The 114,241-nt window shown below is 39.9% G+C and overlaps 6 protein-coding genes across 6 annotated transcripts; 2 read left to right on the forward strand and 4 right to left on the reverse strand.

Moving 5' to 3' along the window:
* Positions 1-1,302: 1,302 nt before the first annotated feature.
* LOC139442025 (selenoprotein N-like) lies at positions 1,303-37,941 on the reverse strand. Its single transcript, XM_071222778.1, has 9 exons — positions 37,733-37,941; positions 37,148-37,485; positions 13,575-13,688; positions 11,555-11,910; positions 6,181-6,332; positions 3,739-3,989; positions 3,080-3,289; positions 2,266-2,435; positions 1,303-1,516 (listed from the first exon to the last, which is right to left on the reverse strand). The coding sequence occupies exons 2-9, from the start codon at positions 37,478-37,480 to the stop codon at positions 1,438-1,440; spliced, it is 1,665 nt and encodes a 554-aa protein (XP_071078879.1). The 5' UTR covers positions 37,481-37,485; positions 37,733-37,941; the 3' UTR covers positions 1,303-1,437.
* A 255-nt stretch (positions 37,942-38,196) lies between these two features.
* On the forward strand, positions 38,197-53,724 carry LOC139442769 (AP-5 complex subunit mu-1-like). Its single transcript, XM_071223663.1, has 14 exons — positions 38,197-38,338; positions 38,616-38,742; positions 39,302-39,403; positions 40,026-40,096; positions 41,394-41,466; positions 42,242-42,376; positions 43,034-43,114; positions 44,892-45,081; positions 46,121-46,251; positions 46,711-46,811; positions 47,589-47,674; positions 48,675-48,799; positions 50,339-50,435; positions 52,047-53,724. Exons 1-14 carry the CDS (start codon positions 38,265-38,267, stop codon positions 52,115-52,117), a joined length of 1,464 nt encoding a protein of 487 aa, XP_071079764.1. The 5' UTR covers positions 38,197-38,264; the 3' UTR covers positions 52,118-53,724.
* Positions 53,725-55,821: 2,097 nt separating this feature from the next.
* On the forward strand, positions 55,822-73,158 carry LOC139442738 (cryptochrome DASH-like). Its single transcript, XM_071223620.1, has 13 exons — positions 55,822-56,004; positions 56,685-56,857; positions 57,804-57,903; positions 59,069-59,187; positions 60,272-60,420; positions 62,261-62,423; positions 64,327-64,496; positions 65,645-65,704; positions 66,699-66,781; positions 68,045-68,119; positions 69,242-69,361; positions 71,019-71,192; positions 72,856-73,158. The coding sequence occupies exons 1-13, from the start codon at positions 55,927-55,929 to the stop codon at positions 72,928-72,930; spliced, it is 1,539 nt and encodes a 512-aa protein (XP_071079721.1). The 5' UTR covers positions 55,822-55,926; the 3' UTR covers positions 72,931-73,158.
* A 2,413-nt stretch (positions 73,159-75,571) lies between these two features.
* On the reverse strand, positions 75,572-82,394 carry LOC139444081 (uncharacterized). Its single transcript, XM_071224990.1, has 2 exons — positions 82,322-82,394; positions 75,572-76,296 (listed from the first exon to the last, which is right to left on the reverse strand). Exon 2 carries the CDS (start codon positions 76,294-76,296, stop codon positions 75,634-75,636), a length of 663 nt encoding a protein of 220 aa, XP_071081091.1. The 5' UTR covers positions 82,322-82,394; the 3' UTR covers positions 75,572-75,633.
* An 8,204-nt stretch (positions 82,395-90,598) lies between these two features.
* LOC139442575 (uncharacterized) lies at positions 90,599-91,261 on the reverse strand. Its single transcript, XM_071223414.1, has one exon. It carries the CDS (start codon positions 91,259-91,261, stop codon positions 90,599-90,601), a length of 663 nt encoding a protein of 220 aa, XP_071079515.1.
* Positions 91,262-104,745: 13,484 nt separating this feature from the next.
* On the reverse strand, positions 104,746-105,408 carry LOC139442001 (uncharacterized). The gene has a single exon (XM_071222754.1). It carries the CDS (start codon positions 105,406-105,408, stop codon positions 104,746-104,748), a length of 663 nt encoding a protein of 220 aa, XP_071078855.1.
* Positions 105,409-114,241: the final 8,833 nt, after the last annotated feature.

A 114,241-nucleotide genomic window follows, 5' to 3' on the forward strand; every position in this document is an offset into this window, starting at 1 on the left:
CAGGGATATTATGCAATCATTCCAGATTTAAACACACTCCCGACATTCACCGTAGGTTTGATTTGTTTTTTCTTTTTCTCATAATTTTGTGGGTACTTTATTAAAAGATATCTGCCCCTAAAAAAGGTAAGAAATTTTTAATGATATGTGCAAATAAACAGAGGTCTTGAAAGTCAATCTGTTTGATATGAATCTTATGTACGATAAGTATTGTCATGCCGGTACTCCTTTTGATTATCTTCTGCAGGAACAAACACTGATAAATCATGGCTGTCCCTAAATATTGTTATGTGTGAGTTGTTTTTGTCTAAATATATTTGTAGTAATTGTAAATGGCAGCAAAATGTTGACATACAAGTAAATAACTATGAAATGCTGCTGTAGCCGGATTGAACTGCAATCAACAGCAGCGAGAGGCGCTTTTCAGAATGATTTTGTATTGTTTTTTGAATCATTGCTCCTTGTATACAATACCATAACAGGCTTGATCATTTCGAGAGGTTTCAGGATGGGGCAGTTTCTACACAGTTGCTAAGTGCAGTTTGGATACTTATCTGGAAATACTAAATATCTGCCAGCTTCCAACATGGAGACAAAACTCTTTCAAGACAATCAACAGTGAAAATATTCTGGGCATTCACGAGTGCCCTCAGGCGACATTTTTTTTATTTCTTGGTTTACAGATGCATACAAATTACTCCTTTTCTTATTACCGCCGATCTTTACTTTACAAAAATACATTAAAAGTTCAAACAACAAACGAAATGCATGTAAAGCAAAGGGAAGTCACTCAGATATTTCTCGCTGGGATTCTTCTCTAATACCATCAAAGCGTGTCAACGCAAAACACAGTGTTGACCAGTTTAATCGTGGCCCATGCCACCAATATGTCGAGGTCTTTCATGCATTTCACCATGACATAAATATTGTTATATTGCCATTTGTGCACATGCTGTGTGCCAGGGATATAATTAAATGTTCTTGAAAAATTGAGTTGTTTTGCTTTTGTTACTCAAATATATTTTTTTTGTACCTACCTAACTTTTTAGAACAAAAGTCAAGCAAAAACAAATCCGAGGTTTTTTGTTGGTTTTTGTTTTTAATTTGCCTACCTCACTTTTGAAATGAGTTTGAAATCCATAAACCAATAAATATAAGAAATGTTGCCTTACATTAATTCAAGGGCCTGTTCCTTATTGATGCTGCCTCTTATCTGACCCACTGTATTGCCATTTTATTGTAAACCTGAAACTGTGTTTAAATATTTATTGATTTTTCATTGATCTTGACTGATTTTACAGTACTACCAATTTGGGATCTTATTGAAAGTTAACATCCCATTCCATAAAAAACCTATACCATTAATCTGTCAATACTGTCATCTGAGATTCACATTATTGCTGTGATATGTTGTTAGGAGAGCAGGATGTGGAAGCTTTATGCTGCAGACACTGCTGCTTTCTGTATGCCTTCTTTTAGAAACTTGACATAGTTGTAGCTTGAAGGTTCAGAAAATCTGCAAGAACAATTACAAGTACTGAGATACAAAATAGAATGAATGGCAGACATTAGAGCATCATTATAATATACTTCAGATTGAGTTTTCTGAAGTTGAGAAGAGTGATATTTTCATTGCAGTGAGCATAACACTTTGACGGAACTATTGTCTTCCAAGAGTTACCTCCCTGTAAAATATCTCCCCTCTATCGTAAGTGTCCAATCTCATTAAAATCAGATCTTAGTTCTCGCTACCGCTAAGCATGTAAGACTGTTTGTTTTGCCTGTCTCAAGACTCTGGAAGTGTCCACATGGGTCAGTACACTACAACCTACTTACCCTGACTCAAGAATGGAAGTGTCCACATGGTTCAGTACACTACAACCTACTTACCCTGACTCAAGAATGGAAGTGTCCACATGGGACAGTACACTACAGTCAACATACCCTGTCTCAAGAATGGAAGTGTCCACATGGGGCAGTAAACTACACCCTACTTACCCTGACTCAAGAATGGTGAGGTGAGGTGAAATTGGGTTTAACGTCCAAGATTATTGCACTTATATAGCGACGTGCAAGCACATGTGTGTGTATGTGTGTGGCTGCTTGTACTAGTCCGGACTGATGCCGATTTATAGTGCTAGCTCTTTGAGATACCATGCTGCAGTTTAACATGAAGTGTCCACATGAGGCAGTACACTACAGCCTTCTTACCCTGTCTCAAGAATGGAAGTGTCCACATGGGGCAGTACACTACACCCTACTTACCCTGACTCAAGAATGGAGGTGTCCATGTCAAGGAAATCATTGGCATTCATTTTGTTGATGATGGTGCCATTCGGCAGTACCACCATCATCATGACAGGGAAGTTGTAGTTGGTGAGAAACTCCTCTGCCTTCTTTGCAACCTCAGGCTCACTGGAGTCCTTCTTCAGCTCCTGCAAGGGAGGTAACTCAAGCTTCAATCTCTCAAAGATCCTGTTTGAAAGTCATTATATTGCTTCCATTAAATACACAGTTTTGATATTCCGTTTTGGGCTAGTTCATTCCAACAACAATTTGTGTGCTCGTAACTTCAAAATGAACAAAGCTGTGTAGCCCTGTGTAAATTTGCGATGAAAGTTCAACATTGTAAGTGTGACTTACCGTATTCGACGTAATAAGCGCCCACGGCGATATTTGCTAATATATTGGCTAGTGAACAATCCCAATTAGCACCCCTTCCAATTGATCAATGTACACAAGACTTATTTGTTCGCGTATAATACGCACGCATGTGTTATATGCACCCTTAATTGTGGGCAATTAAATTCAGGAAAAATATAACTGTCGTATATAAACATTTCAGGCTGTCAGCATAAACCATGAAATTTACCTTTCAACTATGTGGGTTTATTTCACAAAAATATTATTCTAATAAGAGCCCCCTATTTCTAATTTTGAAAGCGCCCTGGTCGCTTATTACGTCGAATACGGTATGTCAAATTGTATACTGAGCAACCCTCACCCGCTACTAGGGACTACAACCCTCAACGCACCCTCACCCTAACACTCACTCCTGAATCCCACCCCATCAGCTCACCTCTAGTTCCGCTATCAGGGACCAGGAACTGATGAAATTCTCAGACAGGAGCTGAGTGACGGGCGGGCTCTCCAGGGTTGTTTCCCTGAGAGTCCGCCCCGAACCTCAGCAGCTCTGGTCGTCCAGCGCACCCCACAACAGTATAGAGTGCACTAGCTTTTTTTCTGTCTTTGCTCTTTTGAAAGCTTCTGTAAAGTTGTAATATGGAACCTGAAATCACAGAAATCAGAAATTAATCACATTGAAAAAATATAATGTGCACGTAAACAACTGAATGAAGTAATTAATAATACAACTTGAGAGGAGAAATCACTAAGTTTAGGCTGACTTCCAAAACAAGAAAACAGCACAATCACAACGACGAATACAGACTTGACAAGTACCTCTAAGATAAGCATGCAAAGTTTCATTCATGTACGTCCATAGTTTCTGAGAAAACCCTGTCCCCATTGCACACACTAACCACAGCGTTATGGAGCATGGAGCAAGGCCTATAACTCTGTAAAAGAATAATTTACAAAACCAAAATGAAAGGATGGACAGCGGACAGACGAATTCAATTCCTATTTATCCCCCTACCCACTTTGGGACGGGAGATTAAATGGGTTACAAACATGACGCATCAAAAGAAAAATATTAATTTAGATAATGTTACAAACCTTTTTAAAAGGGTACAATGTGACTTCAAGCACTCTTTGAGCGTCTTCAAGTGAGATTTCTGACATCCACTCCACAGTGGACACAAGTTGGGGCAGGTTGGGGTTCTCCTCTCTCATAGTGTCATTCAGAAGCATGTTGGAGTGGCGCACCTTCTCAGACGGCGAAGTGTTGTTCAACTTCATCAGCGGCATGAAGCCGATGTCCACCTCCATGTTCTCGTTCTCCTTGGGACCATTTAGCCACTCCATGTCTGCAAGTATACAGATATAACGTACGTAGATGTAAAATTGAACTCCATGGTAGGATTTGGATCCATGGTAGGACTCGGATCCATGGTAGGACTCAGATCTATGGTAGGACCCAGATCAATGGTAGCAGATCCATGGTAGAACACAGATCCATGGTAGGACTCAGATCCATGTAGGACTCAGATCTATGGTAGGACACAGATCAATGGTATCAGATCCATGGTAGGACTCAGATCCATGGTAGGACAGATCTTTGGTAGGACACAGATCCATGGTAGGACATAAATCCATGGTAGGACTCGGATCCATGGTAGGACTCAGATCCAAGGTAGGACTCAGATCCAAGGTAGGACTCAGATCCAAGGTAGGACTCGGATCCAATGTAAGACTCCAACCATGTAGGATTTGGATCCCTGGTAGGACTCGGATCCCTGGTAGGACTCGGATCCATGGTAGGACTCGTAGGACTCGGATCTATGGTAGGACTCAGATCCAAGGTAGGACTTGGATTATGGTAGGATTTGGACCCATGGCAGAATTCAGATCAACGGTAGGGCTCGGATCCATGGTAGGAGTCGGATCCCTGGTAGGACTCAATTCAATGGTAAGACTTGGATCTATGGTAGGATTGGATCCATGTTAGGACTCGAATCCATGGTAGGACTAGATCCATGGTAGGACTCGGATCTATGGTAGGACTAGATCCATGGTAGGACTCGGATCTATGGTATGCCTCGGACCTATGGTAGGACTCGGATCTATGGTAGGCCTCGGATCCAAGGTAGGACTCGGATCCAAGGTAGGACTCGGATCCATGGTAGGACTCAGATCCAAGGTAAGACTTGGATCCATGGTAGGATTCGATCCATTGCAGGATTCAGATCCACGTTAGGACTCGAATCTATGGTAGGACTCCAATATATGGTAAGACTTGGATCTATGGTAGGACTCGGATCCATGGTAGGACTTGGATCCATGGTAGGACTCGGATCTATGGTAAGACTCGGATCTATGGTAGGACTCGGATCTATGGTAGGACTCGGATCCATATGAGGACTCGGATCCATGGCAGGACTTGGGTCTATAGTAGGACTCGGATCCAAGGTAAGACTCAGATCAATGGTAGGATTCGGATCTATGGTAGGACTCGGATCAATGGTAGGACTCGGATCCAAGGTAAGACTTGGATCAATGGTAGGATTCGGATCCATGGTAGGACTCGGATCCATGGCAGGATTTAGATCCACGGTAGGACTCGGATCTACGGTGGTACTCTGATCCATGGTACGATTCGGATCCATGGTAGGACTCAGATCAATGGTAGGACTCGCATCTATGGTAGGACTCGGATCAATGGTAGGACTCAGATCCAAGGTTAGACTTGGATCCATGGTAGGATTCGATCCATTGCAGGATTCAGATCCACGTTAGGACTCGAATCTATGGTAGGACTCCAATATATGGTAAGACTTGGATCTATGGTAGGACTCGATCCATGGTAGGACTCGGATCCATGGTAGGACTCGGATCCATGGTAGGACTCGGATCTATGGTAGGACTTGGATCCATGGCAGGATTCGGATCCATGGTAGGACTCGGATCCATGGTAGGACTCGGATCTATGGTAACACTCGGATCTATGGTAGGACTCGGATCCATATGAGGACTCAGATCCATGGTAGGACTCGGATCCATGGTAGGACTCGGATCTATGGTAGGACTCAGATCCAAGGTAGGACTCAGATCCAAGGTAAGACTTGGATCCATGGTGGGATTCGGATCCATGGTAGGATTCGGATCCATGGCAGGATTTAGATCCACGGTAGGACTCGGATCTACGGTGGTACTCTGATCCATGGTACAATTCGGATCCATGGTAGGACTCGGATCTATGGTAGGACTCGGATCAATGGTAGGACTCGGATCCAAGGTAAGACGAGAAATGGTAGGATTCGGTTCCATGGTAGGACTCGGATCTATGGTAGGACTCGGATCTATGGTAGGACTCGGATCCATGGTAGGACACGGATCTATGGTAGGACTCGGATCTATGGTAGGACTCAGATCTATGCGAGAACCCATGGTAAGACTCAGCTTTATGGTACAAGGGTCAAATGTTGTGCTGTTGCTTTAATTTTATTGACTTCAGTAAAAGACATGCACTCTCCATCACACTGGAGTAGACTGACTTACCAACATTAAGTTTCTTGTCGGTGGGCACATCCAGGTTGAAGGAGAGGATATGTGAGCTGTCACGCGCCATGATGATATTCCCCATGAACTGAGCTGGCGTGTACCAGTAGGGATGATATGGAGGCTCGTTCAGCTGGAACTCCGCGTGAATCCTGAAATGTTTGGACATCTATTGGTGCATAGTTTCACAGAAGAAATTAATTCTGAAGCATTTTCAGCCAGAATGGCGATAACCAAAAGTAGTGTAAACACCATAAAGAGCCCGAGCTTCTACAAGTCCTCGGGATACCTTTAAGGCTTTAAACTACTCAGAGCAGTGGGCTCATGGCTTCTATCCCTGTGTGCATAAGGGTGTGTCAGTGGTGCGATGCTTGATAAGTTATACAAATTGCATCAACAGACAAGTATAGCACACAAGTATAGTGCACAGAGCTTACACTGGTGTGAAGTGTTGTGATGCTTGATAAGTTACACAAATTGCGTCAACAGACAAGTATAGCACACAAGTATAGTGCACAGAGCTTACACTGGTGTGAAATGTTGTGATGCTTGATAAGTTATACAAATTGCATCAACAGACAAGTATAGCACACAAGTATAGTGCACAGAGCTTACACTGGTGTGAAATGTTGTGATGCTTGATAAGTTATACAAATTGCATCAACAGACAAGTATAGCACACAAGTATAGTGCACGGAGCTTACACTCGTGTGAAATGTTGTGATGCTTGATAAGTTATACAAATTGCATCAACAGACAAGTATTAAACTTTTTCACACTTCGCTACTTCCGGTTTGAAAGCGAGGCTTGGAGAGCAGAAGGTGAAGGCTGGATAGCACATGAAACACACGGAGATGTCAACAAGGCACGCAATCGGGACAAACTGTGACAATTTAACCATCCCGTTACATTTATCGTAAGTATTGAACATTATTCTTATTGACAAACTATTCTACTGTTATCTGGTCTCCTTACCGATATAAATTTGAGTCTGGCCGTTCTGTTGTGATTTCAATTTAAAATATCCATGACCACCTGGTAACTCCCAGTGCAGTTTATGGTAGCTGAACAGACTTAATACAAATGCTACTGAAATCTTGTAAAGAATAATTCATAGTTTACACACCATTAAGCCAAACTATTTATTGTGAGTTTAAATAACTTTGCGGGTTGTATTTGAAGTCGAAATATTCACCTTTTGACCATATCTATAGATATATGTCAGAAACTAACTTAATTGATATAGGCCTATGTTGTGACCTATCAAATTGTAACCTACTGAGAATTTACAATCGTAACAAATCAGAATTTTGCATCAGTTGCGTATTTGATGTAAATTGTAATGGACTCAAATGCATTCCAATAAAATATTAGACCTCTAGATCTACTTGTGCTGTTGTGATTGTGAACAGTTGTTATTTTGATTGTCAATGTTGTCAGATTAGATAGCATGAGGTGTAATATTTCAACTGAATTATTACATAAAGTGTGTGTAAATATTTGAAGTAAAGTACAGTTTGATCTGCAATTTTTGTTAACAATTAATATTTCTACCAAAATGATATTTACTTTACTGTACCAATTTAATCATGTCATGAAATGAACAAAAATCCAACTAATTAATGTCCAGTAAATGTTCAATCTACATGTGATCTTTATATAATTTACAGAAACAGATAACTCTTTAACAGTTTGTATTCAAATATTTCAAATGCATAAATTGATATTGACATTACTAAAAACTTAAAGTATAAACAGAATTATTTTTAATTCCCATGCGTATTGCAATCATAACTCATTAATTCCCTTTGTTTAATTGTGAAACCCATCTGGTTTTATGTCCACAAACATGTTTTGAAACTTTTAAAACAAAAAGATTTCTTTTGTGCAAGCAATTGCCATGTATTATTGATTATTTATCATATCAATTTATATGTAAGAATATAGTTTACTGTGTCATTTTGCAATAATTATATTGTTATGATGTAATATTTTACTATTGTTAACAATCTTTAGAACTTTAGTTTATTTCAATCAAGTCAAGTGGTGTGATTATTTTGATATTTTTTTATAATTCAATCAAAACGAGAAAAATATACAAATATAAATACATAGAAGAAATTTGTTTTCCTTGTCAAATAACGATGATAGCATGAATTTATCTCATGCTCCTTGTATAGCATGCTCCTTGTGAAAATTAATTCCATTTCTTCTTCGAATGTACCTTATATGATGATTTTAGGGAGACATTACTGACAGCTATCGATAATCTTGGAGGACAAAAAACTCTACATAGTATTCTTTTGGGGGATCCAAACTTAGATGTTTTCCTGAATACAAAAATATTCTTGTCTGTACACAAATTTATAGAAACGACTAACAGATTCAGTAGCTAGCATAGTATTGTTTCCAAACTGTTTATCATTAATATTGTTAAATCTATATTCAACACTAAAATGTATAATATTAGGATATGTATGAGATGCACACTGTCTTCACTTTCCAGCACATTGTACATATCCTTCATATGAACACTGTATATATATTGCGCACTATGTTTCCACAATGTGAAGTTTCAACTGTAAATTGTTCATTTTCATTATGCAATATTAAGTATAACTGTATATAGGGAGAAGGCAGTAATAAGTGCTGCCCTTGCGCCCAATCCCTTTGTCTTTTTGGACAATAAAATATGTTTAATAATATCTCATCTTGTGATCTGACAAAGTTAATATTTTCAAGTCAAGATATCAACTTTAGTAAACCACATGAAGAGATAAACATTTCATTTGACAAAATAAATTCAAGTCTTATATTGTCTTTGTGATCTTCATGACCTTACTCAGAAAACCATAGTGTCAATGAGGCAGACTGACTGTAGGAGTGACAAAACGTGATATTTCACCTGATTTTAATAAAAATCTTATTTATTTCACTCTAGCGAAAGTATGTTTTCAGCATGGTCAGACTAAACAAAGTATTTCATGATTAAATACATACAGGTAATACAAATATCAAAACGTGTTTCATTAAAACAAGAGTGAATTTCTGTGTGACATCGATATAAGGAGCTGTAGTACTGTCATTAAATTGATGCATCTGTTGAGTTTACTGTTTACAAAGAACATACTCTTTGAGTTTTAGACATATCAGATGAATTGATGCCTTCAAGATTGTTCTAAAGTAGCAAATGTTACACACTGTGATTAATTTTCCTTAAACTTCTCTATTTCAGAAGAATGTTGTTTTCTAAATAAGCAATATTTTGAGAGAAGGTGAATAAGCATTGGTTATAAAAAAATGTTATTGAAGTAGGAATATTATTACAATATTATTGAATTATTCATTTCAGGCCAGCGAGTCACCACAATGAAGTAATAGTATCCGGTGACGGATGTCTGGAGGAGCTTTCCGCTGACAGTAACACAATGGTTACAATGTGCATCCCCATGATCCTGTCAAAGGACGAGGAAGTGAAAAGCCTTATTCACTCACAAAACAACATGGCCAATATTTATCATACACTTAAAAAGCACATTGTACCATTTGTTTACAAGCAAGAAAATTATTTTCTCCTGGAATTTAATTAGGTGCTTTTGACTGCCAAAGACACCCAGTCCATGTTAAGTTTTGAAAACTTATATTGTGAGAAATAAAGATATGAAAATTTTAGTTTGTTTTTCTTTGTTAAATACGAGAAATCCAGATTGTTCCATCAACATAATTTGTACCAATACATATATTTTATCTTGGCTTGATTACCAATTGAAGTTGATTCCTTTTTATCTTTTGTTATTTTATTTGTACTCATATCTGATCAAGACATTTTCAAACTATTCAGGATAAATGTATTAGTAGCTTCCTTTTGACATACAATTACCCCTATCATCATACAGGATTAGGTGAGGGTGTTCAAGAAGTTGATAGTTGTATCAATTCTTATATTTCTTCAATTTCATGCATTATTTATATTTATCAATTTTTAGTTTCCTTTAACTTATTTTAAACAGTTCACACATTATTACTTTTGTCGTGCATGGTGCAATCTCAATCGGCAGTAATCAGTTAAGTAAGTGATGTTTGAAGAACAAGTAAAGTATCATCTGTTTATTGTACACACTGAATAGAGTTATCGCCCCTTCTGAATATTTATTTTGACACACGAATTATTTTCATAATTAACATTGTAATATGTTAAAATGAAAATCATAGCAGAAAAAGTGTCTTTTGTCAACTGGACTCATGGCAAAACGATAGCGCGTTGTGCAGCAAACACCACTATGAAACGTGAAATAAACATGATCTGGATCTTGATCTCGAGTTCGCCAAGCCACGCATTGACTGAGCAATTTTGCAAAAGTACACTGACGTGTTTCATGTTATGCGGTTTATTTACGATACAAAACTTCTGTCATTGAATGTACTGTCACATTGTACCTATATGCCGACGAGGTTATGATAAAACAATCTATTTCTGAAATACGTATCTCGAAATGCACTTTTCGATTCACTTCTGGGATCCTGACAGCAAAATGCAAATTCCAGTGTATTACAGGCATATTTTAGTTGGACCTCACGATTAAATGTGAAATATCTTATGTATTAGATACAGAGGATACCGTTTTTTGTTTGTTTGAAATGTCCACCAGTGAAATGCACAACATGCTGTCTGTTCCCTATCAGCTGATGCGACTCTCACTGCATGGAGCTATGCTCTCCAAGCCTCGTTTACGATCCAAGATGGCGAAAGTGTGAAAAATGTCAATAGTGCACAAGTATAGCTCACAGAGCTTACACCGGCGTGAAGCGTTGTGATACTTGACAAATTATACATACTGCATCAACAGACAAGTATAGCGCACAAGTATAGCGCACAAGTATAGCGCACAGAGCTTACATCAGTGTGAAGTGTTGTGATACTTGATAAGTTATACATAATACATCAACAGACAAGTATAGCGCACAGAGCATACATCAGTGCGAAGTGTTGCTATCTAAGTGCAATTTTATTATTGTTTTTATTGAGTCATTAATGCAATACATCCACAATGCATGACAAAACATGGGATAATTCAAAATAATACAATTCAAATGCTTATCTGTCTTTCTACCTGTTTCGTCTTATTCACTAACATGTGTTTGTCTTCAACTAATAGTACTGCCATACCTTTAGCGGGACAAATCCATGTATTTTTGTATTTGTATTTTTTCATCTAAAACTAGTCCATATGTTATATCCCCGTTTCAAGATTTTGCAAAGAATATTAACCAATATTTTCTTCAAAAACAACATCAAACCAAAAGAAAACAATCTCCCCAAAATGATTATACGCAATCTTTATCATGTTTATAGTTTCTCAGTGTATATATTTACCTGAACTGTATGTCAAAATACTTGTCGTTCATGGCCTTGACACACGCCACGCTGCCCGTCGGAGCGAAGCGAGAGATGATAAATGGTCGGGAATGGAACATGGTGAGGAGTCTGTGAATCATAACATTAGAGTCCGCCACCTTGGGTGGATAGTAGCGGTTGCTGGACAGACTCGACCCTATGATGGAGCCAAACAGTGATGACTGGGTGTTCACGATGTAGTACACGTCTCCGAGGGCCACTGTCTCTGTATTTGGGGGCAGGAACACAGAGAAATGTCGGGCACCAAAGTTCATCCATTCAATGGCGGGCTTATGCCAATTCTTCAAGCCAGCGAATGCATCTAGTCCACCAAACTGGAACATGGAAATATATTTCTAATGCTGTTACTTTACAAAAACATTTCACTGATTAATATATAACTGTATCTTGTCAAATGAGTGAGTGAGTGAGTGAGTTTGGTTTTACGCCGCTTTGAGCAATATTCCAGCATTATCACAGCGGGGGACACCAGAAATGGGCTTCACACATTGTACCCATGTTGGGATTCGAACCCGGGTCTTCAGCGTGACGAGCGAACGCTTTAACCACTAGGCTACCCGACTGCCCCGTATCTTGTCAAAGAATATAACAGAATGATTACCCTGATCACATATTCTGTTTGTATTTTACACATTTTGTTTCACAATTGCGTGGATTGATGCTCGGGATATCAATCACTGGATTGTCTGGTCCAGACTCGATTATTTACAGACTGCTGTCATATAGCTGAGTGCAGCGTTACACAACAAACAAACAAACACTTGGGCTAGCTCTTCTGTTCTTGAAGAAGGTCATTTGATTGTTGTATGTCCCAATTGTTTTGCATGTTATTACACATTGTTTTACATGGGATGTTAAAATACTTGCCTTTTCTCCACGTAGGAATTTGAATATAATCATTCCCCTCATCCTCGATTATCCAGGGTATAGTATGACAATATTATTGTGGGATCTATATAATCGCGGTATCAGTAAATATTGTACTCAACACCCCCTGTTGACTGTTTACATAGGCAAATCTAAGCACGATATTTAATCGCTTGATCGAATACAGGACTCGTTACGGTATGTCACGGCAACTGGAAAGTATACACGTTAACATTTTTATGATGGTTTCTGGAATGTTTTTGGCGTGGAATTACCCCTACCTCCTTTCAAAATTGGTTAGAAAAGAATCCACTTGTTTGGACGATGTCCCTTTACCTAACCTAGGTCGTATGAATACTGATAATGCATAATCCAAAACAGGAAGTGATGTAAACCACATAATCCACACGCTTCACACCACTAAATAGAGGATATGCCACAAGAATATAGAGTTGCCCGCCCTTGAGTCGCTAATGACAGGTTTGTTAACCGAACTCAGTAAAGAAAATCAGTATCGATCAATTCTAGCTGATGCGTCATAAAGATTGAATAAAGAACAAGAAACATTTTGCATATGACATATTTAATATGTTAGTAAGCATTCGCAATTATGATTCATTATAACTTAACTATCACGATAATATAGCATACCATGCTACTTTATCTCCAATCTACTAAGATTGTGACATCACTTTCTCCATCTTGCTTATCACTAATTTAGCAAAGAATTTCTCTTACTTATGGGTTCGAACTCCAATGTCATTTAATTATATATTAATAATATCAAATCCTATGTGATTTGCCTCTGGAATGCATAAAATGGTGTTTTACATCCTGTGGAATAATATATCCCTAAGAACTAGTAATGTGATATGCTTTAGGATCCTCAATGAAAAATAAAAAACTATAATTATCTATAAATAAATCCACTAATAATACCACAGAGTCTTTCTTAAATATTATTGCAACACTTTCTATCATTATATCTTTGTTGACAAAATACGGAATATTTCTATGTATCAATTACGTATAGGAAGATGCATATTATCAATACATCATTATTTCCTCCAATCACTGACACCATACACAATTTTGCCATCACCATGGTTACCTGCTCATTGAAGTCTTTGGTCATTGACTCCTGTCTGAGAGGGTCAAAGTAGGCCTTGATGGTGACAACTTCATCATCCTCCTCGATAGGAACATCATACACCATGCCTGTCACCTGCACAAAAACATACATACATCAAGTTTCAGATTTACAATGATGAACTGTACAACGCTTTAGTCTGGACCCTAAGTAAAACAAGTGTGAAATGTTCATATCTGCTACCAGGGGTATATTCCATTGGGTGCAAGCCCCTGACCACAAAGCCGCCTGGGACTCTAAAGAGTCACTAAATAAAAAACTGATTAATATGGTGCAAGTCTCAAAGAGTACCTGTTCCTGTAGTGAAATTCTTCCTTTAAACTTTGTACTATTTTCTCAAGGGGAATTATTATCATGGAACAGTTTGTACAAAGAAATCTCTTCAACAACTGGGGTTTTGTTGCGCCACATTTCTTTTAGTGTTTTAGGTCCGGTATACATTTCCTGGTCAAAATATTCCCTAATCCTATCAGGCGACATTTTTTTTAATTCATTTCAAAAGTGAGGTAGAAAAAACAAAAAACAAAAAACTCTCGGATTTAGTTTACTTGACTTTTGTTCTAAAAAGGTAGAGAGGTATAAAAAAATATTCTGGAGTAACAAAAGTAAAACAACTAAATTTTTCAAGATATATTATATCCCTGGCACACAGCTTGTGCACAAATGGCAACATACCAATATTCATGTCATGGTGAAATGCATGAAAGACATCGCCATTTTGGCAGCATGCCGATTAAACTGGTCACCACTGCACTTCGTGTTGACACGCTTTGATGGTATTAGATAAAGATCCCGGCAAGATATATCAGAGTGACTTCCCTTTGTTTACACTCGACAAGGAAACAAAATTTTTTTTTGTTGGAACCTTTTATGGATTTTTTAATGTAAAGATCCCCGTAAAAAGTAATTTTTATTTTTATTTTTTTCAATATTTGGACTCTGAAAGAGCGGTGCATCCGGAAACTAAGAAATAAAAAAATAGCCGCCTACCCCTAAACCTAACCCTAACCCTAATCCTTACTCTAACTCTTACCCTGGCCCTGACCCTGTAATCATCTGGGCCTTAAAGTATGCCTGTTGATTTCGACTCACTGAAAATTTGTGCCACGGGCATGTTCTCAATTTCACTGGGTGAGATATATTGTCACTGGCAATGGTTCATCATGCAGTGTTGATGGGTAGGAAGGTCACCAAGACCTGGGGTATACACCATTGGTCGTGTCTAGCTTGTATGCACTTCATCTGGGACCAGTGTTTGCATATCATTATTGTGATAAAAAAACAAGGTGCTCCTTGTCACTGTGTCTAATCCTGCCTTAAACATGTCAACAAGCTTATTATTCCATTTGCTTCAAACAGCTATCTGCCTGGCTGTCACAATACCATCTTGAATCAAGCCTATCTGAATATCTGCAATCTTCATATGGTTACGCATACCCCATTAATGTAACTGACCTGCTACTTCAAGTCTGCACTAAAGTCTGCAACCATGAAATTTGGAAATTAAGGTAAGATCATATTACCAGCAAACTGTTCACAAATTTATGTGTAAAATACACATTCTGTGTTTGAATAATATGCAATTGAGTAAACATACTTATTTCAAAACCGGTTTGCGAGAAAATAAAACAAGAATGACATTGCTTGCTGTTCTAAAAACGTGAACACCGATATCCTGAATTCTTGTGTAATATTTTAATGTGTTTATTTTCTTCGTTTGAACAACATTTATAACCACTCTGTATCCTGCATCACTTTGGGGAAAATCTATATAATGTTAATCAAAACTGAAATAAAAAAAAATTATTCACCTGTTTCCTGTCCATTAAAAGAATAAAATCATAGTAAAACAGAGCAAGTCTCTTTCAGGCATACACTAACTCAGTGCTCAACATTGTGACTGTGTGTGTGAGAACAGATGATGTCTACTGGAGCAGGACCACACCGTCTTGTCAAGACTCGCCTCGTCTCTGTACAGCTGTATCTCCTTATCAACAGGGCATCAGACCCTGGGGCCCCTCCAGATGTCACTGAATGGCTCCAACTAATAACATTGGCCCCAAAGGACAGAGACAAACTAAATCTGTCTTAAGCTTCAGTTTATATTTGGTTCTCTCCTATAAACTAAGCATTGAACATACCTTATTCGACGTATTAAGCGCCGACGGCGATATTTGCTAATATATTGGCAAGTGAACAATCCCAATTAGCGACCCTTCCGATTGCTCAATGTACGCAAGACTTATTTATTTGTGTATAATATGCACTTGTGTGTTATATGCACCCTTAATTATTGGCAATTAAATTCTGGGAAAATATATCTGTCGTATATAAACAGTCATGCCGTCAGCATAAACCACAAAATTTATCTTTCAACTCAAATCTGTTTTTTCCACCAAAATAATATTCTAATAAGAGCCCCCTATTTCTAATTTTGAGAGCGCCCTGGGCTCTTATTACGTCGAATACGGTAATTGATTAAAATGTCATGTTGCTAAATGGATTGAAACCTAGTTCTAAACCCTGTAATGTGCACTACAACTCACTTCAATACAACTGGTTTGACAAAAGGAAGTGTCGGCTCATGTTAAATAGTTAGAAATACATACAGATCCATGTGTGAGGGGTGCAGAGGTGCACATGTGTGAGGGTCCGCAGAGGTGCACATGTGTGAGGGTCCGCAGAGGTGCACATGTGTGAGGGTCCGCAGAGGAGCACATGTGTGAGGGTCCGCAGAGGTGCACATGTGTGAGGGTCCACAGAGGTGCACATGTGTGAGGGGTACAGAGGTGCACATGTTCGAGGGCTGCAGAGGTGCACATGTGTGAGGGTCCGCAGAGGAGCACATGTGTGAGGGTCCGCAGAGGTGCACATGTGTGAGAGTCCGCAGAGGTGCACATATGTGAGGGTCCGCAGAGGTGCACATGTGTGAGGGGTGCAGAGGTGCACATGTGTGAGGGTCCGCAGAGGTGCACATGTGTGAGAGTCCGCAGAGGTGCACATGTGTGAGGGTCCACAGAGGAGCACATGTGTGAGGGGTGCAGAGGTGCACATGTGTGAGGGGTGCAGAGGAGCACATGTGTGAGGGGCGTAGAGGAGCACATGTGTGAGGGGCGTAGAGGTGAACATGTGTGAGGGTCTGCAGAGGAGCACATGTGTGAGGGGTGCAGAGGTGCACATGTGTGAGGGGCGTAGAGGAGCACATGTGTGAGGGTCCGCAGAGGTGCACATGTGTGAGAGTCCGCAGAGGTGCACATGTGTGAGGGTCCGCAGAGGTGCACATGTGTGAGGGTCCGCAGAGGTGCACATGTGTGAGGGGTGCAGAGGTGCACATGTGTGAGGGTCCGCAGAGGTTCACATGTGTGAGGGCTGCACAGGTGCACATGTGTGAGGGTCCGCAGAGGTGCACATGTGTGAGGGTCCGCAGAGGTGCACATGTGTGAGGGTCCGCAGAGGTGCACATGTGTGAGAGTCCGCAGGGGTGCACATGTGTGAGGGTCCGCAGAGGTGCACATGTGAGAGTCTGCAGAGGTGCACATGTGTGAGGGTCCGCAGAGGTGCACATGTGTGAGAGTCCGCAGAGGTGCACATGTGTGAGGGTCCACAGAGGAGCACATGTGTGAGGGGTGCAGAGGTGCACATGTGTGAGGGTCCGCAGAGGTGCACATGTGTGAGAGTCCGCAGAGGTGCACATGTGTGAGGGTCCACAGAGGAGCACATGTGTGAGAGTCCGCAGAGGTGCACATGTGTGAGGGTCCACAGAGGAGCACATGTGTGAGGGGTGCAGAGGTGCACATGTGTGAGGGGTGCAGAGGTGCACATGTGTGAGGGTCCGCAGAGGTTCACATGTGTGAGGGCTGCAGAGGTGCACATGTGTGAGGGTCCGCAGAGGTGCACATGTGTGAGGGTCCGCAGAGGTGCACATGTGTGAGGGTCCGCAGAGGTGCACATGTGTGAGAGTCCGCAGGGGTGCACATGTGTGAGGGTCCGCAGAGGTGCACATGTGAGAGTCTGCAGAGGTGCACATGTGTGAGGGTCCGCAGAGGTGCACATGTGTGAGAGTCCGCAGAGGTGCACATGTGTGAGGGTCCACAGAGGAGCACATGTGTGAGGGGTGCAGAGGTGCACATGTGTGAGGGTCCGCAGAGGTGCACATGTGTGAGAGTCCGCAGAGGTGCACATGTGTGAGGGTCCACAGAGGAGCACATGTGTGAGAGTCCGCAGAGGTGCACATGTGTGAGGGTCCACAGAGGAGCACATGTGTGAGGGGTGCAGAGGTGCACATGTGTGAGGGGTGCAGAGGTGCACATGTGTGAGGGTCCGCAGAGGTTCACATGTGTGAGGGCTGCAGAGGTGCACATGTGTGAGGGTCCGCAGAGGTGCACATGTGTGAGGGTCCGCAGAGGTGCACATGTGTGAGGGTCCGCAGAGGTGCACATGTGTGAGAGTCCGCAGAGGTGCACATGTGTGAGGGTCCGCAGAGGTGCACATGTGTGAGAGTCTGCAGAGGTGCACATGTGTGAGGGTCCGCAGAGGTGCACATGTGTGAGAGTCCGCAGAGGTGCACATGTGTGAGGGTCCACAGAGGAGCACATGTGTGAGGGGTGCAGAGGTGCACATGTGTGAGGGTCCGCAGAGGAGCACATGTGTGAGGGGTGCAGAGGTGCACATGTGTGAGGGTCCGCAGAGGTGCACATGTGTGAGGGTCCGCAGAGGAGCACATGTGTGAGGGGTGCAGAGGTGCACATGTGTGAGGGTCCGCAGAGGAGCACATGTGTGAGGGGGTGCAGAGGTGCACATGTGTGAGGGGTGCAGAGGTGCACATGTGTGAGGGTCCGCAGAGGTGCACATGTGTGAGAGTCCGCAGAGGTGCACATGTGTGAGGGTCCACAGAGGAGCACATGTGTGAGGGGTGCAGAGGTGCACATGTGTGAGGGGCGTAGAGGAGCACATGTGTGAGGGGCGTAGAGGTGAACATGTGTGAGGGTCCGCAGAGGTGCACATGTGTGAGGGTCCGCAGAGGTGCACATGTGTGAGGGTCCGCAGAGGTGCACATGTGTGAGGGTCCGCAGAGGTGCACATGTGTGAGAGTCCGCAGAGGAGCACATGTGTGAGGGGCGTAGAGGAGCACATGTGTGAGGGTCCGCAGAGGTGCACATGTGTGAGGGTCCGCAGAGGTGCACATGTGTGAGGGTCCGCAGAGGTGCACATGTGTGAGAGTCCGCAGAGGTGCACATGTGTGAGGGTCCGCAGAGGTGCACATGTGTGAGAGTCTGCAGAGGTGCACATGTGTGAGGGTCCGCAGAGGTGCACATGTGTGAGAGTCCGCAGAGGTGCACATGTGTGAGGGTCCACAGAGGAGCACATGTGTGAGGGGTGCAGAGGTGCACATGTATGAGGGTCCGCAGAGGTGCACATGTGTGAGAGTCCGCAGAGGTGCACATGTGTGAGGGTCCACAGAGGAGCACATGTGTGAGGGGTGCAGAGGTGCACATGTGTGAGGGGCGTAGAGGAGCACATGTGTGAGAGTCCGCAGAGGTTCACATGTGTGAGGGCTGCAGAGGTGCACATGTGTGAGGGTCAGCAGAGGTGCACATGTGTGAGGGTCCGCAGAGGTGCACATGTGTGAGGGTCCGCAGAGGTGCACATGTGTGAGAGTCCGCAGAGGTGCACATGTGTGAGAGTCCGCAGAGGTGCACATGTGTGAGGGTCCACAGAGGAGCACATGTGTGAGGGGTGCAGAGGTGCACATGTGTGAGGGTCCGCAGAGGTGCACATGTGTGAGGGTCCGCAGAGGTGCCCATGTGTGAGAGTCCACAGAGGAGCACATGTGTGAGGGGTGCAGAGGAGCACATGTGTGAGGGGCGTAGAGGAGCACATGTGTGAGGGGCGTAGAGGTGAACATGTGTGAGGGTCTGCAGAGGAGCACATGTGTGAGGGGTGCAGAGGTGCACATGTGTGAGGGGCGTAGAGGAGCACATGTGTGAGGGTCCGGAGAGGTGCACATGTGTGAGGGTCCGCAGAGGTGCACATGTGTGAGGGTCCGCAGAGGAGCATATGTGTGATGGGTGTAGAGGTGCACATGTGTTAGGGGTGCAGAGGTGCACATGTGAGGGTCCGCAGAGGTGCACATGTGTGAGGGGCGTAGAGGTGAACATCCTCCATTTTTGAACATGCAAAAAATCCATAAATTTAGCAAGTTTAGAAGCTTATATATAAAGGTACCCCTCATCCTCGATTATCCAGGGTATGACAATATTATCGCGGGATCTATATTATCGCGTTATCAGTAAATCTTGTAAATCACATCCCCCGTCGACTGTTTACTTATGCAAATCGACCCGTGAAGATCCGGGATACAATAGGTCTTCAGCATCCCATGCTTGCTGTAAAAGGCGACTATGCTTGTCGTAAGAGGCGACTATGCTTGTCGTAAGAGGCGACTAACGGGATCGGGTGGTCAGCCTTGCTGACTTGGTTGATGCATATGTCATCGTATCCCAATTGTATGCTCATGATGTCAATCACTGGATTGTCTGGTCCAGACTCGAATCCTATATTCGATTCGACTGTTGTCATATAGCTGTAATATTGCTCAGTGCAGTGTTAAACAACAAACAAACAAACAAACATCATTCACATATACAAGGAGTGTTGAAACCATTTTATTGACATACATACTGGTGTATTGACATGTACAAAAGCTGTACCTGAAAAAACCGCTCACTGAAAAAACGACAAATGCACAAAGACAGTATGATAAATGGAAAGAGGAGGGGCGACAAACTTGGTGGGGGATGTAAGGTGGGAAAGCAACCAGATACAGAGAAACACGTGTACTTGTAGAGAATAGGTATACAAATGGCTGGCTTAAGAGACGATTGAACAAAAGGAAGGATGACACACGTAGCTTCATCTTGTGGTTATTATTATCATAAATATATATATAGTAAAGCTGCACCTAAAATAACATGATATTGGAATTTATTGTTTCTGATAAAATAATAGTTTCAGGTACAATTCTCCTGATCATACATCAAAATTCTTCAACATTATTGGGTAATCTTGTAACTGAATCATCGGTAGATTGGGAGAAAACGTGTGTACAGCTGATTGCTACTTCTGTGCAAATAAAACAATGCCTAGCAGAACAGGAAATAAAATTTACATCGTAAATCACGTCTAGTGATGTTTTATCTCGAACTCCAAATTTGTATTTACAGATTGTTATCATCTGTTCATTTACCGAAGGGACTTTGCTGAAGGGATACAATGTAAAACAATTCTGCTCATGATATTCAAATCCCACCCTCACCCCCCCCCCCCCACCACCAAAAAATAAAATAAATAAACAAAATATTGAATAACTTAAAACAATGAAAAAAGTATTATTTATTGTTTATTGACCTGTTTACACGAAAGTAGCAATGCTGTGGTGCCTGTCTAAAATAAAATACAAGATTCTATCAACAACTTCCATTCAGTACTCTAAGTGGACTCTTTAGTTTTGCAAGTACTCCTGTATTAAAATAATAATGAGCATGATGAGAATGTACTCCTGATGCTGAAAAGTTATCTGGAGCCCTGACAGATACACTGTTCGTGAAAGACAACTTTGACCTACATGTTTGTTTCAATCATATGTATGAAGATGATGAAGAAAATTTCAAATTCTCTGAGGAATGGCAGGGAACATTCTCTCTTTCTGATCTGTTGCCAAAAAGGAAAAAAAGTTCACCTCAGTAATAAGCACAAAAATATAAACTTACAGAATCCAAACACTTGTTGCATTACATAATTAGCTGAATTATGTTATTTTGAAAAAAAAATGGTCATAAAAAGAAGAAGAAGAAAGTTAATTATGTGAAACAGTGCTGACAGAGTTGTTAGAAGTGCAGCCTGCAGTCTCCACATGCCTACTTGAGCCCCTATCCTCGGTACTGCACTTACGATTCTTTGTTTATTGTTTAATGCCACACAAAGCAATATGCCAGCTATATAACAGTGGCTTGTAATAATCTAGTCTGCACCAGACAATCCAGTGATTGATATTATGAGCAACGATGTACACCTTCAGGGCAAGATGACATGCATCAACCAAGTCAGCGAGTCTGACCATCTGCCTCTAATGACCAAGAGGTTGCTTGGGATCTGTTCTAACCTGGAAACTCCACAATGGGACTGCACTGATGACCTGCACAGGTAGTGGTACAGTGTCATCAGGGCTTCAATTGCCTTGGCAGCCATCGTAGAACTCATATGTCACTTAGCTGATACACAATATTAACTGATATAGCAAGTATTTGATGTGTAATAAATGCTGTAAATAATCAGAAAATTATGAAGTAACAAGGCTCTACATCTACTAAATTTTATCATTTTTTAAATAGCATCTAATTTTCCTCACAATGCAGACTTCACCCATTGAAGTTTTAGCAAAAACATGGGATTTTATGTGAAAAAATAAATTGTCCTCGAAAACTCTTAACACAAATAATCATGCCTCATACAGCATAGGATGTCTTGTCACGATGGTAGCAATATGTCATTTTGTCTTTTACAAAAAAAATATTTTGACTCATAGTCTCCATTAAACAATATACATCTGTAGCTGAAAACATATTGGTCTCATTATAAAAAAAATCCCAGTCACACCCCTCCCCCCGCCTGTCCAGAATATCAAATGGTCGGTCGCTCAGTACAAGTGTCAATAAGAAGGAAATCATATATTGGTACTTGCAGAGAAAACTGAGTAATAAGTCAAATGCCACTTTCAATATGGCTGTCACTGGTCATTATGTAGCCATATGTCATTTTGGATCTGAATTCTGTAAAACATTATTAATTACACTTAATTAAACACGTGTTTAGTCTAAGCTGTAAAAACCTATTCATCTTAACGAGATACATGAAGATCAATGGCTAAAGGCAGCGATAGAAATTGGCACTGGTCCTGTAGTCTTTGCCAAACTGCCCAATAGTAAAGGTATCACAAGGACGAGTAGAAATTTGCCATTTTTGAGGGTTTTGCTGTATGTTATCATTATAAGGACTAGTGGAATAAAAATGTTAGTTTCTACTGCTGGGCCAAAGGAGAACCAACAGTCAGAGTATGAACCCACAAGTTTCTGAAAGACAACTACCGTATTTGACGTAATAAGCGCCCCGCTCTAATAAGCGCCCACGGCAATATTTGCTGATATATTGGCTAGTGAACATTCCCAATTAGCACCCCTTCCAATTGATCAATGTACACAAGACTTATTTATTCGTGCATAATACCCACTTGTGTGTTATATACACCATTAATTAAGGGCAATTAAATTCAGGAAAATATATTTGTCGTGCATAATTCGCACAGACTTTTCTTTTGTATCATTTCAGGCTGTCAGCATAAACCACAAAATTTACGATCTTTCAACTCTGTTTTATTTTTCACCAAAATTTTATTCTAAGAAGAGCCCCCTATTTCTAATTTTGAGAGCGCCCTGGGTGCTTATTACATCAAATACGGTAGTCCTTATTGATTTTCACTAGTATCAGGACCAATGGACTAGTCACAATATCTAACCCTTAACATACGTTTTACAAACCACATACATGACAAACTAGCTGGATATCATATTACACATAAATGATGAGCATTTGGCCCAAATTACATTTTCAATATGGCTGCCAAACGGCAGTTATGGTTATTATCGGCTCTCATGAATAACACTGATATCCAGTTCTTACATTAAGTCAGTAATGGAAAATAATGATACCTTCATGAAATGCGCATTACGACCTATTGCACTTTATGTCAAAATAAGCCATCTTTTTTCAAGAACAATCAATCCTCGGCACGCCAGTCTGTAAAATTACCAAGCACATGCATATCAGCTATGAAAAACCAATAAAGGAAAATGGAAATCACAACAGGTCTCCAAGTGTAAATATTGTCTTAGTTTCCATCATCTGTCCTGCAAATAGAATGTACCTGTAATCACAACAACACACACGATGATGGTCAGGTTAATCTGTCTTGGCAGGTGAAGATTGGTACCTGTATGCACCTGGCAGCACCACAGATATTGAAATTTAAGCCCTTCAATAAACTAGCCACGATCATGAAACAAAAATAGACATAGTTCTCACTGAATCACTATACATCTGCCATAACCATTTTCGGCTCTCAATGAATGGAAAATGCCATGCAGTGTCTTGAAAAACAATCTCGGTTTTTAATATTCTTCACGAATTACTTGGCTTAATCCTTGATTAGAAGTGCAACCTCCCTTACGCGTTAAATGTGTTCCCAATTCCTCATTAAGTTGGCTGCTTTCATCAATTTCATTCCACAACACACTTAGCAGGCTGATATTCATGTGGTATTAGACACCTGCATATTCTTGTCTTCATTTTTCATTTAACACTTGCTTCTAATGTGGCTTCAGAAACACTAATGTAAACAAATATTCATAACATATTGAACACACATCTCATTAAAAGGGACATTAATTTGAAAAGGTATTTACATGTTTAAAACTATTTAAATGGACTTCATGTATCAAATTAGAATTGTCTCAGCCAATTAATGTTTTGGAGATAGAATCTACCGGTAAAGAATAGTGTTTTCATATGGCAAATGCTACTATCCCATTAAGCGACAAGAAGTCCGCCAGCAATTTTGGTGACTGTATCATGTCTGTCCTGAGACGAGTTTCCGCTTATTACCACTGCCACAACTACCCAAACTTAGGGGGGGACCTCTTTCTGTATACTTAATTACATACACAAGAGTAACAGTGATCATAGTTTATGAATCAATAATGACTCAAAGTAAAAGAGATAGTGTAATATTTTGTATTTACAAGGTTCTGCTATTTGGCAATTACATTAGAATCAAAGGCCATTAACACAAACAAAACTCGGATCTTGGACCTTGAGAGAAAACGTAAACTGAAAATAGCTAGCTACCATGTGTATGTACATGCTGAGCATTTACCAAGCAACCAGCAAATGTGATCGGTTTATCTGCCCCCCTATCCCCTGGGTAAACAGGGCTTATATTGAGTACTGTACTGACCCAGTCAGACCAATCTCAACAGCGCCAAATGGTCAGCAGCAGTGGCATGAGACTCCTCCAAGACCTTGAAGACAAACACTTATGTTCTATCAGCAAAAATGGTTAATGGTTGGTAAAATCAAGGACTTTTATGTTTGAATACTTTTAAGAAATAGCCCAATTTACTTTTTCATTGCAATATCTCTATGCTTTTGTTACGAACAGACATCCCATTGTGGTTCTTGTAGAACAGTGTGAGTGAGTGAGTTGGGGTTTAACGCCGCTTTTAACATCATTCCAGTTATATCGCGGCGTGTCAGCTTAATGTGGGAGGAAAGCCCAAAGTGATGCAGGTCTCAGATGTTTACCACTTCAGTGAAACCCATGAGCACAGGTATGGGGCTGACAAACCTAGAAACATAATCTGGGTGAACCAGGATTCGAACCCACAATCATAGGTTTGCCCAAGGGATGCAACTCTGCATAGCGAATCGCAGCGCCTTAGACGACTGGGCCACCCGTGCCCCCTTGTAGTACAGATGAGTCAAGGCAAAATATATTAAAACATTTCAAATATATGTGTTTGATGGAAAATATGTTATTCTGTGTATTCTTTATTAACCTCATATCAATCCTGATGACATGTTTTTTTAATTTGCCTCTTGACTGAATTCATTTTTCTTTGATGAGAAGTATTATCATACCCCCATGTCCAAATGATGAGACCTGATTGGTCCACGTGATCTTGATAAAATACTGTGTATCCCGCCTTGGAAGGGAATAAATTTCCCAGCGGAGGAATAAATTTCTTATACCCCGCCATGAGCAAGTCGGGCTGTACATGGATTTCTGAGAGGCAGAATAAATCCCTTATACCCCTCTTCAAAGCCAAAAGGTGGCACACTTTTCCCCGAGTCAATGGAAGTTACATGACATAGCACAAGCTTACCTCAGCTCAATCGAACAGCTGTTTTCTATCAATTTTGAATTTTTTAAAATTATTTAACAATGTCATATTATGACATGTCGTCAAGATAAATTTTGCCCATGCACTCAAATTTGTTGTAGCAGGATTACGAGGGGTACATGGGATTTTATGCGTCCCTCATTAGGAATCATACCACTCACCTCCGGCTCACGGTATAAAACCTCACGCAGGATACATAAAACCCCATGTACCCCATGTGATTTTGCTACAACTTATATGAGTGCATGGGCAAAAGGATCGCCTTTGGTGACATCTTCTAAAGTATAACATTAGAGCCATTTTTATCAAATATATTATGAAAAGAAACTAGACATATGCTTACTTTATCAAGGATTGGTAATTTGGAAATCATGCATTATATAGGGAGAAGAACCAGCATTGATAACACACTTTGGTTTTGTCCATTATGTTACATGTGATTGAAAATGAAATTAATGTTGTATCGATATGCCCTGCATATGTTCAATGTCTATACTTGTGTTAACTGTAACATTAACATTTTCACTCTTTACATTAAAATTGGGATATTTAGTCATTTCCAATTGTACACAGCTTGTTACTTAGGATTGCAGAAAACATTTTGACATCGTCAATCTTTAATTTGAACTTATTTTAGCTTTCCTTTGTCATGAGGACTGTACATTTCAAAAAGTTTAGAAAATTACATAACTAACCCAAAATATCAGGATTTCTGTATTTGTATTTCAAAATTTGAATTTTAGAATACATACTTAGGAATCTTTACAAATTGAAACTATGTACATCCATTTGCTTCCAGGGTACCACAGTGAGACGGTATGTTGCTACAAGCAGAATACAATGTATGGTAGCTTTAGATATTATAATTTATATCCAATGCCAAGATGCAGTGAAGCGGAACGGTTACAAAGGAGGCGAAAACCTCAGACGATGTCCAGCTGACTTCAGTAAAAGTTGACCGATCATGTTCATCACGAGAAAAAATGCATCCAAAATTTGCTCCTGTAATAAACTTTGAAAACATTTTATTCTTCATTCGATAGGGCTTTAATATGTTCATCTCTCCGACAGATTATTCTGTAAAGTGTTCCTAATCTGAAGAGCTGGCATGTAAACAACTATTTAGGAACATTGTATAGAATGTTCATTGACAGAGGAACATACTACAGATCCTGGGACAGAGGGACATTATTACGATAATTTCCCCAGGCAAAGGAACATTATTACGTTATTTTCCCGGTCAAGAGGGACATTATTAAGAATATCCCGGTTAAGTGGAGCGTAAGGTAGTATGGGTCAGTAATGTGATATATAGAGTGGTTAAAACCAAAGAAAACAGTTTAGAGGTTTAAGTGTACTTGATATGCTAAGCTATTATTAAGAAATGCTTAAAGTTCCGCAGAAATAATTAACAGGTTCACCATCAAATACACATATAGTCAGGGGTTCGTTTGCATGAAATTGAATTGCCTGTCCTCAAAAAGTTTGAGAAAATATTTGACACCCACTTGGCAACTACAGGCAATGGACTTCTGCCAATTATGATGACTCAGTCACAACACAATTCTATTTTAAATTTTAAAAAGTAGAAAAACACATAAACCATGACAGAGAATCTCCTTAAAGAGGCAGTACAAAATTGAGTCATGACATGTAGAACTTTTTAATGTTGGTAGTAGCATCAACAAATTATTAACAAACCAATACACCACCACAGCGCCTCCCTAATTCCTCCAACCACGTTGTCTATCACCTAATAAAGGGATGCCAGGTGAAGAAGTGAAACTCACTGCGCCATGACGAAAGAAGCAACCATCTCACTTGGTATATTTTCCAAGAACGCCATCTCATGCTCTGGTGCCAAAGACTTGTAAACAACTCAGGAACACCCACAGCGTTCTGTTATTAACATTCTTTCATTAACGTGTAGCAAAGCTTATATTTACAATCTTAATACAGGGATTTAGCTATATATAACAGGCATCAGTGCAACTATTACTGATAAACACAACCTAATATTTATGTCAACATGCAGCAAGTGCATGTCAAATGATCTAAAGTTTGTGTCTTTACTAACCCCTAATTGGCAGCACAGCATTGATTCTTGAACACTCTCCATACCTCTAAGCTCTATTTACCACACTGCATCACAAATCCCTGTATTGTGTGTAATTTGTCATGCTTTCTTGGGCTTGATGTCATCAAACTGTGGGTACTTCAAGATTATGGACTGTACTGTAGCTTCACCTATCACTGAAGTTGACCACTGAATCATGTTAAGATTATCCAAGTATGCATTATATCAAGGTTGCCACTGATGACATTGTCATTAAGTACTGTACTGGTTGGTTGGTTGGTTGGTTGTTTAAAGCCGCACTCAGCAATATTCCAGCTATATGACGGCGGTCTGTAAATAATCGAGTCTGGACAAGACAATCCAGTGATTGATATCATGAGCATCGATCCACGCAATTTTGGATCGATGACATGTATCAACCAAGTCAGCAAGCCTGACCAGCCGATCCCGTTAGTCGCCTTTTACGACAAGCATAGTCGCCTTTTACAGCAAGCATAGGTTGCTGAAGACCTATTCTATCCCGGATCTTCACGGGTCAAGTACTGTACTGCAAAAATCAAAGATCTCAGATATTATTTATTTCCATAAATATATGGGACAAGGTGCAATCTGGTTTTGCCTGGTGCAGCTAGGTTTGCATGTCTACATGCACCTGGTGCAAGTTAAATCAAGTTCAATAAATCGTACCCTGTTATACTTCTTAAAGGGGCATTTAGAAACTGTAGTATCTGTGAAGACAGGGTTGACACCGTTTCCATTTTCAATATTCTTTCAATGCATTGATATATATGAGGAGGCTGATAGTCCTTTTGTTAATCTTTGTACAGTAGTAAGCTTGATAGGAATTGACCAGGAGTAGGCTACAAAATCTACTCCATCTCGTTTCTTCGCAAATTAATTGAAAAAAGGAACCGATAAACATGTTGAACCTGAGCATTATATTCCAGGAATCCACATCAAAGAAATATCTGATCGTCAACAAGTCCATAATTATAAACAACTGTCTCTATCCAGAGAACAAGCAAGGTAAAGGTCAAGTGAGGTCAACAACTTGTGCCAGCTGTTAGAAGTAATTGTTCCATGACACTGTTGCCAACGCTTTTCCCAGAAGACCACAAAAACCACTTCCTTGTGTGCAGCTAGTCATGACAGAAATAGCTACACTGGCAAGTGGTTGTTTCCCAAGTCAAGCTAATCCAGGCTCATGGTTTCAAAATACCAAGTTGCTTCAAGAACGTAAAAAAGCACTTGTTTGTTATGTTAGAAATAAGCTTCAATATTTTATGTCAGAAAAACTCATAGTGAGAGAGATCTTGTCAGTTCTGTTTCTAGGGAGTCCAGAATACACAAAGAACAGAAAATTGTTAGAAAGTTTTTTGCCTTTTTTGGCTAAATGCCTAAAGCAATTAAAACAGTAATGCTTAAATTACCAGCTGAACAAAGTTTTGCTCGGCAAAAAGACAAGCTCTAAAATGTTATTTGGCCTTCTTCCCACTTGAGAATTCAAAGTGACATATTTCAAAAAGAATTTTTTTGAAAAATTATCCCCCACGGTAATATTTAATGCTATTTAATCCCAATCATTTAATGTGTTTAATCCAAAGTAGGACAATGTTGAAATCGGGAAACAGATGTATATCTCTATGTTATCTAACACAAAGGTTATTCCTGTGTTAACGTAACGCATTGACATGACATGCATCCATCCGTCAAGATACAATTACCGACAACCATGACCCTATTTCAGTAAAGTGTTACATTTTGGAATTGAAAATCAGTCATATGAGCGAGCCAATGACAGCTGTATGAATGTTACAGATATCAGAGTGATTAATGTTATGCTCATTGTAAACGGTAACTTCTGTTTATCATGGTTTACTATCGTAAGCATCGCTACTCGATATTCTCTATACTCAATTGTAATTAGCACTTATTCATTTTCAATTCATTTTGGTTTGATGAATATAATATATCAAATCACAAATTTTAACTTAGGCTAAAAAATTAATAGTCTTGGTTCTCAGGCACCGCCCGCATCATCCTATAGTTTACTGCGCATTTTGTTTTTATTTCCATTTTCAAAAAAAAATATTAAAATTTACATGTATTAGTGAGTCTGAATACCATTAAACAAAAATATGCAAAAATGTGTTCAAAAATGTTTTTTTCAATCAGCATGTTTTATTAATATAATTAGAAGTTTTGCCAAACATGCCCAAATCTAAATACAGTAAGCTATGTTTAAGACGAACTCGCTTATAACCAACTGGCAGAAACAACAAACTTGTTTTTTTTGTCCCAGACATTTGCAGTGTATATGCTGTACATATGCTTATAACAAACAACAGTTATAAGGAACTAAAATTTGTGGTTCCTTTGAGTTTGTTATAACCATAGTTTACCGTATTACATTTCTTCAAATAAAAGCATATTTTCTGAACATTTGTGCAATATCAATGGAAATAAGCTGTGTGTAAAAAACAACAGTGTCAGCGGGGGTCCATTATACCAAGGAACACCCTCAGACATCATGACTTGGTGGGAAAATGATTAAATTGTGTCCAGTAACAGCTAGTCCTTCATCAAAATCAGGTTCCCAATGATTCACAATGTATTTCTGTGAAGTATTTTCGAGACAGACCATCTGTTTTCTGTATATTATTTCTAATCCTGAGACGCCTGCTGATATGGCAGAAAACATTCCAGTTCTCATACAGGAAATCCATTACATTCTGAGGGTGTTGATGAATTTAAACCTCCATGTCAGAATGATGAGTGAGTGAGTTGGGTTTAACGCCGCTTTTAACACTATTCCAGTTATATCACGGCGTGTCAGTTTAATGTGGGAGGAAAACCTGAAGTGATACAGGTCTCAGACGTTTACCACTTCAGTGAAACCCACAAGCATGGGTATGGTGCTGACAAACCTAGAAACATAATCGGGGTGAACTGGGATTCGAACCCACAATCATAGGTTTCTGGCATACCCAAGGGACGCAACTCTGCACAGCGAATCGCGGCGCCTTAGACGACTGGGGTCAGAATGATGAGATCTGATTGGTTGACATAATCTTGATAAAATATGTAATCAGCCTTGGAGGAAAATAAATCCTTTATACCCTGCCACAAGTAAGACTGGTTGCACATAGATAGAGAGGCAGAATAAATCCCTTATATCCCGCTTTGAAGCTTCGAGTCAATGAAAGCACAACCTAACCCCTGCGTCAATCGAACAGATATTTTCATTTTTGAATTTGTTTAAATTCTGTTACAATGTCAAATGAAACATGTCGGTAAGACAAATTTGTTGTAGCAGGATCACTCAGGGTACATGGGGTTTTATGCGTCCCTAGTTAGGTTTAATACCACTCACCACCAGTCATGTCATAAAACCTAACGCAGGATGCATACAACCCCATGTAATCCTCATGATACTATACCGGCTATAGCAGTGTCTCATGACTAACAGTTTGTTGAATCTGAGCCTACAGTAAACAAAAATAGGAGATAACTTGTGGCATGAAAAGCAACCACTAAAAAACTAGGCTGGACTTAACAGGCTCGATTGAAGTGTATATTTTTAATATTGAAAATAGTTCTTTGTTTGTTTGTTTGTTGTTTAACGCTGCACTCAGCAGCATTACAACTGTATGACAGCCTGTATATAATCAAGGATGGACCAGACAATTCAGTGATTGACATCATGAGCATCCATCTGATGACATGCATCAACCAAGTCAGCGATCAAGCCTGACCACCCGTCAAGCATAGTTGCCTCTTACGGCCAACATGGGATGCCGAAGACCTATTCTCTACCCGGATGAATATATCGGAAATACAATGAAGTTTTTGAATAGTAGATCTACCCTAAAAGATTATTCATTAGACATCGGTTCGATTCAAGTCAAAGGCAAACATTTGTACAATGTGCAACGCCATCTTGGATTACCCGGCAAACTTCCTCCCGTTCTTGATCCCGAGTAAATGCGTGCGATAGTCCGTGTTCAAAAGGAAGCATGTGAAATATAGCGCTCGCCCGCCCCCACTGAACATGTCTCACCTTTTGCCACAGGTCAGGGTTGGAAGTTAAGTTTTATTTTCACAAGTGTGCAATAATGATCAATTACAGAGTTGCCATCTACCTGATGGTAAAGGTTGGCGACCACAAGGAAATGTTAATAGTCCTTTCTGAATGTTACCAGTCTCGGACTGGCGGACTTAGTTAATTTCGAACCCTGCAGGTTGCTGTAAAAGAGCTGACTGTTTCTTTTAACAGCAACCACTCATGCACTCACTCAATGGCACTACTAAATGGCTGTAAATACAAATAATCTATTCCAAACAGTAGCTTAGGTGTAGTCAACTGACACAAGCGTCTCAATCTTGAGATATATAATGGGCTGTCTGAAAACAAAAATATCCTTAGATAATTTAGATCAGCAAAACCTGTCATGACTTGGATTACTTCAGCCATTGGCAAGATAAAAGGATCCGCCTTGGGTTATCAATACTTTGTCAAGTCTACAAAAGCTTAAACATGTTAAACAATAATGTTCAATGTTTCTGGTCTGGTGACTCCAGAATTTGCATGTTACTTTCTCAGTGACGTCTCAACATTGAACAAGTGGAACAATACTTTTAATTGGAAAAAACAAGGTATTCAAAGCATTAACGATTGCAACTTCTCCTTTTCAAAAAAGCCTGTGTGTGCTCTACAGGAAAGTGTGCCTGTAGTGTGTGTTGTATGTCTTTGATTAATGAACAAAATAAGCTACAAGCAGTCAGATGAGATTGTAGACAGCAGATAAAACTTCTCAACCTCTAAGAAAGGTATCAACCCGCTTCGTCTTATTTTTTAAAACAGGTCAACAGGAACTATTAGACAATCCACTTATAGTCAGGGATGAGTGACTTTGCTAGTTAGACAACCCAGGCACAGTGAAGCTCTAAAAATTAGACGACCCAGGATGTTATCCTAAGAAATGCAACCCTCCCTCAAGTATTTGGTGCCAAGTGAAATGACTCACTGTACGTACAAAGCATACCCAAACGGAAAGGTTTATCAAAACAATACAATACTTCGCCAAGAGGTATGAAAACAAACAAGATTCACATTGATGACATGTTTATCAACAGCTAATTCAGTTTGTTTGTTTTCTTGACAAGTAGACACAAAAAATTGCAAACAGCACAATAAACAGTATTAACCATCCCCAAAGGAGTACAATGCCTGTGGTTGAACATTTCCAGTCCAGGTTAACACACAGTTCAGATTGGAAGGTAATCCAATCAGAGACTGGTCATTTATTATATTGGGACAAAGTGGGATTAAGTAGGGTCATGAAAAAATGACACAGCAAAAGAGGGGGTCAACAAAACATATCAAAACCATATGGAGTTGGGGAACATGAAAAAATGATTCATGCAGTTCTATTTTTCAAATATTTGTTTTAATAAATTTTAACATTATTTAATTATTTAGGGACTGGTCACTTAAATAAATTGGGAGGCAGGGTGTGTGTGTGTGTGGGGGGGGGGGGGGGGGGGGTGTCCCAAAGACACGAACAGCCCACCAACCCCTATAATAACTTACCGGTTCCTAACTGTTACACTCACACACACATAGAATGTGAGCCACCAAATGTAACACAAAGCGGAGTTTGAGAATCTTGAAAACCATGTCCGGCTATTTCTTCTACATTTTTTTCAAATATCCGCACACAACCCACCCACCCCCACCTACCCGTTGTGGTTATTTCACGCCCAATTGGGTAGGTAGAATTTGTGCTAGTTTGGTAACTTCTCTTGAAACCGAAACCTGTGTAAGAATTGGACCATCTGTATCAAGTGTACTGACCAAAGTGCCAATCTGTGTTTGTTGTTCATCGCCGCACTCAGCAATATTCCAGCTTCATGACGACAATCTGTAAAAATAAACTGGACCAGACAAGCCTGACCACCCGATCCCGTTAGTCACATTTTACAGAAAGCATGGGTGGCTAAAGACCTATTCTAACCCGGAATTTCAGTTGCAATGCCTCTTGAAGACCTGTTCTACCCCAGATTTTCAGTTGCAACTTCTCTTGAAACCGAAACCTGTGTAAGAATTTGACGATCTGTATCAAGTGTACTGACCAAAGTGCCACTCTCTGCCGACTACTGGTCAATAACAATGGTGGGCAACCTCCAAACTTTAGAGAAATGAATCAGGTCGGTCTTTTGAACTTTCCATGTTCACATTAGAGTTCTACTGTACGAAGAAACTAAACTCTAACACTAGTATGACTATAATGAACCGAGTGTCTCGCTATCTTTGTAATCCATCTGTATCTGCTTGGCCTCATCATCCCGAGGCAATCCTTTTTATCACAGTCTTGTTCTACCTTTGCCACATCAAGCCCATTTTCCAGTGCTAAATATGATTGAGCTATCGCACATATACTGTAAATCGTGAAATTAATGCGTCTCCAAAAGAATGCGACCGCTGGACCCTAGCCCAAAATGCCACTCAATATGAATGCGACTACCCCTCCTCTCAAGCATCAGTGGATATCTATCTAAAGATGTCCCCAGTCAGGTGTAGAATCATCACCTTAATCCAACCTTAGATTAATCCAATCACACATCAAAGAGCACCGCTTATTAGCTCTGAGTAAAGTACTTCCACAAAAACAATACATGCGCGCTGGCTCGTGTCGGCCTCTGACGAGGTCGCAAAGAACAAAGGGTGGCGTCTGTCTGGACTTGCAGGTGTGATCTGTGATGATGTAAGTGAGTAGAACTCTTTTCTTGACCCCAACAGTGACAATTCACATGATGTAATTAGTGTTTGAATAACATTGTTTATATACTTTATATACAAGTGCTGCTCAATAAACAGTGGTGTGGAATACATCAGCGTATGTCTAAATTGTATTTTTGCTATCCAAAATGTCTTATTGTTGATATAAATGTGATGTTTAAAAATGCGAGCAAAGACCACTCACATTTTTTGCATTTAATTCACGCTCACGTTAATTTCAAGATTTACAGTATTAGAAACTGAATATGGCATTGTATATGCTCAAGCAGTTTGATTACACCTTATACTTCACTCGAACATAAGACATATAAGCACGTCAACTTGGTTAGCTAACATGAGGTGGGCATCCCTAACGAATACCACACGTCACCATCATGACATCATATCGCTCACTGTGACGCAAAGATATAACGTCACAGTTGTATGTAAAAAAGTGCCAAATTCCAAGCTCTCTGATGTCCCGAAAACTTTTAAAGAAAATTATCTTTGAAGATTTCTGTCATGTTTTCTGCATGAAATGTATTACCACACATCCTCTGAATATTGTAGTAACTGCAACCGCATTTTGCAATGATTTATTGAAGACATAATTATTTAAATATACCTACCGACAATGACGGAAAACAGTCTATTCTATCAATATTAGCTTCTGCAGTGATGCAGCCGTCAAATCGTCTGTTTCAATCAGAGGGGTTTTATAGTGATTTGACAACCTCTGATTGACCAATCAGAATCAAGTAATTTCTAAATTCATGGTAGAATGTTAAATAATATCTGAAACATATCCCATTAATCAAATCCTGAAATTCAAACTTAATTATACCTTCCACACATACCTGTCCAGAATCACATATCTATACCTGATATTACATGACATTTGATAACAAGTTAATCTGCAAAATCTTCTTTCGATATTTGGAGAAAAAACGTAAATAATCCAAAACTACTGGTACCCTAGAATTATGTTCATTAAGCTTGTTCATGTGTTCTGTATTTTCTATCTGTCTAGTTTAGTTGCGAGAAAGTAGATATATGTCACAGAATAATATAATGAGCATCATCATAAGTTATTTGGATCAGAGAAATGTGATTTCTGAGAGTGCCTTTAAGGCTAGATGCATTGTGATCTTCAGGGTTCTATCGACACTCTAACAAAATCAATTTTATACCCAGGAGGGGTTACTGGTTGTTCAAGACAGCCATTTAGCAAGTGTAGCCTGGACTGTGGTTAGCATGATTAGATACGTGTGACGCTTTATTGTCTAATAAACATAATCATAGAGGTGGACCATACACATGAAAGTAATAAACCTACACAAAGTAGTCTTGATTACAGATAGTGAGCCATCAACAGTGGAAAAGTGTAGTGTGATGACATCTACAGTGATTTATCTAGGATTCCAAACTTGTCTTTGACAAACAAAATGGGAAAGAAATGTAATTTCTGTTCAAAATAGGGACTTTCTGAAGTCAATATTTTCTTAAATTCAAGGGTATTGAAACATCAACATGATTAAAGTCTTTTCTTGTCTATCAAAAGCAAGTCACCAATGCAAAGTCATAACATTATAACATTATAATCATGACATTGACAATAGCATAACTTGAAAATGTTGTTTATTCCAATGAGGACTAGTTACTGACAATTGCTATAAATTGTTCTACATGGAGTGTCCATGGACTAAGGAGTAAAAGAAATATACACACAATTGTTGTAGTAATATTCTTTGTTTTTGTGAAATATGAAATTCTCAATAATTCAGATCAATAAAAGGCCTCAACCTGTCCTCTCTATGTTGTAAGCCAATATTTTCCTGATAGTGAATTTATAAAATGAACAAATTAACAAACTGTAAATATCGCATAACCTCCATTAAAGGGCCTTTTGATATTTGAACAGAGAGGCTGATTTAACAAACATATATTTTTAGTAGGAATATTTGTTGTACATACAGGTGAATGTTTTGGGAGCTAGACATGCTAGAAGTTTAAAAATGCCAACAATATTCTGTAAAGTGCATTTTGATGGAGTTTATAAAGGCTGTTGAAAAACTCAACATCAGTATTGCTGATTACTTGTCACGTATCAGCGATCAGTAGATGCAGTCTGATAAAGAAAGCAGTGCAGCATATTGCAGCTATGTGAAAAGTTGGTTGGTTTGTTGTTTAACGCCGCACTCAGCAATATTTCAGATCTATGACGGCAGTCTATAAATAATCGAGTCTGGACCAGAAAATCCAGTGATTAATATCATGAGCATTGATCCACGCAATTGGGATTGATGACATGCATCAACCAAGTCAGCGAGCCTGACCACCCGATCCCGTTAGTCGCCTTTTACGACAAGCATGGGTTGCTGAAGATCTATTCTACCCGGAATCTTCACGGGTCTTATGTGAAAAGTAAATCATTAGGATGGTTCTCTTATATTTCTATCAAATTCATATTGCACATACCATATAGCGTTGTTTTCACCTGAAGTCAATGATACTGATTCAACAATATGATGCCATGTTTGCATGGAATGTTGGTGCCATTGTTACATAAGATACCATTTGGCCGGTCCCCAAATGAGTGGCATTCGGTTAACTTCTTAATTTTGAAGAACTATGACAAAAATAACTGTGTAACTATACTTACATTTGACTCCAGAAGCCTGTATATGAATGGCTCAAATTCTTCAATTGACAAATAGCCATCACCATCTCTGTCATGAAGTTCAAACAGCTGCACACCTTCTATGCCAACATTATGGAGAATGTCCATATTTGGTGTTCTTGGACTCATTTTGACATAGGCCACGTAGCTCCCTATCATGATAGAAATAAAGCCAACAAGAACTGATGTGCTGAAAAACAACCATCTTGGAATCTCTATTTTCACTGTTGCTTTGCGAGGCTCCACTTTTTGACTTGCTGTATGGTTTGATTTTGTTGTCTCTGTCCCACCTTTGTCAGGTGGTTTTGAAGGCATCTTGTCTGAAATCAAAACGTGACAAATAAATCTCAAGTCACGGATTTATGCAACTCTTAAGGTGCTTTAAAGAAACATTTTTTTTTGTAAATTATGGAAATGTGTTACATGTCACATTTTACAGTTTAAAAAACAAAGATGATATTAACTTCCACAGACTGGTCCTCATAATCAAATGTCACCATGACTCCTTTGATCGGACAAATGCATTGTATGGTGGCTAACAATCACATCTTGGATATATCGTCTTACACTATATGGGTCTCTGTCTTGCCACAACGAGCTTGTTAACTGTGAAGACACGAGGCGTGCGTGTTCCAGATGTGACGTGCCGGTCTGCATTCACCCCTTCAATGAGGAACACTACATCCGCATTCCCTATAGCCAATCCACCCAGCCAATCGCAGGTGCCGGGTTTGCTTGGCCTAGCGATGACGGTGGGTGATTAAGCTTGACAGACAGCTGGGTCCCGCTAAACAACACAGGTCAAGTGTCAAAGGTGAAGGTCGTATGGGAAACTACATTTTTGTTTTTTGTTTGTGCTAACAAAAAACCTACTGACAGGTCTAACTTATTCAAATATATACGTAATATATTCAAATAATAAATACATATTTGGTAGCTTTTAGGTATTGATACCATTACAACCTACACTGATTACGAAACAAATACTGCTAGCTCAGCAAATATTGTAAACACTTCCGGGTCATGTTCATTTCCGGATTCTAAATCATGTGTTAGAGCCAGATAATTTGTTGACAGTCTCATAAATATCCGAGTCCCCATGAGTATACGAGCAATATGGGTAGTTAAACTACCCTCCACCAATAATAAATCTCCAAAGAATTTATTTTACAGGTAACTGACAATTTAGTGAACTGTAACTTCGCAACAGATTTTTTGACGCTTCAATTAACAACTCCAAACCCAAAGAATATGGTGTTGTGTCAGTGTGATCTGTGATGATAGTGTCATGGAACACACTGACTATTTTTTACCCTTAATGATATAAATAAACAATAGACTTTGGTACACCTTTACACATACAGATCTTTTGCAAATTTACATGCTAAGTGATATTCGTATGTATTTTAGCAAGTTTGTATTTTGATTTGTGAAATAATTAATATTTCAGAAAATTTCCAACAGTTGAGAAAAAGACGAAACAAATTGAAGGTTCAAACTATATTGCCATTCCCAACTCGCCCCAGTTCCTGCAGCAGCTGCTTGTTGAGACAGGACTGTCACAGGCGACAGGCGAGGTATGGGACTATATTGTTATGGTTGTCGCATAAGAACATGAATGTGTAGTATTGGACATTTATTAGTGTCTCTCAATGGCTAATGCTAAATGTCATTATTCTTAATGATATTCTGATAAAACAAATCCTTGAATCAGTGAAATAAAAATTATGAATTTTACAGTATTTATGACATGAAGGGTATTGATGATCAGGAAATTAATGTCAATTGCAATCTTGCTTATTATTGGCATAATAACCATAATGATATGTGATGTGTTTCACAAAACATCACTTCATTGAAAGTAATATGCATGCACATTCAGCATGTTAAACAGCTGATGCTTATCGCATGTATCATGGTATTGTGGAAGCAACTTTTAGTTTTACCTTATTGTTATTACTAATATCTCTGTCTATAGAATATTCATGGTTTAATGCCACAAATAGATCAACAGATTCAGTGCCGCTGTACTGATTCATCCAATGTTATCGGATAATATACAAGATTGTGGTTTGTTTGCTGCAAGTTTGGAAGACTGAATAAGTGGTGAGAAAACAATGTACTTCTTTTCTCTAGTTTGTTGGCAGCAGAGACCAATGCTCAAAGCAGGATGAAAAACCAGTGTTTGAAGTGGACACCAGTAGTGGTAGAATCTGGCCCTTTATTGTCATTGAACAGGTTTGTGGTAGCAGAAACATTACAATGTCTGATGATACATATTCAAAACAAAAACTTTGATATTTTTGATTTGTAGAATTAAATAGAATTAAATATATAGATAAAACAAATAGATATCACAAAAAGTTGTTGACAAGACAACCACTGATTACAGTTTGTAATACTTTCTATATGGCCAAATTAGAAAAAAATTAATTTTAAATACATGTAGTGTGACTTTATTGGTTAAGTGTTTGTTATTTTAACATCATTTTATCTCGATTTCTGTAACTGGTCAATCAAAGTGTAGTAGTGTGTGTTTGTGCTAGATATAAGTCATATGCAAACAAGGTGTAAAGTGTGAAGAGACAATTCCAAAAGCTACCAATGGTGAACTAATTTCCAAATATTTGATGCAATTATTTTATTGCTTTTGTATTCAAATTTACTTTTGTATGGGACTTCTTTCATTGATACCCTTGACCAAGTTGACATAAGAAATGAGTGATACACAAACAACGGAAACATTTCTTGTCTCTCAAATCTTAAAAACAGTCAAAGAATAAATATTTTTCAGGTTAAAAAATTGAATAATAAGAGTATTCGAGGATTGTGTATTTGACAGTTAGTTTGTACTTTGCAGCAAGGTGTGTTGTACTGCTGCCTGGTGCATGTGCCCCAAGGAGCCCATCTCAGACCAAACATCATAGAAATGTAAGTGTATGTGGCAGGGCACAGGATGCCCCGTGGGCTAAGTCCTTTACAGTGAGTTCCGTACCTTACACATACCAGGATCTCCTGATTGTGAGTTTGATTGGTTGGTTGGTTTGTTGTTTAACGCCGCACTCAGCAATATTCCAGCTATATGACGGCAGTCTGTAAATAGTCGCTTCTGGACCAGGCAATCCAGTGATTAATATCATGAGCATCCATCCACGCAATTGGGATCGATGACATGCATCAACCAAGTCAGTGAGCCTGACCACCCGATCCCGTTAGTCGCCTTTTACGACAAGCATAGTCACCTTTTACGGCAAGCATGGGTTGCTGAAGACCTATTCTATCCCGGAATCTTCACAGGTCTTGTGAGTTTGAATCCCGGATTTGCCCCTAACATGGTCCTTGGTCTGTCAGCACCATACTCGACCTCATGAGTTGGACCCAATGAGGTAAATGTCTTTGACCTGCAATCTGGGTGCGGTTGTCCCCAGTACTTCCTGTTTGCCATAAGGACAGACTATAATGGGGATAGGTTGGACAATCTCTGTAACACTGCGGTGTATAGGGCTGGGATGGGTAACTGGGGTACTCGGGTCAGGTGTGTAGTGAGTAGGACCAGGGTACCCACAGTGCTACACGGACTGGTTTGTCACGTGATATATTGTTTAATGACAATAACTCTAGTCTCTATAGCTCAGAGTTTACACTACAAGTCGCTAATGTTCGCATTTATTTCTGATGATGCACACATTAATTTTTACTTGTAGATGTTTGAGTAAAGATGAAGCTTAAGTCAACTTAAACTGTGGCATGGTATGTCACTGACCCAAGATTATTACTGGCATAAGTCCTAATAGTTACAAGCAGCCACACACACACTTGCATGCATGTCACTATATGAGTGCCATTATCTTGAACACCATGTTGGAGAAATCCTGTGCTAATTTATTGACGAGAGCTGTAGAAATCCTGTGCTAATTTATTGACAAGAGCGCTGGAGAAATCCTGTGCTAATTTATTGCCAAGAGAGCTGGAGAAATCCTGTGCTAATGTATTGATAAAAGAGCTGGAGAAATCCTGTGCTCACATATTGACAAGAGAGCTGTAGAAATCCTGTGCAAAGTTATTGACAAGAGACCTGGATATATTGATGTTACTCTTGAGTATAAGATTATGTTACTTTTGAAATGAATGGATCCAGGGTATTTATCAAAATGGATTGGAGATATGAATACTGGATAATGAAGGATATGCTGAGTCTGATATTAATACTCCCTCCCCACTATTTCAGTCCATCGGTGTCACTCGGCTTCTCCCTGTTGTGTGGTGTGGCAGAGTACATTCGGGCAGCCACCAGTCAGGAGGTAGGTCACACTTAGAGGACACAACACTTCAGTGCTTACTGAATGTTTTCTCTACAGAGTTGTGTCCCTTACCTTTTGCAGGATCTACGGGCCATGAAATTGAATCTCAGATTTGCTAAATTCTTTGCTTTCATACAAGTGATAAACGTCTTCAACAGGTGTCATTCCGGGGTGTCCGCTCACATTTATTGACACAGAGTCCAATAACTGAAATCATGTTCAAGGCACTGTTGAACCCATCTTCCCGAGGCAATGACGTAAACTGACTATAAAAGTCCAGTTTCGACCCTTGCGAACTAGGCTGGAATTCCGGAGTTACATTTTGTCTGCATCATCCAATTAAAATCATGTAATAAACTAGACCTGCTGATTTCAGTCGACTGCAGAATTTGCAAAACATTTGTACTGTCAACTGTGAGTTGACAGACATTTTCCAAATGATTTCATGTTTTTGATCATCATGCTCAAGTGATTAGATACACTGTGCGAGGTAAGACCGTTTTATTAAAACATAGATCTTGATTATCGATCAGATCCCCTTGACTGTGCACTGCCATTTTTTTTGAAGCAAATGCAAGTGATGTGAGAGGTGTAATCTGATTGGTCAAAAGGAGGGAGATGGAAGGGACATAACTTGTAATAGCCACCGATGGCACCATAATCGAGCCATAAAATTCCAGCCTAGTTCAGCAAGGGTGGATACTGGACTTTTTTTGTCATTGCCTCTGGAGGATGGGTTGAACCTAACTCACTTACTCACTCATCTCTACTCCAGCTACCTGCCCGGCTGACAGAACTCCATAACTTCTTGAATGAAGCAGCGCCGTTCGGAGCTCCGAGAGACACATGCTGTGAATCCATAGTGGCCAAGTTAGCAGGGAGACCCATCACACTTCCCAAGTCACAGAAGGTACATTCTCATTAAAATAAGATCTTTTATTCCAATCTGATACCTCTCTACAATGAGGATCTAAGGATCCTTCAGGTGAACTCAGGTATCAGGTGGACTTTCTTATCAACCAATCAGTGTCGAGGCGTCTAAATTCTCGGTATTAGTGCGTAAAGCAATCAAACCAACATATCTAGTTTTGTATCTCGAAAACAAGTCCCCAAAATAGAAATTATAGCTGTGCTATTGTTGTGTGCTCTGTGTGGGGTGTCATTGGTTCAAATTGAAATTTCCAAAATGAGGTATAAAAATGAAACGAAACCTGCTTTAGAAAGCTGACAGCTGATTGGCTTATTTACCAACGGAGCCCCACCTGAAGCAACCATCAGTGGAGGTGTCGCAGAGAGTAAAAGATCTGATTTCATGAGATTGCAGAGATGCTGGACATAATGCATTGAAGGAGAAAGATATATTTTTCAGTCAGATCGAAAATGAATAAACCAAAATATGGAAATGATTTTCAAAATTTATTAAATTTACAACTTATTTATTTTTGCATGGCCTTGTGGTTAAAGTGTTATTTCTTAATTTTAAAAATGTGGGTTCCATTCTGTGATGAAGTGCTATTCTTGTATCATGTAACCTGACTCACTCACTCACACTCACTTATTTGTGCAGCAACCAGCTTGGAAACCTCTGCTCCACAAGGGAAAAGGAGTTATCTACCTTTCTGTGTCAGAATGTATAAAGGCAGCCCAGGTAAGTCAACACCACAAGATTTCACTAGACAAGTAGGGATATCTCTCTTCCACAAAGGAATGAAAAGGAGTGTTTTAGTCGAAGTCTCATGGTTACAGTTTTCACAAATCATGCCGAAGGCACTGGTTCCACTCCCCTCATGGGTATATTGTGTGATGCCCATTTCTCACTCCCTTTCTCACTATTTAGAGATATAATTTCCAAGTTTTTTGTTTAATTTGTCTATCTAATATCACGAACATGGGTGACAGTTCGGCAGATACAAGGGGTGGTTAAAATGTTCTAAGTGTGACTAACTTTCAGCTATGGGCCATAACAAAGTGAACTAGTCAATGTAGTACTATTTGAGTAGTTCATTGCAAGTGTATTTAGTCTGTTTAGGCAGTTTGTATATTAGTGACAGCCAGTTGAACATGGTGGTATTCAAATGGACACAGAAATGGAAAAGAACGAGTACCAAGCAGTCATCAAGTTTATGACTTTAGAGAAAAGTACTCCCCAATAAATTCATGGGGATAAGTGCCCTAGCTATTCCACTGTTACACATTGGGAAGCTATGTTTTAGGCTGGGAGAATAAGCCTTGATGATGAAACATGGGTCTACCACTATGATCCCTGGTCAAAACGTCAACCCATCGAATGGCACCATTTCACTTCTCCGGCACCAAAGAAATTCAAGTCTTCAAGTTCACTGAAGAAAGTTATGGCCACTGTATTCTGGGATGCAAAGGGTGTGATCCTTGTTGATTACCTAGAAAGTCAGAAGACAATTACCGGTACATACTATGCTGATTTGCTTCTTCGCCTGAGTGATTCTATCAAAGAAAAGCGGCTAGGAATGCTGACTGCAGGAGTTCTACTATTTCATTGACAGTACCTTTTCTCACACCTCTCGACTTGCAAACGCTTCTGTCCGACAATGTGGGTTTGAAGAACTTCCTCACCCTCCATACTCGCCAGACCTGGTACCAAGTGAAGGTTTCCACCTGTTTGAAAAAACACCTTCGTGGAAAGAGCTTAAACGACAAGGATGACCTCAAAGTTGCAGTGAATGGGTTTTTCAGGGTGGCTAAACCCACTTAGTCACAAAGCATAAATCATTGAAAAGGGAAATCACAAACACGGCTGTTGGTTAAAAGAAGATTACCGTATTCGATGTAATTAGCGCCCAAGGTGCTCGCAAAATTAGAAATAGGGGGCTCTTATTAGAATCATCATAAATTTCCTGGTTTATGCTGACAGCCTGAAATGATTCAAAAGAAACATCTTTGCGTATTATACACGACAAATATATTTTCCAGAATTTGATTGCCCATATTTAAGGGTACGTGTTATACATGAATAAATAAATGTACATTGATCAATCGGAAGGGGTGCTAATTGGGATTGTTCACTAGCTAATATATTAGCAAATATGTCTGAGGGCATTTATTACGTCGAATACAGGAGTCTAAATAGATCTGAATCAGCATCATAAAGTTGATGCAATGCAAATACAGACAGGAGCATGTTTATGTGAGAAGAGCCCACAGAACAGTGAAGAAGGATGTGTGTTTTCAGTGTTACATCTTTTTCTCGCAAGAAATATAAGAAGACAAATTAGTTGATCAGAGTATGCAAATAACTTAAAAAACAAAGAATACAAATGAAAATTTGACCTTTTGACCATGCACTTTGACATGTTATGGATGGCTAATGAATTCAATACGGGCTTTCTCTATCAACATGATCAAAGATATCTGTTAAATTACAGCCCATATTGTTATTTGTGTTTCAGTGTGAGCAAGGAGAAACACACGACTCATGGGATGTGTACGGCTCCGTGTCATGTCGCGCTGACCTAGAGGGCGCTCTGTCGGACATCACACTGAATGTGTCACACCAGAGTGATGGGGACTGTGTTGCCCTCGATCACTTGCTTATACATCCCTGTGTCCAAAGTGCAGACTCAGGAATTGTTGATGCAGGTGAGTGTAGAGACGGAACGTCTACTTCTGCATTCTGGGGGCACGGGTGGCCTAGTCGTCTAAGGCGCCACGATTCGCTCTGCATAGTTGGGTCCCTTGGGCACGCCAGAAACTTATGATTGTGGGTTCAATTCCCAATTCGCCCCGATTATGTTTCTAGGTTTGTCAGCACCATACCTCTGCTCGTTGGTTTCACCGAAGTGGTAAACGTCGGACACCTGCATCACTTCGGGCTCTCCTCCCACATTAAGCTAACATGCTGCGATATAACTGGAATACTGTTAAAAGTGGCCTTAAACCCAACTCACACACTCACTCTCTTCTGGACAGGATTAATTAAGAATGTCTGATCAAACTATCTGCTCCTATAAAAATCTTGAACTTTGAGATCTAATTCCTCAAATAGATATCAAAATATGAATCAGTTAAAGTAACATGACCCCATTGGGATTCAATTTAGAATAACCCCCATGCAGCAATTTATGCTGGTCATAAGACTGACTGGATCGGGTGATCATGCTCGGTGACGTGGTTGATTGCGTGTCATCGTGCCCCGTCGACATGGGCTGTTGCTTGCAATATCAATCACCAGACTTTCTGGCCCAAAGTCAATTATTTTATAGGCCGCCGTCATATAGCTTGAATATTGTTGAGTGCGCCATTAAACAACAAGCAAACAAAAGAAACTTAAGAAGAATACTGGGCATTTTGTCATTATGCGTCATTATAATTGCCTAGTAACTATTATCAAAAACCCGATTATGTTTCTAGGTTTGTCAGCACCATGCCCGTGCTCGTGGGTTTCACCGAAGTGGTTCACGTCTGAGACCTGCATCACTTCGGGCTTTCCTCCCACATTAAGCTGACACGCTGTCATATAACTGGAATACTACTGTTAAAATCGGCGTTAAACCCAACTCACTAATTAAATATGATCATTCTTTGTTATATAAATAAATGTACTTCGGAAACTCATATTTTTTTCTGTAATTAGGCTCAGGAAGGACACTACAGTCATCCGATGTTTCTCTCATTCCAGCGAGCATGACCCAGTCCCACCCTCCCCCTCGCCGCCTCCGCTTCATCCCCCCCACGGAGATGTTCACCCTGTGTCAGTACTCTGTGACCGGACTACAGGAGCTGCCCATATTTGGAGTCTACCAGATGAAAGTGAGGCTGGTCATGTTATAACTAACAAAACTGCAACATGTTGAATTTGTTTCATGGTTCATAGGATTATGTTTGTTGTATCAAGTTGTGACAAAAATGCATCTTCCCGAGACATAGTGTCAACTGACTATGAATGTCCAGGTTTTACCTTACCTGCCGCTACACCTATAGCACTGTGAAGCATCAGGTAAGTATAAAAACATTGCATTTAATCAGAAATGCTCATTTTCCACCCTAGGCTTGAATTTCATGGCTCGATCGTAGCACCACCAGTGGATATTATTAGTTATGTCCCTTCTCTGTTCCTTCCTAATGACCAGTAAGATTCAATCTCTCGTATCACTTGCATTTGCTGTGTTAAACAACTAACAAACAAACATACTTATTCACTGCCCAATGAATTTATTATTATTTTGAGAACTGCCATCATGTACTTTTCAATCTGCTTACTTTTGACAGTGTGATGCTAAGATTGCCAATCTGACTGTCAAGTTAAAACTCAACAACCAAGTGAAGAACATGTTTGATTACTGTGAGGTGCAGATACCTTTCTTCAACAGGTGAGAGCACAGTTTGTAAACTAGTGCCATTGCTACAAGTTCAACATTCACCATAATAATCACACAACCCATACTTAAATACTGCTTGTATCAATGCTTCTCTGTTCAGCGACATGTGTATGGAACATAGGATTATCTGATTAATCTGAGATCAACATTGTAGGTTAGGCTGAAGAAAATAGGGCAGTCAGGTAGCCTAGTGGTTAAAGCGTGCGCTTGTCACGCCGAAGACCCGGGTTTGATTCCCGACATGGGTACATTGTGTGAAGCCCATTTCTGGTGTCCCCCGCCGTGATATTGCTGGAATATTGCTAAAAGCGGCATAAAACAATACTCACTAACTCACTTAAGAAAATAAAAGAATTGGTTCCCAGGCAATGTTTTTGAAAATGTAGTGCGGGTGGGTGGCGATGTGTTGTTTTTTTTCTTACTTGGTTCTTCAAACTATTTCTTAAGCAAATAAGCGGTTGTGTAACCAAATATACAATTGTGTACAATCAACCTGGGAAAGGGCCTCCCTATATAATTGTATTCCTTGACAAGTAAAGTACTGGAATGCTGTATTTGACTACTGTTGAACTTGGAATATTTAAGGATTTTGTTTTTGTTTTTATTAAAGGACATAAAAACAAAACGGGCGGCAGTGAACTTTATGATGATGCAGGTGGTGCCTGAGAACCAAGATTATTATGTTTTTTAGCCTTATGTTATCATGATCCTGTATGTAGCATTTGTCATTCTGTGCGCCGTGTTCATTAATACACTCTTTTGTTACAGAGGAAGCATATCGATGCATGATTCCTCCTCTTCTCAGGGAAGTGTGACACTGGCACCTGATAAAACTATCCTGGTGTGGAATGTTGGTGAGTGTTAAACTGTCACAGTCCCTCATGTAACAGCAGCCTCAGAGGGGATGCAGGACCAACAGGTTCACAGTCCACATGCTTGTTGTAACATCCGAGTGTCACAGCTTGTTGTAACATCCGAGTCTCACAGCTTGTTGTAACATCCGAGTGTCACAGCTTGTTGTAACATCCGAGTGTCACAGCTTGTTGTAACATCCGAGTCTCACAGCATGTTGTAACATCCGAGTCTCACAGCTTGTTGTAACATCCGAGTGTCACAGCTTGTTGTAACATCCGAGTGTCACAGCTTGTTGTAACATCCGAGTCTCACAGCTTGTTGTAACATCCGAGTGTCACAGCTTGTTGTAACATCCGAGTGTCACACCTTGTTGTAACATCCGAGTCTCACAGCTTGTTGTAACATCCGAGTCTCACAGCTTGTTGTAACATCCGAGTCTCACAGCTTGTTGTAACATCCGAGTGTCACAGCTTGTTGTGACATCCGAGTCTCACAGTCCCTCATGTTACAGCAGCCTCAGAGGGGATGCAGGGCAAATAGGTTCACAGTCCACCATGCATGATTCGGTTGGTTATCATGAATGGCCTAGCTCTGAAATTAATTTGTATTAATGTTCATGCTATCAACCACTGGTTTGTTTTGACCAACCTAAATTATTTTCACTCATTCTAGTAACTGCTATTTCAGTGGCAGGAAGTAGAAATGTCACCTTGTTCGCTGTACTAAGCACCCCTAACAAAAAGTGACTATTATAAAAAAAAGGTAGTTTACTAAACTATTGAAGTCTGTTCTCTACCACTCCATCCCTGACACATGAAGCTAACTAATGAATGGATGCAACAAGCACCCTCTTCGTCATTTGTCCAAGTTCACGGGGCACTTACAGCGAATAGTGAATTAAAACTTTTGTTAACTGGTTTTTTTTAACTGAAACCATAGTAATTAACATGTATTACGTCTGTTGGGCACCAGTTTAATCCAACACATGTTGTGCCCCAGGTCAGAAGTTCCCCAGCAAGACCCTGGAGGTGACAATGTCCGCCAACCTTCAGTTCTCTGGACCAGCCCTCTCTCCATCATCACCGGAGGACAGGTTCTGTTCAGGACAAAGCTCTTATGCACAGGTAGTCCCATCTGTCGACCTTGCCACAAAGATAAGACTTGGTTGATGCACATCATTCTATCCAAAGTGCGTGGATCGATGGTCATGATATCATTCACTGGATTGTCTGGTCCAGACTTGATTATTTACAGACCCCCGTCATATAGCTGTTATATTGCTAATGCGGCGTCAAACAAAACAAAACAAACAAACAAACACTTGTTTTATGCCCAGATGTCATATTGACTAATCATATGAACTATCATTAGTCTTTTTACTGTCAATACATATGCAGGTTTTTTTAATATTTGCAGGTGTTATTAAATATTTGGTGTCTAGGGAACTTGAGCTCACTCTCAGTACCTGTGCATCAAATACTTGCAACACTCGCAATTCTGACGACATATGATGTTTTTCTCCAATGTAAGGTCCTGCAGGATCATGTTTCCAAGATCCAAGAAATTGATTCTTTTTGGCTGTAGACAATGTTCCATAGAATATCAGATATGATATGAAGCCATCAGTGAAGATGGGAAGTGTTTTCTGAAAATGTTATAAATCTGTTCCTGTATTCGCCATAATAAGCACCCTGGACAATTAGATAATGGACAAAAAGAGTCTTTTATTTAAGAAACAAACGACGAGTGGGAGGGAGCCATGAGGGGCGCAGTCGGGAGTGGTTTATTTTCCCTGCAGTGTTTTATTGTACGATAAACAACTATCACAAATCGTTTATTTTTTATATGATATATCAACGTTATGTACAGCCTCTTTAAGGGCATGTTACTAAAATGTACAAGCTGTTAAAATATTTACCCATATTTAAATAAGGATGACTCCCTGAATAGAATTGACCTCGGCAATGTCGGACAAGTCCAATTTACGAACATGGCAGTTAAGTTTGGTATTTCCTGCATATTCTCATAGTCCTCACGTTGATTATCTGTACCTTTTCTCCTAATACCGATTGTCATATCTCTCCCACTTTTGGTTGCAATACATGAAATCATCAAGTTGCGAGTGCATATTCGAACCTCCAGAAATGACTTCATGATAGAACAATGTTTTACTGTGAAACAAACCACGCTACGTTCTTCATTGTTTTTTGCGATTTATGGCGTAGCTATCTTAAACAATGGGTACACATACACAAGTTACCTCTGTTTTCAGAGATCGAGTAGAAGTGAACAAATGTTGATGAAACTAAAAACAAATTTGATAATAGTTACAAAGCAGTAATGGACATGATCTTTATTGCTCGTTTCTGTAAAAGAAATATGTGATATACACAAGAAAATATAGACTTCATGTAAATTTTGGGTCTTTAATATAGGGGGTGCTTGTAAAGATTACTTAAAACTTGGTCTTGAAATGGGTGAGGGGACACTTGATGGAACAAGGCGCTTAATATGGTGAATACAGTATTCTATTTGTAGTAACATTAACCATAGTATACAAGACATATAGAGAATCACTGCCTGAAGAAGACAGTGTCTTCCGTTACTGTTACCAAGGCAATCAGGTCAGAAGGAATGTGATGCATTTCTCTGTTTGTTGACAGCTTTACTTCAAGATCCCTGAGTTCACTCAGTCCGGGTGCTGCATTGACCCCCGATCCATACAGGTGTCACCGAGTGCCAAGTTCAAACTGACCACAGGTGAGCAGTCCCATGTATCATCTATCTTAACACCTCTTTTTTCATATTTTTAAATCTATATGTTTTGAGTGAAAGAAAAAATATGTGTCATGTGTTAAAATGTGTGAGATCTTATTTCTGTTTTTTATCCTGTTAACGTTATGAGATTGAACCATGAGATTTAAATGGGCAGCACTCCCATATAATGTAGAATACAAACAAGTTCCAAGTGGAGAACAGTAGTCACTGTGTATCAGTCTATCGCAATAGTCACTGTGTATCACTGTATTGCAATAGTCACTGTGTATCACTGTATTGCAATAGTCACTGTGTATCACTGTATTGCAATAGTCACTGTGTATCAGTCTATCGCAATAGTCACTGTGTATCACTGTATTGCAATAGTCACTGTGTATCACTGTATTGCAATAGTCACTGTGTATCACTGTATTGGAATAGTCATTGTGTATCAGTCTATCGCAATAGTCACTGTGTATCACTGTATTGCAATAGTCACTGTGTATCACTGTATTGCAATAGTCACTGTGTATCAGTCTATCGCAATAGTCACTGTGTATCACTGTATTGCAATAGTCACTGTGTATCAGTCTATCGCAGTAGTCACTGTGTATCACTGTATTGCAATAGTCACTGTGTATCACTGCATTGCAATAGTCACTGTGTATCACTGTATTGCAATAGTCACTGTGTATCACTGTATTGCAATAGTCACTGTGTATCAGTCTATCGCAATAGTCACTGTGTATCACTGTATTGCAATAGTCACTGTGTATCACTGTATTGCAATAGTCACTGTGTATCACTGTATTGCAATAGTCACTGTGTATCAGTCTATCGCAATGGTCACTGTGTATCACTGTATTGCAATAGTCACTGTGTATCACTGTATTGCAATAGTCACTGTGTATCACTGTATTGCAATAGTCACTGTGTATCACTGTATTGCAATAGTCACTGTGTATCACTGTATTGCAATAGTCACTGTGTATCAGTCTATCGCAATAGTCACTGTGTATCACTGTATTGCAATAGTCACTGTGTATCACTGTATTGCAATAGTCACTGTGTATCACTGTATTGCAATAGTCACTGTGTATCAATCTATTGCAATAGTCACTGTGTATCAATCTATTGCAATAGTCACTGTGTATCACTGTATTGCAATAGTCACTGTGTATCAGTCTATCGCAATAGTCACTGTGTATCACTGTATTGCAATAGTCACTGTGTATCACTGTATTGCAATAGTCATTGTGTATCACTGTATTGTAATAGTCACTGTGTATCAATCTATTGCAATAGTCACTGTGTATCAGTCTATTGCAATAGTCACTGTGTATCACTGTATTGCAACAGTCACTGTGTATCAGTCTATTGCAATAGTCACAGTGTATCACTGTATTGCAACAGTCACTGTGTATCACTGTATTGCAATAGTCACTGTGTATCAGTCTATTGCAATAGTCACTGTGTATCACTGTATTGCAACAGTCACTGTGTATCACTGTATTGCAATAGTCACTGTGTATCACTGTATTGCAATAGTCACTGTGTATCAGTCTATTGCAATAGTCACTGTGTATCAGTATATCTATATCTTTTTGTTTCTAGTGAGAGAATATTTGTCCACGGATTACAAGATATGGAACTCTTACGGTGAAGTCCTCTCAACATCCGAGTAGCGATGGACCAGAAAACCCAAACCTTGACTGTGATATCCATGTGTGGGGCCAAGCAACGGAGTGATGATGACACTGCAACTGTATTGTTATATCACTTGTAGACCATTAATGAATATCAGTTACATTGTTTGTATCTAACTGAACTAACAAGGACATTGTGGTAAGATCCATGAAACTCAACGATCACATTTGGAAGAAGTAAACCTCTTTGTTTATTGTTATTGAGGTGTCTGTGACAGACAAGCTAATTTGATAACTACCCAATCTCAATCAAATTAAATCTTTTACTTCGATATGATACTTCTCTTCATGAAGACCTGAGGACAGCTCTATAGAAGTTCACATCAGGCGAACCCTGAGCGAACTTTGACCTCCTTCCAATGAAGAATGCTGGGGCCCTTTAGCCAATTTGTTATCAGCTTTCTAAAAACATTTGACTTAATTTCTTTTCCATATTTACCACCTCAATCACTGGATTGTCTGGTCCAGACTCGATTATTTACAGACCACTGTCATATAGCAGGAATATTGCTGAGTGGGGCGTTAAACAACAAACAAACCTCAGTTCAGAAAATATGATTTGTACAAATGAAAACCCACAACACAAGTATTCCTTTCATAGTCCTCCCTTTCTGTGAATTGCCATGGTGCTCCGAAATGACAAGGTGCATAAATATCTGCAACAACGTAGTGACCGTATTCATCTACATCTGGAACTTGACGTTTTAGTTGGTTTTAAGATACAGAAATCAGATATAACTCACTCATACCAAAAATGTAGAATGATTTGACCTCAAAGATGGTTGGTTGATTACAATGCTCACCTGATGCAACAACCTCCTATGAAGGTGTCCTCTGATCTTGAAGCAGGGAGGTATTCTATTGGTGTGACGGATCTGATGGTGATGAGATAGAGAACAACCTTGTGTTAAAGTACTGTTGCCCATCACTTGTGATTAAAAGAAACAAAATGATACATATTACATATCAAAATGACAATTTCCTTATTTATTAAACATATTTTTATTGCAATATCAAATGGATTAGGCACAAGTGACAGACTTATGGGCCTTCTATAAACTGTTCATTACATTATGATGTAATCAATTAATTATGTATGAATGAATGGATGGATCTATGTATCTATATGTGTATGTGTAATAAATAGTATTCATTTGTGAATATTGATTGTGCAGGATATATGTACAGTGATTTCTTACTAATTTGGCCAGTGACCTTAGCCATCCAAGGACCTATGTAAAATGTGAACTTACCTGAAACAGGATTCATAAGAATTTCAAATAAATGTCAAAGTTTGTTTATTCTTTCCATAATCTAATTACATATAGTTATATCTTGTTTCACTATTCCTTTTCGTTGATATTTTACACTCTATGTTTGGCCTTCTGTTCTCCCTTGTATTTTTTTCTCCTCATTGCTGTCTGTCTTTTATAACCACTGGTAGTAATAACTTTGTTAACTAGTTATTTCTATGATTTCTATACAAACCTTTCAATGCTCAGAATTAATGGCCAAAAAAGAATTGATTACTATTTCAAACAGTACATTTGTACAGAATTGCAGTGTTGGCATTAATTCATGAATTATTACAGAGACTATATACATGTAATATGGTCTATAATTGTAAACATTGTGTGATTATAGTTAGGATCATCAAGTCGTTGATATTTTCTTTGTATAAGAGAATGTGCAATATTGTATATTGAATAAATGAATGAAGTTTTGTTAACTTTGTTTTTGATCATCACCTCTAGAACTAAAGATAACACGTAGCCACTTGTCACCTATGTCCTGAGACTAGTACAATGTTGGAAGAAATATTTGGGTTATTTTGCCAAATCTGTGTATGTTACATTCTGCCATACCTTGGGGAAGTAACTGATTCTGATTGGTCAATCAGGTGTTTCAAATAAAATCACTGATTATTTACAGACCGCTATCATATACCTGGTAGCTGGAATATTGCCGAGTGTGGCATTAAACAACAAACAAGCATAGCATAGTTTGAATTTTGATCAAACAACAACCTTTAACCTTCACATGTACGATTTTGCCAGTGTAACTGAAAAGGTTTTGACATATCCTCTTAAACTAACTACCTTAAAGACCTATTGACCTGTCTGAAATACTTGCTGACAAGAATTTGCTCCAATTGTATATGTTATTTCGTTATTTCATCATATTTCAGCTGAGCGTCAGAGCCTTTATGCTCTCTTTATGTAGGACGTGTGTAGCTGATGGTGGATATCCCAGTATGAAAATAGGATGGCAAGTTACTTTTTAAAGATGTTTATCTCCATTTACATGCCTCAGTTAGTTATCAGGTGTCTTGCTATACCGAATATGACTTCAGCAACCCTTTTTCGTAAAAGGCGACTATGCTTGTCGTAAGAGGCGACTATGCTTGTTGTAAGAGGCGACTAACGGGATCGGTGGTCAGACTCACTGGCTTGGTTGATTCATGTCATCATATCCCAATTTCGTGGAATCGAAGTCCATGACGTTGATCACTGGATTGTCTGGTCCAGACTCAATTTACAATATTCATATTGCTGACAAACTAAGCCAACAAAAACAACTCAAAGCAAAGTTATCTGAAAACATTTTACCAGTGGCATTATCCACCCATCAATACAAAATACCAGATACTATAACAGTAAAGTGGTCTCTGAATCAAAAGAGAAAGTTAAAGTTAAGATTGTCAATACTATGCTGAGAATATATATAAGGTAATCAACATAATGCAGATATCTTGAGAAATCTGAGGTTCACTGAAATACATGGCTGTGGGAGAGTATTAAAAATCAGAGACCATACACCGGTATAATAAATGTTATATTTGGGATAACACTTTCTTAGTAAAGTACAGATTCTCATACTTTTTTGCGGTTTCAGTCCCATCCGGGACGATTCGAACCCACACTTGCCAGCGTGAGGCACCTAATCGCCAGCACACAGTCAGCGATCTAGCCAGCTCAGCCACTGAGGCCTCCACATACTGAAAGTCCAACAACTGGTAGTCTAGATCACATACTTTGAGTACCCCTCTGACAAGTGTAAATTGGAACGGCTCATATGGCCAAAAGCTATGAATATAACATTTGTTACAATTTAACACTTTCTAAAATGGGATTGTGTATTCATAGCTTTCGGGCAGGGGAGCCGTGCCAATTTACACTTGTCAGAGTGGTACTCAGAGTAAGTGATCTAGAAAATCAGTTGTCGGAGTTTCATTTTGTGGAAGCCTCGTTGGCTGAGTGGGTTAATTCGCTGACTTTCTGCGCTGGCATTGTGTATTCATATGTAGATCTACCGGTATATGGTTTCTGTAAAAATGTACACAAGTTTGGCAAGGCACATGAAGAAATTGACAACAATTTCCTGAAATACAGAAGAAAAATGCGTTTTTAATAACATACGGCATATATATTATCAATGAATTTGAAACTACATTTTTGACACGTCCATCTGAGCTGCGACCTGTCGGGCAATTGGAGTTACCTCCCTTCGGGTATCTGTCAAGGAAGACTTGGTTTGCTCTCACACATATTCACATTCGGAGTACCCAATTGCGCAAGCGCGACACGACAGAAGGAACCTGTTTAGAAAGGGAGATATTAGGAAAGCTCCTTGCATTGTCTCCAGCGCTTCCTCTAAGAATAAACCGGACTGATCATCACAGTAGCGTAGAGTCTTGAGCTAACTATTAACACGCGCAGTGTGTTTTGATTACATAAATCGAGTGAGAAGAGAGACGCCACACAGAAGGATCGCCACAGGAATATTTTATGAATGGAATTATGGCTTCAAGAACAGGAACTATCATATGTTTGTTCAGGAACGACCTGAGATTGCACGATAATGAGGTAAAGGAATCGTATTACCAACTGATTGCTGTAAAAAAAAATACGTTCCAATTAAATTGGGGCATAAATTGGCTTGTTCTAACATAACTATGTATATAAAAAATACACAACAGCAAATTTGCACGATATTCATTTATTTAATATGTGATGAAAGTCTACATCAATTTTTAAATGTCACCACAACACTAATTATGCCATAAATCTTATACATTTAGCTAGAATTAATCGTAGAACTATTTCTACTATAGCTTGGGAAGGTTTAAGTAGGGTTATTTGGGTTTGCTAATATGAATATAGAGCTTGATTTATAAGCTTAAATAAAAACAAATGCAAAACTAGCATATATATGTGTAGGTTGAACTTCATCACTGGTTGCAACTTACCTCATTCTGTATCCTTATTTAGTTGTCAGAGTTGTCACTGTAGATACTGTCACCATATTCTGATATCAGACTTATCACTTGCAACTAAACCCTACATTCTGGTCATATGACATTCAAATATTTACCTCTCTTTGAAAGCCTGAAAGGTGAGTGTTAAAATGAGACACAAGGATTATATAAATTGCCTTATAGGTTGTTAAAATACACTATAAAACCAGTGATGATTTTGGTGATAGTTTAACACAAAGTTCCAGACAAATTCAGTTTATGTGATCAGTTTGGTTGTATTTACATCAGGCGCTGTCCTGGGCTGTGAAGAATGGCACACATGTTTTGCCCTTGTACTGCTTCGACCCTCGTCACTACAAGGGCACCTACCACTTCAACCTCCCTAAGACTGGAGCCCACAGACTCAGATTCCTCCTGGAAAGTGTTGCAGATCTCAGACAGTCCCTGCAGAGTAGGGGGAGGTAACTACTGACTGCTTTGGTGATGTGATGGGGAACAAATGAGCATTTTCTTGGCCCAAGTTCACCTTAAATCCAATACTACTTGTTACTATTGCTGCAGTGGACTGTGATAAATCAATATCTCTTACAAGCATGTTTTCTGGTTTCATCATCAATTGCATCAATTGCAATAATAGGGGCGGTGGGGTAGCCTAGTGGTTAAAGCGTCTTGTCACTACGAAAACCAGTGTTATTTTCCCCACATCGGTAAAATGTGTGGGGCAGTTTTCTGGTGTCTCCCGCTGGAATATTGCTAAAAGTGACATTAAACCACACTCACTCACTCACTCAATTGCAATAATAAACATTACGTTTTGCAGTGATCCTGTGGGGTTTCGCTGAGGTTAAGAAATGTGGACTTGTTCAACATCCTCCTCATTTGTTTGGCTTAACTGAAATACAAGGAATATCATCTTATTCTCAGCAACCTCTTCCATCCTATGAAGTAGGCCCATTCAAGTAGATATTCAAAAGTAAACTCACCCGTGAAGATCCAGGGTTGAATAGGTCTTCAGCAACCCATACTTGCCGTAAAAGGCGACTATGCTTGTCGTAAGAGGTGACTAAAGGGATCGTGTGGTCAGACTCGCTGACTTGGTTGATACATGTCATCGTATCCCAATCGAGTGGATCGATGCTCATGATGTCAATCACTGGTTTGTCTGGTCCAGACTTGATTATTTACAGACCGCCGTTCTACAGCTGGTAATATTGCTGATTGCGGCTTTAAACAACAAACAAATCTAAAGTAAACTATATCTTTTCAAAGCATTGTAGTTATTGTCTATTTAGAGGGAACATCAATCATTTGTACATTATTCTCTCCCTATATGATTTATACATTCATTATGATGAATGACAACTGCAATCACCCAATACCAAAGTCTCCACACAATTTCTTTTTCAGTAACCTGATGGTTCGAGTAGGCAAGCCCGAGGAAGTAGTTCCACAGCTGATAGACAGTATCGGTAAAACACTGGTGCAAGGGCTGGTCTACCAAGGGGAGGTAACTGCAGCACAACATATCCATTGCAGCACCTTACTAGCCATCTTCACAAGGCAAGAGTGTCCACATGCCTATTTCTGAGACCTGCATCACTTCGGGCTTTCCTCCCACATTAAGCTGACACGCCGTGATATAACTGGAATACTGTTAAAAGCGGCGTTTAACCCAACTCACTCCACATGCCTATTTGTCAAAGTTTAGTTTCCAACCTTGCCACATCAAGCCCACTTAGTGTGCTAAATATGATTGGACTATAGCACAAATCGATAGTCCAGGCAGAGAACATTTCATAAAATCAACATCCAGGTTCCGAAACCATGGCCGCTGCCATATAACTTGTCATATTAAGTGAAGACAAGTATTTTCTAGGTCTTTCCAAGTTTTAAATCAGTTCGCCCAATTACTGTGCTTCTAAGCAGTATGATGATGAGAATAGCCATCAAACGTGACAGGTACACATTCATATGAAAGTGATTTACAGCTGCCTGTTTTCGTTGATAATATTTCTTTTCCATCTTTTAAACCCCCTCAACTAATGCCTTTCTTTGTCTGTCAGGGATGAAATCATGAATGTTTTTGTTATCTGATCAACCAGGTCATTGTCTATGGTGGTCACCATCTTTGTGAAGGCAGTCGAGCCAAGAAAAGTGGGCTTGATTAGGCAAGGGTAGAAACTAGGCTTTGATATAGACTAGTGGACACTCTTGCCTCAGGAAGATGCTTACTAGCAAACACAGAAGTTTCAAACTTTCTGTGTAATACTGAGTTCACTCAACATTGGTTTGAGTTTACACACAGAGCACAAGCTAAACATGACCAGGTGCCAATAATAAAATACAAATAGAAATTTTATATTGTTGTGTTTTTTGTCCAAATATGTTCAAAGTAAGTTGAGTAGGTTAGGCTTGTCCTGATGGTCTTACAGCTCAACTTATTACATACAGTTGTTTAGTGTTGAACATAATATGTTTACATTCAACGGAAAAAAGAAGTCCTTTTCAGATTTTGTTTTTTCCACTTTTTGTAATTAATATTGATGATTTTGAAAGAGTCTTGCCTTACATAGGAGTTTTGTCTTCAGCTTATCACTGCTTATAAATGTCATCATCACAGTGACTTTGCACAGCGTGTTCGATTGTACAATGGGGTGAATATTGCCTTGTAGGTGACAGAAGAAGAGTTGACAGTTGAACAAGGCTTGAACAAAAAATGTGGGGTCAAAGTTCATACAGTTTGGGGCCATACTCTACATCATAAAGAAGACGTACCATTCAACCCTAAAAAGTAAGAAAATAATATTGAACATGTCTATTGCTATCAACTGGTTATACCTGCAAATAGCTGTAATACTGCTAATGTGGCCTTGTACAATTTATTCATTCATTTATTCATTCATTGCAGTCTGCTTATATCATTTAATTGCATCAAATGTTATTGTTACTGAGTGAACATCAGTGGCATTTAGAAACTGTAGTATGTTTGAAGACAGTTTACATATCAACTTCTTTATACTTTCAATACACTGAAATAGACATTGGACTTCATTTATAACTGAAATAGACATTGGACTTCATTTATAACTGAAATAGACATTGGACTTCATTAATATGTCTCGTCTCCATTATATTCAGCATGTTGAGGTTGCTATTTCTATATACAAAATCTTTCACACTTTCATGCAACTTAGGACTAAGGATTTCGGGTCTAGTGGTAGAGTGTCCGCCCGGAGAGCAGAAGGTCCGGGGTTTGATCCCCAGTCGCATCATACTAAAAGACGTTAAAAGATGGTACATGTTGTTACCCGCTCGGTTTTAAGGGGCTAAAACAAGGACTGGTTGGCTCGGAGTCAGTATACTGTGTCTGAGTGGGGTATTCATGTTAAACTCATGATCGGCTAGCACTATCAAATCGGCATCTGTCAGGACTAGTGCAAGCAGCCACACACACACGTGCATGCACATCGCGATATAAATGCAGTAATCTTGGACGCGACATTAAACCCCATTTCACCTCACTTTCATGCAACTCAATACTTGATTTATCTCCCCTAGCTTGAGCGCCAGTGGAAATGATATAATTTTAGCTTGAACATACTCTGTGTGATTGTTGCACTCAGCAATAGTCCAGTAGTCTGTAAGTAATCAATCCTGAACCAGACAATCCAGTGGTTGATATTATGAGCAACAATCCACCCCTTCAGGGTAGGTTGACACGAGCCTGACGAGCTGATCTGTTCGATTACCTCTTACAACAAGCATGGGTTGCTGGGGACCAATTGTAACCCCAATCCCCACATATTGGTTGAACATACACTATGACAAGATGAACAGCCATTGATTGGTTTAATCTAACACATGACACACTCCAGTGTTCCAGATGTGTACACACAGTTCAGGAAAAGAGTTGAAGACCAGGCCCCAGTCAGATCTGTCATCCCTACCCCGGACATGTTGAAACCTCTCCCCTCAGGGATCGAGGAGGGCACGATCCCCACCCCATGTGATCTTGGGGTTGAAGGTCAGTATTTCTGAGTCAGTCAGTAGCGAATCATTTGGGATTTAATGCACTGCAATACATTAGGATTCAAGTATTCATACCAAATGGCACATGTAAACATGGTGACTTATTTGGTGCAAAAATGAATTGTTAAACATTATGTTCTGATGACGTGCAATGGTTCCCTTGTCTACTCATGTTTTCAGACTAGGATTTGTTTTGGTCACTAGTCAATCCCACTGATGATGGAATATGTTTCTTATAGGGCTGGTACGGTTAACTCGGGTACTCTGGTCAGGAAGGTACTGAGTAGGACCTGGGTACCCAAAAGACTACACGGACCTGTGGTTAGTCACGTAATGTATAGTTTCATGACAAAAATGATCTAGTACTATATGGTTACACTACAAGTCACTAATGTCCGCATTTCTTTCTGACCATTCACCCATTCCTTCTGACTTTTATATGTTTGAATAAAGATAAACCCCTCAGTCAACTTCAGTGTGCTGACCAGATCATTTTATACATGTATCTAAATACATTTTATATAGGGCTATGGTCAAACTATTCCCAGTCAGACCTTTTGTACCTATCTCTTGAGACATACAGCGGGTACGCTGGTAGGGTGGGGTAATAAAGGGGATAGATACACGGGTAGGGTAGGGTAATAGGGGGGGTGGATACCCGGGAAGGGTAGGGTTAAATTGGGGGGGGGGGGGGGGGGGGATATCCGGGTAGGGTAGGATAATAGGGGGGTGGGATACCCGGGTAGTTAATTTGGACTCGTCCAAGTCCTAGTTTTTTTTATGCAGTCGGTGCCAAAGACTTGTGTCTACTGGCCTGAAAGTGCCTTGGCACGGTTCCCTTTAGATTTTAGTGTCATTATGTGGAGACTATCATGATGATGATGAGCTGAGACTAATAGACAAATCCAGATGTTGTAAGTGGATGAATCTGCATAATTTGCGTATCATATATCATTATATTGTATCGGTACCTTTCAGTACTTACTATATGTTATACTTCAGACTTTGTACAAGAATGTATTTGATACACCGGGTATGTGAATCGAGTATATTTGTGATTTTTAAAAAAATGTTTGCATACATCCAGCGCCATGTTTTGTTTCAATTCTGCTCTCAATGTTTCCTTATTCTGATGGATAATCCACTTTGAAAACATTGGACTTAATCTCGTGATATACTGTTTAATGACATGACCAATAAAAGTCAATGGTTACACATTATAGTTGGTTGGTTTGTTGTTTAACGCCGCACTCAGCAATATTCCAGCTATTTGACGGCGGTCTGTAAATAATCGAGTCTGGACCAGACAATCCAGTGATTAATATCACGAGCATCGATCCACGCAATTGGGATCGATGACATGCATCAACCGAGTCAGCGAGCCTGACCACCCGATCCCGTTAGTCGCCTTTTACGACAAGCTTAGTCACCTTTTACGGCAAGCATGGGTTGCTGAAGACCTATTCTACCCCGGATCTTCACGGGTCTACACAGTATAGCTTATGTTCACATTTCTTTCTGACTAGGCAAGCATTCATTGTGACTTTTATATGTTCGAGTAAGGATAAAGCATCTATCAACTTCAGTGCATACATGATCACATTGTTTTATACAAGTATTCTAAATAGCTTTTGCCAGGGCTGTGGTAAAACAATTCCCATTCAGACATTTTGTGCCTAACTCGGAGAATCATAGTGGGTGCACGGGGTAGGGTCAGGTAATAGGGTGTCGGGTACCTTGATAGTAAATTTGGACTCGTCCCAGCCCTATAACCCCGTTCCGCCCCATGTTACTACTTACACTGTGTGGCCCTACCATGGAACCTTCAATTTCAGAATCAACAAAAGACCCAAGGACGGCATTTCCCTTTGCTGGAGGGGAGACAACTGGTGTAGCAAGGCTACAGAACTACTTGTGGGAGACGGACAATGTGTCCCAGTACAAGGAGACACGGAACGGTATGATCGGGGCCGACTTCTCCACAAAGTTTTCACCATGGTAGGTGTCCATTCATCTTATGCTTGAGAGAAGCATTTATCTATGGCTTCGTATTTCATTGTGCAGAGTTGTATCCGTTAGAATTGCTAGGAACCTGTCCCTATTATCATGGGTTTGAAGCCCTGACTTGCCTTTATTATAATCCTTGGTTTGTCAGCCAAATTGTGCTTCTGTTTCACCAAAGTGATAAGTGTCAGTTTACTTCAGAATTTTTTGCCACAGTGGTCTGACATGCTGTAATTAGTGTTCACAGCAGCATCACTCCCCACACACTCGTACATCATTCAGGGCAGGGGTCCGGAAAATATAAAATCCCAATCGGACATTTGCCTTTTGGCCACGCCCGCTTCAAATAGCGTATTTTAGGACAACTTTTCACACACATTACAAGTTGTTACGTATTCATAATATAACCAATTATGAATTGTTTTAATTTAAATTGTTTAATTCACCGGACAATTAATAACAAATAATATCATTTTAGATATACATGGAAAACATACGTTTGTTTCTGTTATAATAACAATCTGTTAACGTAGTGAATGGTCTAATTAATATTCATGAGTCTGCTCAAGTGTACGCATTGTAACATTTGGATCGAGGCTATTATCCCATATTTGGTTATCACGTGGCCTCACAGAAGAAAAGTTCCGGGGTAGGTGATACACATGTTGTAGAACAAGTAAAGATGATGTGCATCTCTCTTCTCCACCAAATGTGCAAATAGGATGGTCGACCAATCTAGTGGCGCTGTGAGCATGATATATATTGATTCAATGCCAGAAATATATATAGTCCTATAATCCTTGACCAACTGTCCAGTAGTCATGGTATCCTTAGGACTAATAGAACTTTGCCCTTTTCATGGTTTTGCTATATGTTATCATTATAAGGACAAGTGGGCTAAAACTGTTACCGTATATCGCTGTGTATAAAGCGAGTTTCTTGTACCTAGAATTAGGGGATTTCAAAGGGGGATTGTCTTATACACAGGGTTGAAGAGTTTCGATTGTTTTTTTTCCCCCTGACACAGAGACATTACTGTGAACACCGGAAATAGCATGTAAACAAATGCAATTACACTGTCTGGTTATAAAAAGTGTTCTTTGTACATCTGGACTTATGTTTGTAATCTATTTTCTTAATGTTATTCACAATTTCATTCAATATTGTTTACATTAATTTCGGCAAAATTGTATGTGAAGTGATCGGCAGATCGCACAACTCACTTGTTTACAGCAACCATGGTCAGATTACCACTATTGACGCCTTGAAACAAACTTTAGAGGATAGAGAATGGATATCTTTGCTTGTAAAACAATGCCTAGCAGAACAGGAAATACAATTTAATTGGTAAATCATCATGTCTAGTCATGTTTTATCTCAAATTTCAAATTTGTATTGACCAAGTTTAATTGTTATGATCTGTTCGTTTCTCTGAAGGGATATGATGTAATTTTTTTCTGCAGAAGACAAACCTGTTTTTATTGCAAATGTAGCCATTGTGTATGCGCAGGTGACGTGCTTTATTTTGATTCGTTTTATAGACAGCGATATAAATTAGCATCGATTTTGAAGGCTTTACAGGGGAGTCGCCTTATATGTGGGGTCGCTTTATAGACAGTGATAAACGGTAGTTTCTAGCGCTGCCGATTGGATATATCTTTTATGTTTGAAAATAGATCTACAACGATACACAAAGATCTCATTTTAAATGCATAACCATTATTTATCTTGTTTATCCATTTAATGCTTTTGAAGAAGATCTTATAATTACAGGCTATATTTGATCTTTGTACACTAAAGTATGTTAGCAGATATGAAGCTATCTACTTGAGTCATGTAATCAGTGACCTTGGGATAGCCTGTCCATACTGTAAGAAAAGTCCTCTGTGTATTCTAGGCTGGCCCATGGATGTGTCTCCCCTCGCTTTATCCACTCGGAGATCAAGAAGTATGAGGCAAAGCGGACAGCCAACCAGTCAACGTATTGGGTGATATTTGAATTGCTGTGGAGGGACTACTTCAGATTTGTGGCTCTCAAATACGGGAACAAGATCTTTTTCAGTGGAGGTGAGTTGTCAGTGCAGGGATTTATGTGGCCATTGTCAGACACTGATATTCAGTATTAGGGCAAAGGGAATTCTCAATGTGAGCTCCCAAATTGAAATGTAAAATTTCCCATTTCAGGTTTATTATTATTGTTATAGCTTTGCTGAGGTGACTGTTTACAGTTAACCATTAGAGTATAAGATGCAGGAGGCTGTGTTTTCACATGGTTGATCACGTCACTGCAGGAGGCCATGTTTCACATGGTTGATTACGTCTATTACAGGAAGCCATGTTTTTCATGGTTGATCACGTCTATGACAGGAGGCCATGTTTCTCATGGTTGATCACGTCCATTACAGGAGGCCATGTTTCTCATGGTTGATCACGTCTATGACTGGAGGCCATGTTTATCATGGTTGATCACGTCCATTACAGGAGGCCATGTTTCTCATGGTCGATCACGTCTATGACAGGAGGCCATGTTTCTCATGGTTTATCACGTCTATTACAGAAGGCCATGTTTCACATGGTTGATCACGTCAATTACAGGAGGCCATGTTTCTCATGGTCGATCACGTCCATTACAGGAGGCCATGTTTCCCATGGTTGATCACGTCTATGACTGGAGGCCATGTTTCACATGGTCAATCACGTCTATTACAGGAGGCCATGTTTCTCATGGTCGATCACGTCCATTACAGGAGGCCATGTTTCTCATGGTTGATCACGTCTATGACTGGAGGCCATGTTTCACATGGTCGATCACGTCTATTACAGGAGGCCATGTTTCTCATGGTTGATCACGTCTATGACTGGAGGCCATGTTTCACATGGTTGATCACGTCTATTACAGGAGGCCATGTTTCTCATGGTTGATCACGTCTATTACAGGAGGCCATGTTTCACATGGTTGGTCACGTCCACAGCAGGAGGCTATTTTTCCCACATCATTCACACCACCGCAAAATAAACTTCTGAGGACATCTCATTAGGGGTCATGCCAGACTCATTTACTTTTCCCTTACAGTTGAAGTAGCCAGCATAACTAGTGGCCTTCTGCAGTCATCTCGCCCCTCAGAAATGTTACTAGCCACAATCAGCAAGCTAGTCACCAATTGTTAATGTCTGATGTTGTAGTGTGACAACTCTTTGTATTCTTCTCCCTTCAGGCATAGTGGGGAGGAACATACCATGGAAGAAAGACATGAGGCAGTTTGAAGCTTGGAAAAGTAGGTGCATGTGTTACTATTTGACAGTGGTAGTACCGGGTATTAGAGTCACACTAAGAGGCTGGAAGACCAAAAATAACATGCACTTTGCAGAGGGCACTGTGATTTTGTTACACAGGGATGCATGTCATCCTATACCAATTTTGTGGATCGATGCTCATGATGTCAGTCACTGGATTGTCTGGTGCTCACTGGCGGCCTTTGATATATAATCCTTTATCATCTGTGAATTATGTCATTTCTCAACATCAGATTTCTACTTGTGTGGTTTGAAATGTACAAGCTGCCATGGCTTTATATGCACGTACATAAATGTGAGTGAGTGAGTTGGGTTTAACGCCGCTTTTAACAGTATTCCAGTTATATCACGGCGTGTCAGCTTAATGTGGGAGGAAAGCCCGAAGTGATGCAGGTCTCAGACGTTTACCACTTCGGTGAAACCCACGAGCACAGGTATGGTGCTGACAAACCTAGAAACATAATCAGGGCGAACCGGGATTCGAACCCACAATCATAGGTTTCTGGCGTGCCCAAGGGACGCAACTCTGCACAGCGAATCGCGGCGCCTTAGACAACTGGGCTTACATGTAAATTTGTCGTGAAATAATCAACAAGATCAATGAACAAACACAGATTATGATATCTCGGACAGTTTCAAACATTACTGCAGAGACTTTCACTACCGCTGATAATTGTGCGAGTAAATTGATTTCACAATGACACATTTATCACTTCCTCATCAAAAATACCACAACAGAACAGTGGGGTGGGATAGCCTAGTGGTTAAAGCGTCGGCTCGTCACACCAAAGGCCCAGGTTCGATTCCCCACATGGGTACAATGTGTGAAGCCCATATTCCGGTGTCCCCAGCCATGATATTGCTGGGATGTTGCCGAAAGCGATGTAAAACCATACTTACTCACTCACTCAACCAAACTGCCCCACATATTCTTGAAGTTGTTTGATCGATGCATTGCTGTGTGTTCTATGACAGGAGGCACTACCGGTGTTCCATACATCGATGCCAACATGCGAGAGCTGCTGGCTACTGGATTTATGTCCAACAGGGGCAGACAGGTAAGCACTATCGCCTACATTGAAACAAGAGATAATTACCAATCAGTACTGGGAAACTCTTACATTTCTTCAATTAGTTACCATAGTTACCACTACTGGTAAATAACAACTTATGCATTAATCGTTGGGGCGGGGGATATAGCAATGGGTTCCGTCCGTGTGTGCGTGCATGCGTGCGTGCGTGCGTGTGTGTGTGTGCGTCCCGAAATCGTTTCCGGAGCATAACTCAGAAACCGTTAAATATTTCCCTACGAAACTTTGCATGTCTATCAGATTCATGCTGAACTGGTGCCTTTTGCTATTTAGCAATTTCATAAATTTTTATTTTTTACGTTTCCATGGCAGCAAGTTGGACTTAGGTTCTATAAGGGTGCTGTTCGTTTCCGGAGCGTAACTCAAAAACCATTAAATACTTTCTTACAAAACTTTGCATGTCTGCTAGGCACATACTGAACTGGTGCCTTTTGCTATTTAGCAATTTCATAAATTTTTATTTTTTACGTTTCCATGGCAGCAAGTTGGACTTAGGTTCTATAAGGGTGCTGTTCGTTTCCGGAGCGTAACTCAAAAACCATTAAATACTTTCTTACAAAACTTTGCATGTCTGCTAGGCACATACTGAACAGGTGCCTTTTGCTATTTAAGAATTTTATAAATTTTTATTTTTTATGTTTCCATGGCAACAAGTTGGACTTAGCTTCTATAAGGGTGCTGTTCGTTTCCGGAGTGTAACTCAAAACACGTTAAATAATTTCTTACCAAACTTTGCATGTTTTCCAGACACATACTGAACTGGTGCCATTTGATATTAAGGAGTTTTATAAATGTTTGTTTTAGAATTTCCATCATGTCCATTGCAGCTATTTTGACATGACCTAAGAGAAATGTTGGGTCAGTTACCTGGTTTGGGACCATAACGTGTTAAAATGGCGGGGGATATAGATGACTTTGTCGACTATACGCTTGTTTACTCTAAATTGGCTCATGTTGATTGGCAATGCATAATATCATTTGTATGTTTCAAATAGAACGTTATTTTTCAAAATGTTCACTCAAAGAAATAAGAATGATTTGGCAGCAGTTTTTGGAATCTCATCATAATGTTTCTTTTTAAAAAAATACTTGTGTGCTAAACATGATAAATGAGTTTACATTTTACACTTGCGTCAGAACTAAAATGCAGTGAATATCATTGATAGAAGTTAGTTAAGCTGCTCACTGACTTTCTCACTAACATTGTAATCAATCACTTTCACTTTGCAGAATGTTGCAAGTTTTTTGACAAAGGATCTGAAACTGGACTGGAGACTGGGTGCGGAGTGGTTCGAATCTATGCTGGTAAGATGCATTTGTAACCTGCTGGTGAAGCATTAGTGTTAGTATCTACTGATAGAATGGGGATTCTCTGCTGCAGATAACAGTGGTCCAGTGGTCTGAAGTACTACAATTTGCAGGGAGTTACCCCCCTTGATTCTGCCCGGATCTGCTGATAGTTTGAACCTAATTGATCCTGATTCGGATCCTTAGCACCATACATCTCAGGTGTATGCTTGGTAAATGTCTGAGACCAACATCACTTTGGGCTTGCCCTCACAACTGCAGATAAACATTTGATGCATATTGGAAGAGTGACGGTTGAAGTGGGAGATTTTCTCACAGTGTATCAGATCATACACCAAGAAGATAGTTCAATATATTACCTGGGTAAAATGTATGAAGCCGATTTCTGGTGTCCCCCGCTGTGATATTGCTGGAATATTGCTAAAAGTGGCGTAAAACCAACTCACTCACTCATTACATTAGCCCGTTTCACATTTTCTTCAGCCATGTCCAGTACAGATGCAGTCAATATAAACAGGCAATACTGTTTCGAGACTTCATTGACCATGTTCCATGTGAGATATTATGGTTTTGGTACTTTCATTATAAGTAATTTGCTACCTGTGAAGATCCGGGGTAGAATAGGTCTTCAGCAACCCATGCTTGCCATAAAAGGCGACAATGCTTGTCGTAAGAGGCGACTAACGGGATCAGGTGGTCCGACTCGCTGACTTGGTTGATGCACGTCATTGTATCCCTATTGCATAGATTGATGTTCATGATGTCAATCAGTGGATTGTCTGGTCCAGACTTGATTATTTCCAGACTGCCATCATACTTTTGTAATATTGCTTAGAGCGCAAACAAAGGAGTCATTAAGTAAGGATAAGAATTTATGGACGAACAACTTCTTTATTACAATTAAGAGCAACGTTTCGGTGTAGGTTCTAACACTGTTATCAAGCAAGCACAACGTCGATCTTAATTGTAATAAAGACTCCTAATTGTAAGAAAGCAGTTGTTGATCCATAAATTCTTATCCTTACTTAGTACTCCAACTTCTAAATGACTATCAAAGAAGTTAAAAGAGTCATTTGTGATGAGTCAGCAGAGATGATGTGGTAATACATTGTATTTCAGATAGACCATGATGTATGCAGCAACTATGGCAACTGGTTGTACAGTGCCGGTATTGGTAATGACCCTCGTCAGGATCGCAAATTCAACATCGTCAAACAGGGCTTGGATTATGATGCTCAGGTGAGGAATGACCGAATAACTACATACAAGGTTGGAGGATTTATCTTCATATTCGTGTTCTAACAGTATGAACTGCATTTAACCATGGCAAGGCTAACTGACTATAAAAGTCCAGTTTTCACCCTTCCAGAACTAGGATGGAATTCTGAAGTTACATTTTAGCTGGACAAGAGGGTCTATGCATAGTCCAATCAACATCGCGTCATGATGTTGACATCTGGTTCGTAAACAACATGGATTTCAACATGCAGATTTCAGTTAGTTGCAGGATTTGCAAAGCATGTGTACTGTGAACTCAGCAACGACAGATATTTTGCAATCTCTTCTCATTTTCAATCAAGGTGCTCAAGTGATTAGATGCACGTTTAAGACCCATGTTAGTACAATATTGATCTTGATTATCGATCAGATCTTCTTGACTGGCGCTGCCACTTTGTTTGAAGCAAATGCAAGTGATATGAGAGATGGAAACTGATTCGTCAATAGGAGGGACATAGAAGGGACAGAACTCATAATAGCCGCTGGTTGCACTAGGATCAAACCTGGAAATTCCAGCCTTGTTAGGCAAGGATGAAAACTGGACGGTTATAGTCAGATGTATTATCTGAGGTTATTTCAAGAATACTAAACATAACCAGAATATCTACATACAGGGTTGGAGGATGTGTTCATATCATTGTTCAAACAGCATTAAGAACAGAATAACATGTACAACTTTTGTATTGAATTTACATGGGTTTCAAATCAAGAAATAATACATGAACTATAATTAAATGTATTAAAAGGCAGCGTCTTTCACGCATTTCACCATGACTTGAATATTGTTATATTGCCATTTGTGCACATGCTGTGTGCCAGGGATAAAATAAATCTTGAATAATTGCGCTGTTTTACTTTTGTTACTCCAGAATAAATTTTTTATACCTACCTAACTTTTTAGGACAAAAGTCGAGTAAAAAAATCCGAGAGTTTTTTGTTGTTATTTTTAATTTGCCTATCTCACTTTTGAAATGAGTTTGATATCCATAAACCAAGAAATAAAAAAAATGTCATCCAAAAAGGGAACATTGGCAGGATTAATGATTACATAATAAAACTGATAGAATCAAAGAAGGTTATATAACTTATTCCATAGTTCCATTATTTAATTTTTAGAGGCAATTATGAAATTAAGACTCTGCAATATATAAACATCAGGCACAAAGCCAAAGCTGCTGGGTGCAGAACATCAAGGGCAGGTCACTCCTCCCTGCTAAATGTGGCTAGGGGGAACAATACGTGATCGCATCACCATCTCTCTTATCATTAACCTCTTTTTTTTTTTCTCTTCTTTTTTTTTCTTCTTTTTTTCTCTTCTCTCTCTCTCTCTCTCTCTCTCTCTCTCTCTCTCTCTCTCTCTCTCTCTCTCTCTCTCTCTCTCTCTCTCTCTCTCTCTCTCTCTCTCTCTCTCTCTCTCTCTCTCTCTCTCTGGTGTAATTTGAGCAGACAGATATATTTAGCATTGTATATTTCAAATCAGACTCAACATGACGTTGTAGTGGCAGATAGGTCCAGGGTATATATCTTAGTAGAAAGGACATATAATACCCTGGATAATCAAGAGATCATGTTAAATATATTATTACTGCTGAAAGTTGACGTTAATGTTGATCTCCAGGGTGACTATGTCCGCCTGTGGGTGCCGGAGCTGTTGAAGGTGATGGGGGGCGAGGTACACACCGTCTGGGCGCTCAGTAACACAGTTCTGTCTCATGCCGAGGTTGCACTGGGAGAAACATACCCCAAACCTCTCCTTGTGGCACCGGAATGGGGCAGACACAGTGCCAAGTCGGTAAGTTCTTGAATTAATGGAATCCTAAAACCCTAGGGGCAATCCTGGACAAAATAGATTCCCTGTACATGCATTATAATCATCTGTATTAGTATTAGTACCAGTACCAGTATCAGTATTAGTACCAGTACCAGTATTAGTATCAGTATTAGTATCAGTATTAGTATCAGTATTAGTATAAGTACCAGTATTAGTATCATTATTAGTATTAGTATCAATATTATACATTTATATACCGCAGGTATCCAGGTACTAGTATCTGCTCAAATGCAGTTTCATTTGTTCCCCGACCAGTGTTTGTTTAACGCCGCACAGTAATATCCCAGCTATATGACAGCAGTCTCTAAATAATCAAGTCTGGACCAGATTATCCAGTGGTTGACATCATGAGCATTGATCCAGCAACTGGAATATGATGACATGCATCAACCAATTCAGCCAGCCGTTTGCATTCTAGTTATCATTCTCAATTCCCTGAGGTGTATACAAATCAACCTGCCTACAAGTGCTGGAGGGTTTTTACATCCGTCTCACACATCAGGTACTTATTCCCTGCTGGGTGAACAGGGGCACATTTGAACTAAGTCACTTGCCCAGGGTGACACCACTAGTTTTGACACTTGTGTTTCGGGTGTATCTCATATCATCGTGTTATGTGACCTGATGGTTTTTTTGAGTGCACAGGGTGTACGTACAGCATGCTAGGGATAGTGACAACACTGTAAAGACCTGTAAATATTGTTGGTCCCAAGGCTGAATAAAATCCCAGTCACAAGTGGGATACGAGCTTCACACCTTGTACTTGATTGCCTGGCGCTTTTGACCACTTGACCACTCCACACCCACATGCATGGGTTATATGGGTTATACGAGTGTGATATTTCAATTATGTCACTGGTACGAATGGCCCAGTTGTTTAAGGCGCTACAATTTGCATTCCGTACCACAAGGATCTGCTTGTCTTTAGTTAACATACCGGGTTCATCATGGTCAGTCAGCACCTGTGCTCGTGTTGTTGAAAGCCGCACTCACCAATATTCCAGCGATATGATGGCAGTCTGGAAATAATCGAGTCTGGTCCAGATTATCCAGTGATTGACATCATGAGCATAGATCCACACAATTGGGATAGGATGACATGCATCAACCAATTCAGCAAGCCTGACCACCCGATCCCGTTTGTCTCCTCTTACGACAAGCAGTCACCTTTTACAGCAAGCATGGGTTGCCCCTATTCTACCCCGGATCTTCACAGGTATTGTGCTGGTGGTAAACATCCGAGACCTAAATGACTTCTGGACTGCTTCTCACACTTGGCCCACACTCGGTGATACAACTAACTTACTGTTCAAAACAGGGTTAAACTCAACTCTCTCACCAGACTATTATACCACTCGTGATGCTTCACTACAGCCGATCCCTGTGGGGAATCTGGGTTAGGGTAAGACCAGCAACATATACTGGTTGAAAGAGGCAACCAAATGAATTGGAGGCTCAGACTTGGTACCCCAACAGCGGTACTCACAATATCAATCACTGGATTGTCTGGTCCAGATTTGATTATTTACAGGCCGCTGTCATATAGCCGAGTGCTGTGTTAAACAACAAACACACTAGAGCTGACTATTATCATGTTAAGGTGATTACACTTGAATTGTTTTAGCGTGGCGGTACTCGGGGAAGGGGAGACAAGCCACGACAGAATCGAGGGATTGACTTCTACTTTAAGAACAGCTGAAGCAAGTCATCAGAAGCTGTTGTCTGGATATTGGGAAAGCTATCCAGCTTTAGTCTGTCCACTCAGGGAAGATTGGTCGTTTACTGAAGATACACAGACAAGGAACACAGGGACAAATTCATGCCCATTTGTTTTATGTTGAAATACATTTTTGTATTTTCAACAGTAGCGGAGATGCAGAGATCTGAAACACCATTATGTTAATTGTAGTGAATTGTACTTCATTTTTTAAAATTAAAGTGTAAATACCTTAATTTGTTTGTGCATACAGTCAGACAACATTGTCTTCAATTCTTGGAGACAGAACATGACACGACCAATGTCTGCAATTACAATTATTTCAGTGTGGTTGGTAGATCTACTGAAAACAGCTTTATTTCTGCGCCGTTAAAATATTGCGAATACCACACCAAAGACAATACCGCGACGAGATATTTTTGTGTGTTGCCGTGTTGAGATGACCTCTCGATTACCAAACAATAGACATCTTCTCTCTGAAGCTAGTTAATCTGAGTTAGCCGGAAAGTTGACCGGAAGGGTTTGCGACCAATTATCAAATACGATAATTGATTCAACTCAGTGTCATGACTGTGAGTTTGAATGCAAACAAAATTGTGGACAAAATTGCAAGGGACACTGACATTGGTCATGTATCTCATTCAGTGTGGTTGGTAGATCTCGTTGAATGTAGGGGCCATTGGTAGATCTCATTGAATGTAGGGGCCATTGGTAGATCTCATTGAATGTAGGTCCATTGGTAGATCTCATTGAATGTAGGGCCATTGGTCATGTATCTCATTCAGCGTGGTTGGTAGATCTCATTGAATGTAGGGGCCATTGTTAGATCTCATTGAATGTAGGGCCATTGGTAGATCTCATTGAATGTAGGGCCATTGGTAGACTTCATTGAATGTAGGGGCCATTGTTAGATCTCATTGAATGTAGGGCCATTGGTAGATCTCATTGAATGTAGGGCCATTGGTCATGTATCTCATTGAATGTAGGGCCATTGTTAGATCTCATTGAATGTAGGGCCATTGTTAGATCTCATTGAATGTAGGGCCATTGGTCATGTATCTCATTGAATGTAGGGCCATTGTTAGATCTCATTGAATGTAGGGGCCATTGGTAGACCTCATTGAATGTAGGGCCATTGGTAGATCTCATTGAATGTAGGGCCATTGTTAGATCTCATTGAATGTAGGGCCATTGGTCATGTATCTCATTGAATGTAGGGCCATTGTTAGATCTCATTGAATGTAGGGCCATTGGTAGACCTCATTGAATGTAGGGCCATTGGTAGATCTCATTGAATGTAGGGCCATTGGTAGATCTCATTGAATGTAGGGCCATTGGTAGACCTCATTGAATGTAGGGCCATTGGTAGATCTCATTGAATGTAGGGCCATTGGTAGATCTCATTGAATGTCGGGGCCATTGGTAGATCTCATTGAATGTAGGGCCATTGGTAGATCTCATTGAATGTAGGGCCATTGGTAGATCTCATTGAATGTAGGGCCATTGTTAGATCTCATTGAATGTAGGGCCATTGGTAGATCTCATTGAATGTAGGGCCATTGGTCATGTATCTCATTGAATGTAGGGGCCATTGTTAGATCTCATTGAATGTAGGGGCCATTGGTAGACCTCATTGAATGTAGGGCCATTGTTAGATCTCATTGAATGTAGGGCCACTTGTCATGTATCTCATTGAATGTTGGGGCCATTGGTAGACCTCATTGAATGTTGGAGCCATTGGTAGATCTCATTGAATGTAGGGCCATTGGTCATGTATCTCATTCTGTGTGGTTGGTAGATCTCATTGAATGTAGGGGCCATTGGTTGATCTCATTGAATGTAGGGCCATTGGTAGATCTCATTGAATGTAGGGCCATTGTTAGATCTCATTGAATGTAGGGCCATTGGTAGATCTCATTGAATGTTGGGGCCATTGGTAGACCTCATTGAATGTTGGAGCCATTGGTAGATCTCATTGAATGTAGGGCCATTGTTAGATATCATTGAATGTAGGGCCATTGGTAGATCTCATTGAATGTAGGGCCATTGGTCATGTATCTCATTCTGTGTGGTTGGTAGATCTCATTGAATGTAGGGGCCATTGGTTGATCTCATTGAATGTAGGGTCATTGGTAGATCTCATTGAATGTAGGGCCATTGGTCATGTATCTCATTCTGTGTGGTTGGTAGATCTCATTGAATGTAGGGGCCATTGGTTGATCTCATTGAATGTAGGGGCCATTGGTAGATCTCATTGAATGTAGGGCCATTGCAGCATTAGAAATTGGCACTAGTCCTATAGTCCTTGCCAAACTGCCCAATTGTAAAGGTAACATGAGGACTAGTAGAAATTTGCCATTTTTAAGGGTTTTGCTATATGTTATCATTATAAGGATTAGTGGACGAAAACTGTTAGTTTCTAACCCTGCCATTGGTAGATCTCAATGAATGAAGGGGTCATTGGTAGATCTCATTGAATGTAGGGCCATTGGTCGTGTATCTCATTCAGTGTGATTGGTAGATCTCATTGAATGTAGGGGCCATTGGTTGAACTCATTGAATGTAGGGGGCAATGGGTATATACTTCAAACAAACTCATTTCAGATTTTGCAACAATGTTCCTCTCTTAAAACAATACTCGAACAGTTATTTATTATCAGAATATACATGGAGATGTTCACCAGTTTAGAATGGAGGGGTGTAAGGATTGGGACAGTCTTTGTAGCAATTGTCGGGGACTTTGAAGATATGGTCATTTGGTTCAGCCTCAGTGTAGGTATCCATGTCAAACGTTAGTGTGTGAACCACAGGGCCAACAACTTCATGATACAGACATGGTACATTGTCTTCAGTAGCGAACCACGTGTCATTGGCAACAGCCCCGGGAGTGGTCCAGCCGTAGCACACAGTGCCAGATATCACCTCGGTACCGATGGGGGTAGAACCCTTCAGCCAATCAGGTCTGAGAACAGTACAGCCCTCTTCCACCCCACACAGCCGGCAGCAGGTGCCTGCCTCTGGGTAGTGAACATACAGAGACCTGTCCCTAGAGAAGATCAGATGACAAGTACCCTGTGGGTTGTCATCACTCAGTCCCTGGCGCTGACAGAAATTGTTCTTCTGGCCTTGAAGATGGTCAAATCTTGCTTGTTTTCGGATATAGTCGTAGTACCACGCCCCTTTGTTCTGGGAGGAAACTGTGTCATTGACTACTTGGAGTTCTGCAAACTGGACAGAGAAGGTGGACGGCCAGTATGGTGGTTTTCGCGTTTCCTGAGGGTCTCCTGGCTTGTGTGTCCCCGGGAGGAGCAGGGCTTGCATGAAGACTGCTATTCCTGGTAAATGCATCTGAAAAGAAATAATAGTTTCATGATAGTGTTAAGTTAAAATCAAACAAGTGGATGTGTATGCACAGGAAGTCGAACATCAGATATCTTTGATGTTCGTTGTTGTTACAAAGTGTTTTGATAAAGGATTAACATCGGCCAAACGCTTATCAGCTGAGCTGTTGATATAATTATTCACTGATATCTGTTCAGCTATTTTGATAGAGGCATTATATATTGGTGAACTGTTATCAAAATCTTTTGAAAACAAAAGCATCTTATAAGTTTTGACAACTTTGGAGATATAAATATCGAAACAATTTTGCGAGGGCACTTACTTCATACCAGATAATTAAACAACTACCACCCAAACTACTCCAAACTCTTCTGAAACTCTATAACCTCATATATCTAAACCGACAGGTCCCATCACCTTGGAAACAAGCCCTGGTCATACCAATCCCCAAACCCAATAAACCAGCTGACCAGGCTAATTCATACAGACCAATCTCCCTAACTTCTAACTTATGCAAAGTAATGGAATCAATGGCCAAAAACAGGTTACAACACTACTTAGAACAAAACAACATAATAAATCCAGACCAAAGCGGTTTCACTCCTGGACGCTCAACCTTAGATAACCTCGCCCAACTAGAGCAGGACATTAAAACAGGCAAACTTAACAAACAATATACTACAGGCATCTTTCTAGACTTCTCCAAAGCATTCGACATGGTTTGGCATAACGGGCTAATACAAAAACTACAAAAAATAGGACTTAAAGGTCAAATAATTAACTACATCCAAAGTTTCCTAACAAACCGCAAAATCACCGTGGGCATAGACCAAACGCTATCGGACCAATGTCCCCTAGAAAATGGCACTCCCCAGGGCAGCATCCTAAGCCCAACACTCTTCAATATTATGATTAACGATCTATTCGAGGGACTATCCCCCAAAGTAAACACATCAAAATTCGCGGACGATGGAGCCCTCTGGATCCGCACTAAAAGCATTAAAATGGCCCAAAACTTACTACAAAAATCTCTAAATAAAATACAAAAATGGGCTGACAAATGGGGCTTCTCCCTAAACTCAGAAAAAACCACAGGAATAGTATTTAAACACAAAAATATGCAACCCGCCACCCTAAACCTCCAACTAAACAACAAACCAATCAAATTCCAAAAACAAACCAAATTCTTAGGATTAATCTTCGATGAACATCTCACCTGGGATGCTCACATTAAAATCCTTGTAACCAGATGCAGCAAAGACCTAAACACGTTAAGATGCCTAACCGGCTCCAACTGGGGGGCCTCTAAAACACCCTCCTCTCACTCTATATATCACTAATTAGATCCAAACTAGACTATGGCAGTGCCATTTACGACACCTTAAACAACTCTCTCATTAAAAAACTAGACTCAATCCAGTATCAGGCCCTAAAACTAATCACACGAACTCAACATGGCACCTCTTCCACCTCACTCCAGGCCTTAACAGGAGAAATGCCACTTAAACTACGTAGGGAACAACTTACCCTAAACTTCTGGGCCGCGTCCCAATCAAACCCACTAATCGAAAACTTAAAAAAACAAAATATTAGCCCTAGAAACTAAGCCCTAGCCCGGAAACATCCACTACTTACTCCAATTTCCCAAAGAATAACCAATTACCTAAACGAACACCAAATAAATAATCTTAAACAAAACAATAAATCATCCAATATCTTCACTCCAAAACTTAAAATACCAAAAATAGACACAATACTAGCCGATACACTAAATAAACAGACCGATCCTAACATCGCTAAAACCACCACACTAGCATACATACATGAACATTGGCCAAATTGGTGTCACATATACACAGACGGATCCTCAGATCCGATCTCAAAACACACAGGTTTCGGAGTCCACATCGCACAACCAACCAAAGACACACAATCTTACCGACTCCCAAACAACCAATCCATATTCACGGCCGAACTAATGGGCATGGCTTCAGCACTACACAATCAGCAATCTAAAAAACACCAAAAAATCCTCATCCTAACCGACTCCCTCAGTGGACTACAAGCCCTCAAAAATAAAAACACTAAAAACCGCCCCAAACTAATAAATCAAATACTCAATAGCTCAAACAACTTAACTAAGGTAGGTAAACAAATAGAGTTCATTTGGATCCCCGCCCACGTAGGAATCTTTGGAAATGAAAAGGCAGATAAAGCAGCAAAATTATCCCTTAAACTCCCAGAAATAAGCTTAAACTTACCCAGCTCAAAATCAGAAATCAAAAGTGTCACTAAACAAAAAATCAACAAAAAATGGCAAAATATATACCAAAACTCAAATAGCCAAATCAAGAAAGTACTCAAAAAAAAACTAAATAAACCCCAAATACTACACCCATCCAAAAAAATCGACAGAATAATTACCAAACTACAAACAGGCCATACCAAACTAAATAATCACCGTAAAATAGCTAAACTACACACAACAGGAAACTGCCCACATTGCAAACAACAAGAAACACCAGAACACGTACTCATTCACTGCACACACTACCAAACACACCGAACAACACTACAGACTACCCTAAATCTTAAAACCGGTCTTACACTAGAATCAATCCTAAATCCACAAAATAAATTAGAAAAATTCAAAGCCTTAGGCATATACCTAATAAAAACAGGACTAATAAAATATTAAAACCAAAACTACCTTATTTGATAACCACCCAACACACACAGCTTCCTTAGTTCGTCCCCCACCCACTCTTGGCATTCTTTCCAAATCTCAAAATTTCAAAATTACTATATAAGCAACCCCTAAAGCCCCCCTCCTGGGTTGCACAAACTCACTTTTCCCCTTTTTGGAAAAACATTAAAAGGCCTGTCCGGGCCCGTGTGCGACATACGCTTGCAGTCGGAAAGCGCACGTTAAATCTCCAATATAAGTAAGTAAGTAAGCGAGGGCACTGTATTGTTTGAGTAGTGCCTGGAGTAGTTTTAGGGGGAGTTTTTTAATTATTTGGTAAGAAGTTAGGTCTAATCCTGGGGCTGTGCCCTTTTTCCTGTTTTGGATTTCGTAAAGGAGCTCCTCCATTGTGTAGGGTTGATTTATTTCTAGATTGTTTGGTTCTTTTGTGGGTTTGTTTTCTGTTTTAAGTTTATCTTGGAATTTTTGACTGAAGTTGGTGTTACTGCTAACAGCCGAAAAGTGGTTGGCGAGATTATTTGCTTTTGGGGCGGGGTTGGTTGAGTTGTCAATGTTAGTTGTTTTTTGTGTCGTTTTAAGCCTCTGATGGCGTGGATTTTGCGCCAGACCATTCTGGCATCTGTACGGTTATTTATACCTTCGCAGAATTTTTTCCAGTCTCTACTTTTGGCTATTTGGACTAGTTTTTGAACCTGGTGGTTTAGTTCGTGGGCTATGTTTAAATATGTGTAGTCGCGATTTGCTTTATTGAAGGCTGATTTACGTTTTCGTCTAGTCTGTTCTATTTCCTCATTCCACCATGGTACCGTCGGTTTGCCTGTCTTAGATGTTTTGAAGGGGATGGAGGTTTTGGCTGCGTTTATTATATAGTCTGTTAGGTTTTTACAATAGGTTTCTGAATCATTATTTTCTATTTCGTTTAAGTTAGCATCGTTGCAGATATCTTGGAATTGGTCCCAGTTAGCTTTATTGTAATGGAATTTTGGTTCTTGGTTTTCTGTTTGGATTGGTACGTTTGTATTTCCTATGGTTATGTTTATGGGGAAGTGGTCACTACCTAGCGGGACATCGTGCACTTCCCATTGAGTACTTTGGGCTAGATCTGCGGTGCATATGGTTAGGTCGATAGCCGACATTTTGGGGGTTATCTTATCGTACCTCGTGTGTTGGTTGGTATTAAGGATTACTAGGTCGTTTGTTTCTATCCATTCGGGGCGGTCGGGTAGCCTAGTGGTTAAAGCGTTCGCTCGTCACGCCAAAGACCCGGGTTCGATTCCCGACATGGGTACAATGTGTGAAGCCCATTTCTGGTGTCCCCCGCCGTGATATTGCTGGAATATTGCTAAAAGCGGCGTAAAATCAAACTCACTCACTCACTATCCATTCGGAGATTAATTTGCCATGATTATCTATTTTATCATCTATGCTCCATGTAGGATGGTGAGCGTTAAAGTCTCCTAGGAATATAGTAGATTTATCGCTTATTTGGAGTAGTTTGGTTAGATCCTCAGGTTGGACTTTTTGTTCCGCCCAGTGGTAAATATTTATGATGTTTATGTTTCGGTTATTTAATGTGATTTTAATGCCGTTGGCTTCTAGGTTTGGCGTGTCTATTTTTATTTCTTCGTACTTAATCTCATCTACCTAAACGGACAGGTTCCTACTCCCTGGAAACAGGCCCTAGTCATACCAATCCCTAAACCTAATAAACCAGCTAATCAAGCTAACTCATATAGACCAATATCCCTAACTTCAAACTTATGTAAAGTAATGGAATCAATGGCTAAAAATAGATTACAACATTACTTAACCCAAAATAACATCATAAACCCAGATCAAAGCGGTTTCACTCCTGGCCGCTCAACCCTAGATAACCTCGCCCGACTAGAACAAGATATTAAGACAGGACAACTAAATAAACAATATACCACAGGCATCTTCTTAGACTTCTCTATAGCTTTCGACATGGTATGGCACGATGGGCTAATACAAAAACTTTAAAAAATAGGACTCAAAGGTCAGATAATAAACTACATCCAGGACTTCCTAAACAATCGTAAAATAACCGTGGGTATAGACCAAACTCTATCAGACCAATGTCCCCTAGAAAATGGCACTCCACAGGGCAGTATCCTCATCCCCATCCTCTTCAATATAATGATAAACGATCTATTCGAGGGCCTATCCCCTAAAGTAAACACATCAAAATTCGCGGATGATGGAGCTATCTGGATCCGCATTAAAAGCATGAAAATGGTCCAAAATTTACTCCAAAAATCTCTTAATAAAATACAACAATGGGCTGACAAATGGGGCTTCTCCCTTAACTCTATGTTTAGGTAATATGTGTGAGAGTGGGAAAGCGAATTTCAAGCACAGAATTAAAGAATGACATATGATAAAGAGGTTATCACGCATGAGTATGGTAAATATCCTGCATTAGGAATAAACACTAAATACAATGTTCATTCCTAATACATGATATTTACCATCCCCAAACACACTCGCGTGATAACCTCTATAAAATGTCAAGTGGTTAAGATCGCTGACTTTGTGTGCTAGCGACTGGTTTCGAATCCCGTACCGTACTCAACCCCCAAAAAGTACGCGAATCTGTACTTTGCTAGAAAAGTGTTATCCCAAATACAACATTTGTTGGAAAAGGATATTATTGACAAATTTCGGCTCATACTTTCAGAGAAAAAAATTGTTCTTTGCGATTTATCGCGTAGCTATCGTTGTTCGCCCTGCAGTGATTTGTTGTACAATAAACAACGACCACGAGTAGCCATAGCCAACGCGAAAGTAAATCCATTTCACCGGTTGACACGCCTTTGTTTATATAGTTAACCGTACCAGGTGGTGCTGCTCAATTAGCTTGTGCGCTTTACGGGTGGCGCAGCCCGGGTCGCTAACCAGACGAGATTTCTGGGATATCATCCGGGTATCCACGAACATAAATATATTTAAAAAACAATAACAAAGGCAACAACCAGACCCAGTGAACTGCTTTAGATCAGCGCCCCTTTAAGCAATGGCGACGTTAGAGATCCTCTTAACGTTGTCATGCTTTAAACGTCGCCATTACAGTAAAATAAAGAAGTTGTTGTCCATAGGTCGTGTCTACTTTGTTCAACTGGTTCCCGTCTCTATATTTGTACTCATAAAGTACACGGCTTGGCCGTGCTTCTTAACTACAGAACAGCACGATAATACCATGGGTATTTTTCATCAACAACAAACTATACAGGCGCAATTCCTATTTATAAAAGAGAATGAGCTAAAATGGGCGAGCAGGCCCGTTCTTGGAATAAACCGTCTTACCTCTTGTTGTGAAGGTGTGTGCTGCGACTGACCGGACTGTCGAACCAGACTGACGGGTGACGGGGTGTCCTGTAGTGACGCCTTGCTGTGACAATTGAGTCACTCGTGCAGACAACAATCTCACCATCCAGCCATGATAATGACAAGGTAACTTTGATCCAGAGGATCAACATGGCGCGAAAAACTTTGAAGCGTACCTACCTATTGCTGCAAGTACCTATACTGTCATGAAGCGCACATGTGTAACCCTAAAGGTGAAACAAATTGTAATTTCCGTGTGATATTTTCAGAATCAGGAATCAGAACATGACTCATTTGAGTTTAAAAACATATGTAATGTAAAAACACAAAAACATCATGAAAACCGAACTTGTAAATAGAGTTCAAGATAAAGATAAGGTTTCTTCAAAAATGTTTGTTTACATGTTTCCAACTATTACATATGCCCCATGTCACTTTCTCAAACCATAAAAAACAAAGCACATGATGACAGGCAGCATCGGTATTATTACCATCACTTTATTACAACAACATATCAATACTTTGGTCAAATAATAACTTCCTTTTTAAATTGTCTCGGTCAGTCGACTCTTACATATCAAAACAAACTTCAGCAAGTCTTCTCGGGTTTCTTGTCAAACAAACAAATATAACCTTTTTGATCATGTAATTTAATGTCAATATGATATATGACAAGCATTAATTGATATGAATTTAAACCATTGGGTTGTCTAGTGAAATAATTTGATAATTTATATAAGTTTGGTTTAAAAGTTTTATTTAGAATCTGCTTTATTTAAAAGAAAAACCATAGATCTATATCCATTTGAGTGTGTTAACCGAAATAAAATATATTTTTATAATTGTTATGTTATATAATATTACCCAAAAAAATAAAATACGGGACAAATACTAAAATGATTTAACATATTAAGAGAACGTTGTGTTAACTGAGATTCCCTAAGCCAGTCTGGGCTGCCCATTGTAACAATAGGTAGACCAAGCTTATCACGGTCCTCCCTGTTTGACCTGTCTGACAACTGAATGGAGCCATCACCCTATGTTCAGCAGTGTCCCCTCAAGCATTTCATCCTTTGTGCTGGTGATTTGTGTCACCTTGAAAGAACAGGGCCATATGTCTCTTCCGCATGTGCCCTTGAGGAGTTAACATACAAGAAAAGGAAAGACTTTCTTTCCGTCTTCAGAGTACAAACCACAACAAAATGTTATTCGTCTCAAGTATGTCGATGAATTTCCTTCAGTCAATTACTACAAAGTGAAAGTGACATATCATGTTCGGTCCTGCAAAAGTAAGTTTACATTTTAATATTACATCTAAACTTGAAGGGAGAATTCACAAAGAAACTGACTAATTTGCAACACCGTTAAATTAGACAGGTGGCGTATGGTTCCAGGACATGGACTGGAAACGCAACATTATATTCAAAGTATAATGCCTCCGTATGCGAAAACCCGGCATTTTTAATACAACCTTGTGGTGTTTGTGGTCGAAATAAGATGAACATGTTAAAAACAGGTTTTCAAATGATCTCGTTAACAATTGTCCTGAAATGAAGCATCAACTTGACACTTTGAACCTCGAACAATACATGTGTATTGAGGACTGTGCAGAGGATGGAGTAACACTTGTGACATTACATGATGGTGTGACCCCTATAGTAGAGGATACGAGCCTTGACAGCTGGGCTGAGTTCATATCTTCTGTATCACGAGACATAAGCTCCTGGAACCTGCGATCAATGATCTATCTATAGACAGTATATCTTATACCAGGATCAAGACATATACATATTCAGTTGTGTGAAACATTCAATTTCTCTGCATAATGTTTTTGTAAATATGTTGTCTTAACGTGATTACAAATGAATTTCACTCTCCGAAATTAATGGAGGAAATAAAGATCATTCATTCATTCATGCGTCCATCACGAGATTCGACTTACGCACTTGAGATACGATAACATGCATCAACCAAGTCACAATCCCGTTAATAATAGTCGCCTCTTACGGCAAGCATGGTCTGCTGAAGACCTATTCTAACCCGGATCTTCACGGGAGAGTTAAGGGTTACATCCCTTTCTGAACAGACCTGTTTTTAAATTTGTTTTCCTGATTGAAATTAATTGACACAGTATTCACAAGAAAGCTTTCACGAATTATATACCAGTGTAAAATACACTCAATATTGTTCCAATATGTTATGTAAATATTAGCGTTTTCTGATATAATTATTAGCTAAATATAAATGGAATTAAAATATTCATAAAGGTTTCATTACCTACAACATATCAACAAGCAATTAAATCTTGTAGACGTTCACGTGTCACACTGAACACTGACAGCTACATAGCAGGCTACAGTGATGTAAGATGGACGTATCCATCAAACCCATCGCGCTGAGTGAATTCTATTGTCCAGAGGCCGTAGTCGCGCCGGCGTAGAAATTATTATTATGTAATAATACAACATCACTACCTCGTGACGTATCGTCCGTCGGTCAAGAACTAGATGAAGACAATGCACAATTCATTGACTAGGGAGTCACTCAAAGTCAAAATGTACGAGGCGATTACTATAAAAGTCAAGCATCTCCACTGACCAGTACACAACACCACTGACAGTAAACTGCTTGACTGTAATCGTTCCTCTTCTTCTTATTAAGGTAAGAAACATTTTATTATTTCATACATTTGGTCCTATATTATATATATGTGTGTGATATATTCTAGATAGTCTGTTTCTATAGATGGTTAACTCTAACAAGCTAATGTAAGATTGTGGAAACATATTTGCACTGTGCATGTGCACGGGTCCCTTGTATGTTTAAATAATGAAGCGCTCATTATTACCTATGTACGTATGAAAGATCATACACAATAACGTGTGTGTTTTAGATATTTGTTTACCAGAACTTGTATGTATTATGAATAGATGTTTACTATACTTTGTATGTTTTATGAAATGTGTATACCACCGAATATACACGGTATCAGAATACAATATGTATCAAATAAGTATCATGAAAGTAACGTTAATCGGGCGGTATGTTGAACGATAAAGACACAGACAGTTAGTCTGTATATCTAATGTTCGGCCGTTACAGAAACTGTTACTTTATAATATTTTGATACAAACGATGACAAAGCATTGATGAACTTAGAAATCAAATCTAACATCGTGATAAGTCAACTCCGTGCAAATGATACCATTATGATTATCAATATCGTTCATATCCTACATCTACATGTTTTATTATACTGGGTTTGAGGTTATTGTTATTATCGTTTATCGCGTATATGTCTATCTACATTTAGTAAATAGCGCGTCTCACTTCGGACGTAATAAGCCAAGCGTATTTATAGTGACGTTACTTACAAATGCAGTCACAGGTCATAATGTTGGTGTCATGATGTAATGCTCTCTCTAGACATGAATGTGTGCTTAGCTCTACCTATAGCTGTATCCCCTACCTTTCCAGCTTTCCCCCTCAAGTATTATAACCGTTGCTTATTCGATCGTTCTATCATTATTCTATATGATTCAAGTATTCATACTATTATCATTCTATGTACCATGTATTGCTATTATGTCTCTTGTATTCTGTATTATAAAACACAACACCACTGACAGTAAACTGCTTGACTGTAATCGTTCCTCTTCTTCTTATTAAGGTATAATCAAGTCCCCAAACCCGGGACAAAACCTTGATTATAGTTGGTGGAAACTAATTCGATCTCGACCTCGAAAAACACTACATGTCTAGAGGAGCGACACCAACGAACTTTTACCAACTGCGCAAATTAGGACCCGTCCAAGAAGAACTAGAACAATCACATACCAAGCTAACACAACTAGAACAACCACAAGCACAACTCCAACAAGAACAACTGCAAGAAGAACAAGAACAACCACAAGTACAACAAGAAGAGCAAGGACATCTACAAGAACAGCTACAAGAAGAACAAGACCAAGAACACCCACAACACATTCAGCTTAACCAGCCCCTACAATTACAAAGGAGACCTAATCACACCAACATGGCCACTGTATTCGCCCTGCAGACATTGCCTGAATTTCATGGAAAGGAACAAGACTGTGCCACTTCCTGGCTCAACAGCTTTGACCAGTGGGCCCTGCTAAATGATATGTATGGTGGCCAGAAAAAGCAACAGACCTAGAACATCACTACCAAGAACAAGCACGAAACGAACACCACAGATCCCGACCACAACAAGACATAAACCAACAATCAGAAAAAGCAAGAAACCAGCCAAGGACCCAACCAAACAGATCAAAGACAACAACGGTCAGGTGAAAAAGATCAATTTCAATCATCTGACTATTTTGAAGTCGATAAGATCTTGTCATCGAAATGGGTGAATGGTACAAGAATGTACCATGTGAAGTGGAAAGAGGATGGACCACCTCATGGGAACCAGATTCGCATGTTGGTGAGTATGCCAAACGACAATTCCACGCTCAAAGGCCATGTCAGGTAGAAATAGGAAACGACCACGGAAATCATACTTTACAAAGAAATAGATCACAGAGGTATAGTATTCCACACCTGGTATACCATTTTAATTTTTTTTTGTATGTGCACATACATCATAGTTCCATTCCATCCCTCCTTTCCCCTTTTTGTCCAGCAAAATTATTGTAGTTCAGTCTTGCTATAAAAGTGCTAGAAGGTATTGTTGGCCGCTTTACCTCACCCCTACCCATGAGACAGCTACATCATTTCTTTTCTTCTTTGGCACTTCCAGGACCACTTTGGATCTACTTCTTACTACTGTTGAATATGCTTCTCCCATTTGCGGTTTCCTCAACTCCAGATATCGTCCAGAGACTGAACTATGGTATTGTCTTCAAACCAGTCCTTGCTCATCCATATGGTACATTGGGTACAGAACAATGGCTTCATACTTTTGAACTGCCGCTCCCAGAACATGTTCACATGCCAATGCGTCCAAAATGCCATTCCGAATCACACAAATGTACCGCATTGAACAGTGTTAACACGATTCTACACTCAATTCAAGCCGATGTCAAGACAACACTCAATGAAACAGTCAAACTTATGCATACATTGGTTCCACACACAACCTTTCCATTACTTAGCAAAACTAAACGTGCTATATTTTCTTTTATAGGTGATCTGTCTCGATCGCTTTTTAATACAGCCACACTTGACGATGTGAAAGTTTTAGCTGAACACATCAATGTCCTTACAAAGGATCGTTCTCGTATCACCAATGCTTTAAGTCAACAATGCAGTTTCATTTGTTCCCCGACCAGTGTTTGTTTAACGCCGCACAGTAATATCTCAGCTATATGACAGCAGTCTCTAAATAATCAATTCTGGACCAGATTATCCAGTGGTTGACATCATGAGCATTGATCCAGCAACTGGAATATGATGACATGCATCAACCAAGTCAGCCAGCCGTTTGCATTCTAGTTATCATTCTCAATTCCCTGAGGTGTATACAAATCAACCTGCCTACAAGTGCTGGAGGGTTTTTACATCCGTCTCACACATCAGGTACTTATTCCCTGCTGGGTGAACAGAGGCACATTTGAACTAAGTCACTTGCCCAGGGTGACACCACTAGTTTTGACACTTGTGTTTCGGGTGTATCTCATATCATCGTGTTATGTGACCTGATGGGTTTTTTGAGTGCACAGGGTGTACGTACTGCATGCTAGGGGTAGTGACTACACTGTAAAGACCTGTAAACATTGTTGGTCCCAAGGCTGAATAAAATCCCAGTCACAAATGGCATACGAGCTTCGCACCTTGTACTTGATTGCCTGGCGCTTTTGACCATTTGACCACTCCACACCCACATGCATGGGTTATATGGGTTATACGAGTGTGATATTTCAATTATGTCACTGGTACGGATGGCCCAGTTGTTTAAGGCGCTACAATTTGCATTCCGTACCACAAGGATCTACTTGTCTTTAGTTAACATACCGGGTTCATCATGGTCAGTCAGCACCTGTACTCGTGTTGTTGAGCGCCGCACTCACCAATATTCCAGCGATATGATGGCAGTCTGGAAATAATCGAGTCTGGTCCAGATTATCCAGTGATTGACATCATGAGCATAGATCCACACAATTGGGATAGGATGACATGCATCAACCAATTCAGCAAGCCTGACCACCCGATCCCGTTTGTCTCCTCTTACGACAAGCAGTCACCTTTTACAGCAAGCATGGGTTGCTGAAGACCTATTCTACCCCGGATCTTCACAGGTATTGTGCTGTGGTAAACATCCGAGACCTAAATGACTTCTGGACTGCTTCTCAAACTTGGCCCACACTCGGTGATACAACTAACTTACTGTTCAAAACAGGGTTAAACTCAACTCACTCACCAGACTATTATACCACTCGTGATGCTTCACTACAGCCGATCCCTGTGGGGAATCTGGGTTAGGGTAAGACCAGCAACATATACTGGTTGAAAGAGGCAACCAAATGAATTGGAGGCTCAGACTTGGTACCCCAACAGCGGTACTCACAATATCAATCACTGGATTGTCTGGTCCAGATTTGATTATTTACAGGCCGCTGTCATATAGCCGAGTGCTGTGTTAAACAACAAACACACTAGAGCTGACTATGATCATGTTAAGGTGATTACACTTGAATTGTTTTAGCGTGGCGGTACTCGGGGAAGGGGAGACAAGCCACGACAGAATCGAGGGATTGACTTCTACTTTAAGAACAGCTGAAGCATGTCAACAGAAGCAGTTGTCTGGATATTGGGAAAGCTATCCAGCTTTAGTCTGTCCACTCAGGGAAGATTGGTCGTTTACTGAAGATACACAGACAAGAAACACAGGGACAAATTCATGCCCATTTGTTTTATGTTGAAATACATTTTTGTATTTTCAACAGTAGCGGAGATGCAGATATCTGAAACACCATTATGTTAATTGTACTTCATTTTTTTTCAAATTAAAGTGTAAATACCTTAATTTGTTTGTACATACAGTCAGACAACATTGTCTTCAATTCTTGGAGACAGAACATGACACGACCAATGTCTGCAACTACAGTTATTTCAGTGTGGTTGGTAGATATACTGTAAACAGCTTTATTTCTGCGCCGTTAAAATATTGCGAATACCACACCAAAGACAATACTGCGACAAGATATTTTTGTGAGTTGCCGTGTTGAGATGACCTCTCGATTACCAAACAATAGACAATAGTTAATCTGAGTTAGCCGGAAAGTTGACCGGAAGGGATTGCGACCAATTATCAAATACGATAATTGATTCAACTCAGTGTCATGACTGTGAGTTTGAATGCAAACAAAATCGTGGACAAAATTGCAAGGGACACTGACATTGGTCATGTATCTCATTCAGTGTGGTTGGTAGATCTCGTTGAATGTAGGGGCCATTGGTAGATCTCATTGAATGTAGGTCCATTGGTAGATCTCATTGAATGTAGGGCCATTTGTCATGTATCTCAATCAGTGTGGTTGGTAGATCTCATTGAATGTAGGGCCATTGGCCATGTATCTCATTGAATGTAGGGCCATTGTTAGATCTCATGGAATGTAGGGGCCATTGGTAGACATTGAATGTAGGGCCATTGGTAGATCTCATTGAATGTAGGGCCATTGGTCATGTATCTCATTCTGTGTGGTTGGTAGATCTCATTGAATGTATTGGCCATTAGTAGATCTCATTGAATGTAGGGCCATTGGTAGATCTCACTGAATGTAGGGGCATTGTTAGATCTCATTGAATGTAGGGGCCATTGGTAGATCTCATTGAATGTAGGGCCATTGGTCATGTATGTCATTCAGTGCGATTGGTAGATCTCATTGAATGTAGGGGCCATGGGTAGATCTCATTGAATGTAGGGCCATTGCAGCATTAGAAATTGGCACTAGTCCTATAGTCCTTGTCAAACAGCCCAATGGTAAAGGTAACATGAGGACTAGTAGAAATTTGCCATTTTTAAGGGTTTTGCTATATGTTATCATTATAAGGATTAGTGGACGAAAACTGTTAGTTTCTAACCCTGCCATTGGTAGATCTCAATGAATGTAGGGGTCATTGGTAGATCTCATTGAATGTAGGGGCCATTGGTTGAACTCATTGAATGTAGGGGGCAATGGGTATATACTTCAAACAAACTCATTTCAGATTTTGCAACAATGTTCCTCTCTTAAAACAATACTCGAACAGTTATTTATTATCAGAACATACATGGAGATGTTCACCAGTTTAGAATGGGGAGGTGAAAGGATTGGGACAGTCTTTGTAGCAATGGTCGGGGACTTGGAAAATATGGTCATTTGGTTCAGCCTCAGTGTAGGTATCCATGTCAAACGTTAGAGTGTGATCCACAGGGCCAACAACTTCATGATACAGACATGGTACATTGTCTTCAGTAGCGAACCACGTGTCATTGGCAACAGCCCCGGGAGTGGTCCAGCCGTAGCATACAGTGCCAGATATCACCTCGGTACCGATGGGGGTAGAACCCTTCAGCCAATCAGGTCTGAGAACAGAACAGCCCTCTTCCACCCCACACAGCCGACAGCAGGTGCCTGCCTCTGGGTAGTGAACATACAGAGACAGGTCCCTAGAGAAGATCAGATGACAAGTACCCTGTGGGTTGTCATCACTCAGTCCCTGGTGCTGACAGAAATTGTTCTTCTGGCCTAGAAGATGGTCAAATCTTGCTTGTTTTCGGACATAGTCGTAGTACCACGCCCCTTTGTTCTGGGAGTATAGCCTGCTGTTCTTTATTTGGAGTTCTGCAAACTGGACAGAGAAGGTGTACGGCCAGTATGGTGGTTTTCGCGTTTCCTGAGGGTCGCCAGGTTTGTGTGTCCCCGGGAGGAGCAGGGCTTGCATGAAGACTGCTATTCCTGGTAAATGCATCTGAAAAGAAGTAATAGGTTCATGATAGTGTCAAGTGAAAATCAAACCAGTGGATGTGGATGTGGATGTGTGTGTGTGTGTGTGTGTGTGTGTGTGTGTGTGTGTGTGTGTGTGTGTGTGTGTGTGTGTGTGTTTATGTGTGTGTGGAAATGGCAATGTTTACTTCAAAAATGGCAAACGCTCAGCTGAACACTCGCTTTCTACCTACATGTAGAGGAGAATCTGTACTTTACTAAGAGTGAGTGGGTGAGTGAGTTTGGTTTAACGCTGCATTTAACAGTATTCCAGTTATATCGCGGCGTGTCAGCTTAATGTGGTAGAAAAGCCAGAAGTGATGCAGGTCTCGGACGTTTACCACTTCGGTGAAACCCACGAGCACGGGTATGGTGCTGAGAGACCTAGAAACATAATCTGGGAGAACCGGGATTCGAACCCACAATCATAGGTTTCTGGCGTGCCCAAGGGACGCAACTCTGCACAGCGAATCGCAACGCCTTAGACGCCTTAGACAACTGGGCCACCCGTGCCCCCTACTTTACTAAGAAAGTGTTATCCCAAATATAACATATGTACCTTTGACCACTTATGGCATTGTGTATTCATAGTTTTCGGCCATGTGGGTTAGATCCCTGACTGTGCTGGCGATTGGGTGCCTCACTCTGGCAGTGTGGGTTCGAATCCCGGACGGGACTCAACCCCCCAAAAGTACGAGAATACTTTACTAAGAAAGTGTTATCCCAAATATAGCATTTGTTAGAAAAGGATATATTAACAAATTTCGGCTCCTATTTTCAGAGAAGAAATTGTTACGAAAATTATATTACTGCTTGCCCAAACATGCGTTTGTCGTTTCTACGTACAAAGAACGCTCATTGACTCAAACACCAGTATCTCTATACTTAAGACGATGTGATTTTATGGTACACCGGCTAAGCAGTATCACCATTGTTTATTCTATGGTTTATTCTCCCTGCAGTGTTTTATTGTACGATAAACAACGACCGCGAGTCATTTATTTCAAAAATAAGATATGAACATAATGTACAGTCTCTTTAAGGATGTTGACTGAGTGAGTGAGTTGGGTTTAACGCCGCTTTTAACAGTATTCCAGTTATATCGCGGCGTGTCAGCTTAATGTGGTAGGAAAGCCCGAAGTGATGCAGGTCCCAGACTTTTACCACTTCGGTGAAACCCACGAGCACGGGTATGGTGCTGACATACCCAGAAACATAATCTGGGAGAACCGGGATTCGAACCCACAATCATAGGTTTGTGGCGTGCCCAAGGGACGCAACTCTGCACAGCCCAAAAAAATTTTTAAAAGCCCATAAACATACTAAACATGATTTTGAATGTTAACAAGAAAAACATTGGGACGAACTTGTTGTTACAGCCTTTCAAAGTATGGTACCCTATATCGCGTTTTCGCCCGGTTTTGCTGTATATCACTTGGGGGTATGATTACGTTTTGGGTTGTCATCTCACTAGTGATCCATTGATCTTCAAGTGTGATATACCAATGGAAGCCATATATAAATACCTCTCCAATGAGGTATCAATAATTGGTATTGAGTGAATATGGACCAACCCATGGCAAATCGAACGTCATATATCCCGACAAAACTAAATTCTTCTCGCAGAAACCTTTAATCCGGTATATGTTCTAGGTATGTGTGCCTGATTCCACTATAATCTTCTAACACATCTTCCAGTATAATATCAGTGTAGGATACCTAATATTGCATTCTCGGCTTAGCAACATCGGAACAACGCTTGGATGTATGCATGCTCAGGATTTGGCTTGTCATCTTGTGTGTTATTCACCGACCTTGATGTGTGATATGCCATAGGAAACCATATATAAACACCATAATTTGATGTAGGCTGATTATTGATCTACTTTTGGAGAATCATATAGAATACTTCTTGACAACTATGATATCACTCACTTTTGTATGCATATAAGAGGTTCACAGCATAATGCTCGAGTCGATTTCAGAACTTTGAATGAAATGGACCTATGTGTAACTTATTTAAGATGGCAACCATTAAGCTGTGCAAAAAAAACTGATCATAATGTAAATGTTATTTATTTCAGAAAATATACAAATCAATTTCTTGGACGCAGGCTTGATATTTTGACAAATTTTGCCATTTCAAGTTGAGTTTCAGATGTTTTAGTACAACTACTAGTTAAGGTGAATTTGCAGGGGGCACCACCGAAGGTAAAAGACGAATTCACTTACTAACATTTAATTCATACATAACTTAGCTACTTAAGTTTCCAATTTACAGAAAATGTCCAAATGCAAATCGTCCAAATCGTATATGAATGGCTTGAAATGAACAGGGACCATGCATTCGCAGAAATAAATTATATTCCAATTACATACTTAAGATTCTCTTACAGAATACCCAAGTTAATATATATGGAAATGTCCCACCTTGTAACAATGTCCCTGAGAACATCTCTTAAGCCCATGTCATTCAAAGAATATTTCTGCCTACTACTATTTTAAACGTAGAATATTTGTATTTTTTACTTGTGGCTAACTTTGCACACAATCGCCAGTTTGTAATGGGAGGCCAGCTAAAGTACTCACGGAAATGAAAAAAAAATGTTTTTCTCAATTTAAAAATCGACACAAAGTGTTACGTAGCTGAAAAAACGAAATAACAAAACAACTCGAAAAGTATACTCGGACCCCATGGTACCGCGGCATTCATTGTATCGCGGCATTCATTGTATCGCGGCATTTGTGATTTCCGGTAGTTCACGCGGGACACGCCTCTTAGCGGCTGTGTATTAATGCAAATCAGTAACCACGAAGTGCTCACTTCGTAAACAATTTCAATTTCCTCGGAATGTTCCGTCTGCTGTAAGTAAGGAGTTATTAATCAGTTGATACATATTTCTGGCATCTGTTGTAATATTGCCTTACCCCCATCTATCAATGGCCAACGATATAACCCGCAGTTCCCCAAGTAAACTTTCTCTATCGACCTGAACTAGATCATCTGCATATTCATGGCGACTAATGAGGTAGCGGAAGTTACGTAGTCCGCACATTTTTTCCCGCTCTGTGCCCAGAATCTATTGGGAGATCATAAGGGCCATAATGCCAAACTTAGAAATACGTTCTTCACTATTAACCAAAAGATAAATACATACTTTGGGCATACTAGGAGTGCTTTTTATATATTTATTGTTGACTTTTAACATTTTTCCATTTTGTGACAAATTATTGTCATCCAATTTTTTTTAAACAATCTTAAAATATCATTTCTGATATTTTGATGTTGACTTATAAAAATATTTTTCTCTTACTTTTCGGTAAATATGCATTGAATACCTATTGCTGATAACACATTTAGAATTTTACTTGTGCTGTCTTTGCACTTGTCTGGACAAATCACTGATGTCTGGCATGATCATACCAAGTGGTTGGTAGAATTATGTCCTTTTTTTGTCCAATTCGGACCTCCATACACAACTTTTCTCTGTACCGCGATACGATGGAGTTCTCTCCCTTGTCAAACAGAGCGCGAGGCCCGGCTTTTACTCGGAGCTACTGATGTAAATAATGAACTTTTATCAGTAAAATATGCATTGTTTGATAACATGAATGATATCTGATAAAGAGAACACGAATAAACATAAAGGTTAGTGAGTGCATTTTGTTCCGTTTAGCGTACATGACAAGTACCGCGATACCCCGAGGTTGCAGGCTACTACTCTGGATTTGCTAGTTTGATCTCAGTGAACAATACAAAATGTACTTTACAGGAGGTAATTTGTCGGCACTTTCAACATTCAAAAATAAAACTAAGTCCAAATTGACATAGCAGAAACAGACTATAGGCATTATGCACCTGTTCTCACCTGTCGTCAAGGTGTCATAGGTCACCTTGATCTACTTACACCTGGTTATGTCCTGTTTCACAATAGTCTGTTTTATTCACATTTATACACACTTTTACGTGTAAAAAGGCATAACAACATTTAATACGCTATATTTGTGCCACGGCCCAATTAGTACTAATTTAGTTGTTTGAATATGTACATATTTTGTATATTAACTGCATTTATTTAAGATCTGAGGTCGAAAAAACAGTTTTTTTTCATTTCCGTGAGTACTTTAGTTCCAAAGATTCAATTTCAGGTTGTTTCAAACGGTCAAGGTTCATTGTAAAACGCTGATAATATTCTCTGTGATAGCCATGGGTTTCTTCCAGAACTGCCGGCAGTCTTGTACATCACACTTCCATTTGATTTGGCGTTTCTGGAGGTTCTGCCATCCTTCTACGCTTGATCACTCCTTCAGCTTTTCCATCTTCTCATCAGGATCTTTGGCTTTGCTCAGACGTTGAAGTGGGCCATACTTCAAGCCAGGTACATGTATGATGCACACTGGCTCTGGATCACTGGGGATACGTTTCCGTTTAGGTTGAGATGTCAAAGCTGTCTTCGAGTTGTTCCCGGTTGTATAACATGTTGGTCTCAGTCACAACAGTTCAACCTCAAAAGACACATAATCATGGTGATGACATTGTTACAATGAGTGAGTGAGTTAGTTAAAATATTAAGTCAAATCGGCAATATTTCAGCCATATCATGACTATCAATAGTTAATCATAATACATATATTGAAACTTATATAAAAACCTATCAACGAAGGACAGTAAAGTAACTAGATTTATCACAGAAAAAGATATAAAACTAGTACGGAATCATAAAAGAGAATAGCACTATACATATCGACACAAGATAAAAACGGGCTATAGATCGTCAGCAACTGAAGTTAGACCACCATACTGGGGACCATGGGGACTTACAGTACCCCAGCAGGATTTACATCATCCCTTCATCAACTGGCGATTGTATGCAAAGTTAGCCACAAGTAAAAAATACAAATATTCTATGTTTAAAGTAGTAGTGGCAGAAATATTCTTTGAATGACATGGGCTTAAGAGATCCTCTCAGGGACATTGTTACAAGGTGGGACATTTCCATATATATTAACTTGGGTAATCTGTAAGAGAATCTTAAGTATGTAATTGGAATATAATTTATTTCTGTGAATGCATGGTCCCTGTTCATTTCAAGCCATTCATATACGATTTGGACGATTTGCATTTGGACATTTTCTGTAAATTGGAAACTTAAGTAGCTAAGTTATGTATGAATTACATGTTAGTAAGTGAATTCGTCTTTTACCTTCGGTGGTGCCCCCTGCAAATTCACCTTAACTAGTAGTTGTACTAAAACATCTGAAACTCAACTTGAAATGGCAAAATTTGTCAAAATATCAAGCCTGCGTCCAAGAAATTGATTTGATATTTTCTGAAATAAATAACATTTACATTTTGGTCAGTTTTTTTTCCACAGCTTTATGGTTGCCATCTTGAATAAGTTACACATAGGTCCATTTCATTCAAAGTTCTGAAATCGACTCGAGCATTATACTGTGAACCTCTTATATGCATACAAAAGTGAGTGATATCATAGTTGTCAAGAAGTATTCTATATGATGGTCCAAAAGTAGATCAATAATCAGCCTACATCAAATTATGGTGTTTATATATGGTTTCCTATGGCATATAACACATCAAGGTCGGTGAATAACACACAAGATGACAAGCCAAATCCTGAGCATACATCCAAGCGTTGTTACGATGTTGCTAAGCCGAGAATGCAATATTAGGTATCCTACACTGATATTATAAGAGTAAATTTGTTCCAAATTGTGCAAAAGATTTTCACCTGGTAACATCACATGTTAAGTAAGTACTCCAAGAGATGTACTGGAACATGTGTTAGAAGATTATAGTGGAATCAGGCACACATACCTAGAACATATACCGGATTAAAGGTTTCTGCGAGAAGAATTTAGTTTTTTCAGGATATATGACGTTCGATTTGCCATGGGTTGGTCCATATTCACTCAATACCAATTATTGATACCTCATTGGAGAGGTATTTATATATGGCTTCCAGTGGTATATCACACTTGAAGATCAATGGATCACTAGTGAGATGACAACCCAAAACGTAATCATACCCCCAAGTGATATACGGCAAAACCGGGCGAAAACGCGATATAGGGTACCATACTATGAAAGGCTGTAACAAGTTCATCCCAACTTTTTTCTTGTTAACATTCAAAATCATGTTTAGTATGTTTATGGGCTTTAACAAAATTTAGTGGGGTTTGGATGTGGGGGTGTGTGCTCGTGGGTCATACATAGCCCACGGCCTAGGAGTCTTATCTGTTGCAAGCCGAAATTGTTTCAGATTTGGTAAAAAAACACAATTTTGCATTATATCTTATTCAATGCCACAGGAACTTTTGTTGGTTAGTATATGTTGTCCTAACGTGATTAGAAATGTTTATCACTCTCCGAAATTAATGGAGGAAATAAAGATCATTCATTCATTCATCACGAGAATCGACCTGCGCAATTGAGATACGATGATATGCATCAACCAAGTCACAATCCCGTGTATAACAGTCGCCTCTTACGGCAAGCATGGTCTGCTGAAGACCTATTCTAACCCGGATCTTCACGGGAGAGTTAAGGGTTACATCCCTTTCTGAACAGACCTGTTTTTATTTTATTTCCTGATTGAAATTAATTGACACAGTGTTCATAAAAAAGCTTTCACGAATTATGCAATACTGTGCAATACTGTGCAATACTGACAACGTGCAGTGCGCGTTTGCGTTAGAGACGTCCGCATGTTGGTCCGAGTACAGTTCTCGGTAGGACGTCATAACATGAAGTTGATAGCTTGGGTTATACATGGACAAGTTTGCTTTATACAGGTAGATATCTACCAAACAGGGCCTTAGACGACTGGCCACTCGCGCCGCCAATGAACGGTTGAGATGTCGTGATCAATTATGGGCCTTGCCCCCGGAAATGGTCAAACATTCGTTTACAGCGTGGCGTGATACGAATCGGTCTCCATATGATCATTTAAGGGAGTCTTGTCCTCCACTCTTGGTAAACTCCCCAAACAACTGCATGACATATTTACTAAAGTCTAAGAAACACAGGTACGATCCAGTGGACAGCTAATCACCGACCCGTTCCTTTTATTCCGAAGTGGACTAGTCTTACAACATAAAAATACAAAACCACGGAATGATTTTTTTTCAGGTGTCAGGTTTTTTACATGTTGAACCGCAAACGAAACGTCACCATGGATAGATACATGAGAAACCTTATTTGTCCAAACACTGTAAACATACTCTAAGACATATTAAAAAGATGAAACTTGGCAAAACTGATCATCAAGTGCCAAATGTTCTTAAAGTGAAACAGTAGTCTCTGAGAAAATGGCACAGTTCAACTGCACTTGTCGGCCTTGGTCGGACGTCATTCAGCCGACTTTGAATCTCCCCCCACAGGTGCTCATTGGGATTTTAATCGGGACTGAGGGCAGGCCACTAATGGTTCTGATGCCATTCTGCTGGAGGAAGTATCTTGTTGCTCTCGCAGTGTGGGCACGTGCGTTATCATGTTGAAACTCATGGTTGCGGCGACGTGCCAAATGAGGTATGGCGTGTGGTCTCAAGATTTGATCAATGTACCGAGATGCTGTGACACCATTGCCTCTCCCTGGACGGATGTTCTGGAAGACCACAGGGCCACTAATGGTTCTGATGCCATTCTCCTGGAGGAAGTATCTTGTTGCTCTCGCAGTGTGGGCACGTGCGTTATCATGCTGAAACTCATGGTTGCGGCGACGTGCCAAATGAGGTATGGCGTGTGGTCTCAAGATTTGATCAATGTACCGAGATGCTGTGACACCATTGCCTCTCCCTGGACGGATGTTCTGGAAGACCACAGGGCCAACCCTTTGTGCAAGATCAGTTCCACCCCACACCATGGTGCTCGGACCGCCCCATGAGTCTCTCTCAACACAAGCATCCGAAAAATGTTACCCTAGGCATCGCCAGACACTCTCTGCCATCTGCTGTTGGGAGACAGTGACGGTTCTCGTCTGAGGAGAGGACTCTTCTCCAATGCTGTTGGCGCCAATGCTGATACTGTGTTGTCCACTGTAGACGGTCCCGGCGATGACGTGGTGTCAGAATGGGTCCTCGGTGTGGCCTGTGACAGTGGAGGTGTCTGCTCGTCAATCGACGACGCACGATGTCTGCACTGATGTGTCGTTGGTGTGTCCCCATGGTTTGTCGAGCAGTTTCCGAAGCAGTAACAAAGCGATTTTGAAGATGCTGTCGCACAATCTGACGATCCTGACGTCGGGCGGTGACCCTTGGTCTTCCACGACGTGGTCGGCCATTTGTAGTGTTGGGTGTCTGGTACCGTTGCTGGAGCCTGTATGTGGTCCTTACGTGGATTTGAAATGCATTGGCTACTTGCAGGGCGGTTTGTCCAGCTTGCAATCGTCCAAGGGCTTGGTGTCGCTGATTTCTTGTCAATCTTGGCACGTGGTAGCAATTCAATAACGAATGAATGTTACGAGATCAGGGTGGATATTTATAGGGAAAGAAATGGGGGAACGCATGTGCATTTCAATTTGCATGGAACTCACGTGCATCGGGTTACCATGGCCGTTGCCGTGATGCGTATGAGCGATCGGTTTTATTGTCATCTGCTTTGTTTTTTATCATCAAATTTCATTTTTCCGGACAAGCTAATGTTAAATTTTAAAGTCTTTCACAAAAATTACCCAGATATTTTTCTTTTCAGATTAACTTTTCATGCAATGTTACTTGGGGTGACGCTCGGTATATAATGGTATTTAATAAAGTATCCAGATCTAAACCTTGTAGAAATGTTTATCTTTGTTCGTAAATTTACTAATTTTGGTATCCGCTTCGATTTTGCCAGAGACTGCATGTCTGAAGATACGTATATTTGTTTTAAAATTAAAGTGATTTTACAACTGATTCGAACCTGTCTCTTGTGTTTTATGCCTTGAAATAGGTCCACGGTAAGAATGTTTTCTAATTACAATATACTTTACAAATAGCTTTATTTCTATCTAGCGTGTTGAAAATCGCCGAAGATGCAGTAAAATTGACCTTTTTTAGCTCCCTGATACACTTGTGAATTATGAGCGAGTGAGTATGGTTTTACGCCGCTTTTAGTGATATTCCAGCAATATCACGTCGGGGGACACCAGAAATGGGCTTCATACATTGTACCCATGTTTGGAATGGAACCCGTGTCTTCGGCGTAACGAGCGAACGCTTTAATCTGTGGTGCTGTAGTCTTTTCTGAAACCTGACGGCCACGTGACACGGTCAGAAACTGTAACTCAACATTTACTGCTATTTCTAACACAATTGTATGTATTTCCTTAGTATATCAAACAAACCAATATCCCTAAACTATTGGGATCACGTTTAGCTCCATGTATTGGGACAATTATACCTCAATTTCAAGATTCACGAAACTTGATTAAAAAACCGGAAAAGGCGTTTATTATAAAGTTTTATTGAACAAGATTCTTTAATTGCCTCTGAAGGAATACCATAAACCCCATGAAATTTACCGTTCATCATACTATTTCGTCATCCGCACGCACGCACGCACGCACTCAACTACACACCTATGCACCCTATACGGGCACACACGTACGTACGTACTCAACTACACACCCTATACGGGCACACACGTACGTACGCAACTACACACCCTATACGGGCACACACGTACGTACGCAACTACACACCCTATACGGGCACACACGTACGTACGCAACTACACACCCTATACGGGCACACACGTACGTACGCAACTACACACCTATGCACCCTATACAGGCACGCACGCACGCACGTAAGATAGAATTATTTAGACAATTCTTCAGATGTGAATCAATGCCAGATAGCAGAATTCCAAATATTATTCATAAGTGGGCAATGTATCAAAGTAAATCTCTTGATAAAAGAACTGAAATGCTGATACGAGACTTAAATGTGGATGGGATTATCAGTGACAGTGACAATAACAAGAAAAAAGTGAACTTACTGAAGAATATCTTGAAAGAGAAAGATAGTGAATCATGGTGTAAACAAGTGTGGGATGATGAGAACAAACCAAATGGTAACAAGCTAAGGACTTTCAGACTTTTCAAATTTGATGTGAATGTGAGCCACTATGTGAAATGTGTGAAGCGAAGGGATTATCGAAGTGTTTTATCTAAGTTTAGGTGTGGTAACCTCCCTCTATAAGTCGAAACAGGCCGCTATTCCAAGCCACCTATTCCTTTAAATGATAGAATATGTAAATTTTGTGCAGAAAAAAATAATTATGCTATTGAGGATGAATCACACTTTTTAATAGATTGTTTTGTATACAGTGACCTGAGATATCAACTACTACACAAGGCAGCGGAATTAAATCAAGACTTTTATTATTTTAATAGCATTCAGCAATTATCTTATTTGATGCAAGAAGTGACTTTACAGCCGCTTTTAGCAATCACATTACACAACATGTAAAGAAGGAGAGTGCATCTCTTCTAGTCTTAACATTGTATATAATTTTTTTATTTTGTGTTTTATTTTTAATAATGTTATATGTTTTAAATGCTTTTAGAGTGTCTCATAAGCCCTGGAGGCTGGATATTGTACTTTTAATGGCAACTTGCTTTTGTTTAAAATGTGTTTTATTTTACAATATGTGACACTTAAATAAACATTTCTTCTTCTTCTTCGTACGCAACTACACACCTATGCACCCTATACACGCACGCACGCACGCACAAATGGGAAGTTTGCATTTGTGTGGATTAAAGAGATGCTTAAGATAATTAAAGCAAACCAATTATCTATCGTTTTATTTGGACTTTTGAGTCCCAGAAATCTTTACTCCATATGTTTCTACGTGCAGTAATTATAACTATCTACAACTTCTTTCTCAAAACAGAACTTTTTCTGTTTGCAGAATTGTTTTAAAGCTCATTTAGCATCGAGGTTCTGCTTGCAATTGTTGAGATCGTTGACTATTCTAAATATGTCTGAAAGTGTATATTTATAACGCTTCAAATTCTCGCATTGTTTGTCAAACCATTTGGGTCTGACATGGTTCGTGTTGGCAGTGTGGTTGTCGAGTATGTGTGTACCTGAATATGTACAAGAATGTTTGAATATTTAATGCTAGCATTATTCAATGGATTATTTCATAATGTCCGAATACTTACCGCTTTCTTCTTTTTTCCATATGTGACTGCATGGTACTGTCACGTGTGAGGCTGAGTACATGTTGCACGTGCTCACGAAGAGCGTCGGTGCATGCTGCACGTGCTTGGGAGGGAGGGTCACGTGACTTTATCAGTTCAACTGCTATTGGAAGGTGAGAGAGGGAGATGGGTATAGCTCCGCTTTGGACAATATTCCGGTTAAATCGCGGCCTGTCAGCTTATTGTGGGCCCGAACTGATGCAGGTCTCAGACGATTACGTCTTCGGTGTAACCCACGAAGGGGAGGGGGCTCATTAAGTGTAGGTCTCGTTTGATAAAGGAATCATTCAGTTTAGATCTCATTGGATGTAGGTCTTATTCAGTGTAGACGTCATTGGATTTAGGTCTCATTGAGTATAAATCTCATTGAGTGTAGATGTCATTGGATGTATATGCCATTGGAAGTATATGTCATTGAGTGTAGGTCTCATTGGATGTATGTGTCATTGAGTGTAGGTCTCATTGGGTGTAGGTCTCATTAAGTGCTAGTATAAATCTCATTGAGTGTAGATGTCATTGGATGTATGTGCCATTGGATGTATGTGTCATTGAGTGTAGGTCTCATTGGATGTAGGTCTCATTGAGTGTAGATCTCGTTGGATGTATATCTTATTGGTTGTGGTTCTTGCAAATATAATGCAGTACGTGTCTTAATTTCGACCCAGTCAACGCATATCTAACAAAAGTACAATAACAGCAATATTGTGAGACCACCCCAACGCATTTGGACCGGTGAGAATGCACGAGGCCGTGTGACGTCATCACGTTGTGTCAGGTGTTAGTTAGGTAATTAATTACCTTATGCTACTGGCCGGTTTATACATGCATGACAACACACGAATATTTTCTTAGTTTATCATCAATTTACCTGTAAAAGAACCTTTTAAGTCTAACTAATCAGATTGTCAGTTCGGATACGCCAGAACTGGTAGATTTGCGTTACTTTGATATATACTATCATAGCCCAATAATTCGTATTCATTAAATGAAGCAAGGGAAAGCATTTTTCTTGCATTTCCGACAGCACTTTGAGATACCAAGCCGCAGTTTAACATGGGTACCCCGACACATTATATTCCGAGCCGAGCAGTCGTTTTGTTTTGTCCCCGTAATGGCCAGGCAGGTAACATGAAGTACCATATTTTAACGTCTTTTGGTATGGCGCGGCTGAGGATTGAATGTCCAGGGAAGATGCTCTATCCACTAGACCACGGAGGCGGTCAGTTTTCAGATGTGAATAATGGTAAATATACTGTCATTTCATATATCAGACAGAGAACAAGGAACAGTTACCGAATTAATAACAAGACATGAAGACATCATGGGACCCAAAGAATACACCATAATATTGAAACAGTTGTATTCAGAACAAAACTAGAACATTCTGTTATCAACGTATACGACGTATAGGTGTGTATCCATTGTTATATTGTTTCACATGGCAGCTGCACCATTGTCCCAACATAAGGGGCATTATGTGTAAGGAATTGATATGAAAGAGTGGGTGATTTCTTGCGTGGGAGCGGGGTTTTACTGCACATCCACTGATACAATCACAAGCCTGTGATATTGTAAATAATCAGACCAGGACAAAAGAAACGAGTGACTGCATGAAGCTCCGACCCATGACTTTTTTGTACAGTGATATGCACTAAAAAAAAAAAAAGTACTCACGGAAATGAACAAAACCTGTTTTTCTCAATTTAAAAATCGACACAAAGTGTTACGTAGCTGTAAGTACGAAATAACAAAACAACTCGAAAAGTACTACTCTGGATTTGCTAGTTTGATCTCAGTGAACAATACAAAATGTACTTTACAGGAGGTAATTTGTCGGCACTTTCAACATTCAAAAATAAAAGTCCAAATTGACATAGCAGAAACAGACTATAGGCATTATGCACCTGTTCTCACCTGTCGTCAAGGTGTCATAGGTCACCTTGATCTACTTACACCTGGTTATGCCCTGTTTCACAATAGTCTGTTTTATTCACATTTTTACACACTTTTACGTGTAAAAAGGCATAAAAACATTTGATACGCTGTATTTGTGCCACGGCCCAATTAGTACTAGTTAAGTTGTTTGAATATTTACATATTTTGTATATTAACTGCATTTATTTAAGATCTGAGGTCGAAAAAACAGTTTTTTTTCATTTCCGTGAGTACTTTAAGCCAAGTAAGAAGTTAACAACACAAGAATACAAGACCTTTTCCGATCCGCATTCCCCCTGTAGCGCGGATGAGGACCTGCACCAGTTTAGAATGGGGGTGTGTAAGGATTGGGACAGTCTTTGTAGCATTGGTCGGGGACTTTGAAAATAGCATCTTCGGGTTCAGCCTTTGTGTAAGTATCCATGTCAAACGTGAGATTATGATCCAGACGGCCAACAACTTCATTATACAGACATGGTACATTGTCTTCAGTAGCGAACCACGTGTCATTAGCAACAGCCCCGGGAGTGGTCCAGCCGTAGCACACAGTGCCAGATATCACCTCGGTACCGATGGGGGTAGAACCCTTCAGCCAATCGGGTCTGAGAACAGTACAGCCCTCTTCCACCCCACACAGCCGGCAGCAGGTGCCTGCCTCTGGGTAGTGAACATACAGAGACAGGTCCCTAGAGAAGATCAGATGACAAGTACCCTGTGGGTTGTCATCACTCAGTCCCTGGTGCTGACAGAAATTGTTCTTCTGGCCTTGAAGATGGTCAAATCTTGCTTGTTTTCGGATATAGTCGTAGTACCACGCCCCTTTGTTCTGGGAGGAAATTGTGTCATTGACTACTTTGAGTTCTGCAAACTGGACAGAGAAGGTGGACGGCCAGTATGGTGGTTTTCGCGTTTCCTGAGGGTCTCCTGGCTGGTGTGTCCCCGGGAGGAGCAGGGCTTGCATGAAGACTGCTATTCCTGGTAAATGCATCTGAAAAGAAGCAATAGGTAAATGATTAATGATAATCAAACCAAGGACGTATTTCAACAACCGATCCTGCAGGTGTGGATTAAAATACTGCCACTCGATTATAGCTCACCAGGATATGTAATCACCAGATTAAATCGTCAGCAAAAACAAACACTTAGCACACGTTGCAAGTTGACTATTGTAACTGGTGACGACGTATCCAGGTGAGTTCTATTGGAACAAATTTACATTTTCGACTTTTTCATCAAAATTGCTCTATGGATTCTAATGAAAATTTGTGTGGGTGACTGTTATTATGGGGAGTTCAAGTTTGTACAAGGCACCAAATTTGGATCTATTTCAACTTGGTCTCCAGGTAGCCATCTTTGATTAAAAAAAAGAATCAAAAAGATCTTAATTCTATATCTTGAAGCGCTAGAGATTATAAATCTGGTGGCTGAAATGGTCACCATATATAGTTCAAAGTTTGTTCAAGGCATATTCATCGGAATTCAAATCACTGCCACACTGGAAAATACAAAAGGGCGTCATCATTCATCCGAAGTGAACCTCTTTTCCGTAGAACCCACTGGACCAGTAAAGCTGTTAGCAGCAACGGCGACACCCTGAAGCATCGAGAGGTTCTTCTCGCGCCTGCAACCTTACTGAAAATCTATTTAATGGTCATTACTCATTTAATGGCCATTTGTGTTCACAATGATTTGAACAGTGCTCTGTGGTTCCACCCTTTACGCAACTCTCATGATAAATGAAAGAGAAAGTATATTCACTGATCAATTTGTTTGTTAGTTTGTTTGTTGTTTAACGCCACGCTCAGCAATATTCCAGCCATATGACGACGGTCTGTAAATAATCGAGTCAGGACAAGACAATCCAGTGATTGACTTCATGAGCAACGATCCAAGCAATTTGGATACGATGACATGCATCAACCAAGTCAGCGAGCCTGACCACCCGATCCCGTTAGTCGCCTCTTACAACAAGCATAGTCGCCTTGGGTTGTTGAAGACCTACTCTACCCCGGATCTAGTTATTTTTGATTTCCCATCAAGATATCTCGAACAAGCTTGGAACTCTCATGCTTCTAGCCTTTTTTATCTGTTGGAGAAGATATCATTAGTATATTCCTTTATTCCAGTCAAAAATGTCTGTCTGGTGGTCATAGTGAAATTCCAATTTTGATGCCTCGAACTAATTAGAACCCTTTAAGGTAACAGTGAGTGAGTGAGAATGGTTTTACGCCACTTTTAGCAATACACCAGAAATGGGCTTCACACATTGTACCCATGTCGGGATTCGAACCCGGGCCTTCGGCGTGACGAGCGAACGCTTTAACCACTAGGCTACTCGACCGCCCCCTTAAGGTAACAAACATCCATTAGTAGAATCAATCAAGCCTTTTCGGAGAAGAAGTCGAAAATATATAAACGGCTTTTATTTGACGATGCCGAAGTCGAATCCTAACGACTTTCTGGACAGGTGAGCTAAAATCACAAATTGTCATAAATTGCCTGAAGGGGGTTGTTATTTTAGCTATTCCTTCAAAATCAGGACGGACGCAGGAGTGTGTTTGAGACACGTTTATTCGTGAGGGCTACATCAAGACAACTGTGCTTGTCTCCCTTTGTGCATACCACTATAGGCGTGACCTAAGCATGCTGCCTGTAACAAAAACCAAGCTCCACTCAGAAAAGTTAATGCTCTGTCACTTATGAGGACAGACTGCATTGCTCTAGTGACTAGCAATAAAGGCACATACGTGCCCACACATGCCATTTAACTTTGAAGTTTATCAGCTGAATATGTGTCAGTGGACGGTGGTCTGATACCGACGTGGAAATTAGTTATTTCTCTTTGTATGTATTATTTCTGGAACAACATTCTCGGTCACGACAATATATGAGGTACCGTGTTTAAAATGCTATCTATTTCTGTAGCCAGTAGTGCACTGAATTAATTCGTCATATTGCTTATTGTGTCGAGAGTCATTTTACCAAGATTACTATCATTCGGTGTGTATTATTGCCAGTCACAGCACTGTACATTTTTCCCCGAAAACGTCAAATAACATCACAATAAAAAAAATAAAATGTTTTGCAGTCACCGTTGCGTTTTCACAGACTTCGTACTCAATGTATTGTAAACAAGTAAATATTCCAGTATAAAGAGAGTATTTCTAGTTGAATATTCAATGCGTCTATTCTGTACAATTTATACTTATGTCCAGCATAGTGCGCAAAGCTACGAAAGTCTAATGGTGCCACTTTGGTAGCATATATATTTTTTTACTTCGAAATTTGTCGTTATTTCAATTATTTTTGTTTATTTTTAAAGTCGAAATTTCAATTAATATCTAGTTACTACGATTATTTTCTCGTAATTTCGAATTTTTCTCGTTACTTCCATTATTTTCTCGTTACTTCAAATTATTTAGTCGTTAGATCAATTATTTTCTCGCTGTTTCGAGTTTTTTCTCGTCACTTATTATTTTATTTCACGTTAATTGAAAAAAACTTGACATTTCGAGAAAATATCTGAAATAACGAGAATTTAGTCGAAGTAACGAGAAAAACCGCGAAATTTCGAGCATTTCCAAACAAACGTAGTAAGCGAGAAAATATTTTGAATAACGAGAAAATAATTTATAAATAACGAGAAATAAAATCGCTATCTGACAACTGGGGTATGACCGAACAAGACTGAACTAACAGATTAATTAGATGATTACATGAATATTATTACTTCTGTTAGATTTGGCTTAGTTGTGCTATAAGAATAGATATGTGGGATGTAAATACATTATATATTAGCTATAGAAATTAACGTTTTCTGCCAGGCTAGTTCCATCAAATAACTCTTATAAACAATTATTTAAAGCAGTCTGGATTCTGTTTATGAACAAGTAATGCATACAATCAATGTATGGTTCATCATAGAATCCTTACATTAAAAGATAATGTACATACCTCGTGTGACGTTTTCACATATACAAAATAACTGAGTCACACTTAAATATCAGTATCCGGATGAAATATACAGCATGCTACCACTACAACCTTATGACCGACTACACGGAACTCGGAACATGTTTGATATTCAATATATGCTATACCGTGGAATTAATACTTAAACAATAATTTTGTCTAAACCTAACGCACATACATTTGACAGATAAGTCCGTTAAATAGATACAGCCCACTTAATATACACAAGTCTATATGCAAAACGACCAATACTTGTCTTAACATTTTACCACATAAAGCAAACCGTTTGGGCGTGATTCTGAACGACATACCTGCATAATAATATGGTGATGCGTATGAACAACAAACTATTCATTTCCATTCGTGTTGTAAAATGATAAATACACCGACTGACAAGTGAGGGTACTGACGGAGTGAACTGTCTTACCTGTAGGTGTTGTGGAGGTCTGGGCAACAACTGACACTGCGAGGGCTGTCTGTCTGTGTCACCTGACTGGAGAGTGTTCGAGATGAGGAACTCCAAGGCTAAATACAAGTGAGTCGAGGCTAAATACAAGCGGGCCGAGGCTAGATACAAGTGCGCCAAGGCTAGATACAAGTGCGCCAAGGCTAAATACAAGCGGGCCGAGGCTAAATACAAGTGAGCCGAGGCTAAATACAAGCGGGCCGAGGCTAGATACAAGTGAGCCGAGGCTAAATACAAGTGAGCCGAGGCTAAATACAAGCGGGCCGAGGCTAAATACAAGCGGGCCGAGGCTAGATACAAGTGAGCCGAGGCTAAATACAAGTGAGCCGAGGCTAAATACAAGCGGGCCGAGGCTAAATACAAGCGGGCCGAGGCTAGATACAAGTGAGCCAAAGCTAAATACAAGTGAGCCAAAGCTAAATACAAGTGAGCCAAGGCTAAATACAAGTGAGCCAAAGCTAAATACAAGCGAGCCGAGGCTAAATACAAGTGAGCCAAAGCTAAATACAAGCGAGCCGAGGCTAAATACAAGTGAGCCGATGCTAAATACAAGTGAGCCGATGCTAAATACAAGTGAGTCCAGGCTTAATACAAGTGCATGCAACAAACTGAATAACGTAAATCTGAGGCTGTGAGGCACCCCCGCCCCAACCCCCAACCCCACCCAACACTTTGCTTTTATGGATTGCAGACAGAATATGCAACTTACTGCTACTTACTAACTGCAACAAATATAGCCAAACAAACATGCTGTAAAAAAAAATGTTCATGTTATGCTACCCAAAAATTAATCCCCGAAGATTTCAATTGCAAAAAACATATCCCCAAAATAATCATGATCCCTAATATTTTTCAGGAATCATGAATATTTAAAAAAATATATTTTTGTGTACTGCCAACATGGTTCCTTTAAATGTGTACGGAATATAAACGTTTTTCATGATCCCTAACAATTTTTGCTCTGTATACATTGTATAATCGTAGTTGGCAACTAGTTAATGCATATCATATAAGTATTTTCGATCATTGCATCTCCATAATAGCTGTTTTCTACATTTGGTTTCATTCGTGATAATTTAGATGTTCAGAAACAAAATATATTTTAGGTATTGTTATTGGTCAGTTTGGGGCCCACTTATTTGGCTAGGTGGAAGATGCATGTGATTGGCTTATGTCATTTATTTTTGATTCAGTGCATTGTGCAGTTAAATATTTATGCATTAAACGACTAGTTTATATATTGTAGGCATTTATATATGTTTATCTCGAACATAAATCTATTCCCTGAGTTTAGTCTTCAATTTTAAACATTTGAACAAAAATACCCCTAAATAGTCATACCGTATCAACATCGGGACACTTACAGTGTCATATTATAACCTTCTTGTGGTACCTGGATTGAAACTTGAACAAGTGAGAATCATCCCATTTTAAATGTTACTGGACTTTTTTCACAGGGTCAATCTAGCGCTCAGACACCGTTAGAGCACCTGCATCGGGAATACGGTGGTGTGCTACTTCTGTTGGCGTTCAGTGGGACAGTTTGTAAACTTGAGCACATGACCACGTAACTAATAATAGTAACAAAAAAAACCTCGCAGACGAGGCCTCGGCCTTTGGCCTCGTCTGTGATTTTTTTAGCGAGTTTTTTTATTGTTATTATTAGTAACATGGTCCTGTGACTTGAGTGAGGATCAGTGACATCCTGAGGTACTTGACTGTCTTCTTGTGATTCAGAAGAAGACTTTTTAAATAGGAATCATCAGGCAAGAGGTGGGTCGAGTCCTTTCTCACCAGTACGCTGACATCCAGAAAAAACAAAATATTTTTAAAAATTATTAAATTTTAAAAAAAAATGTAGGTCATTTAAGTGTATACAAGGTATATATTCTGGTACATGAATGTTCAGAATGTGCCTTGGAGGTTAACTCCCTTACTTAAACAAGACAAAGGTAGGCCAGACTTATGTGAGTATGACGTAGCCCAATGATTTGTGGTCTGTCCTAGACCTAGTGTAGGCATGTTATTGTTAGCGAGAACACGAACTTAGGGCAACAACAAACAATATTTTGACGGATATCTGAAAAACTATGGAATGGAATTACATTTTCACTATTCGCCTCATTGACAAAACAGAGCTACAGATAAGCAGCGTATGTGCGTAAAATACCCCAAACAAATATTTAAAACCCAGTTACTTTTAATTAACTTGCGTACAGAAACACATGCATCAAATGAAAAACTCAAATGTATGAAAACAGCATGCGTAAATACCCAATGAAGCTTTTTCAGCATGTGTATAAAGAAGCTTATTTCCGAAACACAATTACGAGCTAATTTACTTTCCGAGCCAAATCTATATACTAGAACAGTTATAAACATCTAAAACATTATTTCAATTATTTTTAATCTTAAAATTTTCACTAAATTTAGGAAAACCCCAATAGAGTGATGAATAGATGAGTAAAAAATAATTAGTTAGCCAATGAAAAATGTAATAACCCAATTAAAATCGAAACCCTAGAGTAAAATCTCAATTGCTCAAAAAGGTATCCGGAGCTCTGTAATACACATCACTACAAAATATGTATCTATCTAAGTCAGAATTATCACAAATAAGAAGTGAAATATCGCAATTTGTTTGTTTTTTTAATTTGTGTTCAGTTGACATCTTACACAGGTGACCCCTGGAGAAAACCAAACAGACTACTTTTGCAACAATTTGTTTATTTGTGAAGGTAACGTTTACTGTCAATATGAACAGTGGGAATACGCAGTGTATGAATTGTGAAAGTTTATTTTTCAAACAGTTGGTTTGGGACTTTTTAGTTCCCACATGGTAGTCAAGATTAACATTTTTAGAAACATTTTGTTTACTACTAGCCTTTGTCACTTGGGTAAATTACAAATTTAGAGTTACTTCCCTTCCCGTACTGATCGCTTTGGAGTGTTTTTCTTCATATAAATTAACAACATAGTTTGTAGAAAACAAACCTTTAATTGTAAATTTGTGAATTTTCATGTTGTCGGATCCGTAAACCAAGTAATACCAGTGAGTGAGCATGGTTTTACGCCATGTCGGGAATCGAAGTCGGGTCTTCGGTGTGACGAGCTAACGCTTTAACCACTAGGCCACCCGACCGAACCACAAGTAACATGAAACTGCCCAACAACATGGTTGTAGTAAATATAATATATTGTCCATACTTGATACGATGTGCGCACTCAGAGAAACCCCCGTATTCCGTGGTTCAGTGATGGGTGCACGTGTATCTTAACTGATTATATGTGCATGTCTGTGAAATAATACTATATCATATTCACTCAACTACATAATATAGTTTCGTATTATTAAGAAAACAACATGACGCAGGGTTTATTTGGGAATATGGGAAATGTGGGGAATCGAACCCGGGTCTTCGACGTGACGAGCCAACGCATAACCCACTAGACTACACCACTCCCCAGATAGATAGATAGATAGATAGATAGATAGATAGATAGATAGATAGATAGATTTTGTTTGTTTGTTTGTTTGTTGTTGTTATTTTTGTTTTTTGTTTTTTGTTTTGGTTTAATGCTGCACTGCTATATAACGGCGGTCTCTAAATAATCGAGTCTGGACCAGCCAATCTGTGATTGACATCATGAGCATCGATCAAGGCAATTGGGATACGATGACATGCACCAACCAATTCAGCGTATCTAACCACCCGATCCCATTCGTCGCCTTTTACAAGCATAGTCACCTGTTACGGCAAGCATGGGTTGCTGAAGACCTATTCTACCCCGGATCTTCACGGGACGGGGGAGGGAGGGACGGACGGACAGACACACACACACACACACACATACAGACACACAGGCGGAGAGAACGTTGCGTGTGATACCGGGACGACGACCAGACACATGTGAATCTTAAGCCATAGGACCCGTGAAGATTCCGGGGTAGAATACGTCTTCAACAAACCATACTTGCCGTAAAATGTGACCATGCTTGTCGTAAAAGGCGACTAACGGGATCGGGTGGTCAGGCTCGCTGACTTGGTTGATGCATGTCATCGATCTCAATTGTGTGGATCGATGCTCATGACATTAATAACAGGATTTTCTGGTCCAGACTCGATTACTTACAGACCGCCGTCATATAGCTGGAATATTGCTGAGTGCGGCGTTAAACAACAAACCAACAACTTAAGCCATAGAGTAAATGTTTAAATGTTAACTGTGTGTGCCTGACAGCGTCACACTAGGTCACACTCTCGGGTAATATCTGGGCTATTGCACTTGAAGTGCTATCCCCTTGTCAACTGTGACATAAACAGCTGTACACTGGGAGCAAGAACTGGGCCATCACATGCTTAACGTTAATAATCTAAACAGCCAAGTCTTCGGACTGCTCATAGTGCCCTATATAGGACCCTGTTGTATGAACGTTTATTGCAAATGGTCTAGTAAATGTATAACGTTTGATTATGTATTGGCAGCATTAGAGGTGAGGTAAGGTTAAATAGGTTTTAAGATTATTTCACTGATACAGCTATGCATGCTCACACAATGATGTCAATCAACCATGGGTATTTTTACCACAGACTGCCATGTTCATCACCCTATCAACCATCAGTAGTTTTACCACAGACTGCCATGTTCATCACTCTATCAACCATCAGCAGTTTTGCTAAATCTGCCATGTTGCTCACTCATCAGTAGTTTTACTACAACTGCCATGTCGCTCACTCTATCAACCATCAGTAGTTTAACTACAGGCCGTCATGTTGCTCAACCGTCAGTGAGTGAGTGAGTTGGGTTTATTGCCGCTTTTAACAGTATTCCAGTTATATCACGGCGCTTTAGCTCAATGTGGGAGGAAAGCCCGAAGTGATACAGGTCTCAGACGTTTATCACTTCGGTGAAACCCACGGGCACGGGTATGGTGCTGACAAACCTTGAAACATAATCGGGGCGAACCGGGATTCGAACCCACAATCATAAGTTTCTGGAGTAGCCAAGGGACGAAACTCTGCACAGCGAAACAACTGGGCCACCCGTGCCCCCATCAACAATCAGTAGTTTTACTACAGGCTGCCATGTTGCTCACTCTATCATCCATCATAAGGGTTAAAACATAGTAATGGTAGTAATATCACTGGTGAGTCCCCTCCATAGCGATCGTGTTTCGCTACGTTAGAACCCCAAAATCTGCCTATCTGTATCTCTATTCATCAGTGAAAAGTACTTGAGCCCAGTCCTGGAACATCTAGAAATGAGTAGAAATGCTAATGCATCTGGCATTCCGCTGGTCATTTCTGAGTGTGGGGGCAGTCATGGTGTGAGCAATATGGCAGCTATATCCCCCTGTCAGCCGGAAGTAATGCTGTTGATG

Source organism: Haliotis cracherodii, unplaced genomic scaffold (genome assembly GCF_022045235.1).
Source record: "Haliotis cracherodii isolate W230 unplaced genomic scaffold, xgHalCrac1.p SCAF_5, whole genome shotgun sequence".
Lineage (NCBI taxonomy): Eukaryota > Metazoa > Mollusca > Gastropoda > Lepetellida > Haliotidae > Haliotis > Haliotis cracherodii.

Bases quoted from the DNA above. Each gene is read 5' to 3' on its own strand.
- LOC139442001 (XM_071222754.1), bottom strand. From the start codon at position 105,408: ATGCATTTACCAGGAATAGCAGTCTTCATGCAAGCCCTGCTCCTCCCG.
- LOC139442769 (XM_071223663.1), top strand. From the start codon at position 38,265: ATGAGTATACGAGCAATATGGGTAGTTAAACTACCCTCCACCAATAAT. The intron at 38,743-39,301 runs GTATGGGACTAT...TCTTTTCTCTAG, and splicing joins TGTCACAGGCGACAGGCGAG to TTTGTTGGCAGCAGAGACCA. The intron at 47,675-48,674 runs GTGAGTGTTAAA...GTTGTGCCCCAG, and splicing joins TATCCTGGTGTGGAATGTTG to GTCAGAAGTTCCCCAGCAAG.
- LOC139442575 (XM_071223414.1), bottom strand. From the start codon at position 91,261: ATGCATTTACCAGGAATAGCAGTCTTCATGCAAGCCCTGCTCCTCCCG.
- LOC139444081 (XM_071224990.1), bottom strand. From the start codon at position 76,296: ATGCATTTACCAGGAATAGCAGTCTTCATGCAAGCCCTGCTCCTCCCG.
- LOC139442738 (XM_071223620.1), top strand. From the start codon at position 55,927: ATGAATGGAATTATGGCTTCAAGAACAGGAACTATCATATGTTTGTTC. The intron at 62,424-64,326 runs GTAGGTGTCCAT...TGTGTATTCTAG, and splicing joins TCCACAAAGTTTTCACCATG to GCTGGCCCATGGATGTGTCT. The intron at 71,193-72,855 runs GTAAGTTCTTGA...GAATTGTTTTAG, and splicing joins GCAGACACAGTGCCAAGTCG to CGTGGCGGTACTCGGGGAAG.